At 48.9% G+C, this 138,087-nt stretch overlaps 2 protein-coding genes across 6 annotated transcripts in view; one reads left to right on the top strand and one right to left on the bottom strand.

Moving 5' to 3' along the window:
• LOC142587904 (leukocyte elastase inhibitor-like) overlaps nt 1-14,911 on the bottom strand; it is a 30,813-nt gene extending 15,902 nt beyond the window's left edge. Inside the window, exons 1-4 of one of the 2 annotated variants that reach the window (XM_075699257.1) lie at nt 14,594-14,911; nt 10,349-10,537; nt 4,645-4,806; nt 2,401-2,565 (exon numbers count right to left, since the gene is read on the bottom strand). In XM_075699257.1, coding sequence (XP_075555372.1) covers nt 2,401-2,565; nt 4,645-4,806; nt 10,349-10,537; nt 14,594-14,896 — 819 coding nt within the window. In that variant the 5' untranslated portion in view covers nt 14,897-14,911. The remainder of the gene's footprint in view (nt 1-2,400; nt 2,566-4,644; nt 4,807-10,348; nt 10,538-14,593) is intronic. The other variant, XM_075699258.1, reaches the window with a different exon arrangement.
• A 27,329-nt stretch (nt 14,912-42,240) lies between these two features.
• On the top strand, nt 42,241-130,888 carry Hers (Histone gene-specific Epigenetic Repressor in late S phase). 4 transcript variants are annotated; one of them, XM_075699254.1, is made up of 11 exons: nt 42,241-42,373; nt 99,982-100,076; nt 104,342-104,833; nt 106,888-107,241; nt 112,370-112,795; nt 114,356-114,795; nt 119,359-119,600; nt 120,591-121,474; nt 122,268-122,783; nt 127,174-127,505; nt 128,543-130,888. In XM_075699254.1, exons 3-11 carry the CDS (start codon nt 104,579-104,581, stop codon nt 128,727-128,729), a joined length of 3,636 nt encoding a protein of 1,211 aa, XP_075555369.1. In that variant the 5' UTR covers nt 42,241-42,373; nt 99,982-100,076; nt 104,342-104,578; the 3' UTR covers nt 128,730-130,888. The 4 variants fall into 4 exon arrangements, with proteins under 4 accessions (XP_075555369.1, XP_075555368.1, XP_075555371.1 ...); XM_075699253.1 differs by lacking the exon at nt 42,241-42,373 and adding an exon at nt 42,640-43,070; XM_075699256.1 differs by lacking the exon at nt 42,241-42,373 and adding an exon at nt 42,642-43,070 and having other exon boundaries at nt 114,356-114,762.
• Nucleotides 130,889-138,087: the final 7,199 nt, after the last annotated feature.

Here is a 138,087-nt window from a genome sequence, read left to right as displayed (position 1 = left end):
AACCTACGCCTCAGTTGTTTGCGCCCCTTTTTTTTAGTTGTTTTCTACGCGCACAGCCGCGATAGCGTCCGCTAAGTTTGGATTCCTTGCTTCTAAAACTCCCTAATAAGGTACGATGATGGTGATTTATTGACATCCCCTTCGAAACGGACCGGTGACAAATAGTCACATAGCCTGCTTGAGTTAGTCAGATATGCTATACATGGTTTTCCTTCTAGCATTTTTGTATAGATCTCTTTACTCTCTTTTTTTCTTCCTCAAACCTTCTCTATGTACCCATGTACCGCTACCTATACCTGTAACGGATGCGGTCGTATCAACCTCTAGCTTGCTTTTCTCCCACCGATACTCTATAAACCTCTCTAGCTTTCTTATCTCGGCAGCTGACCGGTTGATTATCCCGTCCCCTTTAAAGTACAAGCGCTCCTGGAAGGTGTACGTTACCTAAGGGCCTCACTGGTTGAACCCCTTCGCATTCGATTAGGATGTCCTGAGTGGCCTCCTGATTTTTGCTGCAGTGTACACATGCCTCATCTGGTCACGAATATTTGCTCCGGTATGTTGTTGTCCTAAGGCATCGAGCTCGATCGTCAAATAGCAAGGCGCTTCCCTTGGTGTTAGCGTACAGATTTTCCTTTCTAATTTATTTTTTCTCATTCTCGTAAATCTCCATGGTCTTTCTTGTTTCCGTTCTTTCCATCCAATTCGCTGTCTAGCTCTTTCTCTCACTTTCTTTTTGATGACTCCCGGCTGTCTATTTACAGTTTCGATTGCACTGTACTTGGTTGCTAACTTTCTCGACTTCTCCCCCCACTCTGTGTCCACGCTTTTGAGGTACCGATACTTGTGCACTTTAGCCGCGCATTTATTTTGGTCCATGGTTCTGAGTCTTAGGAACATGATTCCACGCATAGAGGGGGTCCTGTTGGCCGGGCGTGCGAAAAAACGCAAAAAAAGTAAGTGCGAAAGAATCAGAGCCGAGTCTGCGTTTTTCGGGTGTGGTAAGCCGCTTGGCTGCGCTGTCTCTAAATTTTTTTTTTTTTTTTTTTGCATATTCGGGAAACAAGCTGTGCACGGCGACAGCTTGCTCTTTTCTGTCGCGCTGGTATGGACACCCTGTGACGCAGAGTTTAACCAGGGAGCACATCAAGCTACGGAAGCTTTCGGTGACCTACCATATATTCTGCTTTACTGTTGGTGCAAGCCATTGGAAACGACGCTAATCGTTAGCTTGCAGTCATGTCGTTTTACTATCTTCGTTCGGCGAGGACACTTACACAACAATAAAGAAATGTCACAGGCTCATTGTAGCTGGGCAGAGCGTCGTAAGGGGTGGATGCCAGTCTTGCTACTATACCGTCCAGAGCTGCGGTAATCCGTTAATCCTGCGGTAATCCGGTGATTCGTAAACGGTGCGAAGTTGACGGACAAGCTAAAACTCTCTTGATATCGTGGATTTGCCTAAGCGTTTTACTTTTGGTTTCAAACGGCTTTGTGACGTCTTAAATTGAGGATTTGCGGAAGAACGTTGCGTTATAAGTGCGAGAATTCGCTGTGATTATGCAAGTGTCGCAGGAACTCACTGACTGCATGCGTTTAGAAGATATGATTTCTTTGAAATTCGGAAAGGCGACACGCATGAATAACGCCGCAGTAAAGCTTCAACCTAACGGCACGAACAGTAGTAGTAGTAGTAGTAGTAGTAGTAGTAGTAGTAGTAGTAGTAGTAGTAGTAGAAGAAGTAGTAGTAGCTTTGTTTCCCCTCGCAATATGATAAAAGGGGCAAGAAGAGCCTTGATGGGTAACGCACCGCGTACTATCCCTCACAAAAGTTAAGCATGGTACTCATTTTAATTTCAACGCAAAGCTCATTGCCGCAACGTGAAATCAAAGGGAACACAGCGGTACTTCTTTTTTCTACGACTTTTTGTCGCGTATCCATCATATTGCTGCAGCTGAACGATATCACAGCACCAGAGCTCTCCGTATGCGTTAACGTTTTGTAGAAAACTCTATATACGGCCCGAGTCACGCGATGCGGTCAGCAACGACAAAGAAATTGACACCGTTGTACACATCCTTACGTTGAGATATGTGTTCTCCTGTATTTGAACTGTGCCCCCTTACACTGTTCTTTGGTACTCTGATGTATTCACTTGCTTTTAGTTGACTCGTGAATTAACAGTCAACAATTTTGTATATACAATTACTGTTGCTCTTTCTTTTTTTTATTCCTGCCGTGCTAGGATTTCCTTTATATATTTATTTTTTTTATCGGACCTTCAACTAGCCCTCGGCTACAGGTCCGACAAGTGATTGTTACTTGTGTATATATAATCTGAAGAAAACAAATAAACAAGCATAAACAAACAGACGACGCCGACGGTGCCTGCCGTTTACCTCAACGGCCAGCAGCTTGTTCTCGGAGTCCCGGCAGTGGCGGTAGACGCCCGATATGCGGACCAACTCGGGCCCGTGGTCCGAGGCCGCACCCCCGGCGCCACCTGCGGACCGGCTGCTGCTGGTCACCGTGTAGGGGTGCTTCTCGGTCGCCGCAGCGACAGCCTGCAGCGGTTTTATTTATTATTATTTTTTTTTATCAAGGCGAGGCTCGGTTTGGGGCTCTACCCACCACGGGTTTACTCGGCGCGGCTGGTCTGTTTCTCGGCGAGCAAAGTGGGCCGATCTCGGAGGCTGTCACTAACGGCCGCGTTGGCACGCATTGGCGACAGGCCACTTTCAGAACGGTCGGTCTCGGAATGCTGACGTGAACTGTCGTCGCAGCGAAAGTCGGTCAAGGCTTTGTTGACCTTTTTTTTACGTGACAGTGGCCTATTAGGAAGATTATAATGATCCCATGCGGTCCCTTTTCATGTTTTCTTTTTCTCACGCTTTTATTTTGTCACGTTCTTCTCTCCGTCATTACTTCCCCTTTCCCTTCCCATAGTGCAGGTTAGCAAACCGGAGGTTTTAACTCTGGTTAACTTCCCTGCCTTTCTCTAGTTTGCATATCTCTCTCTCTCTCTCTCTCTCTCTCTCTCTCTCTCTCTCTCTCTCTCTCTCTCTCTCTCTCTCTCTCGAGGGCAGCGTGACACCAGACTGCGCTGCTCCCGCAGGTAGTACGCAACTAGGAATCCCGCAGTAATAGTAATTAGGAAGCTTAATACCGGCAAGTATGCGGCCTGTAAGGTGAGCAACACGGCACAGTTTCCTCTAGTTCAACAACACAGTTTCCTCTAGTGATTATTGCGTGAAACTCTGTGGTGTAATCAGAAGATTCCAGAGATTGTGTGATACCAAGCTGCGCCGATCCCGGAGGCAGTGTAATCACAATCGGGCCAACCTCGGAGATGATGTATTCGAAATAGGGCCAATCCCAGAGACTGCGTAATCGAAGGTGTCTACTTATTGGGCTATATATAGTCCCGACACACCAGTGCACGATTATGTGTCCCCGCAAGGCTGTTAATGTGGTTTGTGAAGCGAGCCGATCCAGCAGGCAGTGCAATCCTGAAACTTCTAGATAATGCTACCGTTGCAGTCGCTGAGGCGCAGCGTACGTAGTACTTAAGATTTTTTTGCCTCTTCCTCCGGATTTGCCGTCGATGGCCCGCCGAGTAGACGTGCCGGGGGAAGAAGATGTTAGGTCTAATAATATTTGGGGTTTTACGTGCCAAAACCACTTTCTGATTATGAGGCACGCCGTAGTGGAGGACTCCGGAAATTTGGACCACCTGGGGTTCTTTAACGTGCACCTAAATCTAAGCACACGGGTGTTTTCGCATTTCGCCCCCATCGAAATGCGGCCGCCGTGGCCGGGATTCGATCCCGCGACCTCGTGCTCAGCAGCCCAACACCATAGCCACTGAGCAACCACGGCGGGTGGTGTTAGGTCTGGGGCGCGTGTAAGGAATTGCGTAAGTTGGAAGTAAAATAGAATTGCAGGCATCGAACGAGAAGAAAGGGAAACCGAGGGGTTCGAGTTTTCCTAGTGTCAATAGTGTTCACTTTCATTTCCCCTTTGCTTTATCATTTGTGCGTATCGATTAAAGTAGCTAATTTAACCCTGTGGCTTCCTTCGGTTTCGTTGCTCATATGATTGTGAACTGCACGCACTGTGTGTCTCTTAACTTGGCATTTGGCGGAAACGACTCAAGGGAACTTCGTTCACGCAGATTCCAACATGTGCGTTGGATCTGCCGTTACTTATTTATATATTTTTGAAGAGAAATATCTTCCTTGGTGAGTTACCTCCACTTTTCCACATAGGGTATGTCTGTCCCAAATACATTTATAGCCTCTTTCGTAGGCCGGTCCCGAACATAGTCGTCTAAATGTAATTGGCACTGGGGCCACTGGGTATGTGATGATCATGAAGATGATAAGTGATAAAAATTTGGGAGGCGATTGAACCTCTAGTTGTCGTCTATCAAACGTTGTCGCTCCAGCGCAGCTCTCGCGATAAATCGTATGGTTCGCACACGTCATTCTCATCCCCAACTCGTCCAGGGAAGACATTGTCTTTCACGGGCCTCAACCAGATGTTAAATCGCCTTCCAACTTTTTTTTTTTCCCTGCGCGTTGGTGCCGCTGATGCGACGGGGGACCATATCACAAACGGCGACACGCCCCCCTCCGACTCACCGGGAAGACGGTCTCCCAGCTGGCCTTGACGAAGAGCGAGTCGCAGAGGACAAGCCGCGTGTCAGGGTCGGTGACCCCGCTCACCAGCAGCCGCGGTACGGCGCCCGACGTTTCTTTCTCGACCGTCGAGTTGACCTGCTCGCGGACGCTGTCCGGTTCGTCCTGCGCGCGCCGCCAGGGGGAGCCACAGCCACCCACCGTTAACGTTAAAGTTGGAGATGCTGAAACAGCATGCTATACCATGGACAGGGGGCGACGAAGAAGTTACGTTTGAAACTACAGTCAAACCTCGGAATAACGAAACTCGAGATTGTAAGAAATTTTTGACCGTACGAAGTGCTTTCGTTTCCTCTACACACATTCGTAGATCATAATGCGTCGAAGACATTGGAACCGACGCAGTTGGACTCTACGTCTCGGCCAATTGAACGAATTGTTCTGGGGAAATATGGGTGAAAAATTGTAACCGATTGGATGGGTTTATTTACGAGATGGTAAATCGCCATTGGAATCTGAACCTGGCAACGTTTAACGTTAGAACGCTATCTAGTGAGGCGAGTCTAGCAGTGTTATTGGAGGAATTAGAGGGTAGTAAATGGGATATAATAGGGCTCAGTGAGGTTAGGAGGACAAAAGAAGCATATGCAGTGCTAAAAAGCGGGCATGTACTGTGTTACCGGGGCTTAGCGGAGAGACGAGAACTAGGAGTCGGATTCCTGATTAATAAGGAAATAGCTGGTAACATACAGGAATTCTATAGCATTAACGAGAGGGTGGCAGGTCTTGTTGTGAAACTTAATAAGAGGTACAAATTGAAGGTGGTACAAGTCTATGCCCCTACATGCAGTCATGATGACCAGGAAGTCGAAAGCTTTTATGAAGACGTGGAATCGGCGATGGGTAAAGTCAAAACAAAATACACTATACTGATGGGCGACTTCAATGCCAGGGTAGGCAAGAAGCAGGCTGGAGACAAGTCAGTGGGGGAATATGGCATAGGCTCTAGGGAATAGCAGGGGAGAGTTATTAGTAGAATTTACAGAACAGAATGATATGCGGATAATGAACACCTTTTTCCGCAAGCGGGTTAGTCGAAAGTGGACGTGGAGGAGCCCGAATGGTGAGACTAGAAATGAAATAGACTTCATACTCTGCGCGAACCCTGGCATCATACAAGATGTAGACGTGCTCGGCAAGGTACGCTGCAGTGACCATAGGATGGTAAGAACTCGAATTAGCCTAGACTTGAGGAGGGAACGGAAGAAACTGGTACACAAGAAGCCAATCAATGAGTTAGCGGTAAGAGGGAAACTAGAGGAATTCCGGATCAAGCTACAGAACAGGTATTCGGCTTTAACTCAGGAAGAGGACCTTAGTGTTGAAGCAATGAACGACAATCTCATGGGCTTCATTAAGGAGTGCGCAATAGAAGTCGGTGGTAACGCCGTCAGACAGGAAACCAGTAAGCTATCGCGGGAGACGAAAGATCTGATCAAGAAACGCCAATGTATGAAAGCCTCTAACCCTACAGCTAGAATAGAACTGGCAGAACTTTCGAAGTTAATCAACAAGCGTAAGACAGCGGACATCAGGAACTATAATATGGATAGAATTGAACAGGCTCTCAGGAACGGAGGAAGCCTAAAAACAGTGAAGAAGAAACTAGGAATAGGCAAGAATCAGATGTGTGCGTTAAGAGACAAAGCCGGCAATATCGTTACTAATATGGATGAGATAGTTCAAGTGGCTGAGGAGTTCTATAGAGATTTATACAGTACCAGTGGCACCCACGACGATAGTGGAAGAGAGAATAGCCTAGAGGAATTCGAAATCCCACAGGTAACGCCGGAAGAAGTAAAGAAAGCCTTGGGAGCTATGCAAAGGGGGAAGGCAGCTGGGGAGGATCAGGTAACAGCAGATCTGTTGAAGGATGGTAGTCAGATTGTTCTAGAGAAACTGGCCACCCTGTATACGCAATGCCTCATAACCTCGAGCGTACCGGAGTCTTGGAAGAACGCTAACATAATCCTAATCCATAAGAAAGGGGACGCCAAAGACTTGAAAAACTATAGACCGATCAGCTTACTGTCCGTTGCCTACAAAGTATTTACTAAGGTAAGCGCAAATAGGATCAGGAACGCCTTAGACTTCTGTCAACCAAAGGACCAGGCAGGATTCCGTAAAGGCTACTCAACAATAGACCATATTCACACTATCAATCAAGTGATAGAGAAATGTGCAGAATATAACCAACCCTTATATATAGTTTTCATTGATTACGAGAAAGCGTTTGATTCAGTCGAAACCTCAGCAGTCATGGAGGCATTACGGAATCAGGGTGTAGATGAGCCATATGTAAAGATACTGGAAGATATCTATAGCGGCTCCACAGCCACCGTAGTCCTCCACAAAGAAAGCAACAAAATCCCTATAAAGAAAGGCGTCAGACAGGGAGATACGATATCTCCAATGCTATTCACAGCATGTTTACAGGAGGTATTCAGAGGCCTGGAGTGGGAAGAATTGGGGATAAAAGTTGATGGAGAATACCTTAGCAACTTGCGATTCGCTGATGATATTGCCTTGCTTAGTAACTCAGGAGACAAATTGCAGTGCATGCTCACTGACCTGGAGAGGCAAAGCAGAGGGGTGGGTCTGAAAATTAATCTGCAGAAAACTAAAAAGTATTGTTTAACAGTCTCGGAAGAGAACAGCAGTTAACATATAGGTAGCGAAGCACTGGAAGTGGTAAGGGAATACATCTACTTAGGGCAGGTAGTGACCACGGATCCGGATCATGAGACTGAAATAACCAGAAGAATAAGAATGGGCTGGGGTGCGTTTGGCAGGCATTCTCAAATCATGAACAGCAGGTTGCCACTATCCCTCAAAAGGAAAGTGTATAACAGCTGTGTGTTACCAGTACTCACATATGGGGCAGAAACCTGGAGGCTTACGAAAAGGGTTCTGCTGAAATTGAGGACGACGCAACGAGCTATGGAAAGAAGAATGATGGGTGTAACGTTAAGGGATAAGAAAAGAGCAGATTGGGTGAGGCAACAAACGCGGGTCAACAACATCTTAGTTGAAATCAAGAAAAAGAAATGGGCATGGGCCGGACATGTATTGAGGAGGGATGATAACCGATGGTCACTAAGGGTTACGGACTGGATTCCAAGGGAAGGGATGCGTAGCAGGGGGCGGCAGAAAGTTAGGTGGGCGGATGACATTAAGACGTTTGCAGGGACAACATGGCCACAATTAGTACATGACCGGGGTAGTTGGAGAAGTATGGGAGAGGCCTTTGCCCTGCAGTGGGCGTAACTAGGCTGATGATGATGATGATGATGAGATTGTTAGCGTAGTGCAAGGGAGAGGATGTTCATCCGAGGCGAACAGGCAGCGGCCAGCTCCTCGCACACGCCTCTATTTTCTCTCCCTTCGGCTCCGACATTTGCGTGACAATTTGCGTTAACATATAGGTATGTCGGGTTTCAGTGCTCTCTCTCTCTCTCTCTCTCTCTCTGTCTGTCTCTCTCTTTCTCTTCATTTCTTTCTTTCTCTCTCTCTCACCGTTCACACACTCGCACATGCACACATGCGCGCAACGCTCTCCACAGGCTTGCTTTGTGCGGCAAGTTCCCACGCAGGCAAAAATTGCAGCATTTTTTTTTTTGCTCTCAAATATATCGCTGTATTCCTATGAGTGTATTTAAGTACTTTCGATGTAACGTTCTCGATTTCTCAAAATAATTAGTGGGTCTCCCTGACTACGCTGAATCGTGGTTTTCGGTGCATATCGAACTACAAGTATTGTAATCAACAGACAAGTTTGATATGATTGAAGTATATACTGCTGTCCGAACGAAGATAAGGATGTCTAAGAAAGATGGCGTTATACGAGAGTATTTGCCATTGTCGACTGTAAGCTCGAAGCGTGCAGGAAATAGCGCAGACACGATTATCAGCACGTGATCTACACACGTCACGCTTTTGTATTCTTGCCATGTCCAAACCTAGTGAAGTACCCTATAGCCGTGTCACTACGACCTGAGTTGAAGCAAACAGTCATTTTTTCTTTAGGCTGTCGCTCTCAACAAAATTTCCGCAAAGTGGTAGGAAGCCCTTGTATGAATTATAATGTACATTTCCTTCAGACCTTTTCAAAATTAACTCGGAAGTGATTGCATGGAATACTCGTCCCGAATATCAAGTAGGATACGTGCGGAAACTGTACGGAAGTGGCATAAGCGTATTCTTGTCGTAAGCCGCCCAAAAATCGACGCCAACTTTATCTAGACCGTCACCGTATAGTTTCAAACGATGAAAAGCACCAGCCGAGTGCATGTCGAGTAGGTGGTGTTCAAATCCAGCGCTCAGCGACCGAGCTTCCGTGGAGTAACAGACCCCGATCTCGAAGGCGATGCTATTTCTGATTCGATGCGCCGGAAGAAGTTACAGAGCCGAAAACACGCCACGGCCGTCATTTGTTTTGGGCGCCAACCTGTACCGCAAGTGCACGCGGGAACTCCAAGACGAAGCACCGACGTGACGGCCCACCGCATGACGTTACACTTTCATTGCTTAGAGACAAGTAAAGGCAGTTTTTTTAAGACGAGAAACACGGGACAGTTACTTTCTGCGGGTACTTGGAAATGCTGTTTTGGGCATCTAATTGTGGTATTTAATTCCACTGAGCCTGAGGTATTATTTCTGACACGCTAGATTTGATACCACGGAAAGCTGATTTATGCGCGGGAAAACTAACTCAAATGCTACAGCAGCGTTTTTGATATGTCGAACTGAAGATTAAACTGTGGATAGCTCAGAAAACCACTTACTTATCAATTACTGTACTAATTACGTTTTAATTTAACTGTCATTTTATCATTTCTTTTTGCGCATGTACTCTCAATGGTAAGAAATAAAGGTGAACAAGTTCATTAATATTCATGATGTAGAATGGTGTTCCAGCTTTGTGTAAGCTTAAAACAAAAATGTTCTTGCCACGTTGGTAAAGTTTACATCACTCGGTATAAAGGACCTATTTGTAAGGCAATATGCTCCTGAGCAGCCTCCGAGTCTAAGGCAGATATACAGTAAATTCTCGTTACAACGAAATCACTGGAACAGGAAATGAACTTCGTTGTAACCGGAATTTCGCTAAAGTGGAGAGGCTACATCGAAGAGCCACGGTAACGTGGAATGTGCATTGCAACAGTGAGCCATGGATGCAGCTCGTAAAACGTGCGTCGATGCAAAGCCGCACGTGCCCAATAGCCACCATCTAGCGTGACTGGCAATTTTTGTTTTTTGCCGACATCCGTGAGCAGGTGCATCGTCTGCCCGTCATCGCCACATGATGCATTTGCTTACGAGAGTTTGCCGCTACGTGGCGGGGTTACCTCCACAGCGCTCTTCGACTCTCTATAGGTTGCTACGGGAGGAAAGGGTTGCATGCTCCAAGAGCACCCGCTCGCTTCGCGCACTTCGTGCGTACTATAAGCGAAGTCCGATGCCACTGAACTTAGAATAATCCAGTGTGAAAATGCGTGGGCACTGCTGTCTGGACCGCGTGAAACTTCGGATAAACCGATATTCCGAATAAAGCGATATCCTTTTACTGGGGACACGCTCAACACAACGTCGGCGCCACACGTTGGAAGAATAGCTTCTCACCGTGACTCGAGCGCCGTGCGCATACCTTCATGTCGACGCGGCGCACCTCGGCCTCGTACTTTCTCTTGAGGACGGCCTCGAATTGCGGCGCGAGCTGCAGAGTGCGCTCGACGAAGGCGTGGCAGGCCATGTCCTGGCGCATCTCGACCGCTTTGTTGCGTAGCAACGACAGCAGCGTCTGGAAAGCGACGGGCATGTCGAAGCGCTTGTTCACCTGCGACAGCGGTACAATAAGCACAGTGTCATCGTCATCATCATTATCGTCAGCATCATCATCCTAAGCTAGGTAGATTCCCACTGGGCATTCACCCGCGACGGTTATGCAGGTGTTATAGTCATCTCAATTTGGGGCAACGCGAAGAGTACTTGGTTTGTTGGTTGTTTACCTGTGACGGCTGCGTATACGCGCACTTGCTATCCTAGTGTGGGGTAATTCAAAAGAACCGGTTTTGAAATCTAGTTGACACATGAGGGAGAGAATGTAGCGCGGGTGCATCTTGCTGTCGTGTCTCGTCGTTTATTTGGGTCGGTCGTGTTTGCGCACGCGATGAATCCCCAAACTAATATATACAGTGTGAATCTGTACTGTAGCACGGCCTATCCCAACGATATCCTGTTATCACTCTCTCTTGCGTTCAGGTGGACCCATCTTACGCTTGCAAATCTACTAATTTCGTCACACCACCTGATCGTGAAACGTATACGTTTCACTGGAACAACTGGCGCCCACACTGTTACTGTAGTAAACCAGCGGTTATCAGATTTACGCGTAAGACTCATCATCATCAGCAGCATCATCATCATCATCATCCTGGCTACGCCCACTGCTGCGCGAAGGCCTCTCCCATACTTTTCCAGCTACTCCGGTCAGTGCTAATTGTGGCAATGTTGTCCCTCCAAACTTCTTAATCTCATCCGCCCACCTAACTTTCTGCCGCCCCCCTGCTACGCTTCCCTTCCCCTTGGAATCCAGTCCGTAACCCTTGATGACCATCGATTATCTTCCCTCCTCATTACATGTCCTGCCCATGCCCCATTTCTTTTTCTTGATTTCAACTAAGATGCCATTAACCCGCGTTTGTTCCCTCACCCAATCTGCTTTCTTCTTATCCCTTAACGTTACACCCATCATTCTTCTTTCCATAGCTCGTTGCGTCGTCCTCAATTTAAGTAGAACCCTTTTCGTAAGCCTCCAGATTTATGTCCCGTAGGTGAGCACTGGTAAGACACAGCTGTTATACACTTTTCCCTTGAGGGATAATGGCAACCTGATGTTCATGATTTGAGAATGCCTGCCAAACGCACCTCAACCCATTCTTATTCTTCTGATTATTTCAGCCTCATGATCCGGATCCGTGGTCACTACCTGCCCTAAGTAGATGTATTCCCTTACCACTTCCAGTGCCTCACTACCTATCGTAAACTGCTGTTCTCTTCCGCGACTGTTAGACGTTACTTTAGTTTTTTGCAGATTAACTTTTAGAACCACCCTTCTGCTTTGCCTCTCCAGGTCACTGAGCATGCATTGCAATTGGTCCCCTGAGTTACTAAGCAAGGCAATATCATCAGCGAATCGCAAGTTACTGAGGTATTCTCCATTAACTCTTATTCCCAATTCTTCCCAAACCAGGTCTCTGAATACCTCCTGTAAACGCGCTGTGAATAGCATTGGAGAGATCGTCACCCTGCCTGACGCTTTTCTTTATTGGGATTTTATTGCTTTCTTTATGGAGGACTACGGTGGCTGTGGAGCCGCTATATATATATTTCCGTATTTTTACATACAGCTCGTCTACACCCCGATTCCGTAATGCCTGCATGACTGCTGAGGTTTCGACTGAATCAAACGCTTTCTTGTAATCAATGAAAGCTATATATATAAGGGTTGGTTATACTCCGCGCATTTCTACCTGATTGACAGTGTGGATATGGCCTATTGTTGAGTAGCCTTTACGAAATCCTGCCTGGTCCTTTGGTTGACAGAAGTCTAAGGTGTTCCTGATTCTATTTGCGATTACCTTAATAAATACTTTGTAGGCAACGGAAAGTAAGCTGACTGGTGTATAATTTTTCAAATCCTTGGCGTCCCATTTCTTATGGATTAAGATTATGTTGGCGTTCTTCCAAGATTACGGTACGCTCGAGGTCGTGAGGCATTGGGTATACAGGGTGGCCAGTTTTTCTAGAACAATTTGCCCACCATCCTTCAACAAATCTGCTGTTACCTGATCCTCCCCAGCTGCCTTCCCCTTTGCATAGCTCGCAAGGCTTTCTTTAGCTTGGCATAGCTCCCAAGGCGTAACACTACCTGGACACTAAATCTCATTTAGATTATCTGCCGTTATCTGTTGCCAAATGCGGGCGATCGCCGAGATCTCCCCGCGCCCTTTTTCCGAGCATACCTTCTGGAAGCTTCTACCGAAACACTGAGCTCTTCTAATGATGGTCGGCATGCTGTCTTATATTGAACATCATCTGCTACTGCTTGGTATACCGTCTCTTCATCTGACTAGTACAACGTCAAAGTAAGATGCACGTTTTGCAAGACCTTCATTCAGGGACGTGTATTGCTTCAGCTGGAGCTTAACATTTCGCGTAATATTGCGCATACTTTGAACATTGCTGCAAACACATTGTGCAATTGGGATGATGATGATGATGATGATGATGATGATGATGATGATGATGATGATGATGATGATGATTGTGATACGGTTGTGGCGATGGTGTGAGCATCCCCCTTCAAACTGGATGCGAGGGGGGGGGGGTTGACGCATCTTACCATTGCAATCTTTTTTAACTTTCCAGTGTGTCTGTTTTTGAATACCTTTTCATGCCCTAACTTAAGCTATATTTACTGCCGTTTACTGACGCCTAAAAGCAACATCTATACAACGCGGTGTATTGTTTATATACATTGTTGTTACCATGTAACATGTGCAACCTTACAGTCCTTAAAATGCAGATTACACGCCGAAGTTTAGTATGACAGAATTATAGAACTATAGAAACGCGCATGTTCGAATACAAAACACTGACCGGGCCGCTTTACGAATAGACCGCAAAGCAATGCATCATACCAATGATAAAGGCGCTATGAAACAATTCCTGATGTTCCCAGCGTATCTGCACTAACTGCTGCACGTCCGGCCCACCCCGTAGAATGTTGCGGAATTAATTGCGGTATAGATCGTTGTTAGAACTTCATAAAAAGATTAGTACCTGCCAGTAGAGGAAGCTTCAAAAGAAGGATGTCTGACTGGCGGGCGATAAGAAATTCGCCAGTAAACACCTGTTATAACTTGCAGCGGCCTCTGCAGATGAGCTACAACGAGGAATTAGCTAATGCGTCGAGCATCTTAATTAAGACACATATGGTAAGTATCGTATCGGATAGAATTAATCCGCTTGTATCTTGTACCCGTATCCCTAGTACTTATCGCATTAGTATCTTGTATCTGCATCATGACACGTTTGCAAAGTATATTTGCCCAGCCCTGCTGCAGTATACACCTTTCCGGTAACCCGATAAGCCGTTCACAAGCTAAAACTCTCTACTACATGTACACCCAAGTTCCTATAGCGCACAACTGGGGATGTGTTCTCGGACGGTCGCTTCCGAGGACATCACTTTCAGCGAGTGCTGATTGGTTGGTCGCGCACGAACTACGTCACTTTTGGCGATGGTGTCGCCGAAAGCGATCGTCCCGGAATACGTCCCCCGCGCAAAGAAAAAAAAATTGGAGGACGCTTAAGCTTCGCATTCAAGAGTGGAACGCGACAGCGTTCCCGTCGACCCGCCAAGGGGTGTAAGACAATGGGCTACGGCGCAGCGACTACGCGCCCCGCATCGGACGCGGTGAGCGTCGAGCAACGCAGCGTTCGGCGCGACAACGAAATGTGTGCCTGAGCAAGCGACGCACGCCTGAGCCTTAGAAACAGCTCGTTTCTAAGGCAACACCGCGTTCACTAGAGGCGCTTTTGTACCGCTTTGAAGCATCGAACTCGTGGCTCAGTGGTAACGTCTCCGTCTCACACTCCGGAGACCCTGGTTCGATTCCCACCCAGCCCATCTTGGAAGTTGCTTTTTATTTATGAAGTGCCTGCCGTGATTTATCGCTCACGGCCAACGCCGCGGACGCCGACGCCGACGACACCGGCTTTTCTGCGACACGAGCTCCTTAACGCTATCGCGTTAATAACGTCCCCGCAGTTATAAGCGCAGATCGAGTGACACCACGGGACGCGCTATACGGGAACGCGAGCTCGCCTTGAACGCCTTGGCCATCTGGTTCTCGGTGTTTCCCTGCGCGCCGGCGTAGGCCATGCACAGCGTCTTGAACACGGCGAACGGCCCGATGCACACCGTCGAGCGGGGGTTCAGCGCGGCCACGTGCTTGAACAGCTTGATGGCGAAGCGGTTCGCGTACGCCACCACCCGGTCCAGCTCGGTCACGGGCGTCGCCGCCGCGTCGGCGGCCGACGCCGTCGACGCCGGGGTCGTGGTGGCGCTGACGCTGCCGCCGTTGGCCGCTTGGGGGCACTGGGTCTGGGGCGCGCTGTCGGCGTTCATCTGCGACGCGCGGAGGGAGGCGTGCACGTGGAGACGTCAGCAAGACGGGCGTTGTACTGTTTCGCACAGTGTAGAAGGGGAGCATCTGCGTGACGTCACGTACGCGTATTCATATTCGCACCTTCCACTGCGTTGCCGGATGTAAGCAACCATAGATGCGCGCAGCTTTTATTGCGATAGCAATTATATGGACACTACAGGCGCGTTTGTGCTGTCGCCGTCGCCGTGAGGTTCCGTATGAGTGAAAGCGTGCGAGGGTGAGCCCGCGAACGCGGCTCAATTTTTTACCGTGCTGGCTACTGCAGTATGACGACCTCGATGACGTCAGCGGGTACCTCTATTGACCGCGAAAAAGCTTATTGTGCTGCACAGGAATGAGCAGGCTGCAGTGAGACGACGACGGCAGTAAATTGCGAGTGCACTTGAAAACATTCGTACGAAATCGGTTTATTCGAAATACCGCTTTATTCGAACGTTTTCGTGTTTCCGCGTTGCTATATGACTCTCGTAAATTGTCCGCTTTTAACGAAATGCCGCTTACAACGAATTTAATTTCCTGTTCGGATAAGTTCGTGATAACCAGGTTTAACATCCGCGCGAGCCTATTTCCTGAGCACATTTCCAGGGGTCGCATTTTCTAACGTTCCGTTTCGCTCTAAATTCCTTCAGCACTTCGTCATTGGCTCGGACTTGACTGACACGCCGCCGTTATATCTGTGATCAAGGCAGGAGGATTCGGAATACGACGGGATAGGCTGTCAGCACCGAGAGCGCGGTTCGTATGAATGCGCGAACATGTACAGCTGGACCAGCGTTTTTCCCACTAAGAAAAGGACGAAAAAATAAAATAAGAATATAGCGCGCCTACCGCTGCCTTGTTCTTGGTCAAATTTCGAAGTAATATCACATTTTAGGGTTCGAATCGTTCCGTGTAATATTTGCCGCTGTTACTTGCGAAGTTGCCTTCTTCCACGCCCTTCGTGCTGTTAACATCGCACGTCCCAGGCGGCGCCATTTTGTGCGCAATAAATGTTCTTTCTTCTCTGCAAAAAAAAAGAAAGAAAAAGGAAATGCAATAGTTATCGCGGAGGCCGACTTTCAAGGGAGTACAGTTGTAGCAAATTTACGACTTGTCTTTCTTTTTTTTTTTTTTGAGTGCAGGAATGTTCTCTGCCGGATTCTACCGGTGATTGCGGACGTGCAGTCAACCACAAAAGTTTACGGACCACAGGATCTCGGAAAACGTTCAATTTCTGGGCAGCCTGTAAGAGTACTGCGCTGTAAAACCGAATTCATCATAATGCTGTCCAAATATACTAGTAGAGGCTGTAAATGCGAATTCTATGGGCTGCGTTGAGAGGCTGTGCAGATATTCAGTATTTTTCTCAGATGTCGTGTTCCGCGAAATTTTGCGCTTGAATGTGTGTCTTTCCATCATCTTCGCGCAAATTTTTTAGCGTACCTGACGATTAACTTTTGCCGTTTTGTTTCTACCTAATGCTTAGGAAAGTAGGCATAGAAAGGTTAAGCAGGTTCGCGTCATTAAAGAAAGGTGCTCTGCTCTTGATTACGTATATTTGTTGCCATTAGGACATTTAGGTACCATTTGTTTTATCATCGAGAAGTCCGTGGAAAACGAAGCCGGCAGCACGGTCATTTACAAGGATAGTAAAGACGGTAGTACTTGGAAGTTTCTTTGTGCGTTATAACTCGGTCGGCGTTCACGGGTGACGGGGTTTCTGGCGCGTTCCCGACGCTTTCTTTTTCAAAGTCAATAACTGGCAAAAACTGTCAATAAATGACAAAAACTGTCACCGCACGGTGGCGCCCCGGCGGTTCACGCGGCATTCCCGCGTCTGATGAACATTGAACACGTGTTCGGGCGCGCATGCGCGTTGGCGCCGCGGAAGAAGACGCAGTTTTCCACATACGCGCTCACCGTCGCGTCGGATGCCCTCATGTGACGCCTGGTGGCCTCCGGGGGGCTGTTTACGCTGCGCAGCAACGCAGGCGTCGCCTGTTTGCTATGCCGCTGTCTTTGCTTCGCCGTATACGAGCGAAACCGCAGATAATAAAAAAAAAAAGCTTTGCACATTTATGGACCTGTATTTGCCAATGTGCAACTAAGCTGCCTCTATTTCTTAGAACCCACGTTTCACTTTTGCGTTAGGACTGATTCCTCTGAAAGAGGGGTTAAGAGTAAGTAAAAAGCAATGTCTAAGGAAAAGACTATATAGCTACTGGCTGTCATAGCGTTTACTTGTTTCTGTGAATCAGTGTCAAAGGAAAAGGTTACTGGCGAATGTCATAGCGTCCTAATAGTTTCCTCGTTTCTACGAATCGCTTTCGGTTTCGGTACCTCTGCAGATAAGGCGGAAAGACAACCATAGAATTAAGTGCCACAAGCCGAGCTATACGGTTGTTTTAGACACGCCGGATTCAGAACTGTACCACGACGAATCTATAAGGTCGTGTTCGGGCAGACCCGAACAGCAGGTCGGAAAGTCTGCTTCCCGTTTCTGTGAACAGATGTGTCCACCATGCAGAGCCGCGCGGAATTCGCCGACTGCGTAATCGCGCCGATGCCTGCGCATGCGTGGACGCAATGGATAATCGCGAAGCTTGTCGCCGACGTAGAAGTGGCATAAGATGACGACACGCACGCAAAAAAGTATACTCGTGTGACAACTTTCTGTGGCAACGAAGGGAAAGCTACGGAGGCAAAGCGCGCACAAGTGAGGAGCGCCTCCGAAAAGAGTCCCTCGTTTTCATCCACGTTTGCTTAAGCTGGTGAAGACAAAGCGCAAGGACATTATTAGCAACACGCGAATTAGATAAAAACACACCGCCGAATGTAAATGTCTACTTATTTCGCTGCTCTTGTCCCTTGCGCGTCTGGGCAAACGCGAGACTGTCGCACGTAGGAGTTGCGTCGATACTGCGTTCGTTCCGAGCAACGAAAAGCACTGTCAAACGCTGGCGGACTGGGTGGCGCCGTATATAACAGATGTGGCAGCAGGCAGCCACTCGTCCGTAGCTCTCCCTTCACTATATATACTTATATATATATATATATATATATATATATATATATATATATATATATATATATATATATATATATATATATATATATATATATATATATATATATATATATATATATATATATATATAATTAGTGATGTCGCGAACGCCGTCGGACCATATGCGCAGGTGATTCGCTGGGGTCTCAAGATGGCGGGGGAATGGGTTCTCACTGCATGCTCTCGCCACCTTCAACGGCTACGCAGTGGCCTTGCAGACAAACCGCGCAGGCGCGGGGCGAAATAACGTGCTTTTTCGCAAGAAATAAATTGGTCGTTTAATCGAGGCGTTCTCCGTGTGTGTGTGTTTCTTTAATTATTATTTTACGGAAATTGCCCGTTTTATACGACGTGCATTCCCCGTTGACCTTGTAAAGTCGGGATTCAACTCTGCGTAAGGTCGAGTTTCAGTGGTTGTGTTTCGCGGTGTCCACGTGATAGGATTCCACGCTCCAGCTATATACACAAACTGTATTTCAAATACGGGAACCAAGTGTACCACTGTATACAGCTGCAGTGTATTATGTATGCGTAGGCATTAACCGTGACGTTACCCGCCGTGGTTGCTCAGTGGCTATGGTCTTGGGCTGCTGAGCACGAGGTCGCGGGATCGAATCCCGGCCACGGCGGCCGCATTTCGATGGGGGCGAAATGCGAAAACACCCGTGTGCTTAGATTTAGGTGCACGTTAAACAACCCCAGGTGGTCAAAATTTCCGGAGTCCTCCACTACGGCGTGCCTCATAATCAGAAAGTGGTTTTGGCACGTAAAACCCCAAATATTATTAACCGTGACGTTCGAGTATTTGTCTGGCTTGAATGAGATAACCTACTTGAAAGAATCGCTGGTTGGTCTATAACTTGGGCAGTCAAAAAATGAAGTTGGTAGAAAATTGCCCGCTACTTGTTCACAGTCACTATATAGCCATTACACTCCAGGCAACGACGCTATCAGTTTAGCGTGGTTCAGAAACACTGTACTATGCCGAAGGCATGCAGTGAAGCCCACCGCAACATGCTCACATGCTGGGTCAACAGTTAGTAGCTTCGTTTCTACTACGCGTGATGCTCCTTCTTAATTTTTTTTTCACGAGTTTGTTCGGGTTCCGCCTGCGTGCCACGTTTTTTTTTTTCTTCTTTTTTTTCCCCTCTCGCTTCGGTATTCTGCATGCGAGCGGGGTGGATCTTCAGGGCCGCTGCTAATGGCCTTCCCAATTAGGCGCCGGAGTGGCTCGAGGGCCAAGTCCTCTTTTTCTTACTTCCTTTTTTTTTCTTTTTCTATCAATATGAGGTCTCACTCACCCCTCTAACGTGTCGCTGGTCGACGTCGACTACAGCCGTCCGACAGGCCTTGCCCGCGACGTTGCGGTTTGAAGCACTTGCGGCGATGTTCTCTTGCCCGAGGCCGGCTTGCCGTTTGCGTGGACTTGGGCACAGGGGTGCGTCGGAACGTAGATGTAGGGCCTAGCTGTTGTTGTCGTTGTTGTTGCCTCAGATGTTAGTGTGCGAGTTGCAAGAGGAGAGCGCGGTCTTCTTCCTTGTCTTCTCCGGCAGAGACCAGCGTTTCCTTGCTTGCGATAACGATGAACGGTGTCTGCACTCTCTGCAGATGAAGAAAACGAGCGCTTTTAGTTTTCTTTATTATCGCAAGTGTAGAAAAAATGGAAAGGTACGTCTGCTTAGGGCCGGCTATATATCAAAGTCCCCTAAAACAAAAACAAAAAAGAAAAACTCCTGTCGAGAATAATGAGGACAATAATAATAGACAAAAAATTGGCATCGCATCCATCCTTTGGAAGCCACTGACGACGTTAATGCGATCGGCAATCTTTCTCGTGATGATTGTGCAATTGGTGATGATATGCTTTATATGTTATGATCATTATAGTATGTATCCATGCCGTCCGTGAACTGTGAAACCTTACGGGCACGTTAGCACACGATAACCAAGCGGTGGGAATCTCGCTGTCAAACCACAGTGCAGCTTGGCATCGCGGCACAGCATGCATGTATTGTTGCAATCGCTGCACCGTACTTGAATCTACGTAGCGATGCCCACAGTCCCTAATATCGTGGCTCCAACTTCGCTGCAGCGCTCGGCCCGGAGCTGTCTGTTGAGGTCGGGGGGCCGTCTATAGCTCTGATGCATCTAAGGCTACATTCTTATTGTGTCACCTTGGCACATCCACTCTGTGGGGTCGACCGAGAACGTGCACATACACGTATGCACATATGCAAATCGTGTGCCTCGTAGGGTGCACACACATGCGCGTGGTGCCGAAGTTATCTGTTCGGCCGCGTGTATGCCAGTGCCCCCGTGTTGTCTCATGGGCCACACAGCAGCAAGTTGTCGAGTTTAAAAATCATGCCTCACATTTTTCCGCTTGCGATGCTATAGCAGATGCAGCTTGCAGAACTGCAATATCTGGGGGGGGTTTTTTTTCTTCGTTTTTTTGGGTTGCAGTTATGAATTTGTAAACTTCATGCTTCAATTTCTTTTTAACATACCGATTTTTCGGCAACAGACATTGCCAAAAATCGGTGTGCCAGAAATCGGTACAGGTGTATACGACTATGACGCCCTATATCAATATTCTGATTCGTACAGTCGGTGCAACTCAGCTTTCTCTCCTAATTAAGTGCAACAAAGCTTGTTCGAATCCGGGTCTAAGGGTTGTCCAACGAGATGGTTTCTGTATTTGTATTCGTCTACAAAAGTCGGAGTTCGCCCCGAGCTGTCGTTTCCTCTTAATATGCGTATCTATGCCGCACTTGACGTCTTCGCCCAGAGGCAAAGACCTCTTCCAACAGCCGCAAAATTTGTGTGCCCAAGACCAGAGCCGCCCAGCCCCGACTTGACAAAGTGATAACCAGAAATCATCTGCCCCTATCATCTCTCAAATTCCCAAGACCGCCAATAAGTATGCGCCTGCATTTTACTTTTAGGCGGGTCGTGTTCTTAGTTTCAGGTAGTGCGATTTGCCAGATATTGTGAATTTTCTTACGTTTCCTAATGCTTTCTTCCGAGGTCATTAAGATATTCCAGGCGAGGGGTTTAAAAAAAACTACTTTTAATTGAAACTTCGTAGGGCGGCCCATGGCCCTGTAAAGGAGGGGAAATGTCGAATATATGCCCTACTGTACGGTAATTACCCTAACCTCGGCAACAGTTCCGCCTCATTCCTCGCTTCCATGTATTTTTTTTTCTTGCCCTCTCTCAAGGACCAGGGGCTGACAGAGAACGGTCTTTATTTGTAATCTCATAATTCGGCGATGCCCCATAGTGGCCAAGACAGGACAGGCATGTAATGTGGCGAGCAGTACCCAGCGCTCAACAACAGGACGAAGAGAGGGACACAGACCACAGCGCTGACCCTCTCTTCGTCCTGCTGTTGAGCGCTGTGTACTGCTCGTGATCGTGAACCAACCAGTCCAAATGCGTACTCTTCTGCACGTATAATGTGTTAACGGCAGGACGGAAGAAAAATAATTAGAGAACAACAGACAGACAGACAGACAGACAGACAGACAGACAGACAGACAGACAGACAGACAGACAGACAGACAGACAGACGGACGGACGGACGGACGGACGGACGGACGGACGGATAGAGACAGAGAGAGACAGACAGAGACAGACAGAGACAGACAGACAGAGAGAGAGAGAGAGACAGACAGAGAGAGACAGACAGACAGACAGACAGACAGACAGACAGACAGACAGACAGACAGACAGACAGACAGACAGATAGATAGATAGATAGATAGATAGATAGATAGATAGATAGATAGATAGATAGATAGATAGATAGATAGATAGATAGATAGATAGATAGATAGCAGAACAAAACAGATAAAGGAATGGATGGGAGAATCGTAGTAGCGCATGCATAAATTTTGTAAGCCGAAACGCGTAGGTGAGCTATGCGGTGACGTACATCATCATCATCATCATCATCATCATCATCATCAGCCTGGTTACGCCCACTGCAGGGCAAAGGCCTCTCCCATACTTCTCCAACAACCCCGGTCATGTACTAATTGTGGCCATGCCGTGCCTGCAAACTTCTTAATCTCATCCGTCCACTTAATTTTCTGCCGCCCCCTGCTACGCTTCCCTTCCCTTGGGATATAGTATATTCTAGGCGCTATACTTGGGATCCAGTCCGTAACCCTTAATGACCATCGGTTATCTTCCCTCCTCATTACATGTCCTGCCCATGCCCCATTTCTTTTTCTTGATTTCAACTAAGATGTCATTAACATCATTAACCCTATCTGCTCTTTTCTTATCCCTTAACGTTACACCTATCATTCTTCTTTCCATACCTCGTTGCGTCGTCCTCAATTTGAGTAGAACCCTTTTCGTAAGCCTCCAGGTTTCTGCCCCGTAGGTGAGTACTGGTAAGACACAGCTATTATATACTTTTCTCTTGAGGGATAATGGCAACCTGCTGTTCATGATCTGAGAATGCCTGCCAAACGCACCCCAGCCCATTCTTATTCTTATTATTCGGTGACGCATATAGTGTATTCTAAAAAAAAAAAAAATACTGTGTTGCCGAAAATGTACGCTATTGCGGTGGCGGCGCGACGACGCGGAGAAGCTCAAAATAAATCTCGTTATATTCGCTCACCGCGTGCAGAAGCTTGCATAAATGCGAGCCATAAAGTGATTGATCGGCAAGCGCCGAGCGCTCTACTTCCCAAGCCCATTTGGCGAGGGGGGGATAAAAACAAAAAGAGAGAATCGTTGAACCGGTGGCACGGTGTGTCAAACTCACCGTAACCTTTTCTTCCTTCTTCGTTTGTTTGCTCTCTCTTGTCTAGTACTCTCTATAGCGCTCTCTCTCTCTCTCTCTAACATTGAGCTTACGTGCAGTGCGGTCAATTCTCTTTCTTCTTCTCTCGTTTTATTTTAGTTGGCTCAAATTAGATAGTTTATCGGCGAGGAGGGTGGGCTGACCTTGCGAGTTTGTTCTCGGCCATATCGAGTTAAGTGATCAGGAAAAAAAAAGTATTTCCCGGGCTTTTGTTTCTCGGTAAGAAGATTAGCTCGCTAGCCAGCCAGCCAGCCAGCCAGCCAGCCAGCTAGCTAGCTAGCTAGCTAGCTAGCTAGCTAGTTAGTTAGTTAGTTAGTTAGTTAGTTAGTTAGTTAGTTAGTTAGTTAGTTAGTTAGTTAGATAGATAGATAGATAGATAGATAGATAGATAGATAGATAGATAGATAGATAGATAGATAGATAGATAGATAGATAGATAGATAGATAGATAGATAGATTGTTCAACGACACCCCCTTACTCAATGCTCCCCTTGGGGTCTTTAAATAAGGTAATTTGAACTTAATGAATTAATAGATAGAAATTGCAGTCCAGCCTATTTCCATTTTTGTTCAGTAGAGTAGAAATGATTTTTTTTTTTATTGGTGAGCCTCGACTGTTTGACGGGCTGTAGATTATGTAGTGTGCCTTTTGTTTAGCAAGCCATTTTCTTGTTGTTCTTTCATAGCTACTACTTTTGTCCTGTACTGTAAGCAGTGTTTACCTAACTTGCTGTCATCGAACTGTGTATCCGCGGGCCCGGAACATCTTCGCGCTGTTGATCAAAGCATTTTTTTCCCTCGTCGTGGACAAGATTGGCTGCGATGCGGAAAAAAAAAATTAAGTTATGCGGTTTTAAGTGCCAAAACCACTTTCTAATTATGAGGCACGCCGTAGTGGGGGACTCCGGAGATTTCGACCACCCGGGGTTCTTTAACGTGCACCTAAATCTAAGCACACGGCTGTTTTCGCATTCCGCCCCCATCGACATGCGGCCGCCGTGGCCGGAATTCGATCCCGCGACCTCGTGCCCAACATCATAGCCACTAAGCAACCACAGCGGGTACACCGCGGAAGCAACCACCGCATTTTTTTGTGAAAATCTCCATCGCACAAGCTTTCGCGTATGCGAAACTGTATTTCAGGCTTATCCGTAAACTTCTTACCTTTTATCGAATACGGGATTGCCGGAGCCTCGGAGGGCAGTGCATGCAGTAGCAAAGCTAGCAACGACATCTTTTGACGCTTTGTCCACCTATACAATGCGTTTGAAGCACGTCCTGTGCTACATGAGTAGTTTCGTCTAAGTCGCAAAATGAGTGCACGGGAAGGGGACTTACACTTAGGCATTCGTGCTATTTTCTCAGTCTCTTTGACTGATTCTTTGTATTTTTCTGTCAAAATAATCATTCATTCATTCATTCATTCATTCATTCATTCATTCATTCATTCATGTTGGTGATTTTGACCCTAGCAATGATTCGCGCCAATACTAAAGTAGAACATGTTAGGTCACTGCAGTATTAGTTTGGTGTGCTCTCTGGTTAATCTCTGCCTCACCAGATGTCGCTACCGGCGTTGTTGCAGCCGTACACCCGGTACACATCCCCGGTAGCTCGGTGTAACGGAAACGTTTTACGAACAAGCTAAAGCTACCTTACAAGCGTTCCGGAGAGTGCAGCGTGTTAATGGGTCCCTCACCAGGCCTGGCCATCTTGAGCTTGACAAGCGCAGTGCATATAGTGCCGGCTGACGATCGTGTCGGCTAAGTATTACGTTCCTATGAGCCGCAGGAAGAGCTTACATTTCAGACTAAACGCCGTGCGCCCTCCTCGCGGGCGCCGGGCTCCCAACCGGAGTGCCGAGGTCAATCGCGCAAGTGCGCCTACGCACATAGTAGTGTTGTGACGTCACTTGCAGTGACACGTGACTTGGAGTGTTATGCAAGTCAACGTCAGTTATTTGTTTATAATCTGTTGCTTCAGTATACGAGTTAAGGTTTAGAGAAATAATAGAACATGCAAACCGAACGTCTGCGTGTTATTGTTTTACTTGGCACCGCAGTGAGAGAGATCCGCTTCCGTTTCGTCTGCTTGTTCCCACGTCGTGCAGTAGCGCGCGCAGAGAGCGAAACCATGTCATTTTCTGTCGTGTTCCAGCGTCGCGATCATGCTCCTCCATCCTCTCGCGCCTGCCTCAGTGCTCGTGATTGTGGCACTGACTTGCACCGCAAATCGGGTGTTCTCGTGCAGATTGCGCAAAATCGTCTGCTGCGCGAAACTAGACAAACGCTGTTAACAGCTTGCGCGCTAGGCCGTCGCCGACAGTGCACCGCTCGGCAAAAGCGAGAGAGAGAGAGAGAGAGAGAGAGAGAGAGAGAGAGCAGACGGGGTCCGTGATGTATTCGTCACGCGAACTTCGGGCTTCGGTACGGGAGAACGCAGAGAAGGAATTTCGCTTTCGGAGGATAAACGGAGGCAAGTGCAGAGAGTGTCTATATTTATATTGACCCTGACGCTCGCTTCAAATAATTCCATCTCTGCTATTAATGAACTACTCTGGAATATTCTTGCGGTGAAACCAGTGGCGTAGCTAGGTCGTCTGGTACCCGGGGCTCTTAGCTCTTCTGTCACCCCCCCCCCCCCACCCCGGGTGTAGTCGAGGAAGGCGGGGATATCGACAATTTTCGGGTGTCTTCAGACGTATATGATACCCCCCCCCCCCCCCTCTACTGGCCCCGTGCACCCGGGGCCTACGGCCCCCCGGCCCCCCCTGTTGCTACGCCAGTGGGTGAAACACAACTTCGAGGGCACGCAACAACTTCCAGCGCATAACCGAGATTCGCTATGTGACCCAGGCGACGAGGGCCCTTTCAACGCACGTAGAGTATCCACCCGTTTGCGCGTGCGCAGAAGCTTGTAACCACGTGGAACGGAAAGTTGTCTGTCATGAAGTACCCGTTCGCGGAGCCGCGTTCGGTGTGCTTGGTACACGTTTACAGGCCCGCGTCAGTCGGCATGTCCCATCTTTGCTCGTCTCCGATATAGGCGCGGCGCGGTAAGAGGCGGGAGTCACCCGTGTAGGGCCTCACGACCGATGTCCTTCCATTGTTCGCCGCCTCGCCAAGGCCACGCGGCGGCGTCCCTCTCCGCCGCAGCAGCCTCGCGTAGTTGTAGTACAGCAGTGCGCGCTCACGTGCGCGAACGTCGACATCACGCAGTCGCCCGAATACTACATACTGCGTCACGGCTTGGGCGCGCGATGTGTGTGGCTCCCTCGGCAGCGCGACAGTTCGGGTGTTTATCGTCGCAAACGCGAGACAAGTTTACTCGAGAATGAAATAGCGATAATAAAAAATATAATTGCGCATCCGCGTTCGCGTCGTTTAACGATATCTCAAAGCGCTACACGAAGTTTGGTTAGTCCGAGGAAAAAAAAAATAAGGGGAAGTGGTTCGTATTTGTTCGGCGGGTCGGCCGGGTTAATCATTAGTCGAGAGAAATGGACCGCTTAGAGTTTTTGTCTTTGAATCGCAGCACCGGTATACGTACGTTAGTATACAGTAAAACATCGATTTAACGAAGTCGATGGGACCCGAAAACTATAAATTAATCATACCTGCCAATGCTCCCGAATTTTTATTTTTATTTTCAAATTCGCGCTCGTTCTGCGATTTTTACGAATGTAAAGCTTTTTACGAAAACACATTCTGCTCGCGGCAAAATTGTTGAAAGATATGTGGTGTCACGACTCGGAGTCGATATGTTAATTAGCTCCTCCCGAGTATAGTGGCATAAGGGGGTGGAGTCTGCATGGTGCCTGGCTTTCCCAAATTGCCGTCGTAAACGAAACAAAGGCCTGATGAAATCAAGCAAAGGGCAGTGATATAATGCGACTTCTCAGCAACAATACAAACCGGCGCTAGTAAGTAGTGGATGTGAATATGTTAGAAAAAGTATGAAAGTGACAACTCCGAAGAGCAGGTGTAACAATGCTGAACGATTACAATGTGCAATCGTAACGTGAACAGTGAACATCAGTTCAAGCTACATTTCTAAACAGTAATCGGGAGAGCAAATACTTAAGAGTGCACAGTCCACAGAATTAAAAGTGACATGAAGTAAACCGGGCGCGCGCGTCGACAGTCCGTCCGAACCGATGCGGTCGGTAACTGACCCTCGAAATCGGCGCCTCGACATCGGCGAGGCTGGCTTTCACGGCGGCTGGCGCTGTTCGGTGTCGGGGCGTGATTTCGGCCGCTTATTTGCTCGGGAGTTGCTCGGCGTTCGTTTATCGTCCCCGGAGCAGACTGGTGAAGTGTCGGATCGGGCAGTTTTTTTTTTTTTTTATTGCGAAGCAATACTACTTTAGGTCGCACTTCAGCCCGTTCCGTGGCGACGCGGTGGTAGGCACCATTGACCTTTAGCGTGACCTCGCTGCGTGACGTCACACCACGTGACCTAGAGTGACGTCACACCAGCTGTGTGAAAACGGGGCCCCATCTCACGCCGTCGCGAGGCGAGGCGGTAGCCACCAACGGCGGCCTAACTACCGCTCCTCTCACCAGGGGCGCTACGGTCACTATTGCTTCGCAATCACCAGCCTTAACCAAGCTAAGCCACGGCCGTTTTTTTTTTTTTTTTAAATAAACCTCTCGAGGCGTTGGCGTTCGCCTCCTCGCGCGCACTGGTTCTCGCCGTGGTTCAGACTCCACTGGCGGTCACCTTCACCGACAGTCAATTTAATCACACACAAAACAATAGCTGCGGACGAAGACGGCTTCACGTCGGCCGGGCGTGCTTCCACCGTGGTTCATGCCAGCGGTCACCTTCACTGGCAAGCAATTTAATAGCACGCTAAGCAACAGTTGCGGACGCAGCCAGCTTCACGTAGACCGGATGTGTAGCCACCACGGTTTCGACCCTATCAGCGGTCACCTTCTCCGGCGAACAATTTAGCCACGCACAAAACAGCAGTCACGAACGCACATAGCTCAACGTACTCTTGATGTACCAAAGGTCGCGTTCCTTATACCGTTTGCGAAACGGTGCCGCAGGTATGCTTGCGGCCCACTCTTAAACAAGCGATGCCTAATAGGCGTGCATACCTGGTAGACAGGGGTAGAGAATTGAAGAAATAACGCGACTTTTGTGGCATATGGGGGTGCGTAATGCTGTTAAAAGAAAGTGAGTACAAGGTTGTGACACCTGTAGCAGCGCAAGACGCCGTATGCAAGAGAGGTATATACCTGCTCCGAGCGAATTTATACCTACAGACAAGTTCCTGACGCAGGCTAAATCGGCAACAGCGCTCAAAAAAAGTCGGGAGCGGTTCTTTGCATGCAGGGACGTCCGTACCGTCAGAGAAAATCTGGCGACATGTTGCTGGGGAATCTGGCTTCTGAATTTGGTTTTGCCTGGATACTTCAGTACTGCAGGCGAGAAAGCGCTTTGTTCCGTTTGTCCCTAGCCGAGCTGCACTATACGTAACAGCGCATAAATACTCCGCAATAAGCTCTTCCTTCAAGTTCGTTCGTCTCTCGTGGCAACGCGCCAAAGCGTTGCGCTCATGTCTGAGTCATTTCCCCCTTTGAATTTATTGCCGCAGATGTTATTTTCCTATATATGCTTGTCCACCAGGCCTGACACTGAGGGTTCCTGTAGAGGGGGATCGAAGCAGCGCGGGAGAAGAAAACGGGGGGGGGGGGGGGGGTCGAGCTTAGTTAGATGCCGCTTTAGCGGCCGCAGGCCAATGATTATAGTGACACGTTTTTACTGCGCATTCGTTTTATTGTAAGTTATTAATTTTGCAAGTTATAATGCAGTTCTTGTTTATTGGCTGGGCTTCGCATATGGGCAGAGCGCCTCACGCGTCTCCAACGGCCCTGGCACCGCGGAGCGGCAAACTTTGTGTCACGTGCGCCCCATGTGACACGTATCAACGACTGACGACAAAAAAAGACTTACGCTTCGCCGTTAGGAACTCCGCAACAGCCGATATATGATCCCGTTTGGACGAAGGACTTAAGCGGGTGGTCTAAAATGAGCAATGCACGTCATTGTCCGTATATTATTTTTGGCAAAGGCCCATTCAGAAACAAGATGCTCTAGCAAAAAAAAAAAATATATGCTAGAGATTAGGCAACGGCACATTTAGAAGCAAGATTTCCAAAACAATAATGTCCCCACATTTCTCTAGTCGAGCGGAACTCCCAGCAAGGAAAAGCTCCCTCCCAAAAAGTCACTGTGATCTAAAGACAGCGCATAGTTCGCTACTCCCTGTGTGATGCGTCTAAAGGCAAATAATCGTAAAGTTCGTACGGATCCCACAATAAAGCGTGCACTCAGGACAAAATTTAGAACAATGCATGCAATATCCCCCCCCTCCCCTAACCCCCGTTTCAGCGTCGTTATCCGCGGGACCTTTACGGACTTTAACGTTCACACAGGTTGGCCAGGTCGTTACATTCAGAACTTTGTCAAAAACTTAGAACACTCTTGCAAATGGCATACTTAATTTTTTTTTAGCAAAAGAGACAATAAAGAACGCATTTTTTTCCCTACGCATGCGCTCTTATCGTGATATAGAGTCCGTTTGAGCGCGTCTTGCGTTCCTTCATGGCAGCGACAAACGTTGACCCGGAGTTCATGGGCGTCAAAGCTCGACTTCAAAGCTGGCACCCGCGTATATCCTACACAGCTCTCCGTCCGTGTAGAGTGTAGCAAGTCGGAAGCTCGTCCTTCAAGCGGACCTGTCCAGATTTTTTTACAAAATTGATCTCTCTATCTCTCTCTCTCTCTCCCCCGTGATAACCCGGTATTCCGGAAAGCGTAATGCATTTACCGAAAAGATACAACTCTGTAATGTTCCGATTGAGGGGAAACTGGAAAACCGGCAAAGAACGTACGTACGGGTGTTGAAACTGACAAGCTTATATAGCGACCCCATATACAGTATGCGGAAGCAGTTGTACATTCATGGCGACCATGGTATGGCGACCATGGTATGGCGACCCGTGTACGAAACGTCACGACATCTGTGATTGTCGAACTTTAGCAGGATTTTCTTTTTTCCCCCCTTTTGCTCGCCGTGCGATATTTGCGCGACCGAGGTATATCACCGAGAAAGTTTGAAAGCCTCCAAGTGGCATTGTGTGTTTGATGGACTGCCCGAAGCGTTTCGCGCTTTGGACGATCACAATAGGGACGCATACGGGGTGATGCTGTGGAACAGGTGGCAAACGTAACTCGTGAAACGTGACTGAGTTGCGGAGAGCATGCTATTTCGTGTTTTTTTTTTAGGAGAAGGAAATAGGAATGGAGAATGCAGCCTTTGTAAGGAGGGCTAGCAAGAAAGAATGTGTGGCTCGGTTCTGAGTGGGCGAGCATGCCATTTGTGCACCTGTAAGATAAGGAGTTATGTAACCGTCCCAAGAAAGTGATCCGCGCGTGTGTAATGAAGATAAGGTTCCAGTATATACACACTGGTCGCTGAAAATGAACGTTTGTTGTGAGGTATATACGGGGGGGAGGGGGGGGGAGGCCTGTCGTCTCTTCTCTCTCTTTTTTTTTCCCTTTCCGTCTGTAATTTTCTCTGCATTCCGATTTGTCACGGTACTGCGCATGTGCGGGAAATGCCGTTTTGCAATCAAAATTTCTTACGACTATTCTCGTCCGCAGACTAGCAGAGCAGGCTATTGTTCCCATTCTGCACCCCCACCTTTCACCACCGCCTAAACCCCCGCACCCCCGTCTACTCTGCGGCGGTTCGGCAGTGGTAAAGGTTATAAATAGTTTACACTGTAGTCAACGCGACCGCCATGTTCGGGTACTAGCACGATGAGTAGCAGCGTCTATGACGTCACGTGGAACACCTATCTGTTCAATGGCATTGCCTCTATAGCTGTACGCTTACACGAACCTGACAAAGTCGGCTCGGTCGGTCGCAAAAACCGGTCGTCGGGTTCATGCAAACGCTAGCGAATCGGGCCTAGCGGGCGTCCAGGCGAGTTGGGTGTACCCGCCTGCGGAAGTGGGTGGGTTGACTGACCCAACCCGTTTGGCAAGACCCATGCAAACGCAGTCGCGTTGACACCGAGTCGGCTCGACTTCTGACTCGATCCACCTGCGTCGAGTTCAACTAAACGAAGATGTAGAGAAGATTACCGGATAAACCAGAACGGTGATGCATTTTTTTTTACGAGAAAAACCTTTGGTGTTCGCCTTCCATGGCTGAGGACCGCGCACTTATAGAGCAGAAATTTCTTTTTTTTCTTTCTTTTTTTTTCTTTTCTTTTGCAAGATAGCCTTGCAGGGCAGCCGATTTGCAGAATTATGCAAGCGGTTCATTCTTCTGCTGGCCACACCCTATTAACACTTGAACACTTGACACTTGAGCCGACAGTTGACATGAACATCGGTCAGTGTATAGGGAGGAGAGGTAATGGAGTGGGCAGCTCAGGACAAAGTAGAGGGAAAGAACAACGAGCGGCAGAGGAGAGAGAGAGACGTCTAATGACAACGTTTATTATGGCACCTGGAGACCGGGCCTTCCGCCGTCCACGCCTGTGTAAGTGGTAGCGAGTGAGCCATTGTGTGCTCGTGAGCGAGTGTGTATGTTATAAATGTACACTGCAAAAAAATGGTCGTTAGCCGCCCCGGTCAACATGACGACGTAACACCGTAAGCAGTGCCGACGCGAGCATAGAGTTTCTCACTATAATACCTAGAGGGAAATCTGGCGCCACCGTCTATGGGAGTTTCTTAAGGGGGCACCGTGCCGTCATGGGAATGACGGTATATGTGTCTGCGAGGCTCGTGTTGGCTGGTGTTGTCAGAGGCTTCGTCTAAAACGTGGATATGGCTACATAAATAACGCGCTCTCAAAGTAAAATCCTAATGGAATGTTTCCATTCACGCATATTACATCTTTACTCACCCACAATGCATGATCAAGCGAAGAAAAGCAAGAACAGACGACCAACTATTTCAGAGCGAGCGCGAACCTTGTCGTCTGTCCTCCAACTTTAGCGGCCCGCTGATATTTTTTACGTAACATATAGCCGTACACGCAATAGCAAGTTTTCATAGTTAAACAAAACATGTTTTCGCGTAATAATAAAGCTAAAATAGCTTTTTACGCACTGTTTTAGTAGAAAATGAATCATTATGACAGACGGAATGGTACTTGCCAGGCGCGTCTTCAAGGTGTCCTGTCTCTCCGAGAACGATGTCAATCCGAAGTCACAACATACCGGCATTCCCATGCATACCACAGCGCAGCAGCGCCAGATTTCCCTCTAGGTAATAGTGAGAAACTCTATGGACGCGAGAACAGAGACCGTGTCGTCCATTTGCAGCGTCTGTACCCCAGTGTTGGCGCTGCACGCCGTATGTGATGTGTGTATGTATTGTGGTAGCACCTAGATATAGAGTACACACGCGGCGAAGTGGTAAGCGAGTCCTCGACTTCGCGTATTGGCGTCCGGTCCTGCAATCTCTCTACCTATTATTCTTGCGTCTGTTTCTTTCGCGTTTAGCGCGTGTACGCGCCTGTGAATGTCCCGCTTCTCTGCGTTGCCACGGGAATCGGGCGAGGAGGAAAGGCGCGCGCCGAGCCTCTCCCTCCCCCCTCTGGCACTTGTGCGAGCCACGGCGCGGCGCTCGCTGCCTGAACGTGTATGAGTTTGTGACGTCATGGGGAGGATGGAGAGGTGCGCCAGAGGGAAGCAATATCGGGTATCTCATACAGACAGGCGGGCACAGTAGTAAAGCAGCAGCTTCCAGGTTTGTTTTATGCGGACGACATTGTGTTGCTGCCTAACAAGCAAAGTGATTTGCAATGTCTCGCTAACATCTGTGGACAGGAAGGCAACAATTTAGGTTTGAAATTTAGTGTTAGAAAATCAGGTGTTACGCTGTTCAACGAAGACAGTGAACAGACAGTGGCAACACAAGGCCAGGAAATACCTCGGGTAAGAGAATATAAATACCTTGGTATATGGATAAACGAGGGCAATAGATATATGGAAACACAGTTAAAAACAATAACGGTGAAGGGGAAGAGAAATGCAGCCATAGTGGAAGCACGGAGCGCTATGGGGATCCAAAAGGTACGAGGTGCTCCGAGGTATGTGGAAAGGCGTAATGGTTCCAGGACTTACTTTTGGAAATGCGCTTGCTTGCTTTAAATCAGGGCTACAATCAGTACTAGATGTGAACCAAAGGTCAGTGGGACGCCTTGCATTGGGCGCTCACGGGAAGACTACAAATGAAGCTGTGCAGGGTGATATGGGCATGGACTAGTTTTGAAGTGAGGGAAGCTCGCAGTGAAATTGAGTATGAAGAATGCCTGAGGAATATGGAAGAAAGTAAGTGGCCTGGGAGAGTGTTCAGGTATCTGTACAGGAAAAACACTGATTCACAGTGGAGGAAAAGAACTAGGAAGCTTACCAGCAAGTATGCGGCCTGTAAGTTGGGCAACGCGGCAATAAAGAACGTCAAGCGGAAAGTAAGAGAGGCTGAAATAATATCGTGGGGTGGCGGCAATAGAAAAGAAACCTGCCATGAGCAACTACATAAGAGGAAAGAACGAAATCAGGAAAGAAACAATTTACGATAACTCAAAGGGAAGCTCATTACTTTTTGAAGCGAGATCGGAATGCCTTAGAACACGCACCTATGAAGCGATATATCAGAAGGAACAAGAAGCTTGTTCTTACTGCGGAAAAGCTAGGAAAACTATGGAACACGTTTTATTAGAATGTGAAGACGTCTACCCAGCGGTCAATTTAGGCAACACTGACCTCCTTGAAGCCCTTGGGTTAAGCGAGAGCAGGGGAAAAGTAAACATGTCCGCAATAGATATTATTAAGAGGCGATTGGAGGATTGGTGGAAGAAAAGTAGGGAAGCGACAAAAAAAAAAAAAAAAACGGAGACGTAGAAAAGCAAAGTTCGCAATAGGGGGTCGGAAAATGTGGTTCTGAGAGGTCATAGCGTTTTTTTGTCTTTTTCTTTCTTTTTTACCTTGGGTAGGACATTAGGAAGTATAATAGCAAGAGCTTGGTGGCGCAACCCACCGCCCCGTTCCAAAGGGGAGGCTCGTAACATCCATCCATCCATCCATCCATCCATCCATCCATCCATGAATGAATGAATGAATGAATGGGCTGCGCTGTCGCGTGCTGCACGAACGACGACAATTTGGAGATGTCCTTTTTTTTTTTGCCTCGTTCTCCGAGAAATTTACGTGATGTCAGTTCGTGCAAGGTTTTCGGCGCGAACCGCTGTGTAAGCCTCTCGGTAACTACAAATATGCGGAAGTTTCGCTTGGGCGCGCAAACATGCATCATCAGCCGTGATGTGTGTGCGTGCGTGCGTGTGTGCGTGCGTGTGTGTGTGTTGTGTGTGTGTGTGTTCTGAACTATATATGTTGGCTGTATCGGTTTCCGTGGCTGAACGACGAGCAGCGATATGTCTCTCAAATTTCCAGCGTGAATCAGACAATATCCTTACTCTCTGATCGCTTGGCATGGGAATTTGAAACCTGTATAGGACTGCTTGTTTGTACGGCCAATGCAACCCAGAAACATCTAAGCGCCAGTCGTTGTGGAATATTTGCCTCAGCTACGCCTACATAGTTCCAACGCATTTTTCAAGTGTGTACTATCCTATTTACTACGTTAGCTTCCTATACGAGGCCGATCCCGTACGTGGATCAACAACGCCATCACTGTGGTTGGTAAAATGGCATGATACATATAGCCATTGTGCTTCAGCATTGCCTCTTTGCTCCGTAAAAGTGTCGCATAAAAAAATCGACTACAAATTGTGAACACACACATTCCAGAAAACAGGAGAGTGCGTTCAAGAGGATGCCCCGAACAGGATCGGACAAAAAAAGTTTGTTTTTTCATCCCCTTGCAGACGGTAAACGTTGAATCACGCTTGTCTACATTGAGTGGTCAATACTGCGATAACGGATTCGTAAACTTCGTGCTTGTATTTTATTTTTATTTTCAGATTTACATATTTTCGGCAGTTTCCGTAAAAGAAGAAAAGAATTGAGGACCAGCGTCAGCATTCTGTTTTCAAATTTCATTCAAATCCGTTCAGTGGTCGTTTTGCGAGAGCCTTCGTGCGTTTTATTCGAGCGGGGAAATCGCAGTTGGCACCGAGCTGAAGCCTCCTGTAGCTTAACGCGAAATCGAACAAAAGGACGCGATGACGACAGCACCCCCTCGGACTCGTGTCCTCCTTTGTCCTATTTCGCGATGAATAGAATAATTTTCGGAGGCGACGATTTTTTTTTTATTTCCCGTTTTTTTCTTTTCCTCATTGGCGGCAGAATCTCAGGCGTATTCCAGTCGGAAAAGGCACCTTATGCGCGAGTGCGCCGCTAAATTATGTAAATGAGTGCGGCGTAATGTTGCAACGTGGGAAGAGTTCCACAGAAGAGGAAGAGAGAGAGAGAGAGAAGGAAGAGGAAGAAATAACGCCAGGGAAATCTAGCACTCAAAACGTAAGCTTAAGAAAACGTACTGGTTGTCTCGCATGCTTAGTGTAAAAAGCACGTTTTGATCTTTTCTTTCTTCCTTTTTTTTTTGTCAGATGCGACGTGTTTCTACAACGTAGCACTCATCCTCCACCCCCCACCCCCCCTTTTCCTCCCTTTTTGTCAACGCGATGCGATTCCACTTGCCGTTGGGTAACATCCGCTTGTTTCAAAGTGATTTTCTTGCTAAGCTCCTTATTACGTTCTGCCGTTCCCCAGCCCTTTCATTCTTTCCCAGATATTACCGCGTAGCTTTCCGTTGAGAAATAAATGTGTGTGTTTTTTAAAATAATTTCATTCGACTCTTGGCCAATCTTCCACGTTGGGTATATGCCAACTGTATAGGGAACCCATACCAAAACCAAGCAGAGACGCTTTCCCGATGCATGTTTTTTGTCTTTTTTTTTCAATATTTCTTCTCGAAGCTAAGCTGTCCCCTTAACGAATTGTGTAGGATAGAGGTTCTTTACAACGAAACGTTCTGCAAGGGTCCGCTCTGCGCATGCTCTGCCCGGCCTGATCAAGATAGATAGATAGATAGATAGATAGATAGATAGATAGATAGATAGATAGATAGATAGATAGATAGATAGATAGATAGATAGATAGATAGATAGATAGATGAAAGCAGTGACCTCGTATCATTACTCATTATTCATTAGTCTGGGGCTGCTACAGCAGCATCTATAGCTAATCGAACTCCCCCCTCCCTCCCATCCACTCCCCCTCACCGATATTCCCCGCGCTGTGCACGCATTATCGCTCAGCGCTTCCCTCTGCACAAACCCTCCGCGCCAAGCCGCGTGTCGAGGCATATAACGCCGCCGCACTCAAAGGCGGTGCCACATCGTCGTTGCTACAGGCGACACCTGGCCGGTCGCAGCACACGCGGAGCGGCCGCGCTTCTGGAATGCACCCCACACGTTCCCCTCGAAGTGGATTGGCTTCAGCGCCGGCAAGAACTGGTAACGCGGTCGCGATGATGGCGCGGAATGTGTGTGCACGACAAAGTGTGCACAAGCACGCGCGGAATCGCTCGCTCCACCGTGTGCACGGGGTGCGCTGCGCCAGCGCAAAGCTTGGGAGGCTTTCGCATTAGCACTGGATGGATGCGGCTGTCGAGAGGTCTTCTAATTAAAACGCTGATTCCCCCACGTGGACGTTCCCGCGCGTGACCCTACGGGGACAGCGTTTTGGCGCTAATCCTCCTTCGAATCGCCCTCCGCCATGACGCGCGCGCTTAAGTTAGGTGCAGCGTGGTGGCGTCTCCCAAAGTGTATGCTAAAAACGCTAGAGGTATCGCCTCCGAGATCTGGCGGCGCGCGCGGCGCCGGATCTCGGAGGCCATGTTAGAGGGAACTGCTGCGATCGTTCCGCTGTATACCATGGAGGCAATGGTCGGCAGATGGACTTGTCTTACCTTCAATGCTTGTAGCTTTGTTTAGTGCGCTTTATACGCATTTTTGTTGGCCCATAATTTTCGAAGCCATGTTATTTTGCTAAACGCAGAAGGCACTAAGAACGCTTGCACGCGGTCTCATTACCTTCTCGTGCGTTTAGAAAAATGACATGGCTATTGTATTGCGAATTGTTGCACTTCGGCATGATGTTGAGAAACATCAATTTGCGAAGACAAAAAGAAAAGCCGCTTGAAGCTGCAAGGGCAACGCTTAATAAACAAACAAACAAACAAACAAACAAACAAATAAATAAATGTGCTGTCAATCATTCCCACGTTGGCATAGCTACCATGCCTGCAGCTTTCGCATAGATACCACAGAAGCGCCACTGCGAGCCGGCCTACAGTTGGAATTGATTCATCGTGAAAGTTTGCGCTAAACACACATAACACAGATAACACGGAGTTGCCTCTTGCGGAATGGTAGGAGACTCCTATAGCGCAGTCAACTTCTTGCGTGCACCAAGCGTGTTACGCGCAGAGTGTTCAGAGATGTGAACAACTTTTCGGTCAGTCTGGCTGAGCGCGATCCCGCGCCTCGTTGCCGCAGTTTAAGGGCTTCGCCCGACTTGAGCCGTAAGATGGAGGTTTAGCGAGGGGGCCGACACCTATCATGCGCCCATTCAGATACACGCACAGCGGGGAACGTTTCGCCTGAGAGGCCGCTGCGCGAACTGACTTAGTCTAATTCGCCGCATTTCAAGTAACATTTCGAATCCTATAAAGAGACTCCGGGAGCAGACTTTGTCTCTGTGGGCCCTCAGGTGTGTCTGTGCGTTTGTTTGTTTGTTTGTTTGTTTGTTTGTTTGTTTGTTTGCGTGCGTGCATGTTGCGATGACTCCCAGAAATAGAAAAACCTTCGCAAAACTGGAGCACCAGAGTGTAGAACTATACGTAACTTTGCATCGCCAAAAACATATTATGTGCGCGCTGAGGAATGGGAGCATTACGAAGACGATCAGACTAACAACGCTATACATGAAGAAACGGGTGCGTGCACCGAATAATATAAACTGTCACTTCCAATCGCGGGTATTAGTATAGCGATGTTTTGAGGTGGCCACATCAACAACAGCATTTTATTTTATTTTATTCATTGGTTCCTCGTACAATCGAGGGGAGACGCGGGCCAGAGGCGCACGATTGCCTGGTGGACCTGGTGGACCGTCCACCGGTGGACGTTGCAGGGTGATATCGCTTCACCGGAGGCCCAATTAAGCGCTGTCACACAGTGCGTCACGAACGTCCTCGCTTTCATCGTATCCCACAATGCACCAGCTCGGTGTCTCCGGCGCCCACTGCGGGGGCGCAGAGAAGCGCCGAACGCCTATGAGGTTCCTATAGACAAAAAAAAAAAAAAAAAAGGATTCTTATCTATGGCGCAAATCACCCTCGTCTGGATCCCAGCCCACGCCGGCGTTGTCCACCCTCGCCTCACCGACCTCAACGAGGTTACCCACTCCGTAGCACGAGGACTAGTCAACCGTGCCGGAGACGGTGCAACCCGCAGGACGCGACCGCCTTGCAAGATACAACGACCTGGTGAAGACATTTTACCTCGCAAGAAGAACCTTCCCTCAACGCAAGTTAAACAGAGCACAGGCAACCACCCTTCGCCTGTTACAGACCAATACGTATACCCCTCCCTCACACGCTATCACATCATACACCCCGACGTCTACCCGAGCCAGACGTGCAAGTTCTGTAAAACTCAATCAGAAACACTCCCCCAACATGCTGTGGGAGTGCCCATAACTGTGGGAGTGCCCATACCCATAACTGCGAGTCGGCCTAGTTGGAACAGATTCATCTTAAAACTTTTCGTGCGCAAACAAACAGGGGCGAAGAATAGATGCAACACAAGGACGAGCGCTCGTCCTTGTGTTGCCCCTATTCTTCGTCCCTGTTTGTTTGCGCACAAAAAAAAATTATCGATATCCAGACCTTAATCCCGTGACCCTCTCGTCGAGATGGCACGCCGCCCTGCGCAGCTCCCATCTCTACGACCAACTCTGGGCTACTCAGCAGGCCTACGAAGAGGCGAGACCTAGAAGTCCCATCGTGGGAGGCCTATTGGCCCAGCCGACTAAACTGCTGGTTCTCATTAAAGTTCTCTCTCTCTCTCTCTTATCTATGGGGACTCTTTAGGGACCCTACGAACGTCATGCGGACATACTATCGCGTTTAATTGAATTGAAGTTAATCGAATTGCTGAGCAATTGGCCGTCGGCTCGCTTTTATTTTTATTGATTTTTTGGCCGGCCCCGTCCGTTTTTCACCGGGTTATCACGGTTATCAAGTTATCGCTGGAACCGCTTATACTCTATGCGAAATTTCTCGTACGCATCGTCGCCGGTAGTCTTGTCTTATCAGATAGCCCGCGAGCGGCGCGAATACAGTGTTGTACATTCTGCGCGAGCGTCAACGATTAATCTGGAATGTACGGCGAACGCGCGTATATAAATAGCGGACGATTTCCGCCGGCGAGATTAGATTTCGACGACTGCGTATACTCTCGCGCCGCTGTAGCGTTGCGGTTCGAGTGTTGCCCGTCTCTCTGGGGGGCAAACGTTGGACGAAGAAAGCGTTGAAACCCTTAACTCGCATCTATCGGCATGTGTTGCATTCTTCGCCGTCACTACACAACGCGGCAGTGTAAACCTAAATATGAAGGTTGATGTCGGGTCCTCAAACTTGAGCAGTAAGAAAGAGGTTATGTTATAGTAGATTGGGGGGGGGGGGGGTACACCTTCTGATGTCCCGTGAGAGAGAGAGAGAGAGAGATGACGAGGTAAGACAGGGAGGTTGACCAGATATTAGTCTCCGGTTTGCTACCCTACACTGAAGCCGGGTGATAGGGGTTAGAAGAGGACACCGAGGAAAGGGTTAAAAAGGTGTTCTGTAGTTGCACCGTGGGCTTTGGGATGCCGTGTCAACTGTATAGCGCAACGATAAAAAAAAAGAGAAAGAGAGAGAGGGAGGGGTAGAGGGCGGGAGAGAAATTTGCACTCTTTGGATTGTATCTTAATTCTCACTAAGCAATAATGGTAATACCGCTTGCGTTTCCTTCGTTGAAAACTCTTATGTACCGCTCGCTATACTTTCCTGTCAAGAATGCTATATGTCGTGCTATATGTCACGTGACCTGAAATTCTTTCCCGTCAAGAATGCCATATGTGTCATGATATATGTCACGTGACGTGTAACGCTGTCCTGTCAAGAATGCTACATATGGCATGCTATATGTAACGTGACCTGGAATGCTTTCAATCCTGTCAAGAATGCTATTTGTGTCGCGCTATATGTCACGCGCCCTGGAAGTATACCGGACGCGCAGCTTTAAAGAAAGGAAATCAAGGCACGCGAAAAAGGGTTTAGATGACGATTGTTTGGAGAAAAGATAAGCTCGAAAGAGTTCAAACTTCCTTTCTTCTTCCTTTTTTTTTTTTTCGTGAAGTGATGTATACCGGATTAATTGGACCTCCTGGTGTCCCACGGAAAGCGCTGTGTATGAGCGTCTTCGCATTCCGATCCCATCGCAATGCCGCCGCCTCCACGGCCGGGAATCGGACCCGCAACCTCGTGCTCGACAGCGCAACGCCATGAGATAGCACTTAAATTTAAGTAGGGCTTTTGCAAAACCTTCCCAAACTTCTTTACAATTTCACGTATAAGCTGTGAGCTTGTATACGAGCTCACAGCTTATACGAACGTGCGTGACATGTATACATGTCACGTTCGTCCGTTTGGTATGCTCCAACATCGGACGCTATTTACGGAACTGCGGTATTTATTTCGGCTACTGCCTTACGGATTTGTAAGCTCCCTACCGCAAATTTCTTAAACGTGCAAATTTTCGGTAATCTTGCAAGGAAATTGAGGTCCTAAATTGAAATTTCGCTCGTTACGATCGGTAGGATTCGTCTTCTTCTCTTAAACGCGTCGAATTTCCTTCAAACCGGTTCAGCAGCTGTCTAAATGGAGCATTCGGCGTTCCATGTGTATTTCGGTAGAAGAATAGAAGTTGCCCCCGAGCTAATTAAAGCTTTCTCTTCCTTTTTCTTTGTACATTCGCAATGTAACATTTGTTAGCAATGTCTGAGTGCGCTTTGGTTAGTTTGAACGCGGTTGAATTCGAATTAATCAATCTTTAGTTCACGGAGGTCGCGATAGTTAACAGCGCGTACTCTCTTGATTGCGCCTTCGAATTTCGCATCGCTGCCGGTCCCAGATCAAACTCCGCCTGCCTCATTTAACACAGTGCACACCCTTGGTGGTTGCTCCTGATCTGGGCCCGTATTAACAAAAGAAAATGTCTTACGCTAAATCTGTTCGTAAGAGTATGTGCGAGCCAATCGTGATGGCGGGCACATAATTAGTGAAGGCGGCAAGGTAATCGCAAACAACCCTTACGAGCAAAAAGTTTTGTGAATTTAGCCTGCTTTTCTTTTCTTTATTACGTAACTGAAACGACCAGCCGTGGTGGCTTAGCGGCTATGGTGTTGCGCTGCTAAGCCCAAGGGCGCAGGGTTGAAATTCCGCGCCCTCGTAACACGTTAAAACATACAAGAAAAATAACTCAGACGAACTCCCGCTTACAGTGAGTTGGCACGTTACCATGGCAAAACACGAACACACTGCGACCTCCTCTCCGTTTTCCCGCTTTATTTTTGAGTCTCCTCCGCCACGCAACAAGTGTGCTGTCAACGGAAAAAAGGGATTTGGCAAGCTCTCCCGACGTGGTCCAAAGAAAGAGAGAGCGTGAAAAGCAGAGAAGTGTTAGTTCGCCGGAACCACGAACAAAAGCCGCGACCTCTTTGCCTGTCTGTCCCGATTCTCCCACCCTCTCAGCACCGGCACAGATCTCTCGCTAACGCGGCCCTTAATTGAACGCACGCGCGCCCCCGACGCTTAATTAGTCAAATGAAAGCTAGCGGCTGCCGCCAGCCGTGTCGTCTCAACAGCGATCTCCCCGTTGTCGCCTACCTTCTATTTTCCTCTTTCCGGTCGAAATATGCGCCGCCTGATCGCGCTGCACAAGATCGCGCGTGGCGCTTCTGTCAAGTGCCTTTTGACAGCGCGAGTTTTCGGAGCACCCGACGACCGACGAGTCCGCCCGCGACTTAGCTCGTTCGCAACACCTCTCCCTTCCTCATACGTCATCGTTTCTACAGGCTAAGGTTTATCATTTCCGAAAAAGCTAGCGTGCGGCGCGACGTCTGGAGCGCGATGCTGCTCCGCGTTGTCAACGTTGTCCACCGCTACAGAGAGCAAGAGCGAGAAATTGCGAGAAGCGAAGCGTGGTCCCTCGTCGTTGCCACATCCTCTCCGATTGGTCGGCGCCGCGGACTCTCCGTGTCGCGTGCCGCGATTGGCCGCCAGCGCCGCTGCCTTCCTCGTCCGCGAGAGAACCGGCGACCGCGGCGACGCCTCGGCGGCAGTCTCAGGGGTGGGGGGTTGCGAAGGTTCGTCGCTGCGTCAGTGTTTTTCCTTTTTTTACCGTGTCGCCCGTCTTTGCCCTGGATTTTCGCTGCCCTCGACGACGTCGGCGCCATCAACGTAAGTTGCATACGACTTTCTGCTGCGGCAGCGTTTCCGGCCAACGGCGTTGCGGGCCGCCGCTGACCGTGTCGCTCGTTTTCACGAGGTTCTCGGTCGGCTCGGTTGTTTCGGCGCGCGCGGAAAAAACGGGCGCAGCCGGCGGTGCGAGCGAAGGGGGCGCAAAAACAGGTAGCGCCATCTGTCGGCGCAGCCGTCAAGCCTGTCGCTCTCTTCTCGGCTCGAGAGCTGCGAAGGCGAGGGCGCTAAGCCTAACGCCATGCTTCTCCTCCCTCTTCCGCGCCCTCGCTCGCGCTCACAGCCTCGCGTACGACGCTGCTAACGCTGCTGCGTTTGCGAGCCCCTCTCTAGCGGCTTGCTGTGGCTGGCTGCGGACTTCAGCGCCTGGAAGTAGCCCGGAAAACGACTGCGGCGTCGTCGACAGCAAAACAACGAAAAAAAGCGGCGTCTGCAAACAAGAGTGCCAGCGGTGGTGGTGGTCGCGGAATATCGGTTCTTGTCCGGAGGAGGCTCGCTTCTTCTCTGCGGTGCTTGTGTTGTTCAAGTGGGTGGTGGTGGTGGTGGTGCTGGTGGTACTGCCGCTGGTGTACTACGAGGCCGCGAGCTTTCCGGCAGGCCGGCCTTCTTTCACTGGATGCTGCGTCGACGTCGCTGCGGTCAAGAAGCCATCCAGCGGGTGTTGTCTCCGCTGCGTGCTGTGAGTGCGCCCTCTTCTGTTTTTCCTCTAGCGAAGCGGGGGTTTGGGAAAAGTCGCGTAGCCGTCGTCGACCGAGGCTAGCCCCCCATCGTCGGCATCGCGCTATGCCTAGCAGCGACGACGAGTCGAGGGGACGCCCGTGAACAGCGCGGCTCGCTTGGTTCCCTTCGCTCGCTCGCTCGGTCGGTGGCTCTCGCTTCTTCTAGGCCACGCCGCGAGCGTCGAGGGCGCGTTTCGGGCGGCGTACCACCTCGTCTTCGCCAGCGCCCGGGAGAGACGCAGTCGCCTACTTCTGGAAGGCTCGCTCTAAGTCTCTTTCATCGGCGTGCCGTATTTTCGCGGTGTCTTTCATTCTTTTTTTTTTTCCCCGCTACCAGTCTTTCCTGATCGCCTGTGGCGAGATTCTCTCGATTTTTTTTCTCTCTCTGTCGGCTCGTAGTTCGGTTTGATTGGCGTTGTTGGCTTTGCCGAAACGAGCCCAGTCACACTACTGGGTCGACCTCTTCTGTGTTTCCCGACGCCCAGCCTGTCTTTCTTCTTTTGTTTGTGTGTATCGCGCCGTGCCGGCGGTTCCCGTCGACCGCTTTCAGAAGCCGACACACATTGTAGCGGTATGAAGCTGGGTGCGGGCACCGGCCTGTTTATTAAGCGATGTAAGCTGGACAAAAAATAGCGGGCCGGTGCTGCTTTGAAGTGCGAAGCTGACACAAGACAAACGCGTGGTTGCTTTGAATCTTTCTTTCTTTTTTTGCCCGTTGCGATGCGGCCAGCGTAAGCTGACACGCCTATAACTTCTGGCGTACTTGTGTTCTTTACGTTATAGAAGTGCGATCGCTTAATATACCTGCTTTGAAACGGTGGCCGATAGTTATTCTGTTGACGCGCTGTACTGTTTGTACACCGCAGACAATCGCTACCTAGGCTAGAGATATGCTTTTATCATTGCGCGAATTCGCGACCAAAGATAGTGCGGAATATGTGAAAGGAGGATGCAGACGCGCGTCATCTAACTCAGTGCAAAACGAAGCCACACTTTTACGTTGCGAAATGTGGCGCACTTGTTAGTCGAAGGCTCTGGAGATCCGAAACTATTGGGCACCGACCAACAGGAGGTGACGTGTTTCTGCGGTCAGCGCGTCACGCGACCAGTGCATAGTGGTGCGCCCAAGTAATGCGCGATTTGACGGAAGAATTGCGTCCGCAAGTTGTAGTTGTTGCTCTTATGAAGGTGTCGCCGGTCAAGAACACCGCGAAGCGCGCGCTGTGACTCATACACCCATGACCGCACTGCTTGCGTAGCTTCTGGAGCGGAATGTTGCCTGCTACTTGTGGCCGATTAAGACATCACCGGCACTGGAGCATAGCAGATGCACGAGACAGAAAGAACACAGCCGCCGGAAAGGTCATCCAGGCGTGGGCGGTGTTGACATTTCCAAGCGTTGCTCTGTTACCCGGGATGCTTGCTTGGCAGTGGCATTGCAACGACGTGTGGATTTTTGGAAAGGGTAGTCGAGACTGTTAGCGCCACTCACAAAAAGTCGCGTGCAAAGGGGCAGCAGGGTATACGAGTGACGTCATCGCCTGCGTTTCCTCGCAGAGTCGGATAACGACGCAACTCTGCTCGAGTTGTTTGTGGAGTGACGTCATGCTGGGGGGGGGGGGTGCAGGCGCAAGCTTGCTAGTGGCATTGTGACCTGCGGACAAGAGCGACAGAAGAAACGTCTTCTTGCCCGTGTCATTTGTGTGTGTGTGTGTGTGTGTGTGTGTTAAGGATGAAGGCCTCACCCGACTCGTCCAAATGCCAGTTCCGTTAACTGCTTTGTCTGCGGTACAGTGAGTGTAGTACTGAACTCCTGTACTTTGCAAACGAAAGACAAAGGGCTAGCGACTACAAATTTGTCTGCATCCTTTAGTAGGAGTCAGCGCCATCTGGGATACTTTGCTTCATAGCAGTGACTATCACGCACGACAAATCTCTCCAACTGTAATTGCCGCGTGCCGCAGTAAAAGAACAGACGAATCCGTTGACACTTTCTCGCCGTTGTTCGGCGCCTTTGACGTAACACTTGCCAAGTACCAACTTCGATGAAAACTTGGCCAAATCTATTAATCTTGCTTTTCTGGAAAATTCACGCCTGTAGAGATTGTCATTTTTTTCTTCTTCGGCGCGGAGCTCGGAGAATGTGGCAGGGTTACCACGTTTCCGTGACGTCACATTCCGCAGCTTGTCCATTATCTGCCGTCGCGCGCTTCAGAGTCCCGTACGTGTGGCCACTGCCCTGCCAGTGTTAGCTACTCTTATCTCCGGCGCAGAAAAAAAAGGAAAATGCGTCTCAGACAAAGGGCTCAAAAAGCATGCGATGGCTTTTCACAAACGACTCGTCACCCTTTTCTCGAAATGTTTGCACGCAACCATTTGAGGGCATTTAGCTCGAAAATGGTGTCGCTTAGTTTTCGTTGAGCACGACGCGAGCGGCTCAAAACTGAAGTCGGGTCGGCGCAAACTGCGCTTACAACAAACGGGTCTCGTACCAGACAGTCGAAACTATAACGGACGCGAACGCGGGGGCTTACATCCATCCTGTCAATTAGCCCGAGCGAGTCAACCCCCTCTACCCGTTGCACGCGGGTTGAGAGAAGTCGCTTCGATGCTCCCGCGGCCCGAACCGCTAGCCTACCGTCCAGACTAACCCGACGATCGAATTTGGGCCGACTCGAGCCTGACTCGACGCGACTTTGATCCGGTTCGTGTAAGGCGGCGACACGCTGATCCGACCGCGCTTACACACGCGTTCGGGCTGAATGGTCCCGACCCCGTTGAGAATCAAACGAGATTTGTAACGAGTGCGCCCGGAATACGTGTGCGAGGGAAAGGCGGCGGCGCGCACGTGGGTGCAAGAATTTCTCCGTCTGCTTGTGCCATGTTTTAGGGACCTTAGCCTATAACCGCTGGCGTTTATACCCCGGCGAACGCATTTCATTCGGACGAGCCAGTGCGCTCGCGAAGTCGCGCATGGCAATGGAGCCCTGGCTGAGGGCCCCACTCATCGAGGAAATTCCCTACTTGTTTCGGTACGTTCGGTCTCTTGGATCATGTTGCCGCCGCCGTATCTTCTGGGTACCAGGGCACACTGGCATAACAGGGAACCAAGAGGCGGATAGGATAGCTCGAGGGCATACCAACCCGGCGTCCGACACATCCAGCCTTGAGGAAACCCGAGTCAGTACCCACGGGCTACTCAGATATCCTAAATTAATATAAAGGGGTCAGACTGAAGTACCCACCCCCGGATAAGGATCTAAGCAGAGAGGATGCTGTTGCATGGCGACAACTGCAGACGGGTACTTTCCGGAATCTAAACTTTCTCAATAAAATTTTCCCTACACAGTATGAGGCTAAGTGCCCATGGTGCGGAGAGAAACCAGATCTGTACCACATATCATGGGCCTGTCAAAATATTGTGTCCCCAACTACCTATAAAATTAAAAACCCGAGTGCGGAACAGTGGGAGAGTATGCTTTCCAGCGTAAGCTCGAACGGCCAAAAGCGCCTAGTAGAGAGAGCTCGCGGTTGGCCGTACTCAGTGGAGCCTTGGACTAGGGCACCAACCCTGTGATTGCAGACAGAAGAATCCATCAGAAGATGGAAGAGGCCGTCTGAAGCCGCGAAGATCTCTTTTCTAGAGCCCAGTAAATGTTTTCCGATCCGATCCCTACTTGTTTAGCCAAATGAATGTTCATTCTCTCTCTCTCTCGCCCCGACTCGGTAGCCGCGGTTTTACGTCAATGCGACAGTAGCGCTTCGCATTTTTCTTTAGTGCATCGCAATGGTTACTACGCGATATCGCAAGTGTGACGCAATGACCTCCCCTTCGTCTGCAACAGGCCAGCGCGTGGCGCCTGTTTACCGCGTTTTGTTTTTTTCTTTCGTATTCCATCGATGATGAGCGCGGGTGAGCACAATGAGAGATTAGCAGACACTTGCGAATATGCGCGTGGCAAGGAAGGCAGAGACAACAAATCTAGGCCTTAAGTTTACCGCAGAGGAATCCGGGAATTACACGATCTTCAATGGAGAGACGTGTAAATTACCTGGTGTCAAGCCAACAGCGAATCGTACCCGTGGTCAGTTCGATGTGAATACTTCGGCGTATGCATAAGCGAAGGAAAGATTTATTCAAGCACCCTGCCAAGCCAATCCGGAAATAAAGGGGCAAGCGGAATGCAGCAACGACGAACACGGGCCACTTTGGGGCCACAGTAAAGTGAGATGGTGCGTGGAGTCTGGAAAGGAGTAATGGTGCCAGCGCTTACGTTCGCAAAAATGCCATTCTGCGCTTCAAATCGGATATCTTGTCGGGCGTTGGATGTTAACCAAATTGGTCGGTAGGCCGCGTTGGCTTTTTGGGGAGCCCACGGCCAAGCCACACACAAGGCAGTGCTGGGTGACGTGGGCTGGGCCTCATTTGAAGTCGGAGGAGCGCAGAGCAAGATCAGTTTTCAAGAAAGAATCGGGAACATGGATCAAAATAAATGGGCAGCCGATGTCCACAAGTATCCGTACCTAAAAAGCGTGGACACAGAATGGAGGAAGAGGTCAAGAAAGTTGGCGACGAAGTACAGGGTACATTAAGTGTCAACAGACGACCAGGACTCGTAAAAAAGAAAGCGAGATGAATAGAGACGGTGAATCGGATGCAAGGAGTGGAAACGAAAGAGGCCGCGATCTACCAGAATGGGAAGAAATAAATCAGGAGGGAAAATCTATACGATAGCACAAAGGGCAGTGTCTTGCTTGAGCCGCTTGCATAAGAAAAAAAAAAAACATACCGCAACAAATAATCGTAACCGGATAGACGTGTATGCTGCAGAAAAAAAAATCCAGATACCACGCGGCACATCCTAATGGAATGCGAAGGGATTCACCCAGTGACACTCATAGCTAACGTATAATACACCTTCCAGAAGCGCTTGGACAGAAGTGGACGAAGCATCGAGCGGTCATAAGCAACAGACGCTTAGAGTATTGGTGGGAAAAGAAAAGCAGGGAAGGTATTGATGCGACCGGATCTGTTACAGGCATAGTAGCGGTACAAGGTAGCCAGAGAAATTTTCAGGAAGAGAAAAAGATTAAAGAGATGTGCAAACAAAAATACTATAAGGAAACGCATGTATAGCATACCCGAGTAACTCAAGCAGGCTAGGTCAGTGTCGCTCCCTAAACCCACTCGCGTTTTCCTTCGTTCTCCTCCGTCAGTGAAGACGTGCTTACGTGCCTAAGCGCACGATCTCTACCGCATGCACGTGGCCGACGTTGGCGTCAGCTCGCGTCCGATTGTGAAAAAAAAAAAAAGCCACTTATCTGTGGTTGTTGCTGGGAAGAAGAAAGGAACTCTGCTGGCCCCACCGGCGCCTGAAAGGCCAGCAGGGGAAGGTGGAGGGAGGTTCAATAGCTTTCACGCGACATCACAAACGCGACTTGCCACTGTGCTGGTATACGCCAACATTACGACCACGCCACTGCATATTTGTTCTTGCTGTGCTCAACGCCTGGAACGTAGACGCTCCGTACTTCGTTATAGTTTGTAACAAAGACGTATTATCGCTAGTCACTCGCTTACTCCGTGAAACCGTCACGAGACGTTCAGCCTCGAACATTCGTGTATACTGTCGGCGTGGCCCCCGTCACCCACGCTTCGGTGCATTGATTCGAGTGTGCGCCCAATCTCTTCCTATTTTTAGGCGCGCGGGCGATAAGTGGACACATGTTTGCGTGTGAGCTGAGGCGGATGCGTGTAGATAACGTGCGAGTAACTTAACTGAGCCAGGAAGCCGGGCTACTCCCTTTGTCACTGTGTAACGAGTGAATTTTCTTTGTCCTCGAGGAAGGCCGTGCATCGCGATGGGCGGCCGGCGACACAGGCATTTCCTATGCAGCAGCGGTCCGTGAACTTGGCTGCACAGATTCATTCTATTCCTTAATAGGTCGGTGACTATCGCTGCATCCAACCACTGACATTCCTCGGCTTGAGTGCTTGAAGACCGCCCCATCGCTTGTCGGCCCACAAAGCTGCGAAGGCACTTTTGTCTTCCCTGAGGGCGACTGGCCCACGCGAACGCATTTGACTCACTCAGGCCCTCCATGTGCGTGCACGAGCTCCCTGCAGCGTTCCTCCCCCTCCCTCTATTTCGCCTTTCTATTCCCTCTCTCCCGTCACCCAGAGTAGGGTAGCCAACCATACGCATTTCTGGTTGACATCCCCGCCTTCTATTTCTTGCCTCTCCTCGTCCTTGCAGCTTGAGTGGAGCGCAGTGCGTTCACGAACACCCAGTTTCGTTTACGACAGCTGATCGCCGAGTAGCAGGCCAGAAGCGGTAATGGTTTCGTATTCGTGCACTTTCGCTGAGGCAGCGTGCGGCTCGCCGCCGAAAGCGCCATCTCGTTCCTCTGGAGCAAACTCCTCCGCGAAGAGCGTGTTGTGCAACTGTTGCTATTATGCACAGAGTTATGCAGCATATCGATTACCTGCCTGCCTGGCAGGACCCCGACCACGCTATTGTGGTTGACGTCGCTGGCATCTGGGCTCAAGTAGTAACTACGGTTTTTTTTTTACCTGATCCTATTTGCAACGTTGTTGGGGAATTACTACAGTGAAAAAAAATTTACCTTCTGAGTTCTTGCGTGTCAAGGAAGAGGAGGAGGAGGAAATACCTTAATTCGAAAAAATCAAACAATAAAACGCATACGTGACGTACTAAACGTCCTTAAGGACGCGTCCAGCAGAGGGGGCCCTCAGTCCACCGCTCCTGCGGCTTTTGCTGCCTCCCGAGCCCCTCACACCAGCTGTTGCTGGTCACACGGATCTGTGCTGGGCAGCACGAGATCCCACTCTTCGAGTGTGGTGTGGGACGGGGGGGGGGGGGAAGTGAAGTGCCGGTATGCGGGAGCATTCCCATGTTGTCTGGTACAATGATGCGTATGGTCTCGCAGCGTGGGAATTTGTACGTGTATACAGTGTGGGGTGTATGGCGTGTGGTAGATGGAGGATTATGTGTGGGAAGGTATTGGTTTGTAACTGCCTCCATGCCACTGCGTCCTTGCGAGTCAGGCATTTGAGAGGTGGTGGGCAGAGGCGCCGTGGGAGGCGACACCGTTGGAGTGTCGTGTTGTATGCGAGTGGTACGGTGTCCCTCTAGAGTGCTTCGCGGTCGGCTCCCTTCTTGCGGTGTCCCTGTGGCATATATGCTGGGGCTACAACGTGTGCGCGCTGGTTTCCGCGAATGTACTTGTAGCCGGAGGTCCACGTGGCCGTGACCTCTGGTAGCGTTTGAGGCGCGTGATTATTAAGAATGCTGTAGGCTGTAGCAGTCATACGCGTCGGCTTGCGTTGTTGCGGCAGGCCGCCTGCACGAGTCGGTGACTATTATGGTGTCCTCATTCTGCTTCGGTTGGGGATACCATGGGGCAAGGGCAACAGCTGTTTCTTCAGCTTCGACAGTGGTATACAGTGTTCCCAAAAGAGGCAGATGTGACTTCTCGGAATTCGGAGTTTGTCGCATATGCCGTATGAGCTGGTTCGCGTGACTGCGTGTGGCTGCGTCTGTGTATAGACGGGTGTTGTGGAGCTTCCCGTGGTGCCGTTCGAGCGCCCTGCATGGCACGTGCTTGCTGGCGAGGCGCATGACGATCATGGTGCATGTTCTGTGGTATGGGGGCTATGTAGATGTAATGTCGGATATTTGGGGGGGGGGGTGCGCTAGGCTGTGTAGGTGCGTTTGCGTCTGTTCTCTTGTGTGGGAACAAGCCCAGGCGTTGCAGTATACGCGTCTGCCTGGGATTGTGAGGGCTAGCTAGGAGTTCCCGTTGGCTTCTGTGGTGGGCCTCGATGATTTCTCCGATTGTATGGCGGAGTCCCAGGGACTGGAGTCATTGGTTGGTGGTTCCCGGTGTAAGGCCTACGGTTTGTTCGTAAACCTTACGGAGGAGTACGGAAATTTTTTCCCCCAGTTCTCTAGGTGTAAAGTGGGCGGTACGGAGTCGAGTATGCTACACGGCTTATTATTAGGGCTTGAATGAGTCGGAGGATGTCTTCTTACGTGGGGCCTTGGCGGCGCGACGTTTCCTGCCGACCATCCTCGTCACCTGCGAGACCGTTTGGATTGGACGTTGGATAGCCTAAGTGCCGCCTCCGTTTCGTTGGAGATGGAGGCTCAAAAATGCGCAATCTGCCCCCGAGAAGAATATTCTTAGATAATGTTCTCAATAAATCTGCCCCCGAGAAGAATATTCTTAGTTAATATTCTCAGTAAATCTGCCCCCGAGAAGAATATTGATTTGTGGTTATAGTTCTCGCGTTCGTTGCAGTTTTTTTATATTATTTTTTCTGAGTATGGAGAAGTTCCGATTTCTCTGTAGATAGTTGTAGTCCGTGCAATTTATGCGTAGTCTTCAACTGTGTGTCCGTGGCTTGCTGTACAGGGCGTCCTGTTACCCTCCCACCGACCCCCGAGTCGCCCAGACGGTGATGTCGTCAGCGTAGAGAGCGTGTTGGATGCCTGGGATGTTAATGATGATCCTCTAGTCCCAGTATGTGACATCCGTAAATTTCTAGGTGACACTATCTTTTTACATAAAATACAGATTATTAACACAGCCCTTTCCTTCACAAACTGGATCTTAAAACGCCTCGTGTTTGGCGCAGCATAGCCTTAGCCGCTTTTGCGCCATTAAACGCCATTTAACTAACCTAACTAACCAGTTTAGCCGGGAGACGCATCGTTTGTACGTTGAAGAGCGCGGGAGAGAGCACTGCTTGTTGTGGTGTACGTACCTCTGTTAGGTGTGTGTACGGCGTCTGTTGCGTGCCAAAAACCACGACCCGATTGCGAAGCACGCTGTTGTGTGGGGGCTGCGGATTAATTTTGCGATTTTCTTTTTCGGAGGGGGGGGGGGTGTAACGTGCACCCAATCCGTGTTAGGCGAGGGTGTTCTTATTTTTTTGCAATTGGCGCGTGATGCGAGAAATGATACAAATCAACGTAAAAAAAATACTACTACTTTTCGTAAAAAGGAGCCGTCATCCGGGAAGACGTCGCAATGTTTTCACATTCGTCCGCGTATAGGGATACCATTGACCTTTCTTTCTTTCTTTTTGAAGAGCACGATAACATAAAAATAATACAGGCGCTGACATTGCGGCTATTGCGTCGAGTCTTCGGCCAGCCTCCTTCCTACAAAGTCGCACGGAGGCTTGGACGACTGACGGTCAGCGTCGTGGGCCCGAAAGCCCATCGCGCTGGGACGATTCGCGGTCGCCGGTTTCACGCCGGCGTTGTCGTCGGTGGCCTGTGCCTTGCCGATATACGCCACGGTACGCTCGCCGAAAAATCATTGCAACTCGCTTCGTGGAGCCTGCCCAGTCGCTAACCGTCGCGGAGGCTGGATGCCAGCCATTTAGTCTCTCGCGGCGTCCGCCAGGGTGGCGCCACAAGAAGCCCCGTGAAAGGAAATGCAGATTTTGCGAACGGTCTATATCCGTCAGTGCGAGACTCTCCTATCACAGTCCCCGCATGGCCGTCAGAGGCGCTTCGAACTGCGCGCTGCGATTGTTTGTAGATAGCCGGAAAAAAAAAAACTAAACACAAAACGTCCTTTGTCGCTTTGTTCTTTGTATCTTGTCGCTCAACAATAGTCAACTTTGCCCGCACTTAGTTTATTGAACGCCGTGGTTTGTATACGCGCGCATCTTAAAGCGTTCCAAGTGACAGCAGTGTTATTGCTGTATGGTGGACGGTGCCTCGTCCCACTTCGTCCTGTGCTTACTGGAACTGGGACTTATCGTCGGAGCAAGCAACGGGGACGCGGCCTTCTCGTCAACAAGAGCTCGTCGTCGGAATTCCGTCTTATTCCGAGCTTCCCTATTCAAGCGAAGCTTTCTTTGTCTCTTCTTCCGACTTTCCGGGCACTGCTGCTGCTGCTGTGATGGTCTTGCCTCGCGCGCCGCTGGGTCTCTTGCAAAACTACCAAATGGCGCTCGCGTCTGCGCATCCCTAAAGCCCCTTAAACTTCTTAAAGTAGTGACTCTCCTCCTCTGGCTTCACTCCTCGTTTCTCCTCTCTTTCACGCTCCCTCCTCGACCATGGCGCCGCCTACACTGCTCGAGCGTAGCAGCGGCGCCAACATACGCTCCTCGCCACTCCGTAGACGCTTCTCGAGCAAAAATGGCGCTGATGCACGGTGCGAGGGCCCACGTGATGCTATTAGGCCAATCGCGCCGCGGCGTCGGCCAGAGCGCGCGAGGAGGAGGCGGCATTCTTCAAGGCGTGGCAGTACTTTACGAAGTTTAAGAGGCTTTACGCATCCCGGCCGGCGCCGCAGCGGGCCGGAATGTCACATGCCGTGCTTGCTTTTCTATGCGACAGAAAATGCAGGTGCTGGGCAGTGGATGGAGGTCGCGTGCTGGGTGATAGTGTAAACATTGCAATCGTCCATAGCCTGAAGATGGCGCTTTGAGCCGGCGTCTAAACAGCGTGCAGGGGTAGGTATTCTGTTGAGAGTCCAACCTAGTGGATATGTCCGTGTCGTCTGCTGCAGAAGTGCGATTGGCTGTGGCGCCTAGCGCTGCTGCGGACGCGCAGCCCAGCCCAGCCAATCAGGACTTCGACAGCAGATGAAATGTAGATGTCCACTAGATTGCACAGAGTACCCTCCCCAGGTCACGTGCGTAAAAAGGAGCACGTGAACACGCGCCAACCAAATTGGCTCCAAAGCGCGCGCGCAGCGTCGGCGACACCCAAGGCCGGAAAGAAGCGTCGCGCGCAACAGGGAGCGTCTTCGCTATGCGCAACGAAAAGTGGTGCATACCGCTAACGTATGTATATACAATGCATGCGTACAATTTTGTAGTAATTGATTGAGTTGCGTACAGCCCCGTAATTCAGTTAACGGTTAGCACTTGTGTCGCGATGCGATCTGCAATGTGAGGCAATGGTAGAGCTCAACCCTCTCGGAGATTGCGTACAGTGACGCTCAACAACGCCTCAAGCAAACACGTCTCCCCGTGTGTTCTGTGGGGATACGCAGACAAACAGCAGTGGCGCACGCGAGGTAGCTTTTAGCATCGACTCACCACTCTCGTGTCGGACTGTATGCGCCGAAGAAATGACGCGTTTGCCGCCAACGTCGCCGCTAAGTATCGCCGGTCAAAGCAAACGGCATACAAAGCTTCGCTTACATCGATTCCCACAGTGCGTGGGATGCGCACATTTCTTTCTCTTTTTTCATACCCGAACAACCACTCAACGATTCCTTACTACAGAGACGTACTAAGTCACGCGAGTCCGGCAGCCCGATTTGCTTTTCGCGGGATGAAGTAGCACTTTTACCCATAGTTGCGCCGGGTCAACTTGTGGGTGCGGCCGAACTTCGCAAGGTTTGCCGAAACCACGGCTGCGTTCGCAGCCACCAGACGCACACAGGCGACACCGCCCGGCGCGGTGGCTTAGCGACTACGGCGTTGCGGGGCTACAAGCACGACGTCGCGGGATCAAATCCCGCGGCCGCGGCTGCCGCATTCCTATCGATTGGGGCGAAATGCAAAAAAAAAAAAAAAAAGCGCCCGTGCCCCCTGTTGACTAGGGGTGGGAAGCAGTGGCGTAGCTAGAAATTTCGTTCGGAGGGGAGGGAGGGGGAGGGGGGGGGGGCTTACGTTGCAGCTCGGCATCCTCCTTAAGAGGAAGCTTTAGCTCGGATGCTCCTATCTCAATACATGTAGAAGGGGAATTCGTTTTTCTTGCCAACCACTACACCAAATTTGACGAAGTTTGTTGCATTTAAAAGTAATACTTGTGGGGGGGGGGGGGAGTTCTAGTGACTGCTGGTTTCGAATTTTTCATTTAGGTCGTCAATGTTTGATTAAAAATTGGCCAAAATCGCAAATTTTCAGAAAACGAAACTATCAAGTTTAGAGCTCTGTAACTCAAGAATGAAAAATGATATCACAATTCTGTGAATTTCATCTAATAGCACATGTACGGCGGAGAACACTGATATCTTACACATGAATCTAAAAAATTTAGTATTACGGAAACACGGATTTTGCAGAACCCTTGTACGCAACGTAACCAATTCACGCAAGATACAAATTTACATACCAAATTTGTCCGCTTTGACTGTTATAATAGATGCGATTGACAGAACCGCGATATCTGTTCTTGATTCTTGAGACGCTCTGCCAGTTCATCGATGCTTATCCCCCGTTCTTGTCTCATCCCCTCATCAACTTTTGCAATTTTGTTATGGGGGATTTCACGATGGCTTTAGTCCCGTCTTGGATCGTCTTTGCAACTTTCACGTTATCCTTTGAACCGTTTGCTCCAACGCTTCACAGTGGCCAATCAAATGCGATGTTCAACGTACACGGCAGCCATGCGGCGACTAATTTCTTTTTACGAAATACCTTCAGTAGTCAAAAACTTCATAACAATACGCTGTTCAACTTTTGTAGTTTCCAATATGTCACGCAACCATGTTCACTGAATGTATGAGAGCATTACAGAACCTTTATCCTCACACCAGCGTGTCACTTTTGTAAATGAGACATCCCTTTCTTCTACGCACATGCCTCGCAGGTAATGAACCCAACCATTATTGCGCGGGGTGGGTAGGCTCACTTTTATTTGACTCGCCCTCGTACATTAGAAATGCGAAGATACAATGGGATATCCAAATGCGAAGATAGAGCTTGATAAAGGGCAAAGAGTGTCCCTGGAAACAAAGTTCACTGCACGTGTACACAAAACCTTCCAACAAGATATTTAAATATACGTATAAGTCTCCAATAAATGTACGTATCTAAGAAAAAGTCACGGTGTATAATGCGTCAAACGAAGCAAATAAACATGTTGCGCAATCACAGATTCACAGAATCCTAGATACCGCCCCCATTCCATCCACTCCCCCCGATGTATCGTGCGCGACGAAAGATGATTGGCTTGCTCTCCGCTTTCCTCCTTTGCGCGCACAAGACTGAGTCACCATCGTCGGCTCACCCATTCCAGCCCCCCCCTCCCCCTTTCTTCTACGCTTACACTCGCACATACAGCATGCGGCGCTCGGTAACGATGTTATCGCCCTTGGACTAAATTTATGCGAAACATGAGGGCGACGGTGACGGCAGGAATGCGCTTGGAATGTCCACATAATTGCTATCACAATAATATAATAAGGACACCCGGCAATTGAAGCGTCCCGTGGCCCATTACTTTCCGCAAAGGAAGTAACAAAATCAAACTTTCACCATGCAACAATTCGCTGTGCCCCAACAATGTATCTTTTTTTTTTCCTTTTGTGGGGCGAGGGCACCGAAATTAAAAAAAAAAACCAAGGAAATTGTTGGCCACAATTGAATGCCTACTTTGCGCACCTAATGTGGCTACCGAAGGAATATCGAAAAAAAACGTAAGACGCTTGGTCCACAGAGAACCATACGCATGCTGCTCGGTATCCTACACTGGCGAGCTAAGACTTTCCGGAGAGGTTGCCCTTAAGCGAACGCGGTGCAATCCGTTGAGTCCCCACAGTGATGGCGGCGAGCGACCATTGTTTCTTTTTCTTTTCTGCTATCCAGAAAGCGTCTAAAACTCTGCCAGGCGAAAATCCACTCGGCCAGAGCAAACCGAACGCGCACCGAAGTGCGCCGCGCGGTGGTCAGGGCAACACGAGAAAAACGTCTGCGCTCTGGCTGGCAGCTCGCGGGTAGGATAGCAAGACCAAAAAAATTGAAGACGCTCAATGTGTCCTCGCGAATAAAAGTCAAAGCAGGAAAAATAAATAAGAACGTAGTTACCTTGGCTGGCTTCAGTGCCTTAACATGGATGCTTCGACGTAGGTGAAAAAAAAAATGTGATATTTTTTATGCGACATGAGGGCACAAATGAACCACCACAACGCTTCGTTTCATCGGACCTCGCTGCGTGCTTTGTCAACTTGCCTAATAGCGTGTTGATTTGGCTTGTCCTGTTCTATGTTCCAATGACTTTAGAAAAGTCAATGCACCTTTGGCGTCAAATGTTTGTAACAGCATTAGAGCCACAAAGTTCCGCAATTGAAAATCTAAAGCACTACTTTGGAAATGTCAATGCACCTTTCACACCAAAAGTTAATGAGATTTATACCCATGAAGTCTCGGAATTGATATCCATGCGCTCCGTAGATTCCGCGGCCTCCGCGAGATTCCGCGGTGAGCCCGTTTTTCATCAAAATGCCATCGAAACTTTGTGCTCGGATGGGGCTGCTTGCGTTATGTGACTCCAGGTGCATGGGCGTTGCCATGAAATCCAGCCTGAGTTTGCAATTTTCGCGTTGAAATGTTTTTTCGAGCATAAAAAAAGACATTCTAGACAAAATCCAGAATGATTTCCGGCGCCGGGGGTTCCTTTGATCGGCGGTGCATTGACAACACGAAAAAATTTCGGGGGGGGGGGGGGAGGACTGAAGCCCCATAAGCCCCCCCCCCTCCCTGGCTACGCCCCTGGTGGGAAAGGTTGTTAAAGATCCCCTGGTGCTTAAAATTACACCGGAGTCCCCTCACCTCCTCCTCCCCCTCCCCCACTACGGCGTGCCTCTTAGTGAAGTCGTGGTTTTGGCTCGTAAAACCCCAGAATTCAATTCAATGTCCGACAACCGTCGGCAGTTGGCCAGTGTATCAAGTAAAATTGGTGACAGTTCAGAAGTACGGAATGCTTCTCCGGATTGCTGATGATAATACACTTGACGTTGGTGTCGTCTGCGTAGAAATCGTCATGTATTTCCTTCTTTCTTTCCTTTTATCTTTAAGTTGGTGCATGATAGCTGGGACGGCACCCTGTTCATGTGCCGTCGTGTTTCAGAAACGTATCCGTTGTGTTTCCGGTTGGGACGTGTATACGACGCTAGCACGTCTACCGCGCGCATCGTGCGAAAAATAGCTCTCGATATCTCTCTCTCTCTCTGGTCTGCGAATTGCGATGGAGCAAGCAATTGAACGCGCGTTGCTGTATCACTGTATCTGCGAGAGAAGCTTGCGGCGCCTCTGCGAAGCGGGGGGGCCTCGGCGTCCGACCTTTGTGAAAGCGAGAGAGAAGAGATAGAAGTTTGCAAGGGGGCGGCTTTGTTGCGCTCTCTCTCTCTCTGTGCGATCGATGGGGTTGAGGGGGGGAGGAGGAAGGGGGGTACGTCACTCTTAGAAGATCTTGAGAGCGTGTGTGGTGGGCGCGGACTGACGGCTGCGCAGCGCTTACAAAATGCCTGCATTTTGGCGTACCTTTAGTGGGGCGACAAAGAATGGCAGATGCCCTTTTTCGTAATTCGCAAGTGCACGTCTCTGCGCTGCACATTTTCCGAGCGGCAGCAACGTTGATGGCTCCTTTAACAATGGGCCCAAACCCACTGTGGGGCACTGGGCCACGAACCGGGCGCTATAATAATAATAATAATAATAATAATAATAATAATAATAATAATATGCAACGAAAGTGTGAAAGAAATGGATTGCAAATGAAATACCAAAAAGAAAATGTGTAATTCAGTATTCGGTCTGACGTAAACGGGAACTAGAAATAATTACGGCAGAACCCGTATCTCACGATGACTGTCGACGGTTGCGCGATTTACATTCCTAACAAAGCTTCTTTTTCTCTTTTTTTTTTTTTTTTTACCTAACCGAGAGCAATGTTATATAGCGACGCAGCGCGTTGCTGGAGTCGCGTTTGCTTTAAAATATTCAGCGCTCATTGCGAGACTTTGGTTGCCTTCGGCATATATATATATTAGCGAACATACGTCGTCGCCTGCTTCGGCCGCGAACTTTGGTACGTGGCTATGGTGTTGGGCTGCTGAGCACGAGGTCGCGGGATCGAATCCCGGCCGCGGCGGCCGCATTTCGACGGGGGCGAAATGCGAAAAACACTCGTGTGCTTAGATTTAGGTGCACGTTAAAAGAACCCCAGGTGGTCGAAATTTCCGGAGTCCTCCACTACGGCGTGCCTCATAATCGGAAAGTGGTTTTGGCACGTAACACCCCAAATATTATTATTATTGAACTTTGGTACGGCACTCGCTTGGAGAGCTCTCCCGTGCCTGGCGTGACGACGACCGTACGATGACAGCGCATTGACAACAATGGAATGGCGGACGAGGAAATGGCGTCGATGGGTCGTGTCGTTCGAATGAACACGAAGTGCTATGCTGTAGCTGCGCAGGGCCTCCCCCCCCCCCCCCCCCCGCGACAGCCACGTCTTTCCGTGTCACAGTGCTAGCAAACTGTGCCTTTGTGTGCACGCCGTTTGTAAAAAGAGAAGAAAAAAAAAAAGTGATTGCGTCGCCATTAGTTGGGCAAACTACCTCGTTGGAAAGCTAGCTATGAAAGGGAGCGGGGGGAGTGGGGGTGGCCTGTTGACAACGTGACTTGACAGCGGGACAGAAAAAAAAAAAAAAAGACAAGAGGGCTGACTACGAATTCGCCTGTCGTTTACCGGGACAGGATAGTCGCGTATTTTTCTGCTTATCTATGTCGTAGCTTGGGATGGTGTGTGGTTAGTTCGCGACGAAGTGGCCCAAGAGTCTCCCGCGGCCAAAGCCGGTCGACCTCGCAGGTGTGTGTATAGCGCGGATGGACCACGATCGCTTCCATGGTGCTACCAACTCGGCTCCTGTAAGCGTGACGCGTGCCTTTCCCTCAAAACTCTCTCTCTCTCTCTGCGGCAGCACGTACGGTAGCTTTATTTCTTTCCCCCCATATTTCGCTGGATTTCCTTGTGAGCTGATAAAATCAAGCATGGTTAAATATATCCGTACTGTAAACATCCCTGTTAGACGTTACGTATACGACTTCCGAATTGGCGCATCGTTAATTGGGACAGTAAGTAACGAGCTAGATAACTATCTGTAATTACTTGTGTGTCTGCGCGCGTGGTGTCACGAAAAAGGAAGCATACCGATGGCTTCTCAACTCGACTGCGAACATAATGGACTTACTTTCGTTCGTGCAAAATAATCCCCCCCCCCCTTGAAGAAGAAAAGTAAAAAAAAAGTTGTCCGTCTGCGCTGGCACACCCTGCGTAATATACTCGGCAGCCTAATAATCCGGTCGGTCTGCCCGAGTCGGTGAACAAAGCGCCCGAACGTCTCGATGCGTCACACCGCGCGACGCTCCAGTGTGCTGCCTCACGCGCAGGCTGTCGTAACCGTCGTGACAAACTGCGCGCCGCACGCGCTATTGTTCTAGGCGAGACTCATTCACCTCCTCTCTTCCTGTGTATAGCTGCCGCGACACTGTCGCTCCCCCCTCGTGCGCATTGTTTTGCGTTCACATTGTCGCGACTTCGCCTCTTTCGACGCCTCGCCTCGGCGTCCTTCTGCGCCGCGCGCGTGTGACCAGAAGTGGCAACACCTGCTACGCAAGTTTTTTTTCGGGCCTAGCTGCGCGCGAGAATATGGCGTCACCGCCCGCCCGCCCGCTGAGCGGCAGGATTCCTTGTTTTATTTTTTAAGGCCTTTAAGCGCTCATTGTCAAGGTCATCTGTCGTTAGCAGAAACTGTCGCAGCTTTCCGGCCTCCTGATTGGTCTCCTCTGTGTCGTGACGTCACTGTCGTAAGGTGCTTGAGGTGGCTCTCTTGAGGTGGCGTTTGCTCTCTGGTCCTCGTACATCACTTCCCGTCTGTTAACGTTGCGCCCGAAATTCTTCGTTCCCTCGCTCTTTGCGCGGTCCTTAACTTTTTGTCGAGCTTCTTTGTCAGCCTGCAAGTTTCCGCCCCAGATGTTAGCACCGGTAGAGTGCATTGATTGTACACCTTTCATTTCACTGTGTACACGTTTCTTTTCAGTGATAGTGATAAGCTTCAAGTCAGGACCTCGCAATGTATGATCGCCGCGGCTTACTCTGTAGCGTCCCCATTGGATTCTATGGCGGTCGGGCCAAGTAGCGTGATGTCGATTTTGGCGTTGGCCAGCCGTGGAAAACTGACGTAGCTGACGTCATGTCGCGTGCGAGAAGGAGTGAAACTTGTGTCCAGGAAGTGTTGAAAAATGGGCAACCAGCCTGGCAGCAGCATCTGAACCTCAAAATCGTGGGCACGGAACGTTGGAAGGGGTCGACAGAGCTGGCAACCAAGTAATGGGTAATTTTCATTAGCAGGTATATATGAACTGGAAACACGCTGTCTTTCTGCCTCGACCAGCGGCGCGCAAGCGACCGTAGCCGAGGGACCGCGTCATCGTGAGTCCCGTGTCATCATGAGTCCCGCGTCATTCCCCCTCCCCCTCTTCCTCTTTTGCGGCGCACTTCCAGTGGTGGTTTTGCGTATTCTGCACTGGATGATTCGCAGAAGTCACCTGCCATGGTCGGTTGACGTCGCAGGCAGTGCGTCTTGCGTTAGAGGCACTTGTGCGTGCGACCTTAATTCTATACGAATGGAAGCGGGTCTCACCTAGAGAGGAAGACTCACGGTCTGTCGTTGGAAAGAAATCCCGCTGTTCTCATGCCTGGCAGCGATTTCGACATATCTTGCAGACGCAATCGCGAGCTCGCGATCTACGCCCCTCGCTTGTCTGTTCGCAGTGCCCAAACTTCGTTGAAAGACCGTTTGGAGGTACAGGTAGACAGCCCGGAATTATCGGATAGAAAGTGGGAGATACAGATGTTCTAGATTGGACGCAAATGACGGGGGGAAAGAAAGTCGCGGAGCTGTACGACGAAGAAGGAATCGTAAAAAGAAAAAAGAAATTGTGCGACGCAAATGTAGTGTTTGCTTTCCGAGGCCCGAGCTAACCGCTTGACGTCGAGGACATCTAATAATAATCTTAAGTATTCCTTTTCACGCAACGGACGGACAGACAGACGGACAGACGGACAGACAGACGGACAGACGGACAGACGGACAGACAGACAGACAGACAGACAGACAGACAGACGGACGGACGGACGGACGGACGGACGGACGGACGGACGGACGGACGGACGGACGGAGAGAGAGAGAGAGAGAGAGAGAGAGAGAGAGAGATAACTTTATTGATAGTCCCGAGAGGCTCCGATGCCCCCTTTTCAAGGATGTGATGAAGCCGCGGGCCGCTCCCAACAACCACGGCGGTAGGGCAGAGAGAGAGAGGGGGGGAAGTATTTAAGATTAAGGGAAACCGCAGGGTCCCTCGACGAGCCCTGGGCGTGGGTGGTCCTCAGTCCAGGACCCCATGAGCCGCCGGCCGTACGGCGCGCTCTCGCGACCAGATCAAGCTGCACGGTTCGAGAAATTCACGCTAGACGAGGCAGCGAGGTTTCTCACTGTTGTGTGATGGGGTGGTGTGGGATTGTAGGGGTCGGCCCCCGTGAGCGCTGGCACGCCCGTACGTGGCACGTAAGAGGCGTATTTTCATACCTGGTTTAAGTCTTGCCCACCGGTGAGAAGAAACGCATGTTTGCGGTGATAAGGCGTTTAGTCGCGCAGACAATTCGCAACTCGTCGAGGCTTCCGTCTACCGCAGAAGAAAAAAAAAGAAAAGTCATGAGGCGGACTGTTTAGCGCACTGCAACGTAATGCAAAGGTATTCCCATCCAACCAGAACCGGAGAGAATGTGCGCATGGAAAAGCAAAAGCGGTGTACATACTTGCTCAACGTGCCTTCTCTTTGAACCTTGCGCGAGACCAAGTTGTTATCGAGAAAAGAAAACGAAGCATTGTTGCATTTCAGCCAGCTTCTTGCGTCATGCGGCTCGTTGTATAATGCAAAACCGACGTTGCAGAATATAGCCGGAGAGAGAAGACGGGGCCTCCACACCACGGGACTGCGACGCGTGGTGATGCAATTCCAATTCTTCCGCTTTTCGCGCCTCGAGAGTGGTCCGAACGGCGCCCCATCGACCTTATCACCGGGAGAGGGGGGGGGGGGCGGGAACGGTGGACGATAAAGGCACAAATACGAGCGAAAGGGGTTCGTCGCGCCTAACCGGCACTGATTTCGTGTAGACTTCGTAAAAAAGAAAAAAAAATGAAGAGCTCCTTTTGCGGAGCTTGCTCAAGCCTTAACGATCCGTGCGCCATAAGGGGATCTGAACGCGCGATGCTCTGGAACTTTTCGAAGCGAAGTCGGGTGCCTTAGAACACGCACCTGTGAAGCGAGACGTAAGAAGGAAGAAGCATGTGCTTGGGGGGCTGTGGTAAAGCTAGGGAAACGATGGAGCATGTTTCATTAGAATGTGAAGACGCGTGCCCGGCGGTCGATGTTGTCACCACTGGCCTCCTTGGAGCGCTTGTGTTCAGCGGGAGCAGTGGAAAAGTAGACATGTCCGAAATAGGGATTAGTAAGAGGCGATTGGGAGGATTGGTGGAAGTAGGGAAACGACAAAAGACAGAGACGTACAAAAGCAAAGTTCGCAATAGGAGATCAGAAAATTTGGTTGTGGGAGTTCATAGCGTTTTATTTTTATTTTTTTAACCTAGGTAGGATATTAGGCAGTGTAGTAGCAAGAGCTTGGTGGCGCAACCCGCCGCCCCGTTCCAAAGGGGACGCTCGTAACAACCATCCATCCATCTCATCTGGTCGGGCGGCCGGCAACAACGTATTTTCCCGTATAGCGTACTGGAGCACTATAGAGCTGCGCGTTCGGCTACCATCCCGCCTCCCGCCCCCCGCCCCCCCTCTCGCCTGGCCGATTCGTGGCGAAATGAGGCGGGCGGAACTTATTTCTCTTCGGTGGCCCCCTTCGATGCTTTCCCTTCAGATGAACTCACTTTTATAAGCGCGAAAAACTTAACGACCAACGTCGCTGGCATTGCACGCGTTTCTGTAATGTAATGAGTCATATACCTCATTGCCCGTCATGTGCCCTCCCGTAATATACCGCGCGGCACTGCGCTAGTTCGTCCACACCGCCGAAATAATAATAACGCTCAACAGTCATTCCCGCGGAAAAAAAAAAAAAGAGAGAGAAGCTCAGAACAAAGCAAAGTGAAAAGAGACACAGATTGCCCGCTGCTTAGAGAACGACATAAACTCACTTCTGAAAAGCGACCGTTGTCACGAGTAGCTCGCATTTTCGAGTTGAGCCGTGGACCCCCCCCCCCCCCCCCCCCCGCGCTCCCTCTCTGATGCACCGGAGAGGGGCTTTAATTCCGGGTCAGCTTCATGCGCACGTGTTTGTTTCGCGTCTCTTCGTGTTCGCTGCCCCCCACCATCCGGCTGCGGTTTTCGAGCTTTCTCTCTCTCTCTCTCTCTCTCTCTCTCTCTCTCTCGCTGCGTTGAGTGCCGATACGTGGCCTATGATATCGCAACGGCGCACGTTCGCGATGTTATCATGACGCCTTGGTACGCCGGGTTGCTTCATTGATGCGGTACCTGGGTCTGGCACACACATGTGCAGCCAGAAAAACGAGAACGTGCGTATTATTATTATTATTATTATTATTATTATTATTATTATTATTATTATTATCATCAATGATTATCTTATGTCTGCTTATGCCTGCTTGCTGAACTGTATCTCGGAGCAAAAGCCTCTGTCAGGCTGTATAGCCTTTTGCTTGTGCTTCGATTTCTGTTGATGTACAGAAATAAATAAATAAATAAATAAATAAATAAATAAGTAAAATAATATACCGTCATGCCTGCTGCACGTGTATCTACATTATCGCCCTTTGCAGCCGTCGACCACCTTTGGGGTTCTTGAAACGTAGCTCTTGACAGGAAGGCAAACGTAATCGCGAAACAGTTTCTGCAAACAGTTTGCAAAGAATGTGTGAACCGGAAACTGTGCAAGGCTGTTCATGAACCCATGAAACTCGCGTCCGCGGATGTTTCCCAATCTAAGCGTTCTCTCTCTCTCTTCTTTTTTTTTTTTCATAGAGTGATCACTACAGCTTTCCGAAAATAAAATCACTCCCAAATTTTCACGTCCCGACAGCTCCTCCACATCTGACACTAGGCCATCGAAAAGATTGTATTGTTGCCATTCAATAGGTATTTGCCATCCCAGAACCCTCCCGGAGTAACCTGGCTGGTTTCGGCAGTTTTAAAGGCTTCGTTAGGCTACTCTGTGGTTGAGTGTTTTCATGCCGGCTTGAAGGGCGTAATGACACAACCACGCATGCGACCTACGTCGTACGCAAGAAGAAAAAGTGAAAGCCGGACAAGTGGAAGCCTGCGACAAGTTCTGCTAGAGATTATTTCGTTTGGACAACGCTTTCTTTCTTTCTTTCTTTTTTTAGCGTGCAAGCGCAACATCGTTTCTTGCGAGTGGTCTGCGCAACACGTGACCGCTCGCAGATCGAACAGTTTCCTCACGTTATGACTTCAAATTCGGGCCCCGCTGATCCTTTATTTCCCCCACGAGTTCCGAGGTAGCTCTTTCTTTTTTTTTTTTTTTTCGGCGTCAGGATATGCGCTGCACGCAGCCGTTGACCTACAGCTGGGATCGCACGTGCTGCCACACGACGGATCGTGCGCGTACGGGGTTCTGAGCCTGTACCTATTGTGGCACGGTTCCAGCCCTGGCACGGGGCCAGGAACGCATTCCGACCGGGGCTGAGTATGCGAACCGGCGAGGGGGACCCTCGAGAGCGGGCTCCTTCGGCAATATATCTGGGGCCCGATTTTTTTTTATTCGCCCTTTGTTTTTTGCGCTGCAGAGTGCAAGTTAAATGTGCTGCAGGATTCCATGACTGTGCTTGATTGGAGACTGTTAAAGGGACACGCACTCAAGAAAAAAAAAAAAAAAGACAAGGACAAGCCATTCTTTCAGACTGATACAAGTATCCTTTCAAAACTGTTTTCTTGAATTTCGCCACGAGGCTTCGATTAATAGAAGGGAAGAGGGAAGATAACCCACGCCTAAACCCCAGCACCTCAGTGTAACGTCGGGGTTGTCAGCGTAACTTATTATTTATTTTTTTTATGCGAGAGTACTACCTGGCTCATTGTCCGACCCCGCAGTCACCAGAAAGCCGTGACAGAAAAACGGCGTACAAATTACGCAACCTTCATTTATTAAAGAAAAATAAAAAAGTGGCCACAGTGGGATTCGCTCCTCTGCCCACACCGTGGCTTCGTGGCTTACCTATAGGTAATTATCTAGACTTCTTGGTTTCATCTCGCACAACCACACCAAATGTGGTGTGGAGTGCGGGCTCATATATCTCCGCTCCACGGGCACAAGTTTGGTTGTAGTCGTCGGATGTAGCACGTGTAACTTTAGCGAATGCGGATAACCGTCCACCTGTGTCTTTCTATAAGGTCGGCAGCCGCTTTCCCCGGGAGGAACTTGTGAGGAGTGCCGTAATTTTTGACGCTCGAAACGCTGTGTTTTTTTTCCGGAATTTCTGTAGCGCGAAATGTGCTGAAAAGCGGTGTCAGCGCGAGAAACAACACTGAACGCAATGTACGTGAAACACTACTTTAACGAGAACTCCGCAAATAAAACTCAGCCAAGAGGTCGCAATGATGGCCGGTTTGTCGCCGCGCTTTGTTGCGACCTCGTAAGCGGCAATGTTACATTCGGAAACGTAAGGCACTGGCACCAAACACGCCAACATTTCGCTGCTGCACTAAACTCTGTGGCGTTAACTCGGCGACGCACTCAGCGACAAGTGATGCTCTGGCATTTACACGTCATAAGAATTGATTAGGCGCCTCCATAGTTTTTCTCTTTCGTGCATGGGCCGTTTGGCACGGTAAAAGCACCCGAAATTTGCCAAGTTCAGTGTTTGCTTCTGTAGAATACGATGTCGTCCATATTCAACCCATCATACATACATCGTCAGACATCATCATTTACCGGGCGCTAGCCGGCTGACGCGGGGACATCGTGATGGATTTTGGCCGTTGGCTTATTGCATCTTAGGGCAAAAAAAAAAAGTGCGTAAACTTGGGGAGGGAGGGAAGAACCAGAAAGCAGAATCGTGCAATACATTTTGAAGTCGAGGGAATCGGCCCAGCACGTGATCACGTCGCTGTCAAATTTTAGCGTCTTCCAACTGCCGCGCACCGAGACGGCACCTTGCGGCTGCCGCGCTGACACATTGCTATAACGGAGGTCGTTGAAAAAAGAAAAGAAAAAAAAATACCCGAGCTATTTACTATTTACTTCCCTCATTCGGCTCCGTCGACCTGAGCCTGAGGTCGACAAACGCTTCCCCCGACAGATATCTGAAAAACAAAATTTCAGAATTGCTTTTGTGCGTGTGCAATTTTCTAAACGTAGTATTTAAGTGTAGCCGGTGCGCCAGCGTTCGCAGCTTGCGGTTGTTCCTGGACACGTGGAACGAACGATCGATAATATTTAACGCGCCCTTCGCTGGCGGGCTACTGTAGTCGTGCTTCCGCTGGCCGCAATCGGCCCGCCAAGCGCTCTCTCTCTCTCTCTCTCTCTCTCTCGCTCGCTTTGGCAACCTTGCCCGCCGCGAAAGAAACAGAGATGGAGAAAACAAAACAAAAACAAGAAACATCTTTCAAGCTTGCCGGCCGCTCGCGGAATCTCCAGCAAAAAAAAATCGGCACTCTGCGCTGATACCGGAGAACTCCCGCAACCCCAGCGAGAGGTCCCTCCCCCTCTCAGCGCCCCTCTCTCCCACTTAGTGTGCGCGCGTTCTCTCCTTGAGGTGTTGTAGGGAAGTTAACGCCCCGAGCACGTTTCGCCGGGGCGCAGCAATCCGGACTGTTGTGATGGTGGCATGCAGCCGCGTAGCCCTGCCTCCTCCTCCTCCTCCTTTTAAATATTTGACAAGTTCTGCCCTTTCCGGCGAACGCGGCGGAGAAAGGGAGGATTCGATTGGCGGAGAATCGATTGCGTCCGATGGACAAGCGGCGCTCCGCGATTGTTCTTTGGGGCGTGCGAGATGATTATAAAATACGTTCTCCTTCGGAGACTGATCTCTTGGTTGCGATGTTGCAGTGTTGGCACGCGGTAGGTCACTGGCCTCGAGCGCGTTACGCGAAGCTTCATTCGTTCGTTGTGTGTGTCTGTGTTTTCTTTTTGCCTTTCTGCCTTTGTTTAAATGCCTTTGGTGAGAAGCTTTTCTTTGCCTTTGTCTGTTTTAAAAAAGAAAAGCGTTCTCGTCACGAATGCTCGTCGTCATATTTGCTTGGGCTGCGCGAACATTCAATTTTTTCGAGAGGCAATCGAATACGAATCGGAACATTGCCACGAGCGAATCGCAACGTATATTCAAAATAATTTTCGAATAATTGTCGAATTGGAAAGAACTGTTTTCGCCATTGATGTAAAAAGATGTATCGCGTACTAGCGTTCGTGGTGTTGGCGAGTTCTTCGTTATTACATTTCACGCTAGCAATTGTTGCTTATTAAAAAGGGAAAAATTGAACGGTAAAGACCTACACTAAGCAGTTTGTTCGCATAAACTGGGCACTTCGTGGAGAGCGAACGGTGGCGGTTTATAGAAGGGGGAAAAAAATGTGGGTGAATGAATGATGCAGCGTGTTCCAATGAGGGAGTTGTCGTTTCTTACTTTTTTATGCCTACCGGGTGTACTTTTTCTGTATCATTTCTTTTTAAGACCGTACAGAGTTCTTTAAAAGAATGCCTGTGGCAGAAAGCACAGTTTTAATCACTGAGCTGTATTACTCGGAAGACGCGGGCATTATGTCTCAGTTGGAAAGGTTAGGCCAGTCTTAAAACAGGGAGAAAAATCATGGAATGGGTAGGAATCCAATGCGACAGGGCTGCCCCGACTGACAAGAAAGGCATTCCGTAGGACGTACGTAAACGCTTCCGAATCGCCCCCCCCCCCCCCCACCTAAAGATATGCATCCTCATCTACAACAAAGAGAGGAGAGCTCACAGGGCTAAGGCTCTAGTAAATAAACTTAAAAACACACCGGCGCATAAAGAAGCGTGCGTGGACACCGCTTGCGGCAGAGACGGGGCTGCGGTATCGACGGTGGTTGATGGCGACGGGTGCGTCAAGATAGCGTGCTCCACGTGCACGAGGGACGTCTGTACAGCCGAGGAGGTTGCAGTAGCGCTCGCTCGTGCGGGTACAATAGCGGGAGTAATATTATGCGATAACAAATTAGCTATCCGAAATTTTAACAAAGGGAGAATCTCTGAAGAAGCCCTCCACATTCTACACAAAAACCCTACCAGGAGGGACATAACTTTTATTTGGTTACCGGCCCATGAAGAAGTCCCAGCCAATGAAGCCGCTCACGAGCTCGCCCGAGCACTCTACCACCGGGCAACTCTAGAGCAGCCAGTTCCAGGGATAAAAGATAGCATCATCACGTACAGAGAAATTGTCGATCATTACAAAGCCGAAAGAAGAATCTTTCCGCCTCCGCATCGGTCTCTCTCTCTCTGGAGGACGCTCGCATTTGGCGACGCCTCCAGGGAAACAGTTATACATCACCACATTGGATCTACTTAACACAGACGAGGGACTATAACGACGCCCTCTGCAAAATTTGTAAGCAAAAAGCTACGCTAGACCATATAATATGGGGGTGTGCTGGCTCCCCAGGGGCCAAGGAAAACATTGACAGTAGAGAAGCCTGGGAGGCCTTGCTCCAGAGCGAGGCTGAAGACGACCAGCGTCGAGCAATCCGCCTGGCCGTTGAGGCCGGGAAGACTCACCGTCCTCAACGCGCGGGGACTGCTTCGTCCTCCCCCCCCTACCTACGTGTAGGTTAAGAGGCGGGCACCCCAGCTCGGTGGAACAATAATGTTTTCAATCAATCAATCAATTACTTGGGCGAGAAAAAGAAAAAAAACCAAACGCGTACGATTTCCACTTTTCAATAGATCCTGTATAGCACGTGCATACGTCACACATTTCATTCGCTCCTCTTACACGTCGCTACCAATTCAAATGATTTTGTCTTTTCTTTCAAGGGGGGGGGGGGGGGGTCGATATGGCTGTGACTTAAAAAAAAAATGAAAATCGATATAGTCTGGAGCGCACAGACGACATTTGCGTTATAAGCGGCGCATAAGTACGTCTCGCGGTTTCGTTACACTTCCTCTCGTTTAATTGACTCCATTAAGCTTCCGCCGATTCATTCGCTCGTCTTTTTCTTCTTTTTTCTCGTTTCGAGCCCATATATATGGGAGCGCGTCAGGGGTCCGGTTTCGTAATTGCGATTCGACGCCGCTCGGGTAATGATCCTTTTCTTTTTTTCGCCCATATAATCGCGCGCGCTTCGGCTGCGCGAAAGAGAAGACGAATGGCTACATTCGTTTCCACGGCGCGCCCGAAGTGCTTGCTTGTGGGAGGTATTGTGTGGCAGATGCGAACAGCGCGCGCTTTCGCAATCTCTCTCTCTCTCTCTCTCTCTCTCTCTCTCTCTCTCTCTCTCTCTCTTTTCTTCTTTTTTTTTTTTCACTATGCAGCTGCTCGCGGTCGGTGGTTGTGTTGCGTGTTCGACGTATCGGCGTGCGCGCCTCGATGTTCATAATGTTTTTATTTTATTTATTCTTTCCCCCCCCCCCATGCATCTTTTTCTTACGTAGCTACTTAACGTTGCACCAACTGGAAACAGGGAATGAGTTCAGAGCGGTAAAGTGTTCTCGAAGAACTCTGTATACTTCCGTTGTTTTTCCCGGTCGATCATTAGAACAGAAAAAAAAGAACAACGAAGGATCAAAGTTTCGTTTTCATTAATTTCGCGCCCTAGCGCGAAATTTCCCCTTTCCCGCAGACTGTACGTCAGTGTGACGTCACGGATTGCGATGTATCTCTACGCATATCGGTCGTTGTGGTTCGGTAAATGTTCTCGAAACTTTCCCTAGGTCCAGTCCTTGGCTCTTTTAGAATACGATGTAGTCAATTTTTTTTTTACCTATAAAAATAAGTGTGACTTGTGTAAACACAGGCCCGAGCAGACGAGATTAAAAAATCCGTGCCGTCTGGACGGGCGCTCGTGCGGGAATATCGAGGTGTCGTATAGCCCCACCCGTCCTTTCGATTTTGCCTCTTTCTTTTTTTTTTTTTTTCTAGCCCGCGACGGTGCGTCTCCTCGCTGTAAGTGTGGCTTTCTTTAATTTTTCGTTATTGTGGAAGGCTAATTAACTTAACGCCGCTCGAATCATTTTTTCTTCTTAGTCTTCTCCCTTTAGGGGGAACGCTTATAAGCGAAACACCGCGCAAGTCTCAAGACTCCGACAGTATTGTTTCAAGACTCAGTTTCATTACTTTAGCGGGGCCGATAGATTGCTCGCATAGAAGTCTGTTACCGTTTTCTCTATGCCGGTAAATGACCTTGTCGCGTAGTATGTCGCCACCGAAGGTCCTGTTGTGCCGCTCTCCGATTTGAATAATCGCCAGCGCCGGCGTGCGCGGGTGGGCGCAATCTCCACGTGACCTCTACCGTTTTCTCTCTGCCGCGCACTGTGAATAATCCAGTATACTGACGTCACATGAGTTTACCGGAGGGCGAAAACAGGTGGCGCCACTAGGATATTTCGCTTTAGTAGTTTTCTCGCTTGTGCGTAAGTTCGGTCCTCGCTACTGACGACGAACTCATTATTAGACAAGCGTAAAATATTCAAATCTAGCTCGAACTAACATTTTCCTTTAGTGTCCTAAAGATATCATGTTGGCAGCTATTTGCGATCTGCTAGCATGCTGTTTTTCGTACGCAGTCTTTTTTTTAAACTCAAGTAGTCGTTTTGCTCTTTGTTTAGTGAGGTGAGAAAAGGATTGCGCCTCATTCAAAGTGAATCAGGGAATTCAACATTGAAAGCTTCGAGGACTTTTGCTAAGCTAAAGACGGACCAAAATACGAGTAAGTTATTTTCAAACTTTTTAGGGGGAACTGAAGTCTGAGCGCGTCGGTACGTGAGTATTCGTCGTCGTACGGGACAAGGCGGACATCGTGCAAACGCAGACAAACGTCCTTTTTCGTTTCGCTTGTGTGTGTGTGTGTGGGGGGGGGGGGGGAGTACGCCTCCATTTCCGTTACCGTGCACTTCGCAACCGTGACGTCACGATGACGTTATGCCGGTGCAGCGTGATTTGGCTGCGAAGCTCGAGACGGGGAATAAGTTTGGCACTCATTTCATATCCAGCATTAGTCGAGTCCTTCTAGTGAAATTAACGAACGTAACGAGTTTTCAAAGAATACCGGTATAAAATTATCAAGGTTCCTGGTTAGGGTCTCATTTACGGGACGCTGAAGAGGAAGCTTAGTTGCGCTTAATTACCTTCCTACAATAAAAAAAAAAAATGCTTTGGCGTTGACTTCGTCGTCTGGTAATTGGCCTCATAACCCGGAAATAATGAGTATGGTGTTTTAAAACGATGTGTTATCAATATGAGCTAATTTACTGCTTCTCTTTAGCATGCTACTTAATAACGGACTCTGCTTAATTATGCCGCCAAGCCTGCGTATAACACACTTCTTTTTGATATTTACGAAATGACCTTTTCAATAGGGCTTGTCGGAACAATGTCGCGATAAAAGTTGGCTCTCGGAAGAAAGTTTAATTCAGTAATAAGCGTGCAAATCACTTCTAGTGACATTAAAAAAAAAAAAAAGAAAGCGTCGCGATCAGTGATTACTGTAAATGCCGATGAAGTTGGACTCCAGCTGCCGCTCATTGAATACCAATACTTCGTCTTGCGTTTTCAATGTTACAATTCTTCTGTTTCGTAACAATATGAAGTCTACGGACGCGTTCTTTCTTTTTTTTCGGGGTGGGGGGGGGGGGGGAGAGCTAGCTATGTGCGCTTTTCAGATCGCGCAAGGGTAGGTGAGGAATATGTGAAGAGGCCTTTGTTATGTTCCCGTGGCGACATCTTGTCGCAGTCTAATGAGCGTGCTTTCAGGCTCGCGTGTTGCATCGTTCACCATCCATACCGAAACGTTGGTCGCGGTATTTTTTTCTCTATTTCTTATTAAATATTGGGTTAAATTTACAGCTTTGTTGCCTTTCGTAAAGTTTCCCGACATTGCAAACCCCGTTGTAGTAGACGAGTCTCCGGGACCTCCCGGGCACATTTCCTGCATCAAGGGTTGGTACGTTAGTATTACCAAAGTCGTCTCAACGGATTGCGGTGAGCTTGCGGTACGATGGTGGCGCCACCGCCTGCGCTAGACTGGTGGTGTCTGTCATGAATTATGGACTCTGAGATCGGCCCGATCTCGGAGGCCGTGCGTAAATGTTTTGGCGTGGAGTCAGGAAGTGAACTAGGAGGGGGAGCACGACGTCACGCATCCAGCCTTCGCAAGCTGACTCTCCGTGAAACAGATGCCCGAGGATTTCTCTCCATCTCTCTCTCTCTCTCCCTCTCTCTCTCTTAAAGTAGGCCCAACACGTGACCCTGCGCCCGGCGCGCTCGGCTCAGTGCGTTTGGTTCCCGATAGGTTCTAAACGATGATGCGCACGTGTCCGTGCGTTTTGCCAAACCGCTCTGTGCGCATTTCCTCCAGATAGACTCGCGAAAGATGCTGAATTCGATCGCTTGTTGTGTAACGTGTGCACTTCGTTGCTACGTGCGGTTGTGGCGCTGTCGCACCTGTTGCCATTTCGGGAAACGCGCGCGCTGTACAGGATGGCTGAGTGTGACGATGAGGGTGACGTACCGCGACGTGATCACGTGTTACTGGCCGACTCTCTCTGGCTTTTGTCCGATCGCCTCGCGCTCCTCGTTTATGTTTATTTACTTTTTTTCTTCGTCCATGCTTTTCGCAGCTGACTTCTGCTAAAGCGCACGCACGGACTTGGTTCGCTGCATCGTAATGTCGCGCGCGAATTAAGCGTTGGTCGCTCGGACATTTCTATCAGCTGTCCACCGGGGACGACAAAACATCACATATTTCGTATTTCGACGCGCTCTTGACGAAGTCGAGTGGTGTATACAGTGTCCGCCGCTTGGAGAGACATTGTATAGCCGTCTGCTTGCGCACTTATGTCTAACGTCAACAGGCATTGGCCAATCCCCTTCGAGGGTGTGAGCCGCGTGTTTCGACGCCACATTGCCGTTAGTTCGATGTGCCTCCCGTTTGCGCCTGCTTGCTCTCGTTAAAACGGGTTCGACGCGTCCACCTTCGCTTTGTCTACCTCCCCTTGCTGCGCTTACGTTTATGTGGTGTTTGGCGTGCCTATTCCTAATTAGCTCAAACTATCACCGCCGGTTACCTGCCGATACGCTTCGAACAAAAATGGGGGAAAAAAAAGGACATCCAACGAAGTACTGTTGGGCCGTCTGCAACGCAAACAATGCCTGTGAACCTGTGTGTATCTTCTTTTTTAATGTTCCTGCGTGTTGCATGCAACCAGCCGGAGAAAAGACGGGGAATGCGGGAGATGGAAATTCAGGAAGATGAGCAAGACGTGACAAGGTTAATGCAGGAGCCAACGTTTCGACAAGTGGACTTGTCTTCTTCAAGGCGACATATGCTTTCCAGATACTGTGGCGAGGAAATCACGTCGCCTTGAGAAGACAAGTCCACTTGTCGAAACGTTGGCTCCTGCATTAACCTTGTTCACGTTTTGCTCATGCAACCACCCGGTGTGATTTGTATTTTAGCGCTAACGGGACATCTTGAATCACGCTCGCAAGTGCTTTTTTTGCGCGATATAGAAGAGACGTTCATATGTGGCAACGGCAGAATAGCGTGCATGTTCGAATCGACACGAATGACATACGCATAGAAAACTGCTTTTGAGTTATGGAATCGTGAATCCGAACGGCACCTAGTAGGAACCAACATCATTCCAAGTGCACCTTCGTGCAGACGAAAAAAAAAAGAAAGAAAAAAGACTGTCTCGGTGGGGGTTGTCTTCAGCTTCTCGCAAGTCCTTTCAAAATTTCCTAGGAACAAGCCTATGTCGTTCCCGACCTCAAGTGGCTTTAACAGCCTGTCCATGCGGTATGATTCTGCCTCACTTGATCGCCCCAGAGCACCTTCACTTCCTTGAGACAACTCCACACGTTTGCTTTCAAGCTCGTTGCATTTTTCTCAGCTCGCGTTCCTCTCTGTCCCGTTCTTCTCTCTCTGTGTGTCCCGTTTCTCTATTTTCCTAAGAAGTTCCAACCCAATTTCAACGTTCTCCGTTACCACGTATTTAGACGGGAACTGCCCCGAATTCATCTGAAGGAGCCAGCTTCAGCGAAATTTCGGACCGCATAAGAAAGGCCTATAGCAGGCGGCGCCGCGGCCGCATTCCTATTGAAAGCGCGATATAAAACACACACACACACAAACACACACACACACACACACACACACACACACACACACACACACACACACACACACACACACACACACACACACACACACACACACACACACACACACACACACACACACACACACATTGTGTACCGGGGTGCACGTTAACAAAAGAACCCAAGGTGGTCAAAATTAAGCGGTCCGAAAATTTCACGTGGTCTGACATTTGCAGCATTCTCGCTAGCGCCACGCATTGTCGTCTGCTTAGGCGCTGAATACTTGAAGGCTGCTAATGAGATAAACATATTTTGCCAGCCCTGCAGTGGTGCCAATATTGCTTCCACGGTGTGTTATACGTCACGCCACTGTCAGCGGGAGCTCCGCGCTGGGCATGGCGGTTCAGGCAACGCGGGAAAGGTGGTCACAGCATAGAGAAGGGCATTCCGCAAGAGCGGACACACACACCCACACTAAGGCACATCACATGGGAGTGCCCCAGGAGGCCTCCGCACATAGACAGTCCCATATTACACAAACATCCACTAATGAGGAATAGGCAGTGGGAGGCATGGCTTGCGGACGAGGGTCGGGAGAGCCAGTTGGCTCTTCTGGACCAAGCCCAGCGAGCCGCTCGTGCCAGTGGGGCCCTGGAATAGGGGCTCCAACCATCGTGCCTTATTTTATTTCCATTGAATAAAGTTTTACTCTCTCTCTCTCCCATCGAGCCCAGCGGCCGAATTGACTGTAGCGCACCAAGCGGATGGGATTAACTACTTCCGGTTTCGGTTTTGGGCGCGCGCGTTTTGAACGCTAGCTGGCACGCGCTACGCCGGTTGTGCTACTCGCCGTTTTTTTTTTTTTTGCTTCTGTTGCTCATTGGCGCGCGATCTAAATGAGGAGTCGTTTATTTAATTAAAATGATTGCGAACGATCTTTACGAGCCTCCATCAAATATGTGCCTCGTGTAATTTCACGAAGTGGACGTAAAAAGCTCTTGTAAACGTGGAAATGCTTATTCCGCTCTGTGTAAATGCTCGTTCCGGGCTTTTTGTGCGTTCACTCCGGGTTGTGGCACCAGTTAAGCAGCGGTAGTTACCGTGCGAAGCTCCACCGGACGGCGTCAGCTGAAGAAACAAGTAAATTGCAAGCATGTGTCATTTTGGTATTTATATCTTATAGGAATACCGCGTGTAGAGGGGAAACGTCTGAAAGTGTTCAATGGCCGACGTTACAAACAAAAGCAATTCGCTTTTACGTATGTGGCGTCGAAAATACCCGACTCGTTCCAAGCCCTAATTAAGATTACGAAGAAAACATCTGATTTCCAAGCATTCCCCCATTCCCGGACATTATTTCCTGCACTTTAGGAGCACAAATGCACGGGCGACTGCGCGTTTCCAAAAAAACGTGGCCTCAGCCGACGCGATAGTACGCCACATACACATAGCTGGCCATAACACGGGCTCTCAGACAGACCTTGCTAGACGCTCGCAGAATACGTCCTACTTGCACTCACGAGAAGTTCGCGGATGCATAGCCTGGTTTTCAGTCGTTCAGAAGACGGAATTTTCGAGTTCCTGGTTCTTGAGCTCCTCGGCGTTATCTTTTGTGCGTTCTGCTGGCGCAAGCAACACACTCCACTGTTATCGCTCTTGACAATCGGTCGTCGCGTCTTCGATAAGCGCGAGTTTACAAGGTTTATGTTGCAGGGCCATAGAAAGTGTCAAAAACTTGTCTAAGATTCGGTACACGCCAAACTGTCACCGCGGCCGGCTTATTTGCTTTTTTGCTGCTTCACAACCCCAGACGCGGCATGCCTGCCTCAAATGTATCCCAAAAACTAACGATATCACAATAATTTTGGGGGTCAGAGAATGGCGTCACGAACTTATCGCAGTGAGATTCAGTACACGCGAAACTGCGGCACACGACCGATCTGCTTTCCGCTAACTGCGTCACAAAGGCGGCTGCGGCGAGCGTGCCCAAAAACTACCGAAATGAGTCGTCATAATGTTTGGGCTCATAGAAAGCGTCGCCAACATCTCCCAGTACGAGTCATTAACTACGCCAGTACGGCCGCGCTGTATTTCGCTGACTGCGTCACAAGTATCGTTTCCGTGCCGTTAAAGCCCCAAGTTGGTTGAAATGCGTCGCAGAGTGTCAAACGAAATTTCTCGCCTTGCCGTAGTCCAATATAGTGCAGGGGTGCCGCGTGGAAATGCAGAAGGAACGCAAGAATATACGCCGGGAGCCCAACAAACAGGCTACACCCAAAAGAGGCGGGTCGCCGAACAGACGAACTTCGCTTGCGCAACCGGCCTCGCTGGCTTCGGTGGCCTGTCTGGCGCATGACGCATGCATCTGTCGCGCCTGGCGGGCCGTTATCTTGTTGCTAGGTAACGCATGAAAAATAAGTCGCGAAGTATAAGTTCATTTGTACGCAAAGCTTTTTTAGTTTTAGCCGGAAAAATAATAAAAAGCAATAAAACGTTGTCTGCAAGTTCATTTCACTTTCTTACTTTTTTCCGATGCTAGCGTCAACTAACGGATGGGTATAAAACTCTAGGCGTGACGTGTTTCCTGTTGCCAGTTTTCGACGAGTGTCCCCGTTTGTTGAATTTCTTTCTCTGTGGCTACAGTATACATGGATTTGGCCTAAATTCCAATCTTCTGGCTTCAAACGGCTTTTTGTGACTTTGCGAGTTGATCATTTTCTCCAGAATGTTGCGTTATAACTAACAGTCCGCCATAATTACATGTGAGCGCAGCTCTATATATATTGCCTCCTGGGTTTACGAGAGTGTGATCGCTGCTTAATTCAGGTCACTAAAGAAATAACGAAAGGTAGCAAATAAAGCCACGCGAACGTTTGAAGCCATAAACACTAAAATTTGGATATATCCAGGCTACTTAAACATCATTCCCACGCTAGCTCCGTACGGTAGTTTAGCAACGTTAGTAGAAAATCATGTGCTATCGACATGCACGTTTAGAACTGATTTAGCCGAAGCGAAATTTCGTTGGAGCAGGTCGTTAAAGAAAAATTGTGCTTGCCGAATGTCAGCATGCGCAAGATTCGTGCGTGGCTGGTTGCCCATAAGCCTATGTTTACGCTGTGGTCACCCACTCATTGTTTGCTGTTTCGACAGCCGTGTTTATCTTTTTTTTTTTTTTTTGTCCCGACAAACAGCGGGAAACGTTCGCGCGAGCAAGCCCCACATTTTCGCACCGAATAGATTTTAATCTTTGAGCTCTGACGCGGGGGTCTTCGGAATCGTTTTATTTTTGCTTTGCTTTTATTTTTATTTTTTTTAATATCCCAGAAGGTTCCTTTCCGCGATAGTGAGTCAGCCGCGCCGTGGCCTTACAGGCCCACGTCCGATAAGTCGAGGCTTCCTCGTTGAGATAACGGTAGCGGCAGCAGGGTCGGGGGGGGGGGGAGCAACGTATTGTTGCGCATTTCGTCAGTTGGCCGCGCACTGTTCATTTCAGATAAGCGCGAATGCGTAGACCTCCGATATTTTTGTTTTTCGTATTGATCTATAAATGTGGAAGGGGGGATGGGTTTGCGAATACCGAAAAAAAAAGTAAGATTAAATTTCGTCGCCGATAAGGCAATTGAAACAGCTTCGTGATTTTCATAAATTTGTCATATTTGTGCTGCCCCACCCTTATGCCACTGCATGGTGTGTGTTCCTGTGACGATTGGAATACATTTGTATATGTGTAGTATTTCTCTGCGCAACCACCATTCTTCCCATTCCGTGAGTTAAATGAATGTCAGTTTGAATAAAGCAGACTGAAATGGAAACGTTACAGAAGCGTCACACGTCGCCTTCGCCCTCGTATGCATTGCTGGCTCGACCTTTTCACGCTGTGCATCCGCATGATTCGGTGTTTGCATTTCTCCGTGGCTTGCAAACGGTGTATGGTGCATAAACGTATGCACGAGGTTTGCTGAGGACATTGGGCACAAGATTACCGCGGATGCCAAGTCAAAGCATCGTGTTCCAGACGACCACACCCGTTGGATAACGGATAGCAGAAGCGCTAGCTCATTGCTACGGTGCCTAAATATCGCACAAAGCGGCGGTTGGTTCGTCATTTGATGCCCCCTTTAAAGCGAAGCTCTCGTTTCGTACCTTCCAGGGTTTGGCGCGACTACTGGCTTGGTCGGTTACTCGGCGGTTGGATATAATGTATATGTACGAAGGCGCTGGAAACGGCACCCGATCCTATAGTGCGCGAACCGAAGCGATCCGAGCTGTTACGTGATCTACAGTGCTCGGCGATTGAAACACGATACTACTGGAACGCGGGGCTGCCCGCGTTGTGGACACCGAGCTGATGCACTGTCGTATAAGAAGTAAGCGGGAGCCTTTGTGATCATTCCTTCACTGTCATGCGGTCATCCATCGTTACATCGTCCTCCTCCTCTCTCGTCTTCCGTTGTTGTTTCGTCGTAATTCCGTCGCCGTCGTTTCGTCATCGCGATTTCATCGTCGTCGTCGTACCGTCACCACGTCGCCGCCGCAATCATGGTGATCCATTCCATCGTGTGTATGTGTCGTCCTCGTCCTATACGTTCGTTGTCGTGCGTTCGAGGCCTTACTGTCACCGTGATGCCCTCGTGGCCGTTGCGTTGTCGGAACTCCAGCTTGGTCGTGCGATTCCGGCCGTGCCGCGTCATCGTCACACTATCTTCGTCATACCATGGTCGGCGTGCTCTTCGCGCCGTCTTCGTCGTACCGTCATCGTTTCGGGACAGGCATCCCGTCGTCGTCACGGCGTCGTTGCCATGACGACAGTAGTCATTGGATTTTCATTATGCAGTCGTCAAGCCACTGTCGTCGTGCAGCCGTCGCCCTCCCATTGTCGTCCCGACGTCATGGTTGTTCAAGTCGTCGTCATACCGTGGTCGTCATTCCTCCGCTGTTAATTCCTTCGTCGTCATGCGTGGGATCCACATGTCCGAGCGTCACAGCGTTATGCAGAGCTGGGCGTTTTCCGGTGAAAATGCAGCCAGCTTGATCGTGCGCCCTGTAGTTATACAATGTGGGCGTTGACAGAGAACCCCGTCTTTCGCAAACACCAATGAGAGCTTCCCTTACCAACGGATTCCCGCAGACGAGTGCGATCCGTAATGTCTTGCAAGTATATGACCCGCGCATGACCCACGAGTAAGCACCGGTTTCATGGACGGCCAGTATCGAATACTTCTGGTGCCATGAACGCGGGGAGGAGGTGGGTTCAAGCCTAGCGTAGATTGCAACGCCGTCGCCCCAACCTGGGGCGCAGTGTGCAGCACGTTCGCACGAACGTGCTGGACAGCTCACGCTAGGGTCTGACCTCGCCGCCGGTGGGACTGCGGGCCTTATTGTGTTGTTGTGGGGCTGCACCCAGACGCTGGATCAGCTGTCCGGGAGGAAGGTGCAACAACGTCCCATCCCGTAGCTTTCATTATTTTTTTCTGTTCAATTTTTCTTTTTCACTGCGGATGTCTTGCGGCCAGTCCCGTAAATGAAAGAACAAGGCGAAAAACTTTGCTGAGACTTTGTTGAAGCCTAGAATAACGGTGCGTGAGGTTATGTCGTGCTAAGTGTAACAACGTAACAATAAAAAAGAAAGAGCGGAGAAAGGCAAGAACTGGCTTCGTCTGCTCTTTTTTCTCCTTGTCCCATGTCGCGCTGCTACACATTTTGCATTTACGTAGACCAGCATTTGTTTTGCGCTTACTGCTGCTTTGTGTTTCCCTCCCCTCAAGCTTAACTTGGATGGAAGTCGCATTTTATGGCCGCGACCTATCGATACAGTAACACGTGGCTTTCTTGCTTCCCTGGCTTTAAACAAAATACGCAGCTGCCTTCGTTGGCTACCCTCGCGGCGCCAGCGGGAGCTGCAGAGCACGACGGTCGATGCCTGGATTTGGCTTAAACTTCAATCTTCTGGTTTCGAATGGCTTTGTGTGACTTTGCAAGTTGGTCATCCTATACCGAATGTTGCATTATAAGTGCAGTTTCATAAATGAACTTAATCACGCGTGTATGCAAGTCCGTTATTGGCTTTATTTACGAGAATGTGATTGCTGCTTAATTCAGGTTGGCAGACGCAGGGTTAGCGCATAAAACCATATCAACGTCTGAAGCCATCAACACTAAGACGAATGTACGCTGCTTAAACATTGTTCTCATGATAGCCGAGCACGTTAATTACCTCTAATAACGTTATTAGGAAATTCGGCGGGCATACGCGTTGCTCATTTAGAACTGATTCAGCCGAAGCGAAATTTCGTTGGAGCATCATGGCCTCTTTAATTGTGATTTCTGAATGTCAGCGCGCGAGGTTCGTGCGCGGACACTGCCTGTAAAGCTATATTTACGGTGACGTCACCCGCTCATGGTTCGCTGTTTTATCAGCCGTGTTTGCTTATTTTTTTCCCGACAAACGGCGCAGGCGGTTCGCGTGCGACGTTTTCGTACCGAATGGATTTGATCTTTGAGCTCTGACGCGTTGGTCTTCCGGTTTATTTCATTTTTGTTTCTTTTCTTATTTTTGTGATATCTAGCCATCTCCCAGGATATTCCTTGCTGCCGTAGTGAGTCGGCCGCGCTGTGGCCTTGCCCTCGTCCGATAAGGTCCGGCTTCCTCGTTGAGATAACAGTAGCGGCAGCAGGGCGGGCGGGGGGGGGGGGTAACATATTGTTGCGCATTTCGTGGGTTGACCGCGTGCTGTTCATTTCAGATAAGCGCGAATACGCAGTGCTCCGCTATCTTTTTTTTCTCTCTCGCATTGCTTTGTGAATGCGTAGTGTGAGGTATAGGTTCGGAACTTTCCGAAAAGAAATGATAAAATTTCGTCGCTCAGAACTCCATGGAAACAGCTACGTGATTTTCCTAAATTCCTCATATATGTGTTACCCCATTCTTGTTCCACTGCATGCATGGCGTGTGGTTCAGTGGCGATTAGATTTAGATATGTGTAGTATTTCTCTGTGTAACCACCGTTCTTCACGTCGGCGCATGTTAATGTTGCGTCCTTTTTGAACATGGCACATACCCACCTGGTGATTGGCCACAGAAGTGAGCAATTCAATGAGGTAAGTAAATTAGAAATAAAATCAAACTGAAATGTAAATGTTAAAGTATCACACGTTGTAATGGTTGGGGTTGGGCATGAAATAGACGGTAGCTGGCCCATCCCGTCGTCCAACTTATCCACGCTGAGGACGTTGTTGAAGGGGGATACTTAGGGAGAGATTTGTTCTCATCGAGAACGAGGAGTGAGATTTATTTAGTCTCTACATGAGAGCGTCACAGTTCATCGGTCTAACACGACTGAAAGAGGAATGTACTCTGAGGAGCCGCCAACGGCTCCTTAAATACTTTGTCCTCCCTAGATCCCTAGATGAGAGAAAACGGCAGTTCACCGTCGACCAATTCGGAGCGTCCGAAGCCTTTGAAGGGGACGGTTTACACAGTCGCTTGCGCACAGGTTTCACTGACCACACCGAGGTGAGTGGGTTCTCGCAGACGCGGTGCTGCCCCGAGCAGACGCCTCTTTATCCCAGAGTCGACTCCGCAGACAGTGGCCGCCGCGTCTCTCCATTGACTAACGACTTCTAAGCTGCGTGAGACGGCACCGCAATGCATCTTCCAGGAGCTCCCCTGCTCCAAACAAACCGTGAAGGCGGCGGCGACTCCAGTAACAATACATGGTCCGCTGACTGCGTCCAGACCTACCGGCGTCGCCCGGCTGGGGACCGACGTATTGTCCTGCTTTCAAAACTAGTCGCCGCAGCAGACATGGTGGCGCCAACGGGCTGTTGACTCGGCGGTCGCTTCTCCGTAGATCGCCAGCCCCGCAGCTGTGGAGGGCTGGGAGAATTTTGTAGGTCGGTACCTCTGCAGGCCGTTGGTAACAACGTCAACTTCGTCGTCGTAACATTGCTGGGACGACTTCTTCATACTGTGCGTCCGCCTGATTCGGCGTTTGCATTTCTCCATGACTAGGTACCGTGTAGTGCAGCACATAAACATTTGCACGGGGTTGCGGTTTAAATGTGGTGTGAACAGAAATAACTTCGATTCACAGAAGATTCCAACGTGTTCGATGGACGCGAAATGCGAAAATGTTCGTGTATACTTAGATTTGAGTGCACGTTAAAGAACCCCAGGAGGTCGAAATTGATCCGGAGTGCTTCCCACTATGACTTGCCTCATAATCGTATCGTCATTCTGGCACGTAAAATCCCAGAGATTAATTAATTTATTTTGATATTCCAATACGTGCGTTGGATCTGTATATCGTGTTTCATGAGACCTTGGAAAGTGCTATCAAAGTTAGACAGTTTCTAACTTTCCATCTATTAAGTGTCAGTGTTTTTCCGCTTACTGCGGATGCCCGCGAAATACAAAAATGTGCCACGTGACATACCCGCTTGCGCGCCATGATCGCAGCGCTTCCAAAATGTCCGCGTACAAACGAGCATGGCATTATGGTGCCTATAATAGCGTCTAACATGGCGTGTTGCCGCTTAAAAAGCGACAGGGCAGTGACGAAGGCGTTGGCTGTGCGATTTGCGATAGCGATGTGCTTCCCTCGCGGTGGCTCCTCTGGAATCTTTTAATCCCCTCTGGAATCTTATTCCCCATCCCTATACAGAGTAGCATGCCAGCGGTTATATACGCGCCGGCAAAATTCTGTTCTTCTAATAAAGAGTCCTCTCTCTCTCTCTCTCTCTCTCTCTCTCTCTCTCTCTCTCTCTCTCTCTCTCTCCTCGCGGCTGTTCACGATAGTGATAAGCAGACGCAGCGGCAGCACATCCGGCTAAATGATATGTTCGTTTGCGCGCGGAACGCTTGGGAGCAGTGCAATCACGATGCGGGCATGTCACGTGGTATATTTTTACATTTCGCGGGCATCCGCAGTAAACTGAAAAACACTGATACTTAACAGATAAAAAGACAGAAACTGTTTATTCGAACGTTTTGCAAGCCGCTCTTCAACTTTCTAACTGGAATTTCTTACCCAATTTCGTGGCTTGAGAAGTTGGCTAGTCAATCCTGCCTAATTATCTAATTAAGCAAAATAGAGAAAGACAGCGCGACACACTACATACAAAAGTGAGCAACGTGCATTTGGTAGCGTCGTCTTAGAGTGCATCGGCATACTTTAAAACACTGGCTAAAGTTAGCTGGGACACCCTGTATATATATATACGAAGGTGCTGTATATATACGAAGGTGCTGTGTAAAGTATGCCTGCTGAAAACCGGCACCCGATCCTAGTTCTCAAAGCGGAGCGGTCCGGGCTGTCAGGTGATCCACAGTGCTCGGCGATTGAAACACGATATACTCGTAGCCCGCATCTGCCGTTCCTGGGGACGCCGACCTGATGCACCGTGGTACACGATGAATGCGAGATCCTTTGCGACTCACTGTGACAGCATATGGTACCCCTGCGATCGCCCAACGCTCTCCGGTGTCGTAACGAGCGGCATCCGCCGTGTGGCCGTACTGTCACGTTTCATTCGCTGAGCACTGTACGTAAGAGCGGACGTGAACCCCAAAACAAACACGTGGTCGTCATCATGGCTGTCGTTGCCCTTCCGTCGTCATCTCATCGTCTTCATTCCGCTGTGGTCATTTCCTTCACTGTCACGCGGACGTCATCGTTCCACCGTCATCATTCACTCTCGTCTTCCGTTGTCGTTTCGTCATAATTCCGTCGTCGCCATATCATCGTCGTCATACCGTCATCGTCGTCACAACCGTCGTGAACGTGCCGTCGTCTTCGTATACATTCGTTGTCATGCGTTCGAGGCCTTACCGTCGCCGTGATGCGGCCGTACGTGGTCGTTGCATTGTCGTAATTCCGGCTTGCTATAATGCGATTGTGGTGATGCCGTCGTTCGTCAGTATATATTCGTCGCACAGACGTCGTGTCGTCGTTGTCCCTCTGTTCTAGCGCCATTGCAGTGTCGCCATAACGTCGCCGTCGTACGGTCATCGTCATTTCTTCGCGGTTATTGAGGCGGAACCCTCAGATAGCTGGTGGGCCGAAAAATCCGATGTCTGGCGTTACGCCACTAAAATTTTTGGCAGCTGAATTCATAAGGAGTCAAACTCTCGACCTTTGCTGGGAGTGGAACCCACGACCTTTGGTGTTGATTGGGCCTAATTTTGCCACCGGTTCCTTTTACAAGAAAGCGTGAAGCCTATGCGAAGAAACGTCAGCACAACACGTGGGGTTAATTAAGAGGAAGCTTTAGCTCGGGTGCTCCTATCTAAATACATGTAAAAGGAGAATTCGTTTTTCTCGGCAACCACTGCACCAAATTTGACTAGGTTTGTTGCACTTAAAAGACAAACCTAAAATCTAGTGACTGTTGGTTTCGAATTTTTGAGTTAGGTCGTCAATTTTTTATTAAAAATTGGCAAAAATCGAACATTTTCAAAAAACGAAACTATCAAGTTTACAACTCTGTAACTCAACCACTAAAAATGATAATACAATTCTGTGAATTGCATCTAATAGTACATCCAAAACGGACAAAATTGATATGTTACACATGAATATAAAAAAATTTAATCATAGGAAAATACAACTTTTGCAAAACCGTTGTAACCAACGTAACAAATTCACGTAAGATGTAAAATGACATATTGAATTTGTCCGCTTTGAATGATCTAATAGATGCCGTTTACAGAACCGCGATATCAGTTTTTGATGCAGAGCTATGAATTTGTAAACTTCGTGCTTCTATTTTTTTCAAACGGTCAAATATTTGAAAATCGTTTTAAGGAAATTCAAGCCCTAAATCGAAATTCGGCTTCCAACAGTCACTAGAATTTAACTTTCTCTTTCAAATGCAACAAATTTCATCAAAACCGGTCCAGGGGTTATCTCATAAAAACGTTTTTGCGTTTTACATGTATTTGAATAGGCCGCGTCGGAGTTGGGCCCGAGCTAAAGCTTCCTCTTAAAGCACAGGTAATTAAGATGTAGTTAAGGCACTCTAAACCACGACACTTTTGTGGGAAAGTCGAACCCACTTCCGAGATGTGGGCGAACCGGCCATATCTCCTAGCTCGATACCCTTTGACATCGTGAAGATCGAGAGTCGATCCCACTACATGCGGTATTAAGGCACAGTTTAGTTATGACACTCGAACCCACGACCTTTGGTGGGCGAAAACAGATAATAGGGAGCGACAACGCATTCGAATGGAAGCGCCAACTAATGTAATGTATGTCACGCGAGCGCCAAGGCTTTCGTCGACATCCTGTTTGTCGACGCCAAAGTGACTGTTACGTTTCTTTCCCCATCGTCGTTATGCGTTGAATCCGCATGTTCGAGCGCCACAGCTTTGTGCAGAGCTTGGCGTTTTCCGGTGAAAATGCAGCCAGCTTGATCGTGCGCCCTGTAGTTATACAATGTGGTCGTTAACAGAGAACGCCGTCTTTCGCCAACACCAATGAGAGCTTCCCTTATAAACGAATTCCCTCGGAGGAGTGGTATCTGTAGTATCTTGCGAGTATATGACCCGCGGGTAACCCACAAGTAAGCACCGGCTTCATGGACGTCTAGTATCGAATACTTCCGGTGCCATGAACGCGGGGAGGAGGTAGGTTCAAACCTAGCGTAGATTGCAACGCCGTCGCCCCAACCTGGGGCGCAGTGTGCAGCATGTTCGCACGAACGTGCTGGACAGCTCACGCTACGGTCTGACCTCGCCGCCGGTGGGACTGCGGGCCTTATTGTGTCGTTGTGGGGCTGCACCCAGACGCCGGATCAGCTGTCCGGGAAGAAGGTGCAACAACGTCTCATCCTATGGATGCGTGGATGCAAAACATTAATGAAGGTCCTGAGGTACGCGACTCAGTAGGCTCCGTCCCGGATCTCGGAGGTCAAGCCGAGAAGCGGCGCGTCCCGAGTCGAGCGTCACTCCGGTCAAAACGTTTTGGTATCAAAAACGCTTACCTTTTTGCGAGGCTTTCTTGACGCATCCACTCATATACAGTCGATCGCCTCTACTACGAACGCCTCTTGCAGCGAAAGCACCTGCATAACGAAGGATTGATTGGGTTCCGACCGCTCAACAGGCACGCTCGACGTATTTGACTGCTGGCGAATACGTCGCTGCTGATGAAGACATGATGATGTAATCGTAAGTGGCGACAGGCGGGAGTCTTCAAGGTCATCTATAGCGTGGAAAGGTGCAGAAACTGTCAGTGAAACAACAGTGACGAAGATAACCGGTAATCGAACCAAGGATCTTTTTTTTTTTTTTTTTCGGCAAGGGACACGATAGCGGCATTCGATCATCTGCAGTTATGCCTAGCTACAGCGTGTCGCCTGCAGTAAGGTTGACGGCAGTCGCAAATTCTGCCGGATGTGGTGCGAAAAAGAACTTTTGTTTTTAGGTTTTCTCATTTTAAATGTGGATATTCTTGCGTTGGGGCGCGACCTTTACAACGAAGTGACCTATATATATATATATATATATATATATATATATATATATATATATATATATATATATATATAGAGAGAGAGAGAGAGAGAGAGAGAGAGAGAGAGAGAGAGAGAGAGAGAGAGCGATGGATGTCGGACGTCAAGAGCCCTCCGTTGCAAAAGCGTTCGACTTTATTGCAGACGTAAAATATTGCGCCGGGATTAGTCATCTGCACTATCAGAAACTAGCATTTTTTACTCTGGCCGAAATTTTGTCCCAGTCGGTCTTTAATGGCTATATTTGCGCGGTGCCGGACATTGAGAGGCGCAAACAAAGGCAAATTCGAATTATTGGTTATTTTCTGCACGAACCGGGCGAGTAACTGCGTCGACATTCACATTGGGTGCGCTGCACCATAAAATACGATTTCGACGCGAAATTTGAGCAGAGAACAAGGCATCTCTAGGCGCAGTCCTTTCTTTTTTGTTAAGGTACGGAAAAAAAAAAAAAACACGGAAGTCGCTGTATTATGGAATTTGTCATCTATAGTCAGCCCTCGTTTGGGGGAGCGCTCAAAACGGCAATACTGGGGATTTTGCCGCGTTCAGAATAGCGCTGCCCAGGCAAGGGTGCCGCGGTCGAGAAACAGCTCGAACGTATTTTCCTCGCTCCGATAAAAAGCGTTATCTTCCCGCGCGCCGGCATTATTTCCGCGCTTTGCTCGCGCCGCCGCCGTTCCCGCGGCCTCTCTCTTTCTCTCTCTCTCTCTCTCTCTCTCTCTCTCTCTCTCGTTTCAGTCTTCTTCCCTCGTAGGTGACTCGCGGGCTCGCACGCTCTCCGTCTTATCTCGTCTCTCTTATCGCACGCCCTGTCCATGCGATAAGCGTACGCGTTAGAGGTTCGGAGGCGTGGCGAGCCTCCTCTCCCCGCGACCGTTGCGGTCTGCGCCGGGTTCGTAGACCACGATCCTCCCCGCTTGTTTTAGGGCGTATCGGTTGCCCAGGCGCACGTTCTGTGCAAAGCCTACTACATTATTATTTGTTTTGGACACATATACACGATTAACAAGAAAGGGAAAGCGAGCAGCAGGCTGGCAACTGCCACCGGAAGGGGCACAACGGCTGCCTACTCTTTAGAAAGGAGGTGACAGCAACACAGAAATGGAAGATAGGAAGGAGGGGAGGAAAGAGGAAAGGAAGAGCAACAGGACAAATCTAAAGACTAAATATGGCGCAAAATGCATTGAGGCTTTATCGAGCCGCCTGTAAGAGGACCGTCGCGCAGCCCTGAAAAGAGCCTCCTGGCATTTGCCAGAGCATCCGGCCCATTATTGTATAGCTGGTTCTTTATTATTAAATGCGAAGCATTTCTTGGCCAACATTTGCCACTTTGACAGTATCTGTCTAGCCGCCTACGTCTTCGTTCTGTCACGGTCGTTTCGTTAACGTGGCATGTACCAAAAGTGGCGCAGTATGGCGAGAGTGTGTGACAAACCCAAATGATGGGTCATGTCGTGAATGTCATGACATACGTGTCATGTAGGTCATGAAACAGCCGTCTACGTCTTGGTGCCCGCGTAGTCGATTCGTTAACTTGCTAGGCTTCCCCGCTCACTGCTTCGCATGGCGTCGATTCTCCCACACCCGCCGTGGTTGCTCAGTGGCTATGGTGTTAGGCTGCTGAGCACGAGGTCGCGGAATCGAATCCCGGCCACGGTGGCCGCATTTCTATGGGGGCGAAATGCGAAAACACCCGTGTACTTAGATTTAGGTGCACGTTAAAGAACCCCAGGTGGTCAAAATTTCCGGAGTCCCCCACTACGGCGTGCCTCATTATCAAAAAGTGGTTTTGGCACGTAAAACCCCATATATTATTATTATTATTATTCGATTCTCCCACAGCGCGTGGGATCTGCCGGCATTTTTTTCTTATGTTTTTATTCGCTTAGGTTGCCATGTAGCATGGCTTCTGTATGAATTCTTTCTTAAGGCTAATGCATTAAATACGAAAAGCGCATTACTGAGAGGAAAAGTTAACGCCGAGCTTCCTCGAATTTCGCACCGAAATCTCGGCATCGCTATGTCATTCTGACTAGACGTGTTTAAAAGTATTTTCTCGTATTGGGGCATCTTAGCGCCGGAAAATTTATGCAACCTCGATATTTCGAGTCTTCTGTCTTGTTTGATTGATATCTAGTATAAGCAATTAACTACGCTCCAGCAGACCCTGTTAGAATCCATGACGTCACGGGGGCTGATGCGGTAATGTCGCCTAACACCGTCTCTAGATTTTGAGTCTTTTCTATAGCTTACCGCAAGTCGAATATTTTTCTAGCACGCTAAAGAAAATAATAGATAGCTGATGAAAGTGATTGGTAGAGTGCATACGTATTGTTTGGTTGTCCTTATACGACAGCGTGGCTTAAGACGGTCTTGGCTATAAAGACGGTCTGAGGACCTAATCGTCAGTTTCCACGGTTATCGTCGGGCTTGGATCGTGAACAGAATGTCCATAGGAACACTGAAACGCTATTTCCGTCTTTTTTTTTCTTTTTTTACTTAGCGCTCAGTGGCAAGAAATTTCCCCAAATGCCGTCTTGTCGCCCGCGAATCGCAGGAAATCACCGTAGAAGCGGGCTTCTCCTCAATCCTACCCTTATTGCGGAGAAGCTAACTTTACGAGGGTTCTTCCACAGCGTGCAGACACGCTCGATACCGCGCCGTATTCGGGCAGGGTGCCGTACTCTGACTCCCGTAATTACTGAAGACGCGCCTCTACCGGAAACCTTTTCCTTTTCGATCGTATACTGCCGAGTAGAACAGTGGTTCACTTGCACTGAAATAACACTGAACGCGAGGTCAACTTTCCCTGGCAACGTAGATAAGTTTTGGCTAAGCGTCGCTTACGCTCGGATGTCACGCGCTGAGGCACTTCAGGCAACGGCGTCGACTTCGCATTCTTATTGCCACAGGATAGGAATTAACGGGCACTCGATGTCGAGCGCGTACGCGCCGTCGGCGCCGCCGCCGTCGCCGTGCTGTCATGGCATCGACGACGCATGCGTAGACCGGCCGACGTGGAGGGTTTACGGGGTCTCCAGACACGCGAGAGAAAAAAAAATAGAATCGAAGTGAGTTTGGCCGCGAAAACGACGAGGCCGATGTGGCTCTGTCGGCTGTGCGACGTAGCCAGGGCAGCGTTCCGCCTTGGGCTGCTAGCGTACGAGGTTTGTGCGCACACACGTTAGCGTTCCCGCCGAGCACCTGCGTGCATTCCACACCGCGGTAATGCGTGCAGTGGTCTAAGCGGAACGTCAAGCAAAGAGCCAAGCTGCGAACGCAGACTGTTTCTTCTCGGCGGTGTCGTCTTGTGCACCTTCGAGGTGTCTCATGATAAAACAAGTTTTGTAAACTTGTTTTCTGTAGGGACCTTGGAGGTGCGACGCCCGCAGCGCCGCGCTGGCGCCTCGCTTCATCGCGGCTGCGTTGTGAGACGCCTGTGTGCGCGGGGTCGATGTTTCTGCGGCGCATCGGCCAGCAGTTACCTCGCGTAGTAGTAGTAGCGACTTATAAGGGAGGAAGCTGAGGAGAGAAGTGCAGCGCCGCAACTGTCCCTCGTTGCGAGGACACCTCGACAGCACTGCCAAGGGAAGGGGCGAGGGAAGCGAGTAGAGGAGAGGCAGAGGAGGGCCTCCCCAGTCGAGCGGCAAGGCCGATCGACCGCCCGAAGAAAGTGCCTCGCGTGCTGCTATGCGCCAACGTGTCGCGATCCCGCGTGCTGTTGAGCACCGTCCAAGGAGCTTAAAGGCGCAACGCTGTTGCTTGCTATCCCCTTTAAGTGCTTCGTCCTTTCGGTGATTTTATTTTTCTGCCACTTTTTCTTTCCGTCTGCCAAATTTTTTTTTGCATAAGCTCGTCTCCTAGAGAAGCTGGTGACGTTGCAGTCAGCTTGGTTGCCAAGCGACAAAGGCACCAACTTGACGCGGCGTCACGCTGTGCTCAGTTAGCTAGCGGAGCGAGTGCACCGCAAACGCTCAGCTAAAACTTACTAATAAGTGAGAGCCACAGTGGAGCCCAGCTGCGGCAGCCGTGGTACTGCGCCAAGTAGAGACCTGCGAACTCTCCCGAATGTTGCGTAAAGTTTGTTAATCGGGGTATTGGTCTAGGATTTTACGAATGTTTCTTCATGTTTTACGAAAGATAAGTTCTGTTCGACTAACAGATTTAGCTTGTCGGCCTCAGATCCTGCCGCTTAAAGTCTCATGATAGTGAAATTGCACCAGAGGAGAATGCTTGCTTCGAAGAAGCTTGTGCCGACAACCTCCTGAAGCAAGCGAGAATGGCAACGGCAGTGCCGATGAGAAATTCATTGCGATCTACTAGTAATAATGTGCTAGCTACTTGTCCGTCTCTGCTGTTCGAAGTTAGCTTATTCTTGCGCGCTGCGTCTAAATGTATAAGTAATCGTCAATGAAGCGTGAATGTTTCTCACAAAAAGCGTGCGCTCGGGCAAACTTCAAAATAATGCTTGCTATCCCCCCCCCCCCGCCCCCTGTCTACAACACCCATCTCTATCCATACCAACCAGGCGAAAAATTACGGCGTCCTCCGCACATGGCGCGGGAACGTTTATGGCAATTTAAGTCAGGCACGCACTTGTAAAGCCGCCCGCTTCTTCGCCAATCCCACGTGGAAGGCAAGAGTCAGTTTGCACAGAAAGTGAACAAAGGGAAGCAACATGTGGTCCCACGCTGGCTCAACGGTCGTGCTTTCAGCTCGTTATGTCGTAGTAAATTTTTTTTTTTTTTCAGGAAACTTTATATGGTTGGCTTATACCGCCGACGCGTCGCGGCTTCCCCGAAGCCATCCGACTTCCTCCTCGGCCGTGTTTGCCGACAGAAGGTGTCTATGTGTCGCTGTAAGTGAAGAGCCCGTGTTTCGTCATATCGGCGGCCGCGTGTGAAGGAGTGCCAAAGCCCGGCTCCTTCGGCGACCTCGTCGAGCTCGTCTTATCGGTTAATTCTCCGCCGCGCGGCGACGGCGGCGCGGGTGAATGATCGCCGTCGGCTCGAGTGCGCGCTGCTCCGCAGCCCTATTGGGACGACGTCTTGTATGTCTCAGGAGCGGGGGACGAATGGCTGCGCCAAAGGCGCACGGAGTGTTGCTTTTTGTTTTGTTTTAGTTTACCCGCAAACGTGCGGAGCATCGGCTTGCCGGATTACCGTGGTCTGCAGTATGTAGCAATTCCGGTAAACGATCGCTTGTGACGCTTTGTGCAGCGGCGTATACAGCGCGTTTCGCAACGTTCTTTTGTTAGGTGGGTGTACTTGTCGGGTGAAATTAAAGTTAAAAGACTGAAGGCTACCGCTGTATGCGTCCTGCACAGTGTAGTTTGCCGGTGAGCGCCGCAACACTATAGTGTCAACGGAAGCGCAACACGGGTGGGGAAGAGGCACCCGGCCTGTAAGACAGTGCAGTTCGCGGCTTCGAAACCGACCGGAGCGCACAACGTGGTATTCGCGTGTTCAATAACAGAGTGGATCTTCTTTAAAACACGTGAGCCGATGCTTGCGCTTTCCGTTCCTCCGTCGCGGTCCTTAGTTTAGTCGTCAGTCCTCAAATCACCGGCGACTGCGTTTTCGGTGCTCGTACGTTGACATTGCTATAGTGGCATCGCCGGAAGCTTGCGTCATTCTTTTGCCTGTCCGTAGAAGCTTGGTCAAGACGTCGTCGTCGCCACGTTAGGGCTGTCTGATGTCTCTCTAGATACCACCGCCGCTGCTTCACGGGCTTTTCACCGCCTCTCTGCTCTTGCGCTGGCGGGCCAGGCCGGGCTCCTGCTACTTCAGCATCTGGTAAAGGTATGCGCCTGGGAGGTGCTATTAACATGGAGTGGCGCTCTCTGGCTAACTGGAACCATTCACTCTGATTCGCAACTGTATAGACGCCGCCACAGCCCAAACTTAACAGGCCGCAGGCGCTGACGTTACGCTCACTAAGGACGCACACGTACTCAAACCCTGCCAAGTTACGTTTTCTATCCCGACGCGTACCCCAGCGACACGTGCCCCTCACGCGGAGACACGGCGACACTCGCACGCGTGCTCTGGGAGTGTAGAAACGCTCTGCCCGACTCTGCCTCGGGCAAGTAGAAGTCCCTCGGAAGGTGCTCGCCGACCAGCAATGGGCCGTCCAGCAGGCACGCGAAGTGGCCGCCAGGTACTCTCTGTGGGTCTCTACGTGAGGGACGCCCGCTACCTAGCTCAACCGGACAAACGAAAAGCTAATATAGCAAAGTATTTCATTTTGCTGCTGGCGTAAATTTTTGTCCTGCTGTTAACAGCACAAAACGTAGACGGGGACACAAGACGAGAAGACGACTCCACGAGCTCGTGGTGTCATCTTCTCGCCTCGTGTTCCCGTCTACGTTTTGCCCTGTTAACACCAGGATGGAAACCAACAAGCCCAAGCTGCTGTTCTAAGTAAATTTTCGGCGGCAGCGTAATCGTGAATACGCCTTTTCTTAATGTTTAAAATGTGTTGCACTTGATTACAGCAATATTAGCTGTGTTTGGCTTGTTGAGATCTGCGCCAGAAGGTGGCCTCACCGTGCAGGCCGCTCACGTTTACGCCTCCGCCTATCCGGCTGAACGCCCGGTCCACCTGCGATTAGCGGAATACCGAAGCAGCTAAAACTCTATTATACCGAACTCGCTACACATCAGCAAATTTTGCCGTATGTCACGACGTCGCGATGACGTCGATGACGCCAGATTCGTCGTTTCAAAACGAACATTAGTAAAAAAAGATCTCATTGGGCGTGTCTGAACATTCCAGCACAACCCTCGTGTGAGCGATTTCGTGTGCGACAGCGACGGCTTTGGGCGAAGAAACGGGTGTTTACGCGAGCAGATCGCTTGTTCTTGTCGCTCGATCTCTCGGTTCTGGAAATCTAGAATCCGTCGCTCATCGCCCGGAAATGCTATGAGTGACTATTCAATAGCGCGAAGTAGGAACAGGATGTGCATCAGTGACATACTGTGGGTTGTCGCGCGTAACAAGCAAACGACCGAATTTTAATTGATACGTTCAATGATAAAATTCCAACTGCAAAACCTTCAGAAATATTTTATAAGCAAAGCAAGTCAACGCACATTATTAGAGAATGTGTGATGCCAGTTTCGGTGCGTATTTGCTGACCTCATACAGGGAACAGCGGGGAGACGACGCTCAAAGTCGTCGCTTACATGGGTTTCGACTTGTAGGCGACGAGTGGACGCGACAGCCACCACCATCGCGTCGCTCGTCGCCGTTGCTCGCCAGATCGCTTACACGGGGTTTATGACTTCGTATACGTGAAAAGTGTCATCCCTTAGCGCGCGGTGGAGTGTCTGCTATACTTATAATATGTGCCTCTGTACACATTACTGCGGAATCTTCGCAAGACGAAATGACAGCGCAGATACGGAGATGATGGTGCGCCACGCCCCTGATGAGTTCGGGTCTGCGCGATGTCGCCACAGCGGTGCGTGTGTGGGTGCGTGCGCTTCTCGGTGTTGACTCGGGGGAGAGACAAAGATAGTCCGTCCCGCGGTGTTTGGAAAAGGCTTCGCGGTCGGGTCGATCGGTGCGAACCGGGGACCCTGCCGCTGGCTTCTGGGCAGCAGCGAAAAGTCTGCGCCTGTGTTCCAGTACTCGCCGCAGACGGCAAAGTGGCTAAAGCGAACAGAGGCCATCGCAACCAACCCACATGCACGCTATTCTCGAGCGAAGGCGACGTACGACGGGTGAGAAGGCCGATCGCGGAAGGCGGTCGCAGAGGCCGATCTATCGCTTGTCGCGTCGCCGGTATAGTCTCGTTCCAGTTCTGACGAAGACGTCAAAGAGGACAGCTTCGCGAAGACAGCATCGAAGTCAAGAACGATCCAGGTCATACGTTGCCGTCCAAACGAAATGGTGGCTGAACAGTACGCCTGCTTTTGTGTTCTCTTCCGCTGTCCCCGTCTTTATTTGCGGTCAGTATGATATGCCTGGAAACATCACCTGCGCTCAAGAAAACGCAGCCACTCTTATTTATGCGCTTGATGTAAGTCACGTCGTGCTTTTCATACGTTCGCAGATGCAAAAGTTAAAGCGCAGATGTAGTGTGTGCTTCTCTCATTCTTTCTTTTTTTTTTTTTTTTGTCGCCGCGAGGTAGCGTCACGTTGCAGAAGCGCCTTTCACATCATCTGTCCTGACGCGTTCCGTTACTTGGGCTAGAAGCGGCCTTAAGCAGGCTACGCAGGCTGTTTCCGATGCTGGCCAGAATTGGAACACACCATGTGTATATAAGGCTGCAGTCGCGGCACGTTCGAATGTAATGGCCGTCGTCGGCGCTGAGGCATTCGTTGTTCAAGTATTCTTTGTCCAGGTTATGAAGGCCAGCTTAGGAAGCTTCTATACATGAGCACCTGCTCGCTTAGTCTGACTAGCGGCGCAACGAAACAAGTCGCGGCTCCTTTTTCTCCCCCCCCCCTTTTTTCTATTTGCTAAGGAGCCCGGCAATGTGCCCGTTTACGTGTGTCGTATTTCCCTTCGTCCGAAACAAGCCAGAACCTGTTTACGAGGATTTGGGTTCCATCGGCTGTAGTGCAGGAAAGCACGCGGCGGCAGAGGCGGCAGCCATCTTTTCTCTCCCTCAATGCGACATGCCAGCGTTTATACATGCAGTGCGCGTTTTACCGGATGAGCGCAGGCGCATACGTGAGCGTCCTGCACGGTGCAGCCACCGGGTGGCGCAGAGCTCAACCAGACAAACACAGAGCTAATATTGTTGTAACCAAGTGTATTCTACTTCGCTGCTGGTTTAAATTTTCGGCAGCAGCGTAATCGTGTAGCTGCCGAAAAAAAAGAAAATATTTCTTTCTGAGAGCTTCTACAACCGTTGATGGTACAAAATTTGGCAAAATGTGTTACCTATATTACCATCAATGTTGCAAAAGCGATACGCGAAAACTGAAATACGCTTACGCGTGATTTCGCCGTCACTGCTCTTAAAACTCAAATTCAAATAGACCAATCGTGCTTTTTTGCCTACTTTAGTCTTTGTATGCAGTATTCCCTACGAAAGGTGTAGCCCAACTAACGTGAACTCAAGTCCATTACAAGTATTTCATCGGCAGCACAAGGCCTAGTGACCGTCATGGTGGAGTCAAACGAGCGACACTGTTCTGATGCCACTGGCAGAACTAGAAATCCTGGTGTTCGCCACCACAGAGCAGCACAGCTCTGTTTAGCCATGTCTGTCATGACGCTTGGTTGGCTTGCTTTCCTACGTCTTCCATTACTTCACTCCTATCGAGCTTTTCCGTCACATCTTCCCCATCTTCAGGTATTTGAGGTCAACTTCACAACCAGAGCCTGACAAGGCAATAGCCTTGTCAGGCTCTTGCCTTTTGTCTTGGCCCCCTCTTTTCGTTGAAAAGAAAATAAACGTTCAGTTCACTGAAGCAGGTCACCGGGCGCGAACCGACCTGCGGTATCGGTGAGCAAGCGGCGAATGCGAGATGAGGCATGGACGACAGGCTTACGCCGTCACACACTTCCCGCGTAATGCCCGATTTAAAATTCACGAAAACAGCCGAATAAGTGAGTAATCAGAAAGGAGTGTAAATTAGATTGCCAAAAATAGCGAACAACCTTACCCACTTTACTTCTTCGTCCCACTGGGCTTTAGACTGCACGGAAACCGCTATGGGGCGCGCATGGTGTTGGAAATCGAAACAACAGCGCCAGCTTTTCTAGGGGGCGCGCATGTTGTTGGAAATCGAAACTATAGCGCTCGCTTTTCGAGGCTTGGTTAATTTCAGAATGGATTCTTTATTTCGTGGTTCTTGCTTCCCATAGCCGTCGCCTCCAAGATTTTGCTTGTCCGGGATAAAAAGTATATTGGTTTTTTTTTTTTTTTTGCAATCGCTTGACTACCAGGATCTCGTTCTCGAGGTACGCTCGCGGCGGTTATGACCACCGAGCTTTCCCGCGCCGGTTGTAAATGCTCCATACTTATCCTTGCGTTCATGCACTTTCCGGTTCTGTTATTTATATTCATTATTATTTCGTCGCTCCTCGCGCTTCGAAAAGCGGCTTCGTACGCTGTCCGACCCTATACGCTGGCGCACCGCACGAGCTTACGTAAGGAGAGCGAATCTCGCAGCGGGGCGCGCATAGCCGTAAACCGCGTTGCGCAAGAGCTTCCCTTCGTTGCCCGTCGGTGCCGACGATCGGTGAAGCGAGCTTCCCTGCATCGCGTGGCGCAATCCTCCTCTGCCATGTGAAGCTGCTTCGTGCCCCCCCCCCCCCCATCTCCACCGTCTTCCCTGCATTTATGACCGGAGCATTTCTTTCATTTCTTCGCCCTAATTAATCATTAGCCCCCGGGCTTCTCGTACTGATAGGTCATTTATGATTGCTGCGAAGCTCTATATATAGAAGCGTGTGGATGGGGAAGATAACATCTCAGTCTCGTATATGCGGTCTTTTTTTATCGGGCTAGCGCGATATTCGAGGGCCCACGTGTCTTGGCTGCCGCTGCTGCGCCGGCGCTGGCATCGTTTGGTGTGTCGCCATATTTCATTCGTGGCGACCACCGCCCGCGCGGCGTGCATGCGAGACGGAAGGCACTCTTGATGCCACTTTCCTCCTCCCCCTCCCCCCTTTCCGCGTGTTGCGTCTTCGGAGGCAGTGACATCGAGTCGTGGGCTGACTTCGAGAGCAGCCGTATAGGTGTCGATTTTTTTTTTTTTGCGTTTTGCGGTATTGTCTATAGGGGGACAACATTAAGAGAAAAAACAAATGGAGCTGGGCAGGTCATGTAATGCGCAGGTTTGATAACCGTTGTATCATTAGGGTTACAGAATGGGTTCCAAGAGAAGAGAAACGCAGCCGAGGACGGCAGAAGACTAGGTGGAGCGATGGAATGAGGAAATTCGCGGGTGCTGGTTGGAATCGGTTGGCGCAGGACAGGGGTAATTGGAGATCGCAGGCAGAGGCCTTCGTTCTGCGGTGGACATAAGATAGGCTGATGGCGATTATGATGATGATGACGACGCGCGTCTTGGATTCTGTGCCAAGCGATCTAGACTTTCGTGAAGCTTTTAATTAAATGCTACAAAAAGACACGAAAAAACAACGAAATCCTGATGCGCACAAGTGTGATGCGCACAAGAAACCGCTGTTTTATGCACTGAAACACAAAAGTAACTGGAACGCCAATGCATTTCGACGGGCAGTTTAAAAAATTCATATCTCGGAACTGGTGCTATCCAGAGAATTCCTTCCAAGTGGATGTGCCGTGCGAATTCAGCGGCTATAATTTGTATACTGAAATATGTGGCGCAAAGTAAATATATGAAATTTTAATTAGCGTAATTACGATAATTATTCACTAACATTTTGATTTTTCGTAGAATTAAGGGCCTCCTCGTCGAGTAATTTAATCAAGAGTTAGAATTGTGCTATCTGCCATGGGCAATCTTTTAAAAAAGTTGGTACAGCTTAAAAAAAAATATCTTGCGTGTTGCTTCAGTACGTGTAACCCAAGATTTGATTTGATGTTCACTCTCTCTCATCAGAACTGCCGTCTTCGTGGTTGTTTTGTGGTGGTCTCCCGAGCTTGTTCTGAAAGAGTGTGTTTCGTTTTGTACTTGTATACTCGCAAATTTCGGCTGTGTAGGCTAATAAGGGTGATTTACAGTATCGGAGCGGAAAGGAAGAAAGAAGTGTTTGTTTGGTGCAGTTTTGATCGAACAATATTTTTATTGAGTACATATTTCGGTATCATGACCCTTCGTTACGTTTCTTCGTTCATTTCCTATTAAGTTAAATAACTTTTTACGGAACTCATGTTTGCCTTCTACGAGCGCCCTATCTTTGTACTGACCCCCTGTGTGTATTATTTTTCGTTTTCTTGCTGTTCGGTCTTGGCTTTGCTCTCCCCCCCTCCCCTCTGTACTTACCCGCCGTGGTTGCTCAGTGGCTATGGTGTTGGGCTGCTGAGCACGAGGTCGCGGGATCGAATCCCGGCCACGGCGGCCGCATTTCGATGGGGGCGAAATGCGAAAACACCCGTGTGCTTAGATTTAGGTGCACGTTAAAGAACCCCAGGTGGTCAAAATTTCCGGAGTCTGCCACTACGGCGTGCCTCATAATCAGAAAGTGGTTTTGGCACGTAAAACCCCAAATATTATTATTATTATTATCCCTCTGTACTTGGCTACCTTCTGTGTGTAACCTTCCGTTGTTCTCCCTTGCAGGGACCCCCTTCTTGGATGTGTCCTACCATAGCTGCCTCTCTCCTCGCGGTCGGTGAGGTGGCTTCCCGACGTAGCGCGTCACGCCACGTCTAAAGGTAAGCGACATTGGAACGTTAACAGTTCTCTCCCGAGAAGCTAATCGAAGGCAGGCAGCTGCTCGCGGACGTACGCGCTTCTCAAGTTGGCGCGTTACGAACGTAAAGTGCGCTGTCCTTCGAGATCCGCGTTGTAGGAGGGGGGGGGGGGGGGGCGCCGCCTTGGCACGACGAAGGCACTCCACAAGCGAGCGGTGGGATACCCCTGACCTGGTCGGCTCTGTTGCACACATGTAACTTACAAGTTCTCTTCATTACTCTAGCCTATCTGCCATCCGCTCACCGTGTCCTCTTTTACTCCCTTACAGTCCCCCCCCCCCTCTTTTTCCTACTGCTTACCGCTTTTCAGGTGTCGGCAGGTAGCGGTAATCTCCTTCCCTTTCCATTTATTAAGAGGAAGCTTTAGCTCGGGCCCAACTCCGACGCGGCCTATTCAAATACATGTAAAACGCAAAAACGTTTTTATGAAATAACCCCTGGACCGATTTTAATGAAATTTGTTGCATTTGAAAGAGAAAGTTGAATTCTAGTGACTGCTGGAAGCGGAATTTCTATTTAGGGCTTGAATTTTCTTAAAACGATTTTAAAATATTTGACCGTTTGAAAAAAATAGACGCAAAATTTTTAAAAATTGATAGCTCTGTATCAAAAACAGATATCGCGGTTCTGTGAACGGCATCCATTAGATCATTGAAAGCGGACAAATTCGATATGTCATTCTACATCTTACGTGAATTTGTTACGTTGTTTACAAGGGTTCTGCAAAAGCTGTATTTCCATGTTACTAAATTTTTTGAGATTCATGTGTAATATATAAATTTTGTCCGCTTTGGATGTACTATTAGATGCATTTCACAGAATTGTATTATCGTTTTTCCTTTAGGCGTTACGGAGTTGTAAACTTGGCAGTCTTGTTTTTTGGAAATTTCGGATTTTCGCCAGTTTTTGATAAAAGATTGACGCCCTAACTCAAAAATTCCAACCCAACAGTCACTAGACTTAAAGTTTTTCTTTTAAATGCAACAAACCTCGTCAAAATTGGTGCAGTGGTTGCCGCGAAAAACGAATTCTCTTTTTACATGTATTTAGATAGGAGCACCCGAGCTAAAGCTTCCTCTTAAGGCGTAAGCCTTTAGTGGCTCGTGAGTGTCCGTGCGCAGTCCGTGGTGGACGCAGGGAAGCGGTGATCGATCACAGCCGGTGACTGCGCTTGCATCCCATGCTCGCGGCCACGGCGGCGTCCGTTCGCAGAACAGTTCAGACAAGAGCAACAGAGGCAGTCATAGATAGGTTTTCGCCTATCGCAGTTTAGCTCAGCAAAGTGCCCATAGATTTTTTATTTAAAAGTACTAAACACAACCAATCACTACTACTACTACTAGCACGTTACGGCGCATCATTTGGGATTTGTGTTGGGAGCGCCAGAAGGCGGTCGGTCACGGCGCGTTCTCGGTAGCGCTCGCATGGTCGTCGCTGGGCCGTCGTCCTCTGCTTGGCGTCGGCGCGAGCCGTAGATGGGCGAGTGGGGGGGGAGGGGTGTCGCCTTTTCCTTCTCCCTTTCCTCCCGCTTGATGTGGCCTCGATCGCCACAACGCCGCGGCCGCCGGCGTGCCGTGGAAGGTCACTGGCGCAGAGCGAAGCAGCCCCGCTCGTTGCCTGCCTGCCCGCGTGCTCGCGATGGGCGTCCGAAGGCTTGTTTGAGTGGCATCCGTTTTTGGCCGTCCGGCACGGCACGAAACGGGACGACCACGGGGAATATCGGAACCTGCCAATTTTGAAGCGACCCCAAGAAAGAAACACTCGAGTCAGTTTTGATTGGTTACACTCTTTCGAAACTCTTGTCTTCCGTTAATTTCGCGCTGTACGCTTCATTACTAGAATAGGAATGTTATATGGCTAAACTTTTTTTTTTTTCTGTGCTGAGCCGGCACCCCAGCGCTTGTACGTCGGTGTGACGACGTCGTAAATTTCAGTGTGTTCTCACGTTATTTTGCCCGTTGCGGCTAAGCAACAGTCACCGAAACTTGCCAGATGCAGTCTTTGCCTTCCTTAAAGTACGATTTGCAGTCTATTTTCGCCGATAACTACGATTAAACTAGGCCCAAGTAGGCGTGGTGTAAAAACTACGTCACGACGAACTGGTGCGCGGTCTTTACGGTGGTGTCGCCACCAGTCTTTAGCTTTCGCGCCTTTGCTGGCTTGCAGTACAAGCTTCCGTTCTCTCGCGGTTTTACCTTGACCAAGAAGATGTTAACCGTTTCCGGAATAACTGGTTACCGGAAAGGTGTACAGCAGCAACAGTACCGGTAACGACATCTACCAGTGATCTATCATATTGCGCCTAAATGTACTGGTGTAACGCGCAAGCCTTTTTTTTTTTTTTAATTCTCACTCACGCCACGCGTACAATTTTTTTTTTTTTTTCGAACGCATTACGCATGGTAGCTGCCACTGTCGTCGTGCCTGGCTTTGAAGAACGCGGAAATAGAAAAAAAGCTCAACATCATGATGAAGAAGGCAATCAAAGTCACCCTGGGACTCGGGACTAAAAGGAGCCTTCAGGACTAAATGATGGTCAACCCTACGATCTCGATCTATAGGGCCCCCAACCGCGATGCACGGATCGCGATTGCTTGGATCTGGATCGAGCAAGAACGCGCTCGAAAGTGACCGTGTAGCAGCGCGCGATCCGGATCGTGCCAGATCCCGATCTAAAGTTAAAGTGGCCGTGTGACATCGGCAACACGGCGCGTGCGTCCGCGCAAGAGACTCGGTCTCCCAGGCGTGCACTTTCAATGCAGTTCAACGAAAATGTAAGCCAGCCTATGCTACCTCATTAGGCATCGTCAAAGCAGCAATCCCGCAGGTCATCTCGCGACCGCTGGCGTACTTTGAAGCATTACGTGACGTGACGTCGCGGACTCGGGCCACCAGCATGGCGGCCACGATCACGTCAGTGCAGCGTATTCACTGCCGCGGGTAAGCCGCAACCGTGGCCGCAACTGTGACAGAGACGCTTCTGGGACGCTGCAGGCGTCAGTGCCAGGCGCATGGCAGACCCCCCCCCCCCCCCCCCATCAGCGCGTTGTAGCTGCGTTCTGTCCTGCTCTCGCGTTCTCACCTTGTAGTTGCGCCAACATGGCGGCTACGACGATGACGTCAGTGCAAACCATCGTCGCACCTACAGTGTACCCTATACTAGTACACTGTAGTCGCGCCCGCATTCACGCCCGAATCAAACCTATGCCTGCGTGTGTGTCATGTACTCAGTGCCCCAGTGACTAATCGAGGGTTGGAGGAGCGGCTGCGCTTCAGCCCTGATAGAAAGAGCGTGATGCGCCGGCCTTTTGTCCCTCCGCAGTTCGAGAAATAGTTCCATTCCCCAGCACGTAGAGGAGGTACAGCTCTGAGAGAGAGAGAGATATAGAGGGGTCGTTTGAAAAGGGATCGGGAGGGGGATTTCCCCTGCCTTCTTTCCCGATCACCTCTTCGTCGACACCTCCTTTCCCAACCCATCTTCGTGTGGTGTGCATGTCGTGTGTCGATGCGCGCTCAGTTTTCGTGAAGACGTGGACGCCATCCGCACCTAGCGAACACAGGGCTCCGCCGTCAAGGTGAGTTGCTTCTCAACGAAAGAAAAGGGCGCGAAAGTGAGGCGGGGGCGGAGGTTTGGAACAAAGTGTAAATGGGCACTAAGAGGCACACACCCTCGCTATTATTTACCTTCGCTGCATATACTGAATATCGTCAAGGGACGTGCGTGTCTGTGCGTTTCACACATCAGGTGCAACGCTGTGGAGGCTAGAGATATCTTTTGCAGTGGCCGCGTTCGCGCTTAGATACAGTTCGGTGTCTTTCGACCACTTCTTCTTAAAATGTTCTGTATATAAAGTCAGTTCTGAATGAATTAAAGAATTTGCCCTTAGAAGCAGACAAAGCGTGCGCTTATTTGGCTGCTAGCACGTTGTTTTGCATCAATTTGCTTTTCGTTGTTTTTGTTTTTTTTATTTGCATCCCGTCGCGGCAGCATCACGTGCGTGTTCGCGGGAGCAAACGCATAGACGGAACGCGCGGAGTATTGGAGGCCGCCCTACTTGCGTAGCTTCCACAGTGTTGCACCTGACGTATGAAACGCGGTGTGTAATGCGCGTTTGTCTGTGTCCGTCCGTCCGTACGTTGAACGTGTGCTCGATCGTGTAGCGTGTGATCCACGTGTGTGTGTGTGTGCTGACTGTCGGGTGCCGGGTTCTTGCCGTTTGTCGCAGGGCCGTCCGTCCCCGGTTCCCTTTTCTCCTTGCGTGTGTCTCTCTCTCTCTCTTGGGTGGTGGAAGTAGTTGGCGTGGCCCTCGCAAGCAACCCGGCGTCGTCGTCGTCCCGGTCGCGGCGGTGATGGCCCCCACGTTCTCGGCGAGCGCGCCGCAGAACCAGCGCTCCTCGCGGGTCTGCAGCGGCGCGGCCGCGTCGACGACGGGTGTTGTCGGAGCCGCCGAGCGCCGGGCGTGATGAGCGAACGCCAACACCACAGCCGCCAGCCGCACCGCCGGTGCTCCTCGTCTCAGCCCTCGGAGGCGCCGGACGCCGGCCGCAGGCTGAAGCAGCGGCCCAAGAAGGAGACCGCGGCGGCGGCGGCGGCGGCTTCGTCACCCGCGAGGGCTGCGACATCCTCGCGGACTGCGCCCTCCTCGCGACGGCCCAGCGAGGCGGCGGCCAAGGCGACCGCCGCCACCGCCCCCCTGCCCGCGCGTAGGAACTCGAAGGTGCGCAAACACCTCGGCTGGCCGTAGTTTGCTGCAAAAAATTGCTGGAAAGGGGGACTCTGGCGCTAGTGTCTATTTAAGCTGCAATCGTGGCAGTTTAGTAGAGCTTTGGTTTTTTTGGCTAGTTGGTTCGGTATGTAAGTGTGGTCGCCCGTGTGAACTTCATTGCCCTGAGGACCTGCCGTTCTCTAGCGTAGCCCTTTTGTCCGAAGAGGAAACGGGTAGATTTTGCAAGCTCGAGCCATTTGCTCGGCCGCGTCCCTTTTTCGTCCGTGTTTTTTTTTCCAGCGTGGCAGTGATGCTTAGTACATGCATTTGCCCAAACCTTGTCCTCCTGACTTCCTATAGCTTTGTGATATTTCAAATTGAACTTTCAACAAGGTATTGCATTATATAAGTGCCGCAATTCGTAATTATGCATTGATGTGTGCAGAGACAAATTGCCTTTCTGATTTTAAAGTGCTGTGAGCCCTTGGAAATAGGGTCCAAAACGTTGCAGCCGTGACATATTTTGGGCTCCTGCAATCACTTACGGCACATGCAGGCTGCAAAAAAAAAAAAAAAAAAAAAAAAAGCCCCCTCCCCCTCCATTCCCGCAAGGAAGTTGTTGCTGGGAGTTTGATTTGGGCACTACCTATGTAGAGAGCTAAAAATAATGTGGCAAGAAATGTTTGAAGCCACAAGTACGAAGATCAGATGAATCGATGTTCTACCCATCATTCCCATGGCACGTGAACAATTGCAGCGCCAGAGTTCCTCTAGTAATTTTGGTTAGAAACTCTACGCCAGTTACGACACGCTTCCACCACCACCCTTGTATGTCTCCTGTACAGCAGTTTTAGACATGCATGCTGTGGTTCATTGTACCATTTATGTATGTATCATGCAAATAACATTTGGCCTTAGCTGACCCTTATGACGAGCAAAGTCAGATGCTGAGGGTTGGCATAATTTGCAGCATGACAAAAAACAAACAGTAAGAGCACTTCTCAAGAATACTTCAAACTTGGCTAGTCAGGAAGGTTCCATGATTCTTGTGCTAGCATGAGGATGTGAACATGCAGATATTTTACACAGGGCCTTCCTGTTCCTGAAGCTTCCCACCGCCAGCAATGTATCTTGCACTTGACTCATTCATTCTTGTTTCTTCATGTTTGTGTCCCTGACATGTTCCTGTGCTACAGCAAGGGTTATGGAGCTCATCTCTATTTGTGTTTCTCTATTGGAGAGATTTGGCCATGCTGAGTTTCTCTAATGGCTGGTATGGTAAATCGTATCCCTTACAGAGATTCTGTTATTCAGGTTAGACACTCTGTTAAGCTCTGTTCGACACTCTTATGTGGTGATGTGGTGCAAGTTAACTTCCCTGACTTGGTCTTGTGGTGCAGTGGCAAAGGAGTTAACCAATCCATATTTGCTTTTGTTCTTATATTTTTCAGGGAATTTGCCACGAGGCATATGTTGCAAAAGACATGAACAAATGGCATTGCATAAATACATACATTCGGTGTGACACTGCTCTTTCAACAATGAGTTAGTGCAATTGTTATACATTACCCAACGGATAGTCATCTATTCGGCTTTACTTCGGCCTCCCTAAGCATCTTATGCCTAATATGCTGAGTAGCAACGCACAGTGGCAAAAGGTGACAAATGTCCACCGTAGACAGAGGTGCCAGGCACTCAGGACAGATTGTAAGGTAATCACTTGCAGACCCCACCCAAGTGCAGCTGACAACAGGTGTCAGGGCCTCCCCAACACTAAGCCTCCAAAGACAAACTTCCTCTACTTGGAATATTGCAATGATCCCTTTGGTTCAATTCTCTTCTTATCATGCGCCATTCAAACCCACCAATCTCATTGATAATGTGGATTGAGTGCCGCTCAGACCACTGGCGACAGTTGCAAAAGGAATAGCATTGAAATAAAGTTCTCAAATTATTTCTGCCCATATTGCCAGCCATGACATTGCCTGCCTGTGTACGTGTATCACTCTTCAGGTTTGCAGCGTGAGATGTGAGCCACATTGCTTAGGTACCTGCTAATCTTGCAGTCCAAGGCACAGCCACCGCCCAAGCCTCAGCCAAAGTCGCAGCAGCGGAAGCCGGAGCAGCCGGCACGGCAGAACGGGGAGCGCATCGTCCGCAAGCGCAGGGTGGGCGCCGGGCGTACACAGGGCATCCTGGGCCTGTGCGACTCGTTCTCGTCGCAGTGCGACCTGCGAGGAAGCCGCTCTGCCTCCGCGGCAGTTTCACTGGGGGCCGGTGCCCGGGCTGTTGAGTCGGTCCCAAGCCCTGGCCCCAACCTGCGACCCAAGTTTCCCGCCTTCCTGGCATCCATGGCGGCGGTCGAGGAGTGGCCCACAGCCCGCGTCCAGCGCGTCGCCAGCCTCAATGCTATGGCTAAGGTATGCCATCGTTGGTGTTCGCTTTGCTTTTAGAGACACTGAGGCAATAAGGATGCACTCACAGATGAGGGATGAGACAAAAAAATGTTAGGCCCAAGATTAAGAAACGGGGAGACAGCAGTGGGGAGTAGAGAGTAAACGGGGGTAGCCGAGTTGACATTAAGAGAAAAAAAATATAGTTCGGCAGGTCATGTAATGCTTAGGGCCGATAACTTGCAGTGTATCAAATTTACAGATAGGGTGCCAGGGAAGGGAAGCACAGTTGAGGGTGGCAGAGAATCGGGCGTTGTGATGAAATTAGGAAATTTGCAGGCACAAGGGCCAGTTGGTGCAAGACGGTGTTACCATAGATCAATGGGAGGGGCCTTTGTACTGCAGTGGACATTGTTAGTGGGGTGTACAGTTAACCTCTCTCAGATCATATGCCTGTTTTTAGGTCATTTGTAATGTTAATGCGAGGAAAAATGATGGTAGTCAGGCATGCAACTAAATTAGATCACCACGAATAGCTCAGAAATTAAATTATTGATGCTGACTTCGAACATATTCATAATGAAAATATAGGCACAGAGCTTCCCAACCTAACAATTTGCTAATGAGACTGATAACTGAATGCAGACGAACATATGTTCAAGGTCCTTAGAGCGAGCCTATCTGTCCATACATGACAGCACATAATAGGAGTAATGATTACCACTTACTACTACTACTACTACTACTACTACTACTACTACTACTACTTAGTTCAATATAAAACATTCAGTAACAAATCCATAATGAGGGTGTCCATGATGAGGGTCCGAAAAAGATGCTTTTACTCACAACGGATCAACCAAAATGCCGGTGATTCTAATGAATGTGGTGAATGGTAAAAGAAGTTATGGGTAACATGTCAAAAAAGTGTTCTCCCTCTCGCCATTAGCAGCAGCACTGTTCAAGAGTTCAACACTTATTTTACTACCTAGCAGCCCAGCTTCCTAAAATTGGTATTGAACCTCTTCCTGCTCCAAATCCAATAGTAAACTTGCGTGTTTTTGAAGAGATAGAAATTGCTGACATTGTTTCAACTGTTTCGAATATTCAAAGCAATAAAGCTATAGTGCCCAATGGTATTCCTGTGAGGTTGCTTAAAGATAATATTGATATCCTAGGAGGACAAGTATTATGTCGTACTTTAAACATTCTATTGAACATCTTTCTACTGAACAAGCAAAGTATCCAACTCTTAATATGGTTAAAGTAATTTCTCTTCACAAGGAAGGTGATCCGTCTGACCTTTCAAATTACAGGCCAATATCTATTCTGAGTATTTTAATATTTTCGAGAAAATTATATAGGTACAGATAAAAACATTTCTGGATAAATACAGTGTGCTTGGTCATCGGCAGTGTAGTTTCAGACCTTGGTTCTCAACCGCTACTGCAGTTATGACTTTATCGCAGAAGACAAACATGATATTGCAACTCAATAAGCTAGTTGGTGTTATCTTTCTTGATTGAAAAAAAAAAAGTAGCATTGACACTGTCGATAATTTAATATTGTTAGACAAGCTTAAACATGATGTGTTTCACGGAAATGTATTTGACTTCCTTTCAAGTTACATGCAAGATTATTTGAAGTCTTGAAAATCAATAATATTACATCTTCTAAATAAAATATTTCTACTGGTGTTCCACAGGGTTCCGTTTTAGGTACCGTCCCTTTTTCGTTATATATAAATGGCCTCCAGCAAATACCTGACTATGCAGAAGTACTCATGTTCGCCGACAATACATATGTTGTAATAGCGAGTGATGTTGACGAACTTAGTCAAAAGGCAAAAAATGGAGTTAAGCAGACAATGGTTCTTAGGAAACAAGATATGTGGTATTCCATTCTCGCTTCAAAATTATAGATAATGCAACATAAAACATAAAGATAAACAATGTCTTACTGGAACAGACTAGAAGTACTTTGGAGAGATATTTGGCAAATACCTACATTGGGAAGATCACATTAACAGTATTTGCTCCAGGTTAGCATCTGGCTGCTGCAGCTTAACACAAGCTTGCAAGTGCTTTGACGATCGAGTTTTACGCCTTGTGTATTTTCATTTTGTTTAAGGTACTGTATCGATTCCTGAGGCTGGTCATGTAAAACCAAATTAAGTTCGATTAGGCAACCTAAATAAACAAGCAATTAGAATCATCTTGCTCTGAACGTTCTGATCACACATATGGTTCAACCAGTATCGCATATTACCATTTGATCTGCTAGTGAGCAGCGCATACAAATGTACGTTTGTAGGGCCATGAGATGCAATGACCCAGTTAATGCTTCCATATTTTATTCATCACGTGAAACCAGAAGTGTTACTTCAGGGCATTTTAATCTTGCACCATGTAGTAATGTATTGGAGAATGTCTTCTCTAGTTTACAGGTATCAAAATTTGGAGTAAACTGCCAGCGTGCATAAATTCCTCAAACTTCCAAAGCGCTCTTTAACAGTACTCTTAACCTTGCTAACGTCACAGTAAATAAACACCCAGGGGCCATAATCAAGTGTAAGTACACTGAACCAATAATGAAATTTTTAGTTAGTATTGTGTTTTTCATACTCACTTGTGGATATACTGTGTATTGTGCTAACGTAGTAATCATGAATTTTGTATTATTATATGCTCTTTAAGAGCATTAATTGCTCAAACTACAAACTATTCCACTGTACATAGTGTAACTTGTCTCTCCTGTCGCATCTGTCAAAGCTGTTATTGTTCATTATTTAATCACAATAGCAACTATTCTGTATAGCATTCTTATGTTATTCATTGTTGTCATAAAGTATGTTACTTCAAACTTGGTTTTTCTTGCTTTTTTGTGAATTTGTTCTAGTCTGTGTTGGCTATTGTCTTGCTGCTATGCTAGGCTTTGCCTGTATTTTGTTTATCGGACTTTCAGCTAGCTTTTGGCTACAGGCCCGACGAGTGTTTCTTTACCTGCGTTTTGTGATAAGAAAATAAGTACTTCTTCAGATAGGCTGATGATGATGATAACTTGCAGGCCACTTTCTGTGCTTGTGAATGGGACGCTACATGGGCGGAGCTTCTGAACATGTGTTACTGCAGCAAATATTGTTCAGCATGTGCTGACAGCGCTCTCTATTTCCATTTCTTGAAGTAGATGCTGAATTGGCACAGCTTGCTACTCGCGATGGTTTTGCATTTGCCAAAACAATGAAGATAAAGAAAGAAAAGAGATTCAGATGTAACACTGAGTGGTGTGTTCATGTCTTGCTTCAACATAAATGGCTGTTGTGCGTAAAAGCTTGATGTGTTCTGTTCCCCGGCTTAACGGAATGCAAATAACACTGTGGCTCCATTTTCAGTGGTGCTGTCATGCGTGTGCTCCAACTTTTTTCCTTCATGGCCACACAGAGTTGTCCGCAAGCATGGTACATTGATCGTGTAGCCTTTTTAACGTTGCCTGCTATGTATAAGATGGAGTATAGTAGTAATTTGTTCTTCGTGCGTGGTGCATTATAGCCTGCACGGCTGCTGCGCCACTAAAATCCCAAATCATCATCATCGTCGATTTGTTCTTGAAAAGCACTTTCCATTTTGGGGCACTTCTAAGCATCTTTCATCCAGTACTTAGTGCTTTTTCTCTTTGCCCTATATTTTACAAAATGGCAGGGCTGTTCTTAACTCAACATTTGCAATTACTTAAATCACATTTCATGCATGTGCATGACCTTGCATGCTGATATTTCTTGCATGCTGATATTGACAGTAAACATTCTAGATATACTTCATTTTATCAGGTCATTTGCTTATACGATATTCATTATTAGCATATACAGTGAAACCTCGTTAAACCGTAGTTGGCCGGAGCTCGGGAAAGGTACGTACTAAACGGTAGTACTGTTTAACCGAATAGCATGAGATCGCCCACTTACCTGTCGAAAACGGAACTCAGAGAGTGCGATGAAAGGGGAAAAAACATGCAGTATTTATTCACTTCGCGCGACAAAAGCGTTATTTTCGTCTGATGCCGCGGCGGCCTAGCACGCCGACGACAGCGGCCTCAAACTTACTGAAGGTGCGTGCCAGCTTTTCAGCCAGCCCCCTCTTCTCGGCAAACACTCGCATGGCAGATTCCTCGTTGGTGTTACGTATTCACCGCGCACGTGCGCAGTAGTGCTGCAGAAGTCCCGGGGGCGCCTTTTTCATTACGGGTGCTGGAGTTTGGAATAATTTTCATTAGGAATTGAGTTACGTTATCGCGCCCCTATTGTCGTCGCGACGATTGCATTCATGAGGCTGAAACGCGCAGCTTATGCCACTGTCGGGCCTGAATCGCCCGTGCTATCGCTTTCCGTGTCGTCCTCGTCACTGTCGCTAGTCGACACTTCGGCAACAACAGAGGCAACGATGGCGAAAAGTCGAACCTCGTAGCCGACATATCTTCGCGGTCGCAGCAGCGCTGCCGAGCAACTTCTTCGCATTCCAAATGCCACACACTGTAGTCAACAGCAGATCCCTGTTGCGTGTCAGCGCCGACTTCTTCGTGTCACGTTCGATAGCACAGACGATGTCTAATTTTTCTTCTATGCTGAGCACCCGGCGTCTTTTTTATCCAAGCTTCGGAACGACGCGAGTCGCTTGCACGACGCCATAACGCTCTCTGGCACCGCGTCGAAATGATGTTGATGTTGATGTGGCTTCACGCGCAAACGCACAGGGCGCTTGGAGGCCGTTGTTCCGATCTCTGAGGCATGCTGTTCTGCCGGGCCGCCCGATGGAGACGGCGCAGCGCCGTATTTGCGCGACGAAAAGTTCAAATGCTACGTTTTAACCGATGCGTACGCAGTAAGCTGGTACGGTTTATGCGGATACGAAACACGTTATGTTCAATGGCCGCTGAGTCGGGGATTTGACTTTACTACTTTTAAAACGAAACTACTGTTTAAGCGGGTACGGTTTAACGAGGTTTTACTGCATTCATTACACACTAATATCGTTGACAAACAGTTCACTTACTTTGTTAGATATTTGATTATTTGTTATAGTCTGGTTCACTGTACCGAAGTCCTGCTGTATCGCGATTGCAGAGCTCTGCGTCATGGCCAACTTTTCTGCCGCATTTGCAGGTGCACATCTTGTATGAGAACGAGAGCCGCCCGGCCATCGTCGAAGCAGACGACACACAGGAGGACTGCAAGGCCCTGGTGCCGCTGAGAACTGACCACCTGCCATCACCGTCTCCGCCACCGCAGTCCCCTCCGCCTCCGTCTCCTCCTGCGCCGACCACGGGGACCAAACGGAGGAAGAAGCCCGCTGCGGTTGTTGCCCGCAAGGTGATCAAGCGGAAGCGGGATGTCCTCGACGCCGACGTGGAAATCATCGACACGCGGCAGTGCCGTCGCATGGCCAGCCTCAATGCCCAAGCCATCATGGCCGCCAGCTACAGTCGGGAGCGCGGTAGCCGCAAGTTTGACAAGGAATCTCCATCATCATCATCGTCCTCTTCCTCCTCATCCTCGTCATCTTCATCAGCAGCTTCGTGCGAACTCAAGGTGCCCCTTTCCGCCACTGCTCGCATACTGTCGAAAAAATGTGCTGGAACCATCTATAACGATTGTGAAAGGCAGTGACAGCTTTGAATTTACTGCTGATTCCTCACTCATTTCTAATTGTCGATTAAGAAGCTTTAGCCAGAGGCCAACTCCGATTTCCCTATTTAAATACACGTAATGTGTATGAATGCTTAGCTATATGAGACAACTGCTGGACTAATTTAAGTGAAGCTTATTGCATTTGAGAGATAGAGTTAAATTCTAGTGACTGTAGGAAGCAGAATTTCAATTTGTGGCCTAGAATTCTTTATCAATGTTCCCCAAAATTTGTAAGTATTTACAGAAATCCAACCGCGAAGCTTGCAAATCCGTACCTCTGCACCAAAAACAAATATCTCAGTTCTGTAAGCTGCATTGGTTAGATCATCTCAAGCAGACAAATTTGATGTATGAGTTTATGGGCTACGTGATCATTTTTACAGTGCTTATGAGGGTATTGGAAAAGTCCTACCCACAATTTAGTGGTATATTTCAGATCAGCATATAATAAACCTGCTTCAGATGTGTAACACTAGGTGTAGATTACGGAATTGTGATATAGCTTTATGTTCTTTAGTTTGTTATAAACTTGATACCTGAGATTTTTTTCATCTTGTAATTTTCAACAAGCTTTCCTAAAAACATTGATTTATGCTTTTTCTAGCAGCTGGAATGTCACTTCTATGTTACTTTTCTGTTTTGGACCTAAAAAAGTTGCTGCGGGTTCGATTCGGGTGCTTGTTGCAGTCAGTTCAAATATCGCCTGGTGAATTAGCGGTGTGTTTTGACGTTCTTTCTACCTCTTGTTTAATTCCGCATAATTAGACCAGTTTCGTCAGTCCTGTCAGGGTCGAATGAATCGAAGTGAACTGTATTTATGGACAGTATTCTATGGCAATGAAGATAAAGCTACGCAGGTAAAGCCTGCACAAGTAATAAAAGCACTTCTGTAAAGAGTCCTGCATTCTTATTTGCATATATTTAAACTGGGGAGAGAAAACAGCTTTAGGTTAGGGGACATAAGTCGCACCCAACATTTTTGGGTAGCAAACCAATGTGTGTACAAAAGAACACAAAGTGAGCACAAAAGAAAATGAAGGGCCACATATGGAGTTTGCGTCCCCCAGCGCTGCAGTGTGTCTTGCGTCCCCTTACCACAAACTCTATCTTCTCGCATTAACGATATCACAGACGAAATACCCCACTGAGTGCTAAATTTGGCTTATTCTTATGCTTTTTTCATCCGCGTTTGGGCAAATGCGAAACCGTCGCGAGTGGAAGCTACGCTGATGCACTGTCTGTTCCAAGAAACCAAAAGTGCTGTCGGACTCGGCCGGGCTACTGGGTGCAGTAACATGCGCCCAGAAGCTCTGCCCTTGTAGCTTTCCCATCATTGCCGTAGAAGCTTGTTCGCGAGTAAACAGGTCTATCACTATAACGGGTTTATAACGGGTTTATCACTATAAACGGGCAAGTCACTGTGCTGAATGTTCATCGCTGTCTGATCCACTTTTTTGCTAGGTCGTACACCACCACCATCAGCAGGAGATTGTTGTCTGCTCAGTGCAGACGAAGACCGTCCACAAGACGGTGCAGGAGAAGGCCGAAGTGCCAGTGTTGCCCAGCGTGCCCAAGGGGCCGCACGGGGAGGTAGTGAGGCGGCCACGCAAGAACGACGCCAAGGGGTCGTCGTCTGCCGACGCGACAGCCTCGTCCTCATCCGTGGCGGTGAGCGAGTACCGCGAAGTTGTGCGCATCAACACCACCAAGGAGATGGCAGTGAAGGACGAGCGGCGCGAGAAGGAAGGCGTCACACACCTCTACCACTACCACACCAAGGCCACCTGCCTGCAGATGCAGACGACGTACAGCGGACCTCCAAGCCCTGTGTCGTCACACCCCGCAGTGCTGGGCCCTCAGGCACCGGGGTATGACCGGGGTTTGCACTCGGAGTGTGCATGGTGGGTCTTTTGCCTGGAGGCTGACTCAAGCGCTCCTGTCGTAGCTTTCGTTTCTTGCGATGGAGACTGCCGCGTGGCGTTAGCTATGGTAATCCGGATCCACCGCTGTTTGAAGTCGGGCCATCTTTTCGGTGTAACACTTTCAGGGATGCAGTCGCTTTCATGAGATTTTGCATGACTTGGTTGGCATGGGATGTGGGCGAGAATGTCCTTCACACAGGACAAAGCATGCTGCATTGCCACCATAGTGCCAGGAATGGTGTCGCCTGTAGACAACAATGCTTTTTGTGCCATGTGGCATGACATCTCGCTAACATGACTGTATCCTCGAAAATGATTGACATAAAGTGCTGCTCCTGGCAACGTAAACGTCTTGTTGCTTACAGTAAAAAGTAAATGCAAATGGAAACAGGATTTTGGAGCATCAAAATGGCAAATAGTAGTGACAGGACCCAAGTGAAGGGCATATTTACAGGAACATTGGTGACATTTATCATTATAAGAGCTATAGCATACTTTCACTTTAAAGGGACACTAAAGGTTAATATTAGTCTACATGGATTGTTGAAATACCATCCCAGAAACCTCGAAACGCTTGTTTCGTGCAAAGAAGATACTTATTTTAAGAGAAAATGCGTTCTGAAGCGTCCGCGTACCTCTAGTGCAGTTCAAATCGCCCGCCCTCCGATTGAGGAGTGGTGATGGCAGGATCTCATAGTGACGTTTCGCCGTCGGTGAGTAAAGCGGCGCCCATACACGGCACTACGGCTCTTCTGCGCAAAACGCAAACGCGCGGCGAATCCAACGTTACTTATCACTGTGTGCCAACGAGTGAACCTCTCCGTTCGAAGTGGTTAAGTGCCGTACCTCTGCCACATCGCGTTGGCAAAGAGCCGAAAAATCATATGGTGTGCTCGCTGCATTTTCGTCCAGAGGATTACGAGTTCAACGCCGACTTACTGAAGTCGTGTAGAGTGCCTTTCAAAGCAGGCCGTCGTTGTAGTAGTATGCAGCGACGGCCTGCTTTGAAAGGCACTCTACACGACTTCAGTAAGTCGGCGTTGAACTCTTAATCCTCTGGACGAAAATGCAGCGAGCACACCATATGATTTTTCGGCTCTTTGCCAACGCGATGTGGCAGAGGTACAGCACTTAACCACTCGAACAGAGAGGTTCGTGTTGGCACACAGGGATCAGTAATGTTGGATTCGCCGCTGCAACTGCCCTTGGCCAAGTTCCGCGGACCGTTCGCGCATCCTATGACATCACATGGACGTGGCATTCTCGCTGCTTGTTCCAAATGCAAGTTTCGCGAGCCAGCAGAACCAGCGCCACGCGGTGCAGAGTAGAGTGCGCTGAGTCGAGCGAGAACGAAACCTTTTGATCACCCATACTACTCAAGAGTAACGTCAAAATTTTATTTTTTCTTAGAATCGGATAGAAGTAGACGTAGCATTTTCTTCCATCTTATAACCTAATGAAATTATCTTTTTAATACGAGTAGTTGAGTACTAGTGACATAAATTATGATGAGGAGTGCCTTCGTCATCGGTCTAGTACCGGAATGTCGCTGATGAGTCTCAAATCATGTCATGCATTTACCTCAATTTCTCGGTTACTAAAGCTCTGTTCGCGATTATGTTGACGCCTTAGACATTCTAGAGCATTGCTTTATCACTTTAACTTGACTTCACAGTAACCTTTAGTGTCCCTTTAATGAGCACCATGCTGAGGTGGCCAGTAGCGTTGCTCCAGTGAATTGAAACTGAGTGTTTGTCTTGCAGCTTGTTTTCAGGTTGTGGCAACTTGCAGTACAATCGTTTAAATGTGCATGATGCGGTAGTGAAGTTATTTTGTTTCCCTTTGTCTCCGAGTGCAGAACACCCTCGTGGTGTATAGAAATCTTCACCTCTGGCTTGCCTGAGCGAATTCAGGCTTGTTGATCTGCTGTTTCGATAAAAGCTAGGTGAAACTATGCATGTGGTATGGTCGAGAGGTCATACTTTGTAGAACATAATCTCAACTTCAAATAACGGAATGCAGGATTCATGTTCCCCTCCTTCTTTAATATACCTGTTAATTTAGAATGCAATTATTCAAAGGCTTTTAAAACTTGGCAACAGATGCACACCCTTGAAATCCATGAAAAGCATGCATATCATCCTGCAGGTGTCTGTATGGGGGGGGGGGGGGCACTAACAGGTGTCTGTGTCATTCTAAAGGCCTGTAGTGACGGTCTGTTGCTGTGATTTGTCCCCCGCTTCTGTGAAATTAGCTTGCGTCGCCTGGCCTCCACGTGAAGGTCATTGCCCCCTGCTCTTTCTTGGGACGGGAAGTGGCTGCCCAACAGGGGCGCCGCCACCGCCACTCGGCAAACCTGTTTTACTGTGGACAAAAGCCAGTCTACTCTTCATTCTCAACCTGTCAAAATGTGTATTACGTGCCTCCGCTAAACCGAGCTTCCAGCAGGCCTGTGATGTGTGCAATCTGTGCCAAGACCAATTTGCAGTGAAAATGCTCTCCCACTGTGTAGGCATATTAGTGTTGTCTTTATTTGATCACTTGCAGGTGTGTTTTTCATGATGGCCAAGTTCAGTATTTACTGAATGTGCTACTGTTGGGTCATCTGTTCAAAATGGCACACCTAAATTGCCATCACTGTGGGCAGTTCAAAATATATGCTGAAGCTAATAGTTGAGACAAGCAGCTTTCAATGCACGTCAAGGATAAAGTTGCTGTGATGAAAGAACTGCAGTTGTAATATATTGTGTGCAAATTCAGGTATATGGATGCAGCCTGTTCAACCTAACCTAGCCTGTTTCAACCTTAGCAAATTTTTAGTCAAATATTATGCATGAACTGTGAGAATCTGTCCGGGGTATATCAGCTTCCACTCAGACCATCCGTTATTTGACCTCTTTTCAGTATCGTGACTTCTGACAGTCCTTCACTGAATGCACCAGCTACTTAGTCGCAAGTTTCCAATGTTACGGCACATAGCATATAAATTTAACCTGCGAACACAATCTTGAAATCAGCATAAAAGTATTTCTGTAAGTCCTTACACAAACTGTGAAGCCGTCTCATTGATGTTGGGGAAATCCCCACATTCAAAGCCAAGGAATGGACCCTCGTGTTAACCCTAGTTCAAACGCGACCGATATGTTGTGGCAGCAATTGTGTGAGCACTTGCATTCGCCTGATAGAAAAAAGCAACCTGTGCCCATTTCGGTATCTCTGTGGTATCTCTGTCGTTATTGGTTCACTTGTGCGTGAGTGAGCACGAGCACAAGGTTAAGCTTGCCGCATGTGTCTCTCTGACACTCGTGAAGTGGTAGGCACGTTTTGCTGGCACACAGTGCTCGCTTGCTACGTGGTGATGTTCATGAGCTATGTTGGATAGCATATACATATGATCCATGGGACACTGAAATACTTTTTGAACCTTGGAACGAAATCCTGATCTGTGGACAGCTCTGCGGTGAACGTTCGAGCCAAATCATGTTGTGCTGGATGCAGCAAAGAGCCCACAATGTCGCATAAAAGATGGCTCTCTCCTTCCCGAATTGTTTGAAGCAACATTTTTTTTTTACGCCCTCTGTGACGTTAGCATTACATTGCAGCAGGTGCATCAAACCGTAGATGCCAAGCCATTGGGCGATCAATCGTTCCTGGCCTTGAATTCCGTAGGAGCAATAGCTCATTAATGTATTAATGCATACATACCAGTCGAGGTCTTCTAGAGAACGGGCAAGTTCATAAGGGCCAACTGCAACAAAATTTCACTTTGGCTTATTTGGTTTTTGGTGAGTAGCATGTATTATTGAAGCAATCTTCACAAGGCTGCAGGGCTGTTTAACATGCTATTAGCACTCCTTTAAGCAGACGCGTGTACGTGCTGGTCAGCAGAGATTACTTAAATCGCGCCCCTTCACCTCTCCAAGATTTATTGTCATGACACGGACAGCTGCAGTAGCTGCCCAGTCTGAGGAGCCATCCTCGTTTTAAAAATACTTGCTCATATGTCGCTTCCAAGAAACAGTAATGGCAGTTCTTTTTTTCTTTCTTTTTAAGGTTTCGTTTAAAAAGCTTTCGATTTTTGCAATTTTATATGCCGAGGTTGCTCCATATCTTCACTACACGAAACTGTGCTCTTTATGCAGTCCAAAATTTTTTGCGTTTGGGTCTCGGATGTGCCGCTCCCGCTGTGTCGCCACTCCTTTGTCACTCTCGGACACCTTTATCGGAGGCCCACCTTGAAGTGTTGACCACAAGTGCACCACAGAAAAAAAATGGTGCAGTAGGCAGGGCATTGCTGTTGGCACCTCTCAAGCCAAGAGAACCTGATCAGTTTGAGGGGGAGTAGGGACAGTAAATCTTGAACTGCTTGCGTGTCCGTTTGTATTAAGCTTATTTTCAAAGATTTCTTTGTAAGCATACCTGAACGTCATTGCACTCATTCCAGCACGTAGCTTGAGTTTTGAAAAGACCCAGCATTTCGGGGCTCCCCTTTTGATTTTCGGCGACGAGTGGCACAACGCGGCGTTTTGAATGTGCTTGCAGGTATTATGGTCCACCGTCGTACCCGCCCGCCCTGACGGGTCCCCCGCCTCCCATGGCAACGGCGGCGGCGGCGGCGCTCATGCCCCCGCCCACGGCCAGTGCTAGCTCGGCAGCTGCTCCTCCTGCCTACGGTGTGAACCACGTCATGCCCATGAGCGGGGCGCCCGTGCACCGGCACTACGGCAGCGCCTTCACTGTGCCCCACTATGGACATGCGGTGCCGTACCCACAGGCAGAGTACAGTGAGTACTGCCCCAACCCTCGTGGCTTGTCTCAACCATACGAAGCAAATAGATAGCGAAGCCAGGGGAAGCACAGGGAAAGTTAATTTACGTGTTTAATTGAAATGGTAAAAATAATAAGGTAGAGGGAGGTGAAAGTGGAGAAAAGGATAACTTGCCATGGGGTGGGAGCTTTTACCGACTGCTCATTTACAAATTAGGCTACCCTGGCCACCGTCCTCACTTCTGATGTTGTGTGTAGATCAGCCGTGGGAGTGTTGGTCAGGGCCGTGGCAGACATCCCTTTAACCACAGGCATGGCGTAGCACAAGAGCAGGCAACTGGCTGATGAAACCACGCATGCTCCCTCATGGCATCAAGGTTGCCAAAGTCGAGCCCTCGCTTAGCAATGAGCAAAATAAGTTGATTTTTCTTTTTTTTTTTAGTCACAGTCGGACAAAAGCCATACAATGAGATGTGTCAGCAGGGTTATGCAGCTTCAGGAATTTAAGTTCTTCAAATGTGTGTCTTTCTCTCACGCATTGCATGTTTGTGTGCACAGTGCACTTGTGGCACGCAAGTCAGTGATTTTTTTTCGGTCTCATTGTGAGGTCATCTCTGCTCTTTGCAGTTCAGCACAGAACACATTCAGCATTGTTCATGTGGTAAAACAAAACATTGCATGAAATGCAATTCGTAACATCGCAAGCCGTCTTGAGGGCAGTTAGGTTTTGAGATATAACATGCATAATTTCCTTTCCTTTTTTTCTGCTTTCTTGTAAGGCCGGCCTAGAGGATCCGCGTAGGGAATTATCTTATTTGTAGAAAGTGTATTTGAAAGATTGTACAGGTAGTTTAGTGCAGTCTGACGGAACTGTGGGGCTGGAAGCTTCATGTCATCAGGCGCCCTCGAAATTGGCCCAAGTGCAATTGCATGTCGTGTAGAATTCTGAGAGTTCTCCCGTAAACTGAACTGGACTCTCAGGTGGGATTCTTTCTCTGCGTTTCCAGTGCCCAGCTACTACCAACCTGCGGGGCCATTGATCCAGCCGCCGCCACACGACCAATGCCTCATTCACAAGCCCGTGCCGTACCACCCGCAGCACCGGCCCACCCCAGTTGCCCCGCCTCCGCCACCCAGTAGTGGGTTCCCCTCTCCTCATTGCCCTTCCCCTCTCTGCCCCCCACCCCCTCCACAGCACTGTTACTCGGAACACATGCCTTGCAGTCCCCCGCCACAGCCCCAGGGCAGCGGAGCCCCGGGCCCCACTCCTCCACAGGGCTACCCGCCCTATCGGCCTGGCCCCTACCACGCCCAGCCCCCTTTCCAGCCTCAGCCTGCCTCTAGCTCGTCCAGCGCTCCGCCCCCAGTTTCATCATCGGCCGTGGCGCCACCTCCGGCTCCGCCACCCCAGTCAACCTCCAACTCTTACCAGATGTCGACGACGGCGTCTGCGGCGACTGTGCCCAAGTCGGAGCCCGTGACGCCACCGGAGACCAAGTCGCCGTCGCAGGGCAACGACTTTTCGGACGCTTCCAAAGCGGCAGGAAAGGACGGCGGGGCCAATGGCGAGTCGCGGACGACCCCCTTCCAGCCGGAGGCACAGCTGTCTGTGGTCGAGCCTCTAGTCCTGACACAGAACACGCCCAAGCCGCCACCAGTGAAGCCGATGGCAACAACGCTGCAGTCGGAGACGAACATCGCAGCTATAGAGCCGGTGGCGGCCATGAAGAAGAGGCCGAGGAGTGTGGAGAAGCAAATTAAGACGGCCACGGTGGCAGCGCAACAGAGGTTGAGCCGAGCCTCGTCGGCAGAGGAAAGAACGACCGATAAAAAGCCCTCTTCAGCAAAGACTGTAAAACGGAGCTTCCTGAAGACCACTGAGACAGATAAGGTACCGCTTTGTGTTACGATTGGAGCGATAGCCATTGCGTTGCCCAACAGGCAATGCTGAAGCCAAGGAAAGCATGGGGAAATTATCTGTTCTGTATCTTTAATTGAAGCATAGAAATAATGAGTCAAAGGAAAATGGAACTGAACGTGAGTACAACTTGCTGCAGGTGGGAGCCAAACGTCTTCCGCATTATGCGGGCAATCACTCTACCATGGAGTGGTCACCACGGTAACCCTCGTGCCATACCTCGGGACCACGAGTGGCACTGTATAACACTGCCATAGCTACAGCTAGTCCACAAAGCGGAGGGGAGGATGGGCACTGTGGAAGCTCGGTTGGTAGATCGATCATCACATGCCTAATTATGCAAAAGACACACGAGTTTGGCTCCCACCTGCAGCAAGTTGTCTTTACATTCCCTTTCATATCCCTTTTTCTTATTATTTGCGCATTTCAGTTTTCAATTGAACGTAATTTCCCTAGAAACTGTACTCGTACGGCAAAGACTTTGCAGGACAGAAAACCGTCGCCATAAAGGGTTAAAAATGCACAAGAAATAGTCAAGAAAAGGCTGTTAGTCATTGAGCGTTAGTTCTCTTTTTTCCCTCTTTGTTACAAAATGCTTTTGGGTACATAAATCGGGGGAAGTGGTGGTAATGTGAGCGGCATACTCTCTAATAGTCACTGGTCATGTCAGTATTTATTTAAATCCACCCATGTAATTAGTGAAGTTTGTCTTCATGTAAGCCAATCCTCCATGCGTTTCAAACTTCTCCTCGTGATATCGCTCCAGGTGTGCCTGTCGGCTGCTAAAAACGGCCTCAAGAAGTCTCTTCCAAACCATGTGGCAGCCGTGGGAGTCGCAGAGAAAAAGAGGCTGAGGCTATCCGTCGGACCAGAGGACGCCACCCCTCCGACCGAGGACTCGTCCGAAACGGCGGAAAAGGTTTCTTCCTCCGCATCTGCGACATCGACGCACGTGGCGAGCAAGAAAAGTGCTGTAGTGACGAACGCTGCCAACGACAGTGAAGGTGGTGTGAGCGAACATGCCGCGGGCCTGCCGCCGGGCAAGCCGCGGAAGGAGAACGGCTCGGCCAGCACCGCGCAGCCGACCACAAAGAAGACGCAGTCGTCTTCTGTGTCTGGTGCGGCGGGGCCAAAAAACTCTTCCCTGCTGCAGGGCAGCAAGACCCCCGTGGTAGTGCTTCCCCCAAAACTGCTGCTGAGCAGCAAGCGACTGCCGCGGAGGAAGTTTGCTCACGGGTGGTCTTGGGACGGCGAGCCCATCCAGAGGGTCGTCGTCATGAATGTGAGTGGCGACGAGGACAAGTTTTTTTGTCGAGTGTGTGTACAGTCGGCCGCAGAGTATTGCAGGATGCGTGTTCCGTGGCAATCGTGGATTTCAGCTTTGCTAAGGCTTTGCTTATGATTCAATGAACTGCTCTGTGTGTCGCAAAAGCTGCTGCAAATTGAAACTAATTTGAGGCTACGGACCCAGGGCCGTTGCAGGAGTTCAGCTTTTTTTGTGCACGTACCTTGTCCTGTAAACATTTAATCTGTAAGCTGTACATTTTTGCATGGAGGGATGATGTTATTCAAACATTCTTCTCCTCTACCTTTATTCATTTCCAATCATCTGTGCCTTCATGTGGCTGACCTCTCCAGTAAGTACGTCACGACTTTGTGCGGGCGAATGACAAAAGTATTCAGACGTGTTTTCTTTCCCTTGATCTATGTTAGTTTGCACTGCCTAAGGATGAAAGTATGAAAAGAATCATTCAAATATATGGCCCGGCATGGTCAACACGCAATTTTGTAAACATTCATAACAGCAGAATCAAAGCGAGAATAAAAGGTGCAGTGGCGCCGACTCCAGCTATATATTTTTCATCTCGTCAAGGAAGTGGTTCTTTTTTCATATTATCGTCCATTTGCTGTCATGTGCAAGATACTACTTCAATTCACATAAGATTGCTGAAGTAACCGTAATCAAGGAAAATACTGTACACTGGTTTGAATGCGAAACTGGTCCAGGCAACCCTGAAAGTTGCCTCTCACAATGCCAATACAGTGGATGACCGATAATTCTGAATCCACGGGGAACGTAAATAAGACTGAACTATTGAATGTCCGAAAAAAAATGAATTTATCAAAAAAATATTGCTTTATTTACATTTTAAGGCTCCTGTGTAAGGAACAAGTGGTCGATGCGTTACTGCACGCACTTCCGCTTACGTGCAACTAAGTGTGTTCATGCCATATTTATAGACATCCATCTTGACTACTGGTACCCATATTCTTTCTCGAGCTCTTCGCTGGACCGAAAGGCCACAACCTTTTGCGCCAGCTTATTGAGGTGTCGTGTCTTTACAGCGTAATCCTTAATGAACGCACGGAAATGACCGACGAGCCAAAGAAAAACACGGAGTGAGCGTAGGTCCTATGGATAGGAGAGCGTCTGCATCCTTTGTGCAGATTCTTGTTTTGTTGCTTTAGTTTATAAAATAAAGCACTCGTATCCGGAAACAGCATTCTTCTGAAAAGATTGCGTATTCTTATCTTTAATTTCTGTGTTCGACTCGATGAGGGCTTCTACCACGTCTAATAGGCGTTTTTCATTTTCTTCTCACGTACGTCAGTATATGATTATATCGTCAATGTATACGTTTGAAAACTTTCCTGGCAACTCAACGAGAATGCCGTTTAGCATTTTCTGACAAGAAGCTCCACAATTTCTCGAACAAAATTGCAAGCGTTGGTACGAGTACATTTCGAAGCGCGTTACAAAAGCAATACGCTGCTTGTAGTATTCTTGAACTGGCACTTTAACTGCCGAATTTGAGTTTAGCTGTACGCTGATGCAAGGGCTGCAAAAGCTCGAGTCAGATCCGCATGTAGAAGGCCCCGGTGCACGCAGCACATCATCCTCCGAGTTAGAGTCGCCGTTTGACAGTGGGAGAATTCGCTCAATTATTTCGTCATCGTTCACTTCGGCACACGACGAAGCCGCGCTGCCAACGTCTGCAATGTGTTCAAATCTAACGGCGGCAGGAATTGGCACACCACAGCCTAGCAGGTCATCAATGATGTCCGCATTTAAGCTCGCAGTGGTAGGTGGCAGTTCAGCCTCTTCAATTGCGGAGTCGGGTTCATTCGGACTGCGACTCAAACTCAGAGGTGGACTGCGAGGGCACCGTCGGTGCTATTTGATGTGGTCTATAACTTCACGAGAAAGACTTCTTGAAGCCAGTAAGAGCGCTGTCTGGAACGCAAACTAAACAAACAAGCACAGCATGGCAGAACACTATCCGCAAGGCAAACTCAACAAACAGAATGGCGATAACGGGCCAAGAGCGAGAGCGCCAGAAAAGGATGTGATGATCACAATGTTGATGCAATCTCACAGTTCAGGCAAAGCCTCTAAAATCGGCATTTGCAGTTAAATTTCAGAAGCGCAGAGCAGCGACCAAGACAAGGCATCAGAGATTACCATCTAACGTGCAACTTCTGTGGCCATACTTGATGTCTTCGCGTTGCCAGAGGAGATAATGACAACAGAGTTTGTATACGCTACAGCCACAAACTGAGTCTGGATAATCGATTGTAGAGCTGGCGGCCGTCTGAAATATTGGTCGTCTTCGCACATTAAGTCTATTGGGCCATTGGCGGTGCCACGAAGCTGTCCGAATTACCAAGCGTGTCCAGATTATCAGTGTTCGATTTATCAGTCTGCGACTGTAGTACCATTCAGAATAAACACAAATGAGTAACTGAATTGTGACTGCAAAAGTTCGACTACAAAAGAACTCTACATGCTTTTCCATCGCAAAATATAGTCTTGGTGGAAAAAAAATCTGAGATTGCTTTGTGAATGTTACGTCACTGCTAAAACCTTCGCACTACCAGGCATGTTGAACAAAGTTGCTCATAGAAATAGAATCCCTGCAGAATCTGTTTGAAGATGGCTCCACGAGATGCCCGGATTGACATTGGTGCTTCCATAAATGACATAATTGGCAAGCAAACTGGCTAGCAGGGACCTTTGTTTGAGGGCACAAGTTAATAGTGCATAGGCCAATTATTATTTTTTGAAGGGCTATGCTGTTCTCAGCAGAACGTGCATGCAGAAAGGTAGTGCAGAAGGTTATTTGCCGCACACAGAATGTAGTTAAGCTTCGTTATAACGGAGTCATGTCTGACACAAACATGCCTTGTTTATATCTGATATTTGTTATAAGCATACACGCTCATACATATGGGGAAAAATTAATAATTGGTTACATGCGAAAGAAACCTGAGAACGATGCTTCTGATGGGTTAGTGAAGGGTCTCCTGTCAATCTTGATGACCGTTCAGCAGCTCGCTGTATGCGTGGCACGCAAACAATCTCTGCACTGTTAATGTGCAACTCGGTAGTCAATGTGATTATGCGAGATCAGCATGTTGGCTTGCTGGTTGTGGGGCCCACCAAGACATTATCCATTGGCCAAAATGGTAGCTCATTTCTGCGCTGTTCCAAATTACTCTTGCTGAGTGTCTGTTTTTACTGCCATAATATACTACTTACATTGAAGTGGGAGCAAACAAATGTATACATCCTCTTTGCTGTAACGGATAGTGTAGCAGTCTTGGAAAGGACAACAGCACAAAAACTAGTTTCCTGTAGGAGAACATGTGTCCCGAAACTAAAAGTCAAACACTGTTGCAGAATTTGTAAAGGCATTTTACTGCTTCCGTCTGTCTGATAGGTGCATCTCTCCACTGAACACTTCTCTTGTGGCCCCTATGATCAGGAGACGCTACCGCTTTGCAATTGGACAAGGTGCTTAAGTTGCTTGCGGGTGCTCAAGCAGTGGACAATGTTCCTTTATGCGCGAGATGTTGCTGGTACTCTTCTATGGCAGCACGACGAAGTGCTAGGAAGGGTCCCACTTTCAAGTATTTGCAACGTTAACGTGCAGAGCTCTCTGCAGCAATGTTGTCTCATAACCTTGCTTTCAGCTTTGCTGTGGCAGTAGGATAGCCCTTCCTTGAAAATAAAAGTGCGCAGTCATTGCATTTCACCGGTGCTAACATATGGGGCAGAAACTTAGAGGTTAACAAAGAAGCTGGAGAACAAGTTAAGGACCGCGCAATGAGCGTTGCAACAAACAATCATAAGTGTAATGTTAAAAGACACGAAGCCAGCAGTATAGTTTGAAGAGCAAAGGGGGGTAGTTGATATTCTAGTTGGAGCTGAGCAGTTCATGTAATGGTAGAGCAGATAGGTAACTGATGATCTGTGTGAGTGAAAGAATGAATGTGAAAAGAAGGAAAGCCAAGTCTGGGACTGCATAAAACTACATGGTGGTGTGATGAAATCAGTAAATTTGCAGGCATAAGATGGTGTTAGCTGGTACAAAAAAAAAATGAAAAAATTAGAGATCACCGAGAGATGCCTTTGTCCATCAGAGGACATGAATAAGCTTATGAAAATGATGGCGGTAGAATGGAATGGCATTTGTGACCTGTCGGTGCGGAGCATCACTTTGGCCTTTCACAAATGCAAAAAGTGCTGACAGGCATTAGCGTCTGGAGAAGGGATCGCTACAAAGTCGAAACCCTAATGTTATATGTACTTCATTTTATCAACATTTGACTGTGTTTCTGTGCTTTTTGTGGTGCATTGAGTTCTAAGCATTGTCATCTCTCTTGTGCAGAACGAGGATACCCCACGCTTCCGGCTGTGCTTCCCAGCGATGCGGCACGTGGAGGGTGATGTAATTCGGGTACGGGACTGCGTGCTACTCCGGTCGGGGCCGCGCAAGATCGACCTACCATTTGTGGCCAAAGTGGCGGCACTGTGGGAGAATGCGGACGATGGCGAAATGATGATGAGTCTTCTGTGGTACTATCGGCCCGAGCACACCGACCAGGGCCGCAAGTCGCACCACATGGAGGATGAGATCTTTGCCTCCAAGCACCGCGACGCCAACAGTGTTGCTTGCATCGAGGACAAGTGCTATGTGCTGACCTTTGCCGAATACTGCAGGTGAGGAGCAAAATGTAAAGTGGGCTTGCCTCTTGTTTCATAGCTATGAGCTATGATGATGATGGTGGTGGCGGCTAATGGCATCCTATTTGAATCGGGCTGGCGACAAATAGCCCCCTATGCTGTTTCATGCATAGGGCAATGCTATGAAGGCTACAGAGACTTCTCGCACTGCTCACATGTGCCACCGAAACCTAGTGCGCCACTTATGAAACAGCTATATGAATATGCGCACTACATTCTATGCACTTGTAATTTGGTTTATTCACTGCGTTCTGTGCAGTTGTTGTTGTCCCATGCGACGTAAGCATACGGCTACTCGCCAAAGCCTCAAACTGCGCTCAGACTGCTATGCAGAATAACAACCACTAGCAGCCAACTATAAACACTTTTATTCATTTGGCCTCGTTGCGTCTGCCGCTCTCATCGTTTGACGTGCTTGCCTCGCCAGTGCCCTCCCAAAGCCAGTCGTCTTCTTTGCTGTCCATTACTCTGAGATTCCTGTCACCTTGGAGCTCTCAACCACAGCCTCAAATGAAACCGCACGCCACAAATTCAGTCACACGCGCACTTATTGCAGTTATGGCTTCTTAATGTACCATAAACACCACACAGCTCAATCTGGTAAACAGCACGGTCCAGCACAGCAGATACCGTTGAATCATGCAGGGTCTGTGCCCCCGTGTAATCGCGACCAAACGGGATACCACGACAACAATGTCTGTGTTGGCAGGACAGTAAACAGTGCCATCTAGCAGCATATTCAACAAACATAACCAGCATGCAAGGGGTGCCCTCCGACGTCGCAAAAAGCATGCCAGTGTGTTCTTTGAGGCCGCACACGTGGGTGCGCATGATGCTTCGTGGAACTTTCTTTTTTCCTCCAAAATTTTCACACCCCAATGTGAAGGCATGGGCCTTACACTAGTAAATATGGTACTACCTAACACATGTACTACTCTCTTTCTTGCATCAAAGAACTCTTACCGTTGTGAGGCAAGCATTCCAATAAACGTGTCGTTTCCTTTGCTTCACAGGTATCGAGCTCGAGCAAAGATGCTTGAAGAAGGGATCCGGCCACCGATGGCAGTAGTGCCAGACCAAGAAGGCGGCTATGCTCGAAGTGACAGGCTGCCTCCAGGTCGAATGGACCCACAGATGGTGTTCTTCTGCCGGCGCGTGTACGACTTCCGTCAGAAGCGCATCCTCAAGAACCCTTCCTGAAGATGTTGTGCACCGAGGACACCCCTTTCTCTCCTTCGAGGACAGCTTAGGCAACGGATGACGCATTCCGACACAGCGGTGTGACCCATGGCAGTTCCCGTGTTCCACCTCCATCATTTTGTTTGTTTTATGTTACTCTCTCTGTTCATCCGTGGCATCATTCACGATGGGTTCCTTTTGTTTGTCTGGGCTGGGCAATACACTCGGATGTCATTTCGTAGTTTCCTGTTTTGATCGCTGAAAACAGCGGTGCACGCAATGAATGTTTGCAGCAGTGACACGAAGTAATGGAGCCGAGTTGGGAAAGACAGTCTGGCCCACCAGTTGCCAAGTTGAAGCGTGCTGCAGCTTGCAACTGTCGATTTTCGAGTGCCGCTTTCATTGCCGTCAGCAGAGGTATGGTTTGGTGCTGCGGAGGCACCCTTATACAGTGCAATGAGAAGTGGAAGCAAGTTTGCAAGTACTTGCAGTTTGGGTTATGGGCACCTTTCAGCGTGCATGCAGTGACCGTGCACAGCTAGAGATTACAGAGAAACTCTACAGTCCATCTGAACAGAGCCCAAAGTTAAATAAGTTGCTACTAACTCATCATTTGTCACACCTATTCAAAGCTGAGTGCTGATCTTAAGATGTGCTGTTCCTATGCAGCAGAGTTCTTGTTTGCACATTGAGCAGTTGAGTTTTGTTTATTCCATCCTTTCTGCAGAACCAGTGAGCTTGCACTACGAGATTTCTATAGCGCATTGTGCATCTCGGTATGAACAAAGCTAAAGCTTTCAGTCTAATGGTAACTGACAGAAAAAGCAACATAACCAAATGAAAGCCTGATCAAAAGCCCCATGCACAGTCTAGTTCGTTGTGATTTGAGGACTTTGGATTTGCTGCAGTGGGTAGTAGTAATAGTAGTTCTGGAATACATGTACCTGGGCAGTTTGTTTCATCATATATTTGTAAGTATGTTGTGCTGATTACTGACCAAGGGCCTCTTCTTTTTGGACCCTTCATTTGCGAAGTGCTACTGGAGGGGACAGGCATACTTATGGAAATATTGGCAGCCAAGCATTGTAGAGCTGGTTAATACAGTGCACGCATGTTGAGGTAAAAATTTCACCATACACTTGAAAGGCACAATCAGTTCAGAGCAGTGCTCAAGCGTATGTGCATGTCAGCTCTATGTATGTTACATTCGTCGATTCTTCCTAAATGTATTTGTGTGGACTAAATTGTTGTGTTACTCTCACTAGATGTGAGATCCTGTGTTAAACAGCTGCACCAGTTTGTGGCCGGTTGCTGATTTTTAGTGAGTTTGTTGCATCCCCATTGTCACTTGCAAAGTTGCTCGTGTGTTGTTTCTTGCGAAAGTGTTTCATATTTTTTTACTTGATGCAGTATTTTTCTTTCATATGTGAATGTGCAAGAAAGGTTGTCAGCTTAATTGATCCAAGCCGGAGCATTGAAGAAGTTTTGCACAGGAAAAACGCAGCAGATGTCTTTGCCCAAGAAGATGAGCGCCAATCGTGCTCCGAGTGGAGCACGCAGAGCCATTTACATGCCACCAGTTCTGAATTCAACCTTCACCCCATATCCCATCTTCCCGCTCCTGGTTCATGCGAAAGGGAAAAAATGCAGACTGTTTACATACGGGGAGAGACTGAAGTCTGGCACAAATGCGACAGCCGGAAGTTGGGAGCACGTCCTGTGAACTAAATGCGGACCAATCACGATCAAACCCGGACAAGCAGCATCTATCGTCACCCTTCAGGAGCAAATCTACAGTCATCATTCCCACTGTCAACTGCTGTGTTGCAAGGCTGTCCTCCAAAGACATTTTCAATCAGCACAAAGTAACTGAGGCGACGTGTGGCACCATAAGTGTTTGGGACATGTGCTGTGTTGTCAAAAACCACTCGCGTACACGAGCGGAGGTTGTGCCTCTGCGTGAACTTTGTTCCACTAGCAGTGACCCTGCGGAAACGGCAAGAGCAACATTGAATCAGTGTGTTATCGCCGTCACGAGCCATTCGAAGAGGCACAGGAGCCCCTGGGTTCGGCGGTGCCCTCGCACTAGTTTGCCTGAAGTTCTGGGGGGGAGGGGGTGTGCTTCGTGTCAGGACTTCTGTTAATAATTTGCTGTGAAATACACTCTCACCTTTCTCTTCTTTTTTTTTTCTGAAACCACTGTGTGCGAGTTCTTTAGCTTTTGAAACCTAGGTGTCTTTTTCTTTCCCTCTTTTCTTTTTTTTTTTGTAACGCTTAGTTGCAGGGCAACAGCACATTACTTTTCCATCTGCTGCTGCCACGCTCTGGAATCGCAGGTGTGGTGAACGAACTTCGTTAACTGCAGCGAGCTGTTGCCATTCAAATATTCTCATCCTCCGTTTCACTGAAAGGTTGCTGCATGCCTTAATTTCTTACCCTACATTGTACAAAGAAGCACACAGCAAATTTTTTTATAATCTCCCCTTCTTTCTTGTCAGATTTGCCCGGGATTGGTGGTCTTACATGCTGTGCCACTAATTTCATCCCGTTTCTCCCTGCATTTATGCAAATGAGATGATGCCTATCTATATATAAATACATATATAAATATATATATATATATGAGAGTATATAAAAATGCACATACTGTGTTAGTCAGTCATCAAACTGTTAGTTTTGGCAACTTTAGATTCTTCTTTCATCCCATCTTGGTTTTTGTTTTTTGTTTTTATTGCACAAGGACTTTAATATATACACTTTCTGCTGTTTTCTGCATGCTTCTCCAGCCTGTAGATTTTTGCCCCTTTTCCTTATGTTACGCGTCTTTTCCATTTGCATTGTAGTTTTGAGGATGTGTCCCTAAAGGTACAGACCCACATATTTATTTGTAACAATCCACCTGCCCAATTTTTAAGAATATACATACAGATAACAGTTGAACCTCATTATAATGAAGTTGCGTCTGATACAAAAATACTTTGGTTATATTCAGTATTAATAATTTTAATGAGTAGCATTCTAGGTTTACTTTGTTTTATCTGATAATTCGTTATATACATGTTCAATATATGAAGGTTCAATTGTATCTGAAAGCTAAAGAACTCTGCAGGGTGGACATAACAGGGGTGGCTAGCTTGTTTCGATGCTAATGACCAGCGCATCATCTGCGACTTCACAGGAACTGCTGCAAAATTTTTGCATTCAACTTGACATTAGGCACTTTATGCAAGTGTTCCATTCTTTGTTGTTTGCATCTCCACCGGGGCAAGTCGTAGTTGTAGGACTTGGAAGTCTTCTAAGCTGTGTTCGATATGAGGGTCCACTCTATATAGACCTCTGTGTAAATGTGACAGAAATCACTTCCTTCTGTTTCAGCCCCTAGCACCTGCCTATTAGGGAGCTTTAGGTGCCCCGGATTCACGTGGCTGCTGGGTAGTCCTCGCGCTCTTCAGGAAGAGTGGAGAAAAGTGTGCCGAACCACATTGCCACCCTACTGGTTTCGAAGTCCAATGGCACCTCAGAGACCAAGCATTTGGGAATGTGCGAAGTGTTTGTATGGCCGTTAAGCAACCCTTGTGTGGGTCACTCAATACTAGGTAGTTCTCACCGCGAATTGCCAATGAAACGCAAGCCCTACAGCCCTAATTTCTTGAGAGTATTTTGAGCCATATGTTGATGACTTCGGTGGGTTCACGAGACTTTGCAGCTCGTGCTGTGTGACCCACTTTCGAGGACTTTTGACATCTCCAAGCTTCCTAGTGGTAGCCTTTTGGTTTGTGCTTGTGCGGTGTGTTTGGTGCACAGTTGTGGTATTTGCTGCAGTGTCGCTTGCTTGCTGCGTGTTAGCTTTGTGGTGGATCTTTTTTTTTTCTCCTACAGTGCTAAAGACGGTAGGCCCAGCATAAACTTGTGCCTGTGGAATGGGGCACATGCTCCTACTCTCCATACTGTGCGGCTGTGAGGGACAGTGCAAAAAAGATTGATTACTGGGGCATTGTCCTTAAGAATGATGCAATGTTGTTTTTTCGGATTGACACAGCTTGTGTTGTGCTTTTTTTTCTTTGTCGAGTTGTTCACGCCCACAGCGGAAGCTTGTCGCTTACGGGTTTTTGTTCAGCGAATCTAGCTGCTGCCTTGTGTGCAAAGGAAGCCGAGAAAATCGTCTGCATTAAGCCTGGAGGAACGGTGGATCGTTAACTAGGACTCGCGTGCGGTGAAGCGTTAGTCCTAGGTCATGTGACAGACGAGCGAAGACTTGACGGTATCTGTCGCCAGCTTTCGATGCCCCTGTGCTTTCGGCCTTAGGCGAATCGCTTTCCCACTTCATTGCGTCTGCTTCATTCGCTTACAGTGTTTGTGTCATAAGAGCGTCGCCTGCTGCAAACGGCGTCGTGAGTGCTCATAGTGCGCGGCAAATGCCGACTTGTCGCAGGCCGCGTCCGTCAAGACATCTGGATATCGTGTTGCGAGATGAGGGTTTTCGGTTCTGGGTAAGGAGTTTTCCTGGACTGTTGTGGAATGATCGTGCTCCGCGACAAAATGCCACTTCCATCGCACACTGAGCTTGTAATGAGTTGGCGAATGCATTTGTCATGGGTGAAATGTTTTGGAGACTGGTAGGATGGCACAGAGGATGTAGCAGCAGCTCACAACACTAGCAGGCTAGTTCGTACCGTTTTTATCCCGACATGTGGTGCAACACTTTGGCATTGAAGTTAGCGCACCATCCCCACTCCTTCTGTCTTTATCGGTCATTTTGCACCACGGCGGGATACGTGCAACTTCGCCCTCTTGTAATCAGATTGCAACACAGTACTCCCCCCCCCCTCTCTGTTTGGCTCAAAGCTCGAACAAACATGGCAGAATTTTAATATACTGAAGCAAGGTTTGGGTACGGGTTAGTTGGTATTCCATTGTTTCAAACATCACTTACAGCGCATACATAGACAAGGGACCAAAAGAACGACGCAGACAGCGCTTCGTCGTTCTTTTGGTTCCTTGTTTATGTATGCGCTGCAAGTGATGTTTGAAACAATGTAATTTTAATTTGCCCAGTATTTTGAACATTTTCAAATTATGCCATCTTGGAATCTTCAGCCAGTTAGTTGTACGGGCCGTGGAAGCCCCGTAAGCCAATCGCGTATGACGAGATGGCGAATTCGGCAATATGGTGAAATTTGGTTCGTCCCAGAGTTAGCGTGACTCATGCACAAGATCGTCCGCGCCTCTCGGAGAGACCCATATGTATAGATGTACCTGGTAGCATAACGATGCGGCAGCATTATTAATCACGAGCTGTCGCTACAGTCTGCTTGTGCCATCGCTTTGTACGCCTTCAAAGTGCGCAGTTCGGCTGTGCAACTGCCATGAGCCGGGTTCGCGGGTATAAAACATGGCGGACGGGACACCATGGCCGCTAGGTGTCGCCACATCTCCGGTGTGCCCAAACTGCCGAATTGATCAAAAGTGCAGCTAGGAGCATTAAGGAGGGCGCCTCAATTCGGTGCAGGTTAAACTTTCGAAAACTCCCCCCCCCCCCCTCACATCCCTGCTGTCGACATCCCCGTAACTCGTGAGCTTGCTATCTGGAACTTCGGCATTTCTTGCTGCTAAATGGACCTCATATTCCTGTATCGCTGTGGTACTGTACTCCGATTTGTGTTAGCGCTTATAGCTTGGCCAAATTGAAAGACGCCCGTTTATTTGCAGTTTCAGACGTGACCTCGGCGCCCGTTCGCCTTCCGCGCGGTACGTTTCTTGTGGATTGATTCCTTTAAAAACAAAATGGGTGCGGCAGGAATATCCCGTGATCCACCTGAAACGTATCTTCCGAGACTTCTACCGCCTACCACCAACCGTTGGCTTTCCGTAGCTGCTTACTGCGTCCAATCGCATTTGCTGGTGCGACCGTCTCTTCGAAGTGTTCTTCCGACTGAGTTATGCGGCAAACCGCCATTTAGGAAACCGACGAGGCTCCGCTAAAGTGATGCAAAAAAAGACACGGCTGGGCGCCTTCTGAATCCGTTTTATTTTATTTTATTCTCCTTTGATGTTTCAAGCTGGAAGTACACTCTCTCGATCGATCTGCTAGACTACCCCCTCGCACCTCGTGTGTCGTGTTGAAGTGACCGAAGAACGCCCATCTGTGATAGGTAGTAGTTTATATTGGTGACGTTAGCGACAGCCGTATTTCTTTCTTTTCTGAGAGAGGGGGACGGACTGACGGCACCAGATTTCCGCAGCCGCTGAGGCGGGCGTCCTCGTGCAGACGACGTCTGCGCTGGGTCGTCTGCACAACAGTGCCGATCGTCTGCGCGGCACAGACGCGTCGAAGCAGACGACGATTTTTGGCGGTTTCTTGCTCTCCGACGCCGCTTTTGAGATGAATCGCGAAGCGCTCTCCTTTGGGAGCACTGCCTATATATTATATCTATGTGCGACACATTTCGAGTATCTATACTATGTGTATCGGTCAGTGTGCCTCTGCGAGTGGCTTAGAAGCAGTACTGGTGGTCTGTTACCGCGCGGTGTACTTTTCTGAAGTTACTAACATCCTTGCCGGGTCGGCATCTACACGTGTGTTATCACCTCCCCTTTCCGCATTTTCATTTCTTTCACTGCGTTGTTTGCCCGATCAGTTTGTTCGTGGATTTATGTGTGTTGTTGAACATCCTGTTCTCTTTCCCCTACACAAAAATCGAAAGTGCATTTGATAATGAGAGTAATAAAAAGAGTGAAAAGAAAGCTTTGCAGCGGTCTTTCTGTTGCCGATCCTTTTAAAAGCACACTAAAGAGCAACTATCGGTTTATTCAGGTGAAGTGTTTCACAGAAACTCTTGCGCAATGGCAATTACTAACGGAGAAAATGAAAACCAAACTTTCCTCCATTGAAATTCGTGCCCAAACCGCATCGCCGGAAAGGCAGCATGACGCCACGAAAGTTGGGAGGGTTTTGTATTTGGGGGCCCCCCTAGTGCATAAAAAGACCTCAAAGGTTCCTTTATTGCGTCTCTAGGTCACGTCGGATATGCGATGTAATGATTTGTTGATGAGCACTCGACTAGACTGTAAGACACTCAAGCTCCGTGGCGTCACGAAGCTGCTGCATGGTGCGAGAACTTCCAAGGGGGCATCGCGCCCGCCTTTCATTTTCGCGTCACTTCTGGTTTGCCAAGCTTCCGGTCACGATAAGGGCAAGTTTGTGCATATATATATATATATATATATATATATATATATATATATATATATATATATATATATATATATATATATATATATATATATATATATATATATATAATACGTGATCTAAAAATGCAGCTTATAAGACCAACTTCAACGAATTTCGAACCTTGCAGAAAGCCTAGGCATAAAGCAGCGTCCATACAAAATGTTCCGCTTTAAGTGCGACTTTGGGACTTCCGATACCGGAATTGAGAATGCCGCGCGCTCGCCGGAAGTGACACATGACCCAGAGGGTTGCGAACGGGGAGAAGTTTTGCGCTTGATCTAACTCTAGAGGGTGTCTCACCTCCTCCCCCCTCCCCAACTGCTCGTGCGCATGCGCCGCGTTGCTATAGCGACGGAGGCACGAGGTCTGCAGTGGAAGGGAGGAGAGCGGTGAGGCTTGTTTCGCGTGCCATCGGTCTCTAACCTAATCTGGCACCTCTTTGCTGCCTACTATAGAAAGTACTAATAAAGCAAAAATAAGCGCAAAAAAAACTTTCCCCTTGCACCGCCGAAGATGCCGCCCGAATCCAAGGACTTCGGGCGGCATTTTCGAAGTCTACTGCGAGCCGCCACCTGAGGCCACCACAACCAAAGCTGCCTGACCATTTTTTTTCCAGTAAAGTGCATCTTCTGCTTTCCGGCACCAACAATCGAACCCGGGCCTTGTTGCGTACTCCAGGGTAGCGTAGCGTACTGCTGCCGAATTGTAGCGACGCCTGCCTATCGAAGCTCGACCGACGTTACTTATCGGGTAGCGTGGCGTTGTCGGCGGGCTGCAGGCATCCAGTAGACAATGGCGACCAAGCAAGGGCGAGACGATTTCTAATGCGAAACTTGCACGGTTTATTCAAAGGTTGATGAAAGATGAAGAGAAGTGAATGAAGTACATTTCGGAGCCCCTTAAATAGGCTCTCTACAATTGTGGGAGGGATCTTGCTTCCGTCGACGTCAGGTGACCGGCACAGATAGAGGGCCCCTCCTCCTCTGGTTATACCGAGCCTGCTGCAAGGAGGAGGGCCTCCTGGAATTGCAGACGCTTGTCCGTCTCTCTTGCGCGTTGCTCGTTCGTGGAAGTTCTCCTGTAGAGTTTGGCCGTTCGAGGAAAGGGTCCCTGTAAAGTCACACACACAAAAGAGGCACTGCGGGGCTTCCGGCAGACACTCGAAATGGTCATGGCGAATTAGGAAGTCACGCTTCATTTCGACGAAGAAGGTCGGGAAGAAGGTCCGCACTTTCTGCACGAGTTGCGGGACGCGAACCGTGGCAGGAGAAGCCGCGCCTCATTTCAACGAAGGTGGTGAGGTGAAATTCCTTTCTGCACGTGGTGCCAGACGCCAACCGTAACAGCCTCCTGGGTGAGTCGGGTATCCCAACCACTACGTTTCGTTCGTCAGGTGCAACGCTGTGGAGGCTTGATACTTTTCGTAGTGGATGCGTTCGCGCTCAGAAATAGTTCGGTATTTCTTGACCCGATTTTTGTGAGAATTTTCTTTATATAAGCGCAGTTGTGCACTCATGCACCGTGCACTTAGGTGGCTGCTAACACGTTGTTTTAAATCAATTTGCTTTTCGTTGTTTTTTAATTGGAGCCCGTCGCGACAGCCTCACTTGCATGCTGCCGCGCAGCGAAGCAGAGACGGGAACGCGCGGAGTGATAAATTTTGGCGTCTTCTTGCGTAGCTTCCACAGCGTCGCAACTGATGGATGAAACGGAGTACAGACCTTGCCGGAGGCAAGCTCTACCGCTTGCTAGACTCCTCAAATAGAATAACAGCTAGCGCCTTAGATTACAGCGCGGCGCAAAGAGCAGTGGGCGTGGGATCAAGTGAAAAAAAAAAACCTCTCCCTTAAGAACGCAACGTTTATAGACTACGCGCGGCTCCTTGGCTCGGCCTAGAGATGTAGTCAACCGTAAAATTTTACAAACACGAGATCTGAGAAAAAGCTGAATACCAGCGTAGCCTTATAACGCAGACTAGTATTCGCATTTGCAGCCTATACCAGTGTATGTGAACAACAAGGCTGCCTCGGAAATTGAACGTTTTCTGAGATCCCGTGGTCCGTTAATTTTTTTGTGGTTGACTGTACCAGAATATAGCTTGACCTCGGAGATCAGGCGACGCCCACGGCCAACACCGCCCTCTGG

The sequence above is a fragment of the Dermacentor variabilis genome, chromosome 7 (assembly GCF_050947875.1).
Source record: "Dermacentor variabilis isolate Ectoservices chromosome 7, ASM5094787v1, whole genome shotgun sequence".
Taxonomy (NCBI): Eukaryota; Metazoa; Arthropoda; class Arachnida; order Ixodida; family Ixodidae; genus Dermacentor; species Dermacentor variabilis.
The sequence above is the reverse complement of the archived record's forward strand: the minus strand, read 5'-3'. Positions and strand labels throughout refer to the sequence as shown.

Excerpts from the sequence above, each read along its gene's own strand:
- Hers (XM_075699254.1), top strand. The coding sequence starts at position 104,579 with ATGAGCGAACGCCAACACCACAGCCGCCAGCCGCACCGCCGGTGCTCC. Across the intron at positions 104,834-106,887 it reads CCGCGCGTAGGAACTCGAAG|TCCAAGGCACAGCCACCGCC; the intron begins GTGCGCAAACAC and ends CTAATCTTGCAG. Across the intron at positions 112,796-114,355 it reads CAGCTTCGTGCGAACTCAAG|GTCGTACACCACCACCATCA; the intron begins GTGCCCCTTTCC and ends CTTTTTTGCTAG.